We start from the raw sequence: 133,925 nt of genomic DNA, 5'->3' as shown, positions 1-133,925 counted from the left end.
TCCCCCTGTGCTGCTGTGGGCAGGAGGCAGAAAAGATCAAGAGCCCGAGAAAAGGGGAGGGATGGGGGAATGTGTTTTAAGATTTTGCTTTTCTTTCTCATTCTCATTCTGATTTAATTGGCAATAAAGTAAATTAATTTTTTCTGCAAGTTGAATCTGTTTTATCCCTGTCACTAATGGGTGAGTGATCTCCCCCTGTTCTTATCTCTAGCCATGAGCCTTTTGTTATATTCTATCACTGCTGCCCAGCTGAGGAAGGGAGTGATAAAGCAGTGGGCACTTGGCAGTAGATGCCACAGTCAACCCAACACATCTGTTAGAGGAATTGGATCTAAAAATGAAACAGACAATTATATGTATGAAAAATTAACAGAAAGTATCCCATGGATATTTCCAAACTAGGGACAAAACACTGCCTTTGTTATTTTCTTAAGTCTAGCACAATCTACAACTCTATGATGAAAAATAAGAGCATCCTGAAGAATATCGGAATAGATTCTGGATCTCCCTTAAGCACTCCTGTGCTGTGACACTTCTAGGACTTTTCAGGTAGCTTACCAGATTGTTCCTGTTAAATTTTCAGACCTTTTCAGTAAAAGTAGTAGGTCACAGTCTGTGTGAAATTGTTGGTGATAGAAATTTCCAGACTGAAAATGGCTAACGGCTTTGAAATCTAAAGATGCCGTCAATGGGTACATAATGACTTGTCTTTGGTCTCATGGTCTTCTACTGTTTGGCTGCTCACCTAGCAAATATTGCTCATACTGAAGAATAAAGAATTACCAAACCCTAATTATTTGGAAGGAGGAAAACTTTCAGTCAACATTTGAGGGGGGAAAAAGATTCTGTAAAGATGAGAATATTTCATGGGCTCTGTTTTTCAGTGTTCTAGTATTCTTAGAGACCTTTCATTTTTCTTACTTATTGAGAGACAAGATGTCTTAAAGGTTACTCTGTGACCAATATTTAAACTTAAATACTTTCAGCAAATGACATCTCCTTATGATAATGTTGAAGTAAATCTCTTATGTGATCAGTTTCCCTTTATCACTTTTTAATTTCCAGGAAACTCCTTGTATCTTGAAAGAGCTAGTAAGTTAAACACCAAGTTAAACTATGGGTCTGATTCAGAACCATGAGTCAGTAAGAAGAGATGTTTTCCCTTTCTTTGAAGGGATAGCTTCAGTGGATTTCAGATCTTGTCCCAAGTGACTACAGACATACTCCTACATGTCTGCAAGGAGAAAGATTATCCACACAGTTCAGGTTGGATTTGAACAGCAAACACAGTGGATTTTTGTCATTTAACCAAAGAGAATGGTATCATCTCAGCTTGCATAACCTGGCAGGTCAGTGAAAAACTGAGAACCTTGGTCTCCCAAAATTTAGTTCTTTTATCTATGCATTAGGCTTTGCAGCATAAATTTGAAGACATTTTCTTTCTTTTTTTGAAGAGAACATTAATGAAGCTGAATGTGCTGTATAATATAAGAGTGGAGAAATCAAGGACAAAAAAATGTTGGGGCCTTCCCCCTGCCATGTGGTCCTGGCAGAGGGGCCCTGGTGGGAGGCACGGTGTTTCCCTGGCCCTGGTCAGCCTCGTTCCCCATTGGTTGTTTTGTGTTCCCCTGTGTGGGCAGAAGGACCCTCGGGTCCCGGGATTGAGCAGTTCCTCGGCAGAGCCCCGGCCATGGGGCTGGAGAAATTAACATCTCTGAAACATCTCTGAAACAGCTATCAAGAGTCGGTCCATACAGATTTCTTTTCCATGGGCCTCGCTGACTGATACGTGTGTTGCAGTATCCCCACTGTAACACAAAAACATCAAAATACATCTGTAGTCTGTGATAAGTGGCAGCAAAGATGCTAAAATGAGAAATTTTTTAGAGTATTTTAAGAAAAAGTCACTTGGGCCTGTTATTCCAGTTTGGGTTGCTACCAGATCTACTGTTAATAATGGGATATATACAGCTAATAAATTTATTTAGACTTCATAGGTTAAGAGTAGGCAGGAGCACATCCAATGAAAAACAAAAGGGAAAATGGACTCAGAGATGACTTGGGGGTTCCACAGGTGTTTGGATCAACTTGTCATGTGCTAAGGGTACATAGTAAGTGTCCTTCAGACATTAAGTGAAGAAAAAAAGGAAAATAAGCATGTTCTGTGTAATAACATTCTTTCCCACTTCCTCTATCACAACTGAAAATGTAAATGTAGTTACAAGAAAGCAAGTGGAAGTCTCAGAGTAAGCATCAGCAATGTAGTTACGTGGTCCTAATGAACTAATAATGACAAAAAGCACTAGTGCTGTTCTGCCCTGAGGGAATGACATTAATCAAAAACTGCTGGCACTCAGTCACTGTTCTAACTCAGGGTTATATTTCTTCCCATAGATATGTGATTTCTAAGATTATATCTGTACACATGCATAACCTAATATTCTTGGAAAATTCCTATTGTTATAGAAAAAAAGAAAATGAAGGTCAAATACATCTCTACGATTGTGACGCTAAAATCTAGTGATGCAAGTCACATTCAAGTATCTGTGCTAGCCTGTACAATAACTCCTCACAGAGGATTAAATTAGAAACTAGTCTTTGCTGTTTTCTATGAATAACAGAACATGAATAATATGTATATAGCAACTACCTAACAAAAAATAACAGATATGAATATTATAGTGCCAAAGACCACAATTTTGAAAGTGTGCTAAAGCTGGTCCTTAAGGCATATATAGATGATAGTGATACATGGAAAATACAGTCTATCAAGCAGTAATCTATACTTGCATTTGTATGGATTTGCTCACACAGACTATTTCTGTAATTGGTAACACTGCCAGTATGAGTTAGCATCTGGTCTTAGATGGACCAGATGGATAGAGAGTTAGAGACAGTTTTTTTAATCCCATTATGGAGATGGATAACTTTAATAGAAGGATTGTATGACTTGCCCACGGATGCTTTGGAATGATAAAGACATTAGTTTACTCCTCCACATTCCATTATGGCATCCTATCCAGAACACATTATATACAAAGGTACCTTTGGAGCTAAATATCACGTGCTGTGAAGTTCATTTGCTTCTAGACAGTGTTTGCTGTGTTATATATATTGGGTTCTTTTTCCTTCTAATTGATGTGCAGATTGGATGTGAGCTGTTTTTTAAATTTCTAAATTCTCAAAATTGTGTAAAAAATTACAACTCTCACAAAGATGAATAGACTCATTTCTCCCCCTCACAAAGTTTATGTAAGTTACTGTTTGAGTGAAAAGTACTTAAAAGACAGTTAAATATAGGATACAGAACAGCAGAACTGAAATCCCTGAGCTGAAAGGGACCCAGGAGGATCACTGAGTCCAACTCCTATAGGGCAAAGTAAAGACAAGTCATCTCCTTGAACACCAACAGACTTGGGGCCATGACTACTTCCCTTGGGTGCTTGTTCCAGTGCTTGACCACCCTCTCATTGAAGAACTTTTTTCTAATATCCAGTCTTACCTTCCCCAGGTATTTCTTATATCCCCTTTACCATTCCCTTGTGTCTTATCACCAGACATCAGAGAGAAGAGATCACTCCACTCCTTTAGTACCTGTACCAAAGTGTTTTCTTTGAGGTGCTTCAGGAGTTTCCTGGACCTCTTTGTGTCTGCTGTGTGACAGACTCAGTTAACCTCTGGGAATTTGAAGTCACCTCTAAGGACCAGAGTAACTGCTCTGGAGATTTCCATCAATTCAATTTAGAATAATACACTGGTGCCATCATCCTGGCTGACTGATCTGTCCTAAACTCCCACAATAACATCTGCTTTATTTACTTTTCCTTTAATCCTTACCCAAAGGTTCTCAACCATGTCACTCCCAGCTGCAAACACTGTACAGTCTGACCCCTCCTTTACATGTGGTGTTACCCCTCCGCCCTGACTGCTCTGCCTCTCTCCTGAAGTGTCTATAACTGTCCATTCAAATCATCCATTGAGCTTTGGAGCATGAGTGCTCCAAAGATACAAATCCCTTATGTGTACATTAATTTTGCCACCATCCCCAGAAATTTTGTATGACCTCCCTCACCAGGAAGGCAAAATCAAAGGCTTTCACTCCATTGAGGGACATGGAGTGAAATTCTCTAGGAGATACCCAAAGTGAAAAATTGATTTTCTCTCTGACCTTACTTTGGAGCTCAACAATTTTGTGTTCAATGAAGTCAGTCTATAAGGACACCAAAACCAGAAACTTGGCCCAGTTGCCCATTTTGGTCATCTCTCAAAGACTCATTACTTTATTGGTGCAGATTAAAACAAGAGTGAAAGTGCAGCAAAATATGCAGTGGTGAAACATCTGTGTTCTTTTTCACAAGCTAAATCACTTAAGAAATTTTGTACAGAATGTAAAACTGAAATGCAGAAAAGGCCAGATTATGTACTGCATTGCACAATCATCTTTTTATCAAGTATCCAATGCTCACTGCAAATTAGCTTGTACACTGAATGCAAGCATATGTTCCTTTCATGCCACTGGAAAGCTCACCAGACAGTGACAGAAGTGCTACCCATATTTTAAGTGGTTATCAAAAAGAACTGCAGACAAGACACAGTGTGGACACAATTTATTTTTCCTAGTCTTGTTTAGAAGAAAAGATCTCCTTTGATTTTTCATGAGGGAAAAATGAACTAGCAGATATAAATCCTTCTAAATAAATGTGTGATATATAGCTTTCTACTTTGATTCATAAGGGAGTTATGCTCAGAGGTATTCCTGTGAAAAGCTTTTCAGTTGTGCTTAGGATTTCTATTGCAATACTTCTCAGTGGTAAACAAAGGACTGTTACTTTCTTATACAGTTTTTAATATTATTTCTGGTACTAGTTATTAGAATTTAATCATCCACTTAGTCTTTAAGAAATAGGAAGCTGAAACGATGGAATATAAATAGGTAACTCTTTATTTTCAGTGATCTTCACACAATTGTAAAATGTGCATCATGTCTCTCAAGATCAGTCAGATGTGTTATTTCCCATATAGTGGCCAATCTTCACCTGATCTTACATGTTTTCTGTTAATAGCACTCAGCAAAGTGAAAAAAGGATATATTTTAGGGATAACTAGCTTTAAATTAATTTTCTTAATCCTACTTCATTACATCATGCCCAATTAGGGCAGTATTATTAATTGAAAAAAACTTAATAAATAAATTCACACTACACAAGCCATTCTGATTTTTTTTGTCTCTAATGCATAAAGTGATGCTGGACCATACTGCACATGGCTACTGCTAAATATATTTTTAATGTGAAAAATAAAATTCAGGTAAAGTGCCTAGATGAAATGCCTAGTCTAAACCAACAGAATGTTTCTGTAGGCATAATAAAATTTATTCAAAGCTTGCAATCTCTGCCTGTGTATACAGAGATGCTGACTCAATTATGTTTTGTGTGAGGTCTCCTTCTTTCACCTTTGTTAAAAAGCATATAACCATTACTGGAAATACATGAGATATGGAAGCGTAAAGTGTGGCCATTGTCATTATTACTTATAATAAAATGGCCATGAATATTACCTATTTAGATTTTCACAGTGTTGAACGCATCTAGTGTGGCAGGAGAATGCACAGATTCAGAGCTATGTAAGACCATTGTAAATCAATCATAGTTGGTTGGGTTTTTTTTCCTTAGTACTAATTACTAGATGCTTCAAAGAAGGATCAACATTCCTTTGTACAAAATATTGACATATATTAAAGGAAAACAGTATTTCTTGCTCTCTTCTTCACTACTAATATATACTAAGATATGTCAATTATCAACTATCTGTCAGGCATAGCACTCTTCCAAATCCTCACTTGACTACAAGCCTAGGATAAGTGTTGGAGACTAATTACTGCAAATGACAGTGTTTAATTTTATTATAGAATATTGCATTACTGAATATTCTGCATGTTAAATACTTTTTCCCAGTCCAATTAACTGATTCTTGAAAACCTAAGAACTTTGTGTTGCTAGTGCAGTCTAATACTTTTAAAGTATTCTAGCCTGGATCCTTCCCTTCTGCTCTTGCTTTCATAGCAGAATTAGAGAAACATTTTAAAGTCTTAAATTCTGTGTTTAAAGTGGGCAATGCCCAAAGACTAAACAAGATATAATTTATTTTTTAATATTTTACTTTTCTTCCATACCTCTTTACTGGTAGTAAGGATTTTAGTTTTGCCTTCAATCTAAATTCTATAAGGTTATAAAAGCGGTGTGTAAAAATCAATAGTACTCACAGTCGCAGATAAGCAAAATTTAGCAGTGCCTGTATTTTTTCTTTTGCAACCTGTAAATAACCTTGAAAAAATTAGAACGAGGCAATTTGGATCATAGTGAAATGCAATCACAACAACTAGATTGCAAAGGACACTGGTCTCAAGACATACATTTTTAGTAATAGACAGAATTGTACGTAGATGATTTCCATATCATTCCACCTCCAGGGAGAATACATACACTGCATTAATTTGCAAGTTAATACATTCTGCTGTATGCTAATATGTCAAGCCCCAAAAATCTCTCCACGGGAAATCAATAAGGCCTCTAAAAAAAGTTCTAAGAATTTAATATATTTATTTAAAATTCTAGACTCTTTCATTAGTTGCTGATTCAGAAATTATTTCTAGTATGTTCTGGTGCTTGTCTTTTCCTTGGATGAGATTTTAATAGCAAAATGGTAAGTGAATGATATAGCAGTGTAAATTAAAATAACATCTAAAAGTATGTTCTAAAGGAATTGAAAACTTTACTCGTATTGCTAAAATTAATGATCATTACACCACAGAAGCACATCCCTTTCCAGGTATTCTCTCACTTTTTTTTTAACTGCAGTTTTACATTCATAGCAACTTACTGAAAAGACAGGAATGGTACTAGAAATATTTTTTTAAAAAGCAGAAATTTTGAAGATTTGTTGTTTCTCCTACTTTATTCATCCAAAAAATGCAATGAAAACTTTCTTACTGGTGCTGTATATTGCCAAGAAGAACATGCAGCATTACAGAGTATTAGCACCAGGTACTTTTAAAGTGCTTTATCTGTTTTAATACAGAAAAATAACCTGTACATTAAGGATGGATCTCTTGAATAGAATAATTTACCTTTTAATTGCATGTAACCAGGGCTCCAATTAGGAATTTTTGGGGCTGAAGTCACACAATGCCTACTTGCACTGATGGGTGGTGGATTCCACCCTAGGCATTAGGCAAGATCACATGAATGCCCCAGAATCAAGGGTTGAAATGTGTTAGTGAGAAGAATGTTTTAATGACAAGAGACACTGACAAATGTTGACGACTTATACTAAAACAGAAAAAGCAGTAATCTAAAAGTATTTCATTTTACTGGATACCTACATATTCAAATCTGGTTTATTTGCATTCAGTTTTCACTGTATTGTATTCCGGGGATAATTGACATATTTTTGTGATTTCTTAACATTAACTAATTCCTGCTTCGATTTTATATTATTAAGGGATTTTTAACATCATAAAAATTATAATCTTTACCCTGCCATGCCTGAAAAATGTAAGCAGTCCTGGTGAAGTCAACAGAATAATTCATGTGGAAGAAAAGCTATTCATATGTTTGGGAGCATTCAGGTCTTAAATTTTTTGCATGACTTCTTCTCAATAGTGAGAATGCGTATAACTTTACAATTGGCTCACAGTAATTCTACATGGTAGAGAAAAGTATGTCCTCTCCAGATCAAAAACTGTTATAGTGGGAAAGAAAATTATACCTGGTGACTATTCCATATTTTTGTTCCATGACAAAACAAACTAATTGCATATGTTACTGGAGAAAAAGAATTTTAGATGAATAAAAATAATTAATTTTCAAGTGAAAGGTGGATTAAATTATCAACGCGAATGCTTGATAGCATTCCAACCTTCCACATTTTTTCTATTGACTTTAAAAAGACTTCAGATTAGGACATGAATTACTTAATTTCTTTCAGATCAAGCTACATCAGTATTAAGTCACCCAGTTCTATCTTCGTCTTTTTTTGGCACAGAAGTTCACCTGCAAGTATTGACGATATACTTTAGGTAAACTCATATTTCTATCATTCTCTGATATAGTTGGCAAATAACATAATAGTATAAATATTATCCCCATAAAGAAGATGGGGATTTTTCCCCCCTTGGTTTCCAGTAGTATAGAATTTATAGACTGACATAGTACTAAAAGCAAGGGTGAGTTTTGGGCTATTTGCCCAATTATATGGCCATTGGAAATCTTTTGGGAAAAGATTAGACTAGCATTGGCTTGAATTAATGTAGGTGTAATCGTGAGACAGGGTATTGGAAATTGTGATCTTTAAGGGCCTCTTAGAATATTAATTTTTAATTTAGCTGCGTCTAATTTTTACATACGTACAATACATGCATTGACAATTTAAAATTGGTGATTTTAAGATTTAATTAATTTATGATTTCAAGAAATTACATGAGTATAGGTCACAAAATTCAGGAACAAATTTATTAGAAGTGAAAAAGCAATATTAGACAGCTTTATCCAGCTGCAAAGCAGGAAAAAGTGCTGGTATATTTTCCCAAGAAGGCTATGAAGTTGAGGAGAGGGGGGAATGATTCTTTTGAATAGTAGCACTGTTCAGATGGAGGATAAAAGAATCTTTTGGCTGAATGTTAAAAATACACTTGGTATGCAATGTTAATTAATTTTGGCAACACTGTGTGTGGACACAAAAAGTAGTTCCCCGTGCTGTAATTGCTTAGCTGTTTTAGGTTTTTTTTATTTGGTTGCTTGGTTGGGGTTTTATGTTCTTTTTTTGCTTGTGTTTGTTTTGTGACAATGATCTAAATAACTAAGAAAGTAGTTCAAAATTTTTACAGTGGGCTGTCTGAGAATGGATAGAATGTTAATGGCATAACAGGAATAAGAGAAGACTTCACAGTTTCTTCAAATTCTCAAGGTTCTACTTTTTTAGCCTTGCCAGAGAAAAAAACAAACCACTAACAACTAGTGAAATAATTGAGAATTTACTCTACACAAATATAAATAGTGTAGAATATATGGAACTTTATAGAATTTGAAGAATAATAACAGCAGAGTTAAAGCTATTAGGGTAAGTGTAAAATATATATTTATCTTTATACCATGTAGCCTATATCACAAGCAGTGCTACAGCTTCTTGTTTAGATTTTGTTAATCTGAGCGATGCCTTGGTAACTTAGACCCTTAAACTTTTTCTTTTTTCCTTCTTGCATTTCAGACTGTGACAGGAAGTAAAATGCATACATTGCACACTGCCTGAGCTTTTATTAACTACACTAAGAACAAATAAGACACACTTCTCTCACAACAAAAGTATTTTGGTCCAGACACCTTAAAGGATTTCCTTCCTCCACTCTCTCTGTCTTCCCAGCAGAAAATAACTTCCTATATTTTCTTTGTCTTAACACTTATCTTCATTATTCCTCAAATTCAACAACTTCAAAAACATTAGAGAGCCACATCCTGCTAGATAGCTTCTATTGTCCATGAAGTGGACATTCACACTCTTTTGAACCTTTAGATATGCAGTGAAAGTGGGATTGGATGCCGTTATGCAGTGTGGGGTTTGTCTGAAACTACACTGAGGGATTTTTTGTCCCACACAGGAAAACAAAGATATGAACTTAAGGCCTATTTAAATGGGGAAAAAATGCAACTTAGCTGCAGTGTTTTGAAAAAGAGCAAACTGTTTACTCTTTGAAAAGAGTATTTTTTTTTGAGTCAGATGCTGAGAGATAAATCTTCAGTGGTACAATGGCTTTCTGTACTATACTTAGTGTGATGGAATTTCCATTTTTCTTAAGATAAATGTCTTGTCATTTGCCTTTTCATCTTCTAGTGTCACTTTTTTCAAAACAAAAGGTAACTACAAACCCAAGCTTGATCTGTATTTTACATGTATCTTAGAAATGTGTACCAGTCTGATTTTTTAGATGATCTAATGATAAAAATTCCTGCATCTTATACGGCCAAATTTTGCCAGCTGAAATGCCAGGTGAACTTCCAGACAAATAAATGTGAAATGATGGACCTGTGGCAAAACAACCCTAGTTTCACACATAAAAAGGCAGGCTGATCATAACTATGCAGAAGATGGACCTTATTTTATGTGCAAAACTTCAACTTAATGCTCTATATAGGCCAAAACAAAAGAAAATTGGAAATTAAAAATTGTTTGAAAAGTAATACAGAAAGAACCAACGAGGATCATCCTGATCCCCGTATCTTGGAAGAGATGTATTGGAATTGTAGAAGATTCAGAGGAGGGTAACAAGGATGAACAATGCATGTTACAGTTTCTTTACGCTTCTTTACAAGGAACAAAAGAATAAGGTGGGATTTTTCAGTCTGGAAAAAAATCCCCCAAAAAACAAAGAAGCCCTCTTCCCCCCCAAATCAGTTTAGTAAGGGTTATGTCAGGGGTTGCAAAACCACTGGTGGCATAAATTAAGCAGGACTTCTAACAAGAGTAAAGGCCAAGAAGAGCCAGGTTCAAAACAAGCAAAATTCTTCACAGCAGCTACATATTCTGTGAATCTCCCCACTACAGGATGTTGTCAGTGCATAGACACGACATGACTTCAAATGGAGCCTTGAGTACATTGCAAAAGAGATCTATTGAAGGTTACTAAACAGAAAAAGCAAAGAAACTTGCTGCAGTGGCCCAGCCCACTTCTGGGCTGTGGCAGTCAAATGTCAATCAGGCCAAGGCCATCCCATGGGTACATTTCCCCGCCCAAGACAGTGAGTCTGAGGGCGGGTTAATAGGCGGCACAGAAGTTTAAGCTGCATCCCCCCCTGGATGGCACTGTGACTTTAAACCGCCTCCCCCTGTTCTAGAAAGTTCTTCCACATGTGGTTCATTATTGGCTCCCTGTTGTAACTCCCGCCGCTCTGTTACACCCATTGGCTGCCATTGAATTGTTTCCTCCCCTTTACTAGTGCCCTATTGGTTCCTCCCCTTTTCTCCGCCCTGATCCACCCCCTATAAAATCCCCTGCACAGTCCCTCTCCTTGTGTTTTTGGTGCCTGGATGCTGCGCAGAGTAAATTTTTTGGAACCCATAACAAAAGGCCCTCTGTGCTTCTTTGCCTCCGGGTGACACAGGCCCAGACCAACAGCCTCCTGCTGTGCCTCCTCCGACAAGGAGCCAAGCACGCCCGCCCAGCAAGCGCAAATTCCCACTGAGGACGTACTAAGGACGTCTGTGGGAAAGATGCTGCATCCCCTCTGACTGAGGGCACACCCAGGACAGCAGTGTCTGGAACTCCCTGACCTGAAAGCAATTAGTGACTTGGAAAATATGTGGGGGCAGTCTTATATGTGACTGCTATGTTCTTACTAATCCCTGGGCAGTGATGGTTCAGGTCCTTTGGACAAATAACAAAAATCCTGTGGAATGCTGTTTGCATTTGTTCTCATATAAAGGCCAAGGGCTGATTTCAAAACGTGCTGCAGGCTTCCAGTCCTGCTGGATCAGGTGGAAACTGCTCAGTGTATCTTTAAATCAGACTGGTATTATCTTAAAGAGTTTCTTCAGATGGGGCTTCTATGAATACAAAGCGGTTATAAGGTGCCTTATCAATGTAATTTTCCTAGGGGAAAGCTTTGGGAAATTTTCTAAAAGTCAACTTTTTTTTCCAGATGGAAATGGGAAGCATTTGATGACACCTCTGGGCAGTAATATATCTTTGTCTTCAGAAGGAAGAAAAACGGAAGAAAAATTAAGAAATACATAAACTAGTTAATTCAGGGATCAACTAGCTGCTTTAAGACAGCATATTCCGTTGTCTCAATTGCTCATACAAGAGTATAAATCAGGATATATTTTACCTTTGTAACCTTTAGAGACAGAGTATAACTAAGGATAAAATATGATGCTTAGAACTAGAAATTTGCTTGCATGATTTTTGAATTGACAAAAATTCTCTCAGAAGTTTTAACTAATTGAAGTAATAAATCCATTACTGGGACACCAGTACACCCCTCCCCCCCCTCGCAACAAACAAACAAAATCAACCCCCCAAACAAGCAAACTTTCCAAAACTCAAAACAAAACAAAACAAACCCCAAACACGTCTAACAACATACATATAGCAACTATTTGTAAAAATAAAAAAGCTCGTATTTATCTTATCTTTCTACCTTTCCCCACACAATTCTTTTTTTTCAGTACAGCAAACAGCTGCCAGAATTTGTAGATTACAAATGCAAGGATTTTCACGAAGAGCGATTCATAGAAATGTCCTTGATCTTGTAATAGTAATCATCCTCTGAGCTTAGCATTTATATACCATACAATAATATACTATTATTCTTCATGAGTAAAGAAGGTGAGTTTTGTGGAAATGCCCATGTTTTCAGCACATCACTGGCAAGTATCCAGAGAAAATTATATAATAGCAGCAACATAGAGAGACCTTAAAAACAGGTTTTTATTGAATTAATGAAAAGGTAGTGATGTTATGGAAGCCAAGCTATTTCATCCCTTATGTTCCATCTGATTTTATAAGTGGTTTCTATTTCTGGATTGGGCAGGCGATCTTATTTTGTCCTCCAAATCCATGTGAATCCAATTTTCAGAAATTTAATACTCATATCTTAAAAAGATACATAGCACTTCTTTAGGGTCAAAATTAGTGGAAGAAACTCATATGAAATCAATAGCATAGATAGAAACCTAAATAAAGACAAGAGAATCTCCTTTTGAATGGGTTTTAACAACAAAGTTATTTTTTAGGTTCAGTTCTTCCTTAATTTTCTATCTGTAAAATACAGTCCATTTTTCAGAGAAATGTAAGATACAGTGCAATATTTATATCTGGAAAACCAAGCAGAAGCAATACAAATCTGAACATGCATTTTACTACTGTAAAACTAGTTACTTCCAACAGGAAAGCATGATTTGAGTAATGATGGATATGAGTTACTTCTCTTTAACATTTTAATGTTAAATGCATTCCCATTAATTTTCATAAGAGCCAGTACAGTACATAATAAGATACAAATCTTCAGAGCATTCTCTAGCTTCTACTATACAAAAGCCACTTGGGCTCGGTAGCACAGCCATAATTTTGCCATGTAGCTCTGTATCTGATCAATTACTCTATTTCAGGAAATATTTTTAGTGTCAATGAGCAGAATGCCATTGATTGGGTAGACAATTAGAAAGCCAAACCCTAATGTGACTAATGTACTATTGATTTTCTGAGGTAGTATTCAAACAGTAAACTAGAGAACAGATTTGAGGGCAGAATCTTGGGTGTAATCAAGGGTAAAAATCTAGATTCAAAGGAGTATTTGTTGCTCCTCTTCAAGGGAAAGGATTGGGGAGAACTATGAATATTGGCAAAGCCAAATAATGAACTGTTTAGCAGCTGGCATAAAAATAAAGTACAGTTTCCAGTGTAGTTTGTGATATATTAGCAAATGCAGCATTTTAAAAACCTTGAACCTTACTACCTACTCTTATGAAAGGAAATGTTGCAGAATAGCTTGAAACACTTAGTTTATTTGTACTTCCTTACTGTTACAGTAAGAGAGGGAAATAATCACAAAGATCCAGTGCCTGAAAAAGATTGAAAAAATTTACATCACAGCAGTATTCTTCTGGGTTTTGGTTTAGGTTTTTTTCATTATTTTTCCAGAGTTATGGAGACACTACTAAAACATACTGAAAACAGAAAATGGGATAAACAGAATATATGGAATCTTATACCGATGAAAAAAAAAAAGTTACTCTTAAAAATACTCTATATTAATAAAAACCCTCTCAATTAAAAAAAAAACAAACCTGTATCAGCTTTAAATTAAAATACTTAAAATTGGAACCACAGAATGAAAACCACGAAGTAGCTTTATAATGAAATCAATACATTTCTTTCTAAATATTCTGAGAGAAGTGTCTAGTTTTATTTTCAACATTTACTGGGAAGCTCAGCTTTGAAAGTGCTTATGGGACAGAAAACCTTTTCAAATGCCTCTTTAATTTTTTGCCAAAAACTTTCAAGCTCCATGTTTTCTTGTCCCTGAATTTTGAGCTTTGAGGATCACTCCTACTTAAATGAAAAAATATGTGTGTTCTGTTCAACCTCTTGGATAAATGACAAAGTGATTACAATAGGTTAAGCAGGTCTGTGATTAAATGCTTAAAACAAACAAAATCCTCTCTGTACATGAAGCAGCCTTAGATCAACAATCAGATCACTGATCAGTATCTCAAACTCCAGAATTCTAGCATTTTGCCAAAGTGCATGATCTTCTGTACCTTATCATGTGGTTCTTACGTATGTGGCCTTTTCAGTCCTTTCACTTGACCTGACACACGCATTTTTCATTATACAATTTAATGGGCTAATTCACCAATTGTATGGAAACAGATTTAGATGCAGTTGAGGCATATCACCAGTGAAGGTCTACATGTTCTCATGTCCTCTTTTTTCTTGGTTTTTTTTCCACTTTTTTTTTTCTTTTTTTTTGGTGCAATTCTGATTTCCAGCAGCTTTTAAAAGCTCATTTTTGTCCATTACTATGGAGGGAATCAACCTGATCCCAGAACTTTTTCACATCTCTCCCTCATGTAGGATTACTATTCCCCGGTTATGGGGAGTTCTTCCAAAGAAAAATGGTGGCTAGCAAATGGCTGAACAGTTAGCTCAGCCAAGAATTTCAGGATTGTGAAGAGAAAGTAGTATGACATTTGTACGTGAGTCAGATGACATAAACAGCTGAAGTGAGTAACTGTTTTTTATTTCTATTTATTCTATCAATTTTTTATGATTGTATGATGTATGAGATTGATGCATTACAGGAATTCTTTAACTGGTCACGTCACCACCCTTAGCAATGACAGCACTACACCATGACCTGCACAAGCCTCACGTGTCTCTCTTACGGTATTAACAAATCTAGGTTCCTTGCTGGGCTATGTTCATAAAAGGACTATAAAATGCTCCTTGTGGTCCTCTAATATTGGAACCTAAAAGTAGACTACAATTCCAGTCAGCAATGCATACTGCTCAGTCCAGCCAGGTAAGGCTTTCTCCTTTACATCAGCGTGCTGCCAAACTGCATGAACTTTAGAACAAATGAAGGGTACCCAGGGTTGTTTGTTTTCTCTGTTTGTAGGCACACATTTGCAGCAGCCAGGAACAGATTCCCTCCACTGCCTCTCCACATAGGGCTAAAAGCTGGTGAAGTGCTGGCTTGTGACTATATACTGTACTGTGTCACAGTAATTTTTTTATCACTCGCTGGTAACTTTTAGACCAGAATAAAGAACTTAAACAAAAGGGTAATTTCATAGAATTTGGATGATCCATAAAAAAAAAAATTACTGCAGCAGCTTATATTACTGCCTGTTTAGCTCTATATTTAGGTGTTGAGATCTTCCTAGGCACATGGATTAAGTTACAGGATCCTGAGTGGAAGAAATTTGAAGGGACTGTGTTTGAGATACCAGAGTGAGAGCAGTCATTCTAAATGAGCTTGACTGGCTCAAATCCTATGCCAGTGAGAAAAATACCAATATTTAGAAATCAGTATGAATTTAAAACAAAGGATGGAAGGAGGAATCACATTCATTTCTTCCACATGTGTGAAATGAACAGAGATCTTAAGAAGCTGGAAGAGCTTTTAAGATGTGAAGGGAAAGCGGAACTATAATACTTAAAAGCCAGATGTTACCTCTGTGGGTTTCTAGTGCGAGAATTTAATTTATTAGTATCTAGTATTTAATTACTATTTTTGGCATGGCAAGGGGGAATAAGTTCATTAGAAAAATACAGCATAAATAAAATGGTGTAGGCTACTGGAAGCAGCTGGTGAAATAGTGCCAAATGGTATTAAAATGCAAGCTGAAATATTAGAGGGAACAAAGTATCATGTCACCTTTATAATAATGTACTTTATAAAAAGATAAAAAGTTTTGGAAAGTTAAGAGGTGTGGTAACTGACAATTTCTGTTACTTTGCTGTGTGTGCAGGGACTGTCAAAGGATTCCTTTCCATGAGGGCAATAACGCTCAGACTAGGATTAAACACTGGAAGTACTTTTTCCTTCACTTAGAACAGCATCCATGTATATACATAGCAAATTATATCACCTTTTGGGATGTTCATATGGTGGTTTTGGCTGGGATAGAGTAAATTTTCTTCACAGTAGCTAGTATGGGGCTGTGTTTCACATTTGTGCTAGAAACACCATGTGTGGTAACACATGTATATTTTAGTAAATGCTGAGCAGTGTTTACAAGGAGCCAAAGCCTTCTCTGTCTGTTGCTCGTGGCTGCTTGGTTCCCTGCCTGCCTCTCACCATAAGTAGGCTGTGGGTGCACAAGGACCTGGGATGGGACACAGCTGGGACAACTGACCCCAACTGACCACAGACATATTCCTTGTCAGGTGGCGTCATGCTCAGCATATAAAGCTGGCAGAAGAAGTAAGAAGTGGGGGGGAGGGATGTCTGGAATGATGGTGTTTGTCTTGCCCAGTCACCACTATGTGTGATGGGGCCCTACTCTCCTGGAGATGGCTGAACACCTGCCTGCATGTGGGAAACAGCAAATTAATTCCTTGTTTTGCTTTGCTTGTGGCTTTTGCTTTCCCTATTAAACTGTCTTTATCTCAACCCACAATTTTTCTGGCGTTTACTCTTCCAGTTCTCTACCTTATCTTACTGGTAGGGGAGTGAGTGAGTGCTGCGTGGAGCTTGGTGGGTGGCTGGGATTAAACCACAAGAACACTATAAAGTTGAAGCCACAGCACTCTTTTTCTGTTTTATGTACTTGATGTATGGCATGGCATGTCTCTGATGCTCTTAAAAATTAAGATTACATGTAGCAATCATCCACTTTCTTCACCACTGCAGCCCAGCTGTAATTCTAACTACCCAAAATCGATGCACTTTTCTTTAAATTCTGAGATGTGGAAGACATCTTTCTCTTTTGCCTTATGTTCATCAGCCAAATCTTAGAAGTACAGGTAATCAAGTAATTTGTTAAGTTGAACTAATGGCCAGTCATAACTGGAAAAATATCCTACAGCTTTTACACACAACCCCCCTCCCCAAACCTGCACTTACTGTTAGGTTTATGAGGCCGTATTTAGAAAAGGTTGGGAAAACCAGTATTGGTACTTGTGAATATGTGTCCATTTCTGATTAAAGTTGATGAACTTGGCATCATAGTAGTACAAGACTATTTTTCGTCTCTGTTTAGTTGCTGGGGAGAGTGGAATGCTTGTGTCTGTCAGGATCCTGCAATAGTAATTGGAACTAAGTATGTGCTCAATCCTCATTGATCAAGGCACATTTTACAGAGGGGAAACTTTCAAAGCAGAACACCAGCTCTCTGTACTGTCACGTATGATGCTAGAGAGGTCGAGGTGAATTGCTGGCAGAGAGAAGTTCTGAAGGTGATTCTGTGCTCCTCAGGGTAAGCGAGGAGTTAACACATTTCTGAGAATGAAAGACAGTGACGTTCCTGAGGCCTGCCCTATATACCAGCACACTGCAAAATACTTAGCATGAATACAGGGCAATAATCAATGGGCCTAAACTGCAAGATCACAGCTAAATGTCACCAAGATCCTTCTTAATAGGACTAACAGTACAGATTGCCTATGGAGAATTTTTTGGCAAAAGTAATTCAATGTCTACTAAGACAAGGAAGTGAAGCTTGAGCAAATGATTTCTGAAAGTTTCTTGAGGGTATATTGCTTCTAATTCTTTTTTCTACAAGGACTTCTAGAATGTTCTCGAATGTGCCAACTTTACCTAAAAAATTACTTGAACAACCAATACTCCAAGAGCTGTCAGAACCTCCAACACTTACCCTTTGCATCCTCTCTCCTCCATATTTATGATTGTAAACCAAGTTGTTAATAAACTTTTAAAGTTATTTTTATGCTTTCAAATACAAAAAAGATAATACTTAAAGCCTTACACCCTCTGTGGCCTAAATGCTACTCCAATTTCAAAGTTTTTAAAATGCTAGTCTCCTGACTGGAGAACTAAAAAAGGGCCTAAAGATCACTGTTGGCACAAAGTCGGTGGTGTTATGTAGCGTTTATATATATTTTTAAATAATTACGTGGCAGCTGTTGCAGACATCAAGCGAGAGCGGGGTTCTGTCTTCCCCGTTTCCTGTACGGATACACAGGACAGGGAATGCAGGATGCCCGAGTGTGGCGAGCAGGGTAACCTCACCCACGTGCGAAACAAGCGGCGTGGCCGCCGCCGAGCGCGGGGAGCACAAGACGGGCACAGCATTTCTGTGAAACTGCCAGGCGCGGTCCGCCCGGCGACGAAGGATGCTGGTACTTGGGGACTCTTACCCAGCAGAGGATGGAAAAGAGCTGCGGTTCCAGGCGCCCCGCAGCTGCCGTCTGACACTGACTCAGCCACCTCTGGGCACAGGGCAATCCCTGGAAGCCAGACTTTCACTAAACAGGTGCCTTTGTCCCTACTAAGGAGACGCTTGAGGCGAGGGAAGTGCGCAGCTGGGCCGCTGCCTCCTCCGAGCGGGATCTCGGGGTTCTGACGGGAGCAGCGGCGCCGACGCTCAGCCTCCTTACCCCGGCCCCCTCCCGGCACTGGTGCCACGGCCCGGCCCCGCCCCGCCCCTCGCGGCCCCGCCCCACCCCGCCCCTCGGCGCTCTCATTGGCTGCCGGCTCTGCCCACCAGCAAGCCCCGCCCCTCCCCCGCCCTGGCGTTCGCTTCCCGCCCCCAGAGTGGCCGGTGCGGCCTGTCAATCACCCGCGCGAGGGGCGCGCGGCGCGTCCCGCCCGCCAGGGCGCCTATGCCGCGGTGCGAAGGGGCGGGCGCTCGGGGCTGCCGCCGCTTCACCTCCGCTTCGAGCACCGCCCCGGCCGGCCCCCCTTCGGAGCCCCGCGCCAGGGGCGGGGCGGGTCGGAAAGCAGTGCCCGGAGGTGAAGGGCCGAACGCCGAGCGTGTGCTGTGCTCCCCTCGGCTCCCTGGTAGGTCGCTGTCCCCAGCCGCCTCTCGGAGCGGCGTCGGTCGCGGCGGCCGCAGCACCTCCGTGGGCCGAGGCCTTGGACTGGCTCCTTCCCCTATCCCTGCCGGCCGCGGGGCGGGCGGGGGCTGCGGAGCCCCCTGTGAGCGCCGCAGCGGCCGGGGCAGAGTGAGCCGGCGCCCGTGCGGGGCCTTGCCCCAGGCGGGTGCGGGGAGCCGGGCAGAGCGCACTCCGCGGCCGCCGGCAGTGCCGGCGGGGCTCGGCCGGCGCTGGAAGGGCCCGTCACCTCCCTGTGGCTGCGCTCCCGGGTGTCAAAAGCCGCCGTTGTGAGACCTCCGAGTGCCCTCTCCTGCAGGAGTTGGTCGCGGCGGTGGGGTTCGCTGGCTGGCGGCCGGTGTCGGTGGTGCTGGCGGCGGTTGGTCCGACCGAGCACTGAGCTGGGTTTGTAGGAACAAGTAAGTTTGTTTTCCTGTTCTGTAGACGCAGGTTGCTGGAGTGCGATTCTGCTGGGTTAGCAGATTAGCAGGTTAGAGGGAAATTGAGCTGCCAGTGCTCTTCTATTCTTACCTTTTATTTTGCTTTATGGGAAGTTATTTATAGGCACTCTGAATGTAGTGGTTTTAAGTTTGATTAATTAAAATCTCTAGAAGTGATATTTCAGTGGTCCGCCATGGAACTTGGACAGAGCTTATTTTCAGGCATTCCTGTTCATTTTGCTGGTACGTCCTTAATGAACGTTGAAGTGACATGCAGTGTGTAAAAAGAAATTGGAATATAATCGAAGATTTTTTTTTTTTTTCTTGCTGAATTTTGTAGTTGAGATCAGTTGTATTGACATACATAGTTAGAAATAGATACTGTGCATGTCCTTAAGCATGATTATAAGTGAAGCACACTGTTAAGCATATTAAGCCTTACTGCTTGGGTTATGACTGCTTGTAAGGATAAACAACTTATCTGCTCTTTAGACTCTCATACCTCTTCTGAACACAATTATCTAGTGAATACGTTTTATCCTGAGCTGCATTGGGATGTTAAAGTCCAAGATGGGAGTAATGCAATTTTGCTTTAAAGGGTAAAGATGAGATAGAAGTTTCTGTGCTAGCTATATTTTAGCAGATGTCTTCTCTCGACCTCAATATCCCTTAGTCAGTTTCTTTTTAATTGAGAAGTTTCAACAGTTAAACAGTATTTGCAGTGGAAAAAAGTGGTATTTTGTTGTGCTGGCCTGAAATGGAGAAATTATCTGGCAAACGGCTGACTATTTACATCAGCTGAGAATAACTTTCAGCTAATAAAATTAATCTTTTTCTCTTGCCACTTTGCATCAAATAGATTGGCTTATAAAATATAAACGAATTTCAGAATCTAGAGTGCCAGTTCTCATTCATCACTTTTTCTGTAGACCTTTTTTCTTCTGTGTGATCAAGATAAATATATTTAAGATTAATTAATAGAATCAACCTGTTACAGTCCATATCTTAACACTTCTGAAGTTTTTCTTCCCCTAAAGTAACAGAACCTACAAAAGAGTTTTTCCTTGTCCAGCCTACTTATGTATGATTAAAAAGACTGAATTTACTTCCTGTTGTAATTTTTCAGTTTTTGGTAGTCTCATAATTAAATTAATTGCATTATTAAAGCTCATGCAGTGTATCAAATCTTAGCATCCTCACTGTATCTGCAGTTTATCCTATGAAAATAAAGTTGTTCTTGTTTCACTAATTACTGTGCTAAATGGTTCTGTGATTAGAAGTATCAAAGTTACATGTATTTCTGACATGTCTATTCTTGTCTTGAAAATTTGTTTGAAAAAGACTAGGAAGTCTTACGATGTTTAAGAATTACTTAGTTTAGTTATGCCCTTGAGACAACAATAGATGGAACATGAGGAATAGGGAAGTGACAGTGGTTACTTTTCCCCAATATCTTCTGATTACAAAAATGAACTTTCTAAGGAACACGTACTGATCAGCTGTATTAACTGTCTTTATCTAACTTTTCTCCTGCTGAACTTTTTTTTCAGTCTGCTGTAAACAAAACATACAGCTACATCTTGTTCCTCAGGCTTTTTTTTTCACTTTCAAGTGATTTTTTTAGGATGGCATACATAAAAGTGTAATTAAAAGCACACACAAACCACAGGAATAACAAAGTTTTAAGGGAGTTTGACATACTGTTTCTTTACAGTTAAAGCTCAATGATTCAACTGCAAATTAATGTCAAGAGTCCTCAGTCAACCCTTCATACCTCACCTGAGGTTGTATGAGCAAAATACCTGACAGTGCTTAGGGGAAGAGTGGAACAATCCTTTTCAGCGGTGTCTGTGTTTAGATGATCTTAAATTGACTGTGATACTGGGGAATAATTCAATAATATAAACAGAGTGGTATGTTTCCAACTAATGTATGCGGGGCCTTTAACACTTTCAAAAATGTTTTGAGACTTCTATATAATTGATTTCCCATATCGATTAAAAGGTAAAAAAATAACTTTGAAGTACTTGTTCTATACTTTCTGATAATCCTTAATTTTTTTTATGCTATGTAGGCATTTTAATGCTTCCTCAGTGTGGCTGCAGAAACAATGCAGTGAGATCAAGCCTGATGCTGCTGAGCTTGTTTCTAAGTTTAATTCTGAGTAGCCTCCTAGACGTTGTCACTGGAGTTCTAGAACTTTGTAAGCTATAGCTGAAACAGTTGGATGAACAAAAATAGGTGCGTTGAAGCTAAATAATTGCTTAAATAAAAGCAGACTAGTAAGAAAGTAGTTAAAAGCTTAGGGTGATGATCACAGATGAAGACAGTGACAGGACCATCCATCCCTCCTTGTGATCTTAGGTAAGCCACTTGCAATTTAATGTCTCTTTGGTACAGGGAAGATGTAGAAGAGGAGACATAACACAGCAGTCCATGCTGTGGAATTGGTTTGGATTGTGGTTACTTAGGGAGCTTTCTGAAAGCAGTACTTTCAAAAGAAGTTCTGAAACTCTTAGTAGTAAAATATGCATTAGTTTATTTTGGTCAGATTTAGCTCACCTCTTATATTTTGTTCTAGTGTTTTATAGATGATATATTCATTGCCTTAAATGAAAAGGATTCTTTCTAGGAAAAGGGGCAGAAAATATTTTTATATTAAATATACATATACATTAAATATATAAATATTTGTATTAAATATATAAATAAATATATACTATTAAATATACAACAATTTTCGAATATTACAAATGTGTTTCCCAGCCTATTCTTCTAAGATCTTTATTTAACTCTGTGTTCCTTATCTCTTACAGGGAATATTTTTAAGAACTATACTCCCCTCTCTTTTTCATTCCTTTATTGGGTGCTTTTGAGTTCGTGTAGGAAAGCTTTTTAGTATAAGATACATTAAAATCCCCATTTGGCTGTTCAAAGAAGGGTATTTAGTACAAAATAAGTACATCCTGGAGGTGTGAAAAGCTAAAACAGTTTTCTTGCCATTTGTGTGTCTGGTATCCTGCCTTGTGCAGTGGAGTTAGGAATGGGAGGAGACATACTGATCAATCAGAACTGTCTTTGCCAAAATGTTTACTCAGATAACTGTAGGTCACAGAAGCCCATGATATACACCCAAGTAAGATTTGCATATTCAGGTAAGTTTATTACTTAATCTGACTTCGTCTGTAACATCATTAATAAAATTGCAACCATTTTTTCCTATACTTTAGGGTCTTCTCTCTAAGCTTACTAGCCTCCTTAGCTTTTAACATGCCAAGACTTTGTAGTAGCAGTTTTACTTCACTGAAATCTCTTAATAATTTAATGTCATTTCCCTAGAAATAATTTCTTTTCCCTGCAGACTCCCTCTTCATCAACCATGTGTTTAAATTATGTTATTTTTGATTAAGACTGGATGTGAACTGCAACAGTGGAGGATGATGTCCTTTTCAGTAGGCCAAAAATACAAATGTTTTATGACAAGCAGAGGCTGGACTTCAGTTTGAAGTATGTGGTTTGTCACACCTTCTTGTATTCTCTGCAATTATTCACTGAGTAATTTGTGAGTTGCCATGCTCTTTATTCAGTAAACCGTGTGCAATAACAGAATGTAGATGTAACAGTTTCCTGCAGAAGCAGAGTTGAAGGTGGTGTTTGGGTGGCAGTTTGTGTATGGAGGTCACTGGGGTGTGATGTTCTTGAAGGGATGCACTTGATGGGCTGTGAAACACAGTCATTGTGACTGTGCTGCCGGCTGTTGGAAAGGCCCTTCTCTCTACTACCAGGCATTCCCCTGCTCCGTTCCTGTCTGTGCAGTTTTGTAGCTCCACTCATGCTCTCTGTCTTGCCTCTTGTGTACTCCACTGAGTGGATTCAGGTTATTGAGTGTGTGAGCTTTCTGCTACTCTGAGGGAGTAATGTCTCCACTGAGGCATGGAGTGCTGATGCTAGTGAGCAGCAGGAGCAGCAGGTAGTGTCCCATGCAGTAGAAGAGCCATTGTACTAACCCATCATAATTATCTAATTGCATTTTTCAGAACAAAATTTCAGACTTGGGTTCTATTGTGCCCATCAAACTGTTCTTTTTGGTTCAGTTTGTCTTCCAGCTTGAGGTGCTGATTACCTAGTGAATGTTGCATCTGTTACGTTTTGAGAGCCGTTGTACATTGGCTGTATTTTTGTAGAAAATGCTTTAAAAGCATGGGCTTCTTGGCGGATTCCCTTTGTGAGGCTGGAAGGTGTGATTTCATCCAGGGTGGGACACATGTCTGCAGCCTAAAAGAAAGTACTATTTAAAAATTGCATTGTTATATGTAGAAGAATCCTGTGAGTATCTTTCTGTATTTAAGGCACTAAGCATTTTCCATTTTAGGTCTTTATATTTGAACTTAAATGAAGTAGCTAGCATGGCTGTTAGCATGTTTCAACAGCTTTTTAGTGTAATGGTATAAAGAAATCTTTAAAGGCATTCAGTGTTGCTTTAGAGGAGTTCTGCTAGCTTAAAATGAAGAACATATTTAATGTCCTATACTCTTGATATTTTTCATGTCAGTTTAAATATATAATGTCCATAAAAATACAGCTGTCTTAAATCCTAAGTAATTGTGCAGTAATCTTGGGAAGATGAAGTAATGCTGTAGAGGCTGAAGTCAGGGGCATGATTGCTTTAAGGGTTATGGGAGACATGTTTCACTTCTAACCTCAACCACTAGTATTTTCTTAGTTGCACCTTGCAAATACTTTCTTCTGAAAACAGAGAAGTTCAGTATAAAATGTTTTTTACTGTCTGTGGAAAATCACCTCAGTTGGCACTCATTCATTTCTTGCAATGTTCCAGGAGCAGGTTGCTCAGTGTGTCAGGTCATTAAAGTTTCTGTGTAACATTTGCTGATGGTAGGCTGAGGCATCTCTAAATCTGGAGAAATAAGGATGAAACTTGAATTTATGGTTAACAGTAAAGAGGGAAGGCAGAATTTTTCCGACAGACAAGAGGAAGACAGAATAACTAAATTTGCTCTTAAGCTTTTGTCAGATTGAGATATAAATGTCTTTATGGAAATGCTCTTCTTTGCTTTTCATTTTTCCAACAGTATTCAGTATTGTTTGTTTTTGTGTAAAACACTGGGAGACTTTTAAGATTGTACTTTGAATTTTCTTCTGAAAAAAGTCTGTTTTTTAAGGAAATTAGGTATTTCTGATGTGTAGCTCTCTCAACTGCTGCCTATTGAAATTTGTAATTTCTAGGGCAGTTTTCACCAAGCTTAGATTGTTATGCCTGTGAAGATAAGTTCCTATAAGCTTCATAAAAACCAACTTAGATAGTACATATTTATTAACCATTACCATGGTGAAGGGGGGATGTTACCTGTTTTTTGTGATAGTAGCTTGAGAGCTGTTCAGCTGCAACTTGTGATACCAGGCAAGCAACAGAACATCTCTCTTCACTGAGTGAGAAGGGAACATTTTAGTGTGGGAAGGAACAAGGGGTTTTGTGAAGAAAGAGAGCTGAAGATGTATCAGAGGGTGGCTTGGGAATACTGTGGAAATGTGGAAGATACCCAGCAAGCTGAAATTACTGCACTGGGGCTGTTAGGGTGTTGAACACTAATATGTAGACAGCTAAGCTTAGCTAGTGTTGATGCTTGAGGAATGTTTCTATCCTAATCTTCCTGAGTAGTACATCAAGAGTTTACTATACAGTGCCCACATCAAGACACTGACATGTTCTCATTTTAGTGCTTGAGAATTTTGTTTTGATTTAAAATCAGTGTAGTTAAGTAATTACCATCAGACCGTGGTAAAACTGGTGTCAATAGCGTCAGGTTATTTTGTTCTCAGAACTTTTAATTTACATCAGATGATTTTATATTCAATGTTGTTTGATTTTGTGTAAAACACTGGGAGGCTTGTTTTTTCCTCTTGAGTTCCACAGGAAGGCATTGGTTTAAGTATGTTTTGTATTACCTCACTAATGATGAATCCAAGATCTTAACTGTGGCTAGTGTTTTTCCTTAAATTTGTGTCACTAGGCATTGTATGCATTCAATATGAAGGTGTCAAGCATGATTCCATTTGGTGTGGTGTCTGAGACTTTTTCCGTACATTTTTTTCTGTATTAAAATTACGACACAAGAAAAAGGCTTTATAGCCTTTTGAATACTGTAGAGCTATAGTTTCAATTTAATAAAGATGTTTTAGGTATACATTGCAGTGAAAGCCATGCAAGTGAGAGGAGAGTTGCAAGTGTATTTCATAGTGAAATACTTGGAACTGCTGTGAAAGGTACCTATCTAGTTTATGGAGACAATAGGACAGCAGAATAATTTGATTGCCTTGTAGTTTGTTATTGTTAGAAAGCCTTGACAGATTCATAGCTGCAAAACTTAGTCTGGAGACATTTCCTGTACTGTGAGTTATCCCTTTCCTGACATGTGGAGTTACTAAATTTGAATTTGGCTCCTATCTAAGTTCTTGAAGTAGAATTTGATCATGTAATTAAAGTTAAGTGACAGAGTGAATTGTGTCAGAAAACTAAAAATACCTTTAATTTTGAAAACTGATCTTCACAATCACCGTGGAATACTAGAGCACATTATGTATTTTAGCCAATACAAAATTTAACCTGGAGACAGAATTAGTGTTTTTAGGACTCAGAAATGTTTTGGGTTTTTTTTTCCCATGTAGCACTGGTATGCTTTACCATGTGCTTAATTTTGTCTTCAGATGTAGTTACAGTGTTAGATGAAATGCAATACTCTTTGCTTTGTTTTCTAACTTTTAGATGTGTTAACTTCACAGTTTCTCTGGCCTAGCCTTAGGCTAATCTGAACCTTTCTGTTGTGCTGCTATAACAGTTGTGTGCCGTGGTACAATTGTTCATGTAGAAAATTGAAGCTTCCATTATGTAGTATTAGCTAGCTCAGCGTTAGCTTTCTGTCAGCTGTGGACAATATAGCCCATTTAAGTCTGTATGGTTGTGGTGGTGGAAAAGTGAAGAAACAAATGACTGAAATATTGCTTAACTATCAGTTTTGTTCTTTCTGTGCTCTTTAGTAAATCAGCTTTAATACTGTCATGATTAGACTTCTAAAAGTTATTCCTGTTGTTATGACTCTCCTTTCTGACAACTTTTACTCTGAAATGGTGATTATATGAAAGTGCAAGAAGGATGCATGCACAGAAGCTTTGATCAAGTAAATGCATGCACTTGCATGGAATCATAAAGTGAAGTTGGTAGGGTTTTGTGGTGAAAGCCTATGATGAAGTCCAGTTTATAGGTTAGGGCCAAACTTGCTGTCCAGGTCAGTGAGAAAATAAAAATGTTTATGCAGTGACCATCTCTGCTAATGTTTGTTTAGAATTAGCAGAGATGAAGAGATTGCTTGGAGATCTTAATTGCTACATAGTTAGTCCAGTCTGGTATTTGTGGAAAAATTGTATTGAGTTAGGATGACCTCGAGTACTATACCTGTCTTCTGATGTGACAGCATTTTGACCAGAGCTGGCAGTGGGGTGGTGCAGGAGGATGCATTATTGTTCATTAGGTAGCAGACTTTCAACTGACAAAATTAAATGTACAGAACAGATACTGTAGTTTGGATATTGGCAGCCCTCAGATTTGTTCATGTGAGTTTAAACCTTGGTACGAGAAAAATTACGCTAGCTTAACTAGAGTAGACTTCTTAAACAAGCTTCAATAAAGATGAGGTAGGTTTTTGGTTAGTTTTTGCACAGGGGAGTGGTTGATTAAATGTGTTAATAAAGCTGTTTCCCTGTTAGATTTTGTGCATTGAAGGAGGATTATATCTGGCCATATGTGGCTTGCCGATGAACTTTCCCTAGGGAAATGCCTATGTACATGCAAACTGAAATGCTTATTTTAGAACCTCAAATGAATTATTTTTGTTGAAAATAGTGTGTGGCAATTGATACGGTAAGAGAAAAAGGTGATTTTTTTATTTTTCTTTAATATATTTACAGCTGGAGATGGAAACAAGACTTTTTAGAAGGCTTGGTTATTTAAATTTTCGTTCATAAGAAGGACATTTGGATTTACTTTGACATTTTCAATTAGGCTGCCTCTTTGAGTGCATCTCATTCATATGTGTTTGTAGACTGAGAGTAGGTGTATGTAGACTTACATTCAGTTACCTATACCTTTGTTTTATGAGGAAGATCATACATATCTGTAAGAGTGACCAAATATATATTTAGAAAAAATCATAATTTTTAGGACTGCTGATAGTCTAATTTGTACACCAAAATTAATAAATTCTGTTCTTGGTTTGCAAAACTTGAGTCTAGAATAGGTTAGTGTTACAGAAGGCATATGTGGAAAAAGAATGTTGTGAGAACAGTACTGTTGTCTGAGTTTCAGAAAGTGAAAATAAGAATATGTGAAAAACTGAGACTTTAAGTAAAAAAGAAGTGGTAATTTAGAAGGTACTTGAGATACAAACATCATTTTGTTGGAAGTTCTGGTAATGGAAACAATTTATATGTACTTGTGATCTTAGTTGCGTTGGAGTGCTAAAGAGCATGAATCAAAATAAAAGTGTTTTGGGGCCATGCACACTGAGAAATAAACTGCACAGTTGAGCTCCTGCATGATCTGTTATGAGGAGATTTCATTTGCCTTTGAAATTAGGTTATTATGTTTGCCTTCTTAAATAAACACCTGTGTCTTCTGAAGTGTGAAAAATTTGATGTGATCAAGAAGTAGCAGTTGGCTTTGTGTGTTTTCCCTCTTTGCTGCTGAAACTCTAGGAAGGATTTCCAACGTTGTAGTATATTATGTACTTTTTCTCTGTGGAATAAAATGTAGCAAATGTGGGATTTGTAGTTCAGTATTTTGAAAGGCAGACTGGCAGGGAAAGGATCTGGCAGTGGTTTTTCATGGCTTGAATGGGGATCCTGCCAAAGACCTTATTTAGGTGCATTGTCACTTCTTGTATATCCCCTATGTTTCTTACCTTGTTATTGTGGAGAGAGTAGTCCTCTCATGTGAAGCTGAGAAAGACTATCCTTATTTTTCGATTAGTTCACATCTGCTACAAAATATTGGTGGTCTTTTTAGGGAAAAAGATGCTGCTTCAGAGGATTTGCATGTTCTTTTTACAGTGCTTCCAAGGTAATTGAAGTCAGAATAAGTACCTAAGGAATGGGAGAATAAAGTCTTTGAGGAATTAACTAACATCTGAAAGTATAAAGAGCAGATAAGGCCAATCTGTATTTTGTTTTTATGTTAAAAGTTTTTAAAATGTTTTAAGATCAGGCTACATTAGTCTTGGGATTCCCCAGGTATATGAAGTACATTATATTGTTGATAACACAATGAGTTACTGATGAGTAAGTTTTCATTATGTTCAAGTCACATTTAGAGAACACCATCTAAGACTTGTAAAGTGATTCAGTAATGAGCAGTTTTGATACAGGTTATTGATAACTGGAGAGAGAAATTTTGACAGGAGAAATTTGTTTGGAAATGTTCTTTGCTTTTGAAAGCTGATACTGTGAGTATGTACCATCTGTGAAAGTTTTACGTACTGAATATTTCAGCACACCCATTTTGTCTTCAGTTTTGACTAAGGTGTCTGTGATTTTGTGTATTTTTTCTGCTTCTGAAAAATGAAGAAGTAATAATTTGGTTGCATTTAATTGAGTTATGCAATGAATCATTTAGCAACTTTTTATTTTAGAGTTTACCTAGGAAAATATTATACAAAAAATAAAGCTGTAGACATATTTATTTGTAATATTAAATGATTGGAATAACAACTCAACCTATTTGGGTCACATCAAAGTCATGTGAAAGCCTGAATTTCTCTCATTGGACTAAAGTGAAAATAATTAAATCCACTCTTCAGTCATGAAATATTTGTTTTTCATTTTAAATGAACAATGGATCTGACTAAACCATATATAATTTTAGAGGTATTTTCAAATTCAAATTCTATCTGAAAACTTTTTCACAGTTAGAAACTGCTGTCCTAAACTTACAAGGGGTCTTCAATTATGAGCCTATTTGCTGTGGATTTGAAATTCCGTAGATTTCTTCTGTTGTATGGAGACATGTATATAAAGATGAATGAAAATTATGCAGTAATAACTAATCTTGAAAGAACAGTTTAACCTTTCCGTGAGGCATACAAAAATAGCAGACATAGTTGATTAGATATTTAAATTTTGTATTGATGACCTCACAATGAAGCTCTTGCTTGGTATCAGATTTGTAGAATGAATTTCAGATTTTCTACTCTTAAGTATTTCTAAAGGAGTTTTGTTGCGTGGAGTCTTATATTATTCTCTCTGTAGTCCAAATGTATTTGTAACATTCAGATGATTGTTGGAAAGTGAACATGACTGTTCCCCATCTCAGTTAAGGGCTTTGTAGTAGGTGGAGTGTTCCATAAAAACTACATGTGATGTCAGAGAAAGTTTCTTGGAAGTCTGTAGTGGAGGCACTAGAAACTTCTTCTGCACTCTTCTAGAAGATGTGAGGAGAAGCCGTGTTGCTAAATTACTGTCATTGCCAAAAATCATGAGCCCTTTGGATTAGAAGTATGTGAGCAGATACTTGAGAGGCGAGAAACGCAGAGGTATGAAAATGCCAGGAGGCTGGGTGAATTTTAAGTTCCTTGTGCTTAAACCAGCACTGTTTTTTACTGTCTTTCATAAAATAATAAAATATCCTGTGTTGGAAGGGACCCACAAGAATCATCAAAGTCTACTTCCTGGCCCTGCACAGGACACCCCAAGAGTCACACCATGTGCCTGAGAGCATTGCCCAAACACTTCTTGAACTCTCTCAGGCTGGTGCTGTGACCACTTCCCTGGGAAGCCTGTTCAGTGTCCAGCCACCCTCTGGGTGAAGACCCTTTTCCTGATATCTGACCTAAACCTTCCCTGACACAGCTTCAGGCCATTCCCTGATGTCCTGTCACTGTCACCACAGAGGAGAGATCAGTGCCTGCCCCTCCTCTTCCCCTCATGGGGAAGTTGTAACTGCAGTGAGATCTCCCCTCAGTCTCCTCCTCTCCAGGCTCAACAGACCAAGTGACCTCAGCCACTCCTCACATGGCTTCTCCTCAAGGCCCTTCACCATCCTCGTGCCCTCCTTTGGACACTCTTAACAGCTCAATGGTTTTTTTATATTGTGCTGGTTGTGGTGGTGAACTGACCTTAAGGAGTTTTTCAGTATTTCCCAGAATAATCTTCTCTATAATTTTACCAGTAACTGAAGTTAGAGTGACAGGCCTGTAGTTTCTGGGGTCATCCTTCTTGCAGTCCCTGAATATTGGGGCATTAGTAACTTCAAATCAAGTGGGACTTCAGCAGATTCCCGAGACCTTTCAAAAATCATGGAGAAGGGTTTTGTGATAATATCAGTGATCTCTTTGAGTATTCTTGGATGAAACCCATCAGGCCCCATAGATTCTTAGGGATCCAGTTGAAGCAGCAGGTCCCACAGAAGTTCAGGATTGACTGGGAGTTTGTCATTCTCACAGCCATAGTCCTCCGTCTAGGAGTATTGAGACCCTCTTGACCGGTCATCAGTGTTGAAGGCAGAGGCAAAGAAAGCATTATACTTCTCTCTGCCTTGTCTCTGTCTGTGACATTTGTGAGATGACCATCCTCATTCTGTAATGGGCTGATTTTATTTCTGATTGCCTTTTGCCATTAATGTATTTGAAAAAAAACTCGTTATTGTTCCCCACACTTCTGTCCAGCTTCAGTTGGGCTTTGGCCACATGGATTTTCTCCCTGAGGTGGTAAGCAGCATCTCTGTAGTTCTTCCATTCCACCAGACTGGGTTATGGGAGACATGTTTCACTTCTAACCTCAACCACTAGTATTTTCTTAGTTGCACCTTGCAAATACTTTCTTCTGAAAACAGAGAAGTTCAGTATAAAATGTTTTTTACTGTCTGTGGAAAATCACCTCAGTTGGCACTCATTCATTTCTTGCAATGTTCCAGGAGCAGGTTGCTCAGTGTGTCAGGTCATTAAAGTTTCTGTGCATACACCTCACTTTTTTGCCTTATTTGCAAGAGAAAATCCCTGTTCAGGCAAGTTGGCCTTCTGCCTCCTCAGCTTGACTTCTGACATTTTGGAACTGCCTGTTCCTGTGCCCTTAGGAGGTGGTGCTTAAAAAATGACTGGACCTGATGGACCCTCAAAAAGCATTTCTCAGGGCACCTTACTCATTCCATAAACAGCTTGAAGTCAGCCCTTCTCATGCCCAGGGCTGGAATTTTGCTGGCACTTTTCCTTCTGACAACAGAGATTTTAAACTTGATTGCTTCGTGGTCATTGTGGCCAAGGCAGCTTCATTCATGAGATCCTCCCTGTTAGTAAGCAACAAATCAAGGAGGGCAGTTTTTCTAGCTGGCTCTCTCAGTAGCTGTATCATGAGGCTATCCAGGTTTAGGACTCTTCTGGACCTGTTTTTGCCAGCTGTGTGATGCTCCCAGTTAACATCCGACAAATTGATGTTCCTATAAGGACAAGGGCAGTTGTTTTGAAGGTGTCCCTTAGTTCCTCAAAGAATAATTCCCTGGCATCATTGTCCTGGCTCGGTGGCCCATAGCAGACTTCTGCGATGACACCTGCATTATTTGTGTGTCCCTTAATTCTTACTCAGACACTGTCACCCTGCCATTGCCAACTTCAGGCTCTGTACATTCCAGCCCTTCCACCTCTCCTGCCCTGCCTGTCCCTCCTGAAGAGCCTGTGACTGTCCAACATGGCACTCCAGTCACAGGGCTCATCCTGCCTGGTTTCATTTATTCCAGTGATGTTCCTCATGCTGTGTGTGTTGGTGTAGAAACATTTCGGGTGTGATCTGTTGTAGCTGACATCTCATGGATCAGGTTAAGGATCTCACTAGCACTCAGTTCCTCGAGTTTTGGCATACCATCCTGTCACTGTAACCTGCAGGGATGGTGAGAAGCACGACAGAGGAGTCCAGGGTAAATGGGATGGAATCCTTTAATTAATTACGGACTCATTTATATAGCATTGTTCGCAAAAGTGGTATAACATTATTGAGTGCTTGACCAATCACCTCCCAGAGTGATTGGATGAATGCTACGATGCCTATTTTAAAGTATTTTCTTCAGTGAACTGAAACATTATCCACTGCATTCTCACAACACCCTGCCCCTGCAAATAGTTTACAAAGTAGGAAACAGTCTCTCAGCTTAGTTTGCGTGAGAATGGACACTTTCACAGAAGACTGTAAAAGGTGGAAAATTTCTCTGCTAACTTTTTTAGCTTTCATACTATCCCATTGCTTATCACTGTCAAACCTGTTTATGTCCTTTTCCTTCTTCCAATCTAGTTTAACGCTCTATCAGTTTTTTATTTTCCTCTGTGGCTCTTTTGCTACTGTATGCTTTTCTTAAAAATAGAGAAAAATGTTAGTATACTGATACTAGCAGTGATAGAGACTCTTGTAATTGCAATGTGAAGGGTAATGTTTATGTTACCTAAGGGAGCAGTTATGGTTGCATGTTTCATTTAAGTTTGTCATTCCTGGGCAGTGGAATGGTCTATTTAGCAACTTTAATGTTCTCTTAATTAGTTTATTTAGGAGTAAATGTGGAACATAAAAAAGGAATGAAGTAGCTAGTAAGTTTTTATTTTAAAGGTGACTTACACACTTGAATGTGAACATTGTCATGACAACACTTCGGAACATGTCAGCTTGTGTATAATTACAGTGGTACTCCTGCTGCTGCTGCAGGATCAGGCATTTGAGAAACACATGAATGAAGAAGGTACTTAAATGAGCTTTACTTTTATTTTGCATTATATAGTATCCTAGAGAGTTGTTGCTGCTACAGAATAGGGTTCTTACGTGGCATATAGTGTTTGGTAGTGTTAACTGGAGCATTTTCAAACTGAGATTTAGAGAGATGTGTAGATTTATAGCTCTAATCTAGGGACACTTCTGCAGGTGTTAGTTTGTGAGACTTGTCAGTCAGTTGAAAGTCTGTTGTCACTTAGTTGTCTTCACTTTGTCTCTCCTTACTTTTCAGCTGGTCTCTCTAGAGTGCTTGGAAAAGTCTATCAGTTTACACAAAAAAAAAGTAACCTCTGGTAGCTATTGTTAGTTCTGCATCTCAGTTACTCTGAAGTTACTTGCTTTCTTCCAATCTTGTTTTATATTTTATCTTCAGTCTATATGGATTGTAGATTTAGTTTATAATTGAGATCTAATTACTTTTCCTTCAATGTAATACCATTTTGACCTTTTTTTTGATAGCTTCTTTTGCCTTCTCTTTCTCTTTGTACTTGAACATAGTCATTTCAGTCCTGTGATGTTGCTTTGTTAACTTGGCTTTGATGGTGTGTTTGCCACTATCCTGATGTTTAGTCATATACTTCTTTAGCTAAGAGCAATTATTTAAATCCTAACAACATTTGCTGATGCTGGGCTGAAGTTTATGGTTTAAGTGTGCTCATTTTTGTAGGCAGAGATGAAAAAATGAAAATTAAACAAAATCAAGCTGCAAAATGGGGACAAGGATGGCATGTTTTTCAGAGTGCCTGTAACTATCACAAAGCAAGAAAATAATTTTTGAAATAATTTAGAATGCTTATACTGTATGTATTCCTTTTTCACTTCAGATGATGCACACTTTTGAATGATGTCTGACTTCTGAGCCTTAAAAATTATGTTGAGTCTTTGAGAAAAATCTGCTGAATCTTCCTTAACAGTCTAAGAAAACTAAGGCAATTCCAAAAACTGTACTTTCATTCTATATCAGAAATTTTTACATGCTAAGTAATTGCAAATACTACATATATGTGTCTCTTTGCCTTTTGGTGCTTTTCCTCTAGAATGTGAGCATTATGGTGAAGAAAAGATATTGCCATCAACAGTATAACACTGCCATAGGTAAGTGCAATACAAATAAAAATAACCATGAAAACTTTTTGTGTTTTTTAAGGTAAATACATCATAAAATGTTGTACAGGAACTTCAGTATGAAGAAAGTCATAAGTGCTGTCCTTATTTTGACTTAGTTGCAGATTATTTTATTAGGAAAATGTTGTAAGAGAACGTTTGTGTCCTGGAGAAACTGTGACAGGAATGCTTGCATGTCTTCTTTTTAATACATAGTGTGGGAAAAATGCGTAGGACTTGTGCTGCTTGTTTAGCAGGTATCTTCTAAAAGGTACTAATGCCAGTTTATATAAGAAAGCTTACCCATAATGTAACTGGAGTATCTGTTGTTTCAGCAGGAGGAAAGGGAAGGACAGAAGTTACTCTGTAATAGATAGACTTGTCCATATAAGGACACATTTCTGGAAATCAAAATTTATGTTGTTCGTAATGTATTTGGTACACTAAAAATTCTAGGATTGTTTATTGTTAGATCTCGCTGAAGAAGCAAGTAAGATATGGAACATAAGTCTTCTTTTCTTTGGTACCTGAAATATTTAGTTGCATTCTGTTGCATCAGATGTGCTGACCTTCTTTCTAAGAACTGAATGGTGACCTTGAAGTTCTACTTCAATACACTTAATGTCTAGCTTTCTTAATGTCTACACTTCTTCCCTAGCTTTTGTAGTGATGGGTGAGGGAAAATTACCTTTTGTTTCTCGTTGAGTCTGTTCCTTTGAGATCTGTGGTTTAGGAAGTGACTTTAGGGTACCTGATGGTGGTGCTTAAAAACCTACAAGATTATGTTGTAATGTGCCTATCTTTTTCTCTTAAATGCTTCTGTCTGTACCATAAAACACCACAGCGTTCATTATTTACTGCTGAAGTCCTTTTCCCTAGCATTAAGCAAGTCATCTTGGATTGGAATCTGCATTTGTGTTTTTTGATTGCTCTCAGACAAGCCTTTCATTCCCCCTTTCACAGTTTTGTGGTCATGTTTCTTTGCCAAACAAATCCATTCAGGTAATAGGTTAGTTAGCTGTTGATTAATGATTTTTAAATGTCATCTAGTTATAACCATGCTATAACTATGTATGATTTAGCAGATGCAATTATTCAGATGACTGTTCATATTATTTGGTGTATTTTCACTACTATCTCTTTGATTTTTGAAATTTTGCAGTAACCTATGATGTAAGTAATTATTTTACTTTGTGAGAAATTGGTTTATGAAATGAAAGTGTCTTCAGCTCAAAGTGTTAAAAATAAGTTCCTGGTGACTACCTTTTAAAATAGGCTGTAGAGTATGAATTACATTTTTCCAGAGGATGTTTTCCATTACTGCAGTGTATTCCCAACATTGAAGCAAATGTAGCAAAATAATTTTTGGACAGGTATTTAACTCATAATGGAATTTTGCATGTGTAGAACCTTCTGAATTATGAGGTTTTATGCCACTGTCATCAAATAGAAAACAGTATCTAGTGTTCTTATAACTGAGATTTAAAACCAAAAGCTTTCTTATGGTTCTTTATTGCAGTAGTAAGATAACATTGTTTTTGCTGAAATCCATGTAGGAATTAGTGTCTAGGCAATGATGCTAAACAAGGGAGAAGGGGAGCAGGGAAACAGATTTATGACATAAGTATAGTAGGGAAGAGTAAATAAATACAGGGTTTTTTTAGATTCTAGGAGTTACTGAAAGAACTCAAGTGTCCTTGCCATGAGTTTATAATTTGTGCATCTCAGAAATTACAATTCAGAAAATACAATATATTTCTGTAACTTAATAACTGTGCAGCTTGAGCATTTACTTTAAAACAACAGATAATATTTGAGAGAAAATAAATAAAATGCTTTCTTTTGCAGAGCTGGCATAAAGTGGAGTGAATGGGTCCAAGGGTCAATTTTAAATGTGTTTATTCAGGAAGAAGTTTTATAGGGCTTTTTTGTTGCTTTTTTAAAACTAGTCCTTGAAATGTTGAAATTTTGGCACACTTCAGTCACACCAGTATCTGTTGTCATTACATACTAGAAATAGAGACAATTAACCTTAAAGTAGTGCTTTTCATAGATCTGTAAAGCAAAATACACTTAGTTATAGCTTAATTGTGTGACTAGTTGAAGAGAAAGGTAATTTTATGCAAGAAGCTTAGTGTCTCAAATAACTTTGTTTTTCTTTTAACAGAGTTTGTCTAAAGACTAGGAAATATTGCTGGTGTTGTGCATTCTGGAAGTACATTTCACTACAGATACCTCCAAGGCTTTGCAAACAGGATGAACATGCTGCTGTTGACTGCTTACTGACAGTAACCAGCTGGGCACTTCACTCATGATGTTTTCATTCTCACATTGTCCAATTGGAATTTGCTTATACTGATTTTTAAAGAGAGGAATACGTCAAAGTGGAGTACCGTAAACTTGACATGGAAAATAAAAAGAAAGACAAAGACAAACCAGATGGAAGAATGGCACGGCCTAGTGGGAGATCAGGCCATAATCCACGTGGAACTAGTTCTTCAAATTCTGGAGTGTTAATGGTTGGCCCTAACTTCAGAGTTGGTAAAAAAATTGGATGCGGTAATTTTGGAGAACTACGGTTAGGTAAGATCCTTGTTTCTTTATTTCCGTTTACATTATTCAAGGCCATTTTTATGCAGTCTAGGCATAAAAATTTCTGTATGAATACCATGCAGCTGTTTAAACTGCTTTGAAGTTTCAGATACGCAAGGCATATTTAACCCATCTTTTCTGGCTTTACCCCAGCCAGTGCAAGCTTGATGACACGAAGAATCTGCACAGCAGGATACTTTCTGGGACTAAAGTGTTTTCTAACTGTGCAGTGCTCTCCTAAATTCACTCAGTTTTCTCTTCCAAGATGCTGGAAGTTACATCATGGTTATTGTAGATGTCTTTTCTGACTTCCTGAGCCAGTTTATTGACGTATATTTAGGGCTAAATGTATGTGAGGCACATCCCTGTCCTGTAGGTCTGACGGTTCTCTTGGAGATACTTGGAGTACCAGGTACTACAGCATTTTTAATAGCAGTGAGCGCAGAAATTCCTTGGTTTCTTTTCTAATGTAGTGAGGCTAAACATTGAGTTGCTGTTAAACATGGCAGTGAGAATCAATATGTAGAGGAAATCTGAGATAATTCGGTTTCTGGTTCTCTGGTGAACAGATGGGTGAAAATCAGATGGTGAGAAGGCACAGGCTGAGAAGGACCTATAGAGTTTTGAAGAATTTGGGCAGTAAAGCTGTCCAAATGAAATGTTAGCATTTAGTAAAATAGACACTGATGGGTCTGTGATTTTGGAAGACTTTGTTTAGTTTTGTATTTCCAGGATGGACAGAATGATTAGCCAGGGTTTTCAAGGTGTGCAAATTCTGTATGTGTTAACAAATGCAACTTGACACTTAATGGTAAGGATTTATTCTAGTATTGTTAGAAGGTTTCAGTTAAAGTGCCTCATGCATTAAATAGATGTGGGTTTCAAAGTTAGGTATTTGAGAAGAGGGTGGGCTGTATAGGTGTTGTTTCTTTTGGTCTTTGCCTATAGTAGAACTAATGCTCATTGGCCTTCAGGCAATATTTGTGATAGAGTGCTTGCATAAAATATAACATGTTTTTAATATAGTGCATTGTGGGGGCTGTCAGGATGTAAACAAGCTTAGCAAATTAATACTGTAAGGGGATTAAAGACAATATTGCTGCAGCTCTGACTTAGGACACTGAATTTTGCAGTCTCAGTAATAGGTACTCTTGTTATTATTATTGATAGTATTTAAACAAAATTGATACATTTTGACTTTTACAGTGTTGCATATGTGCCTTTCCACAAATTAAGCTGAAAAATAGGTCTTCCTTACTTCAAAACTTTTGCATACTGTCTTCAAATTGTAACTTCTGTTTCAATCCTCTTAATGAACTAAGTCAAACTAACAAGATTAATTTTCCATAAAGGCAACTGCAAACTAATAAATTTAATTTTTTTGTCTGTTATTTGGTCACAATGTACAGAGCTCATTAAAAATTAATATCTGATTAATTCATTTACTTGCAGCTGGTACAGAGTGAAACAATTATTTTAAATACAGTATTAAATAGTTAAGACTTACAGTTTGATAGTACTGAAATAAAATAGAACAAGTAGGTAAAAGAAATAGGAGGAAGATTACAAGGCAGTGTACTGTCCTGCAACAGTTACCAGGACAAGTGTGGCTTTCTCATTTTAATATCCTTGGGTTTTGCATATATACTAGATATTTCAAATCCCTATTTATTGTTGTTTGTGAGGTAAGATGTTTTAAATGGAAGTTACTGAAAGCAAGAGTTAATACTGCTATTATAGATTCTGATTTAAATTTTTTATCCCTTGCTTTGCTACAGTAGCAAGTACTTAGAGTGCATCCTTTCTACAAAGATGTACAGAAGCACTTAGTTTGTTTTATGTGTTTCTGCAAATGGGAGTATATTTTGAGCATGTGTCCTAAGTTTAAACCTGAGGGACTTAAAGGAAGAGTAAAGACTTGTAGAGTGGTGAAGTTGCGTTCAGAAGATAAAAATCCAGTTATGTATTGGGAGCTGTTGTAGTTCTTCCACCTGAGAAGAAAGCAGTGGTCAGACTTCAGTAGTGGCTTATGGATCAAATGGGAAATTGGCTATGTGTAGCAAATTACTATCTGTGATGTTCAACCATTAGCTTGCAAAGGACTAAATTGGTTTGGATCTTGAGCTGTTAATTTTAAGGCTCTTTGTTATAGTTAAGTTAAACTGATTTAGTTAAGATAAACTGATGAGGTAGTAAGAGAGAACTTGTTTCTGTTGCAAGTGATGCATTACTCAAGACCTGTTGTGTGTTTATAGACAGATCAACAGTGGCGTCATTTATACTTGTCTGCTGTATTTTAAAGAGACAATTGTCTTGACTGACCACCTGAAAAGTTAGTGTCCCTTCTGATACTACTTCAGAATAAACATGTCATTACAGCTTTTGGAACTCAATATCCAGCTACTTAACTGTAGCTGGATTTGATACTTACTCAGAGTAGGTGATTTTTATATCTGAGAGATGGAATGAGCAGGGCTCCTGCAAGAATTTCTATTAAGTGTTTTATAGATTGTAATACCATACAAAGACAAAGAAACAACTTCAAACAAAGTACACTTTTTATCAGAAATGTAACTGATATGGTCATCAGAGAAGAAATACTTATGATGCCTGGATTTCCACTCTAGTCTCTAGATAGGTCTTGGAATACACATCCTTTTTTGGGTCAGATTATGGCATGCTGCTGGCATTGATTATGTGTTTGTTGTTGTGAAGGCATCAGGTAATTGGTTGTTTTTGTTTTTTTGGTTTTTTTTTTTGGGAAGTTGATCCACTAAGAGATGCATGTTTTTAATGCATCTTGTTTCAGCTTTACAACAATACTCTATTTTTTAAAAGGATGATTAGAGTTTAAATCAGTCTTTGACTATTGGTGTAACTCAGTTGGTCACAGCATGGTGCTAGTAACAGGAAGGTCATGTGTTCAATCTCTGTATGGGCCATTCACTTAAGAGTTGGACTTGATGGTCCTTGTGGGTCCCTTCCAAATCAAATATTCTATGATGCTGTGTAACTGTCTTCACAGGGAACTCTTTAGACTTGGTCCGTGTCTTTACCCCGTTGGATTTCTTTAACAAAACTGAGCTAAATATGGGAAATTCAGATCTGAGTAATACTACAGAGAAAAAAGTAGGATTATCATTAAGAATAATATACACTAAATGCATTTGAAGATTGTAAAGAAACAAAAAATGTTGGAATTGATAGCTTAATTTTTCCTTTATCTGCTATTTTTAAATTTTACACTATTTTTTAATTTTAATTTTATAAAACTTGTTTAACATTTTAGTCATTGCATACAGTTTTAAGTGATACTGAAAAGTTCTTATCCAGTTACAGAATCTCTTTTAAAGCAGCAGATGTGTTTTCCAAGTGGTGTAAGCCTGTCAGGAATGTTATTGTCCTGTCCTAACTTCTAGCTTAGTAAATTACATAATTGAGGAAAAAAATACTCCTAGTTAATTCTAGTTTTAATTAGTGGCTGATGTTTCAAAATTATATGGTAATTTTAGAGTAAGTTTAAAATAGTTCTCAGCAATAATGATGAAAATGTAGGATATCCCATTCCAGTTACAATGATTTGCCAATATTCAAGCTTTTTTAGTACATAAAAGTTTCACAAACTTGGTGAAATAGCTGAAACTCTGTGAAATTTCCACCTCTTACACTATTCAAGGAAAAATTTTTAAAGTAAGGTATTAGACTAATGAACACACATTTCTTGTCACTGCCAGAACAACTAGCACCTTAGGTGAAAAATGTTTTGAAGACTTTCATGATGTTTAAATGGCATTTTATTTGAACAGAAAAGCCAGTGTCTCACATTCTTGTTTTTCTTCTTTTTCAAGGAAAAAATTTGTACACAAATGACTATGTGGCAATTAAGCTGGTAAGTTAATATTTTTTTAAAGGATTTGGGATGAATAATTAATTAGACTTTTTTCCTTTCAGATGTTATTGGTTTGATTTATTGCATTGAAACCTTTAATAGTCTCGTATGATTTCATCGAACTAGATAAAAGCAATTAGTGATAGATGTATAGTTTGGCCATATTGAGTAAAACCAGTTTTTAATTGTTGTCACTGTTTTCAAGGCTAAATGTATGTTTGCAAAGTCAGCAGTGGTTTAATGCTGCTTTAAGGATGTGCTGTGGCAGTCGTCTTAATAGATTCCTTTGTTGTCCAACAAGTAGAGGTGCAACAAATTTACTGTGAATCTTAATATCAGGTGACTACAGAGAAATTCCAGAAATTCTTCAGACTGCATGTGTTTTAATGTCCACACTCCTGCCCCTAAGTGTTTTTCATCTCTAACTGTTGGTATTTGCACATCACTTTGGTAGACATGTTTTATTTGCAATGTTGTGTACTACATTTACTTCACTTGTGAACATGGTACTTTTGGATATTGTGTTAGTTGTGTTAATGTTATTGTTTGGCTTTTTTGTAATCTTTCATCAGAACTACTTTGGTAACACCATAATTTGCTTCTGGATATTTTTAACCTCTTGGTAAATGACTGTTTTTATAACTGAAGTCTTTCATGATGAAATCCACTTGTTTACTTTTTATCATTGAAGGGCTTGTAGGACTACAATTAATTTTGGTTGCTGCAGTAGCACAGAACTTTTTACACAGTGTAGTAGGGCTTCATAAAGTGAAGGAACAGAAATGCATGGCTTTATATAAGAAATCTAAAAAGCATTACAAACATATAATAAACTCCTGAAAAATATGGGTATCACTGCCCTTGCTTGTAAAATATTTACTTTGGGAGTGGTAAAAGTTTTTAGAACATGCAAATTATGGCTTGAGAGAGCAACATTGGATATAGTTTTGAGGGTTATTGTGTGTTAAATCAGATTTAAACTCATTTTGTTTTAGCCTATCTTGAACTTTTTCTGTATGTCTGGTGAAAGTTGAAAATAGTCTGAGAATTCTTCTAGTTAAAGGCTGTCTGCTACAAAGCACATTTAGAACTACTTTGCAAGATAGTGAGGTTTTTTTAAGCACTAATTACTTGATCATGTAGAGCAAGAGAACTTTTATCTGATGGGTTTTGGTAAAAGCGTTTTTATTACATATGCAACTTAGTAAGCTTGGCTACCATTTCAGCTGATTTCAGCTGTCACAGATGATACTGTTCGTTGGCAGCATTTAGTTTTTTGGTTTCCAAATATCTCAGTCTTAGAGCTGCTTGTTTCCAGCTGAGTAAAAAGCTTGAAGTAACTTTATTGAGTAACTTAGTTTGAAGTCACGTAGAGAACCAATATAGTTAAGTCTATCTGTAGTTTATTACTAGCACTGAAAGAGCTCTGAATATGTGATGAACTTCCCGTTTGTCCTCTTACATTAGTGGTGTGAAAAGCTGTAATGTCTTTGCAATGAAAAGCAGACAAAGAAATCATAGTGAAAATCAACACTGGAGCTTGCATCATCATAGTAAGATAAAAATACACTTATCTGCAGGTAGAACTAGTGGATTCTTTTAATATGGTTCTCCCTTTTTTATTTCAGTATGTGTTTCAGATACATACTTATTTCCAGATTGGAAAGGATTTGAGTCACAAGGTTCAGCCTGCTAAAAGCAGCTGCATCAAACTGTAGGATTTATTTGGATTTTTGCATTTTTTTCTATTTTTTTCCTTTGAGACAGTACCAGGACTTTATTCTAACAGTATAGATACAATGGCATATCATCCTTTTCTACTTTTGTGCTTTCAGAGCAGTCATTAGGCCTATGCTTAGCCTTCGTTTTGTTATTGTAAATTAAATACTCTTAACTTCCTGTTTTGTACCTGTTACAGTTCAAGTTTAGCCTTCGTGAATGGGGTTACTTGAATTATGTTTATGTTATAGTTTGAGCAGTTACCTTTGGCAGGTCTGGTTGTTGTAATCTCTCCTGCAGTATCCTAAAATTGTATTTGCATTCCTTATGGTAGCATTCCATTGTTGACCTACTGTTGTCTTGCAAGCAGCAAGACATTTCCTATGCCAGATGTTTTGTGTATGAATGGTAACCATATACTCTAGTGCAGGAGGACTTTGTGGGTTTCTCTCAAGTGCAATGAATGGCTGTGTTTATACAGCAGCATTCAAGAGTGCTTCTGATGGTAAAAGTAAGTGTTTTTTAAAAGTGCTCTTTTGACTCAAAGTTTTTAATTGTGTTGAATTAGTATTTCTTTCGTGGACAAAATTATACAAGCATGTTCCTGTTATGATGCTTAGGGCAGCTTCAGGACTTGTGTAACAAAATAGCTTAAAAATTTTTTCTACATGAGGTCTGAGGGTCATACAGTGTATGCATTTTAAAGTATAATATTTGTATGTAAATACGTATTTATTTTGGTAAAATGGCTACAGTTCCAGAATCTTCCTCTTAATCTTAGTTCATTATGGCCTGTTCTGTTTGGGGACATACTCCAGTTTGAGACATCAGAATAGGCTTTTATAAGAAGTAGAATGAAACTCTTTAGGAACTGGGCTTTACCAGTTCTGTGCTGTATAGTGGTGTTTGTACGTTTCTGCTGGTCTTTTAGTATACAAACTGATTACTTGTGATCGAGTCGTTCTTTAGCAATAGCTGTTTGGTGTGTAAAAACTCTACTGCTCACTTGTTCTAACTGTTAGATTTACTAATTTTATTATATGTCCCTGTACTTGTCTTAAACCTCCTATTCACTATTCAGCTTTTCCCTCTCCTTCATTGTTCTTCTCTTTCCCTTTGACCTATTTCTCCACTGCTCAAACTTACCTCTTCAGCAGACACTTAAACACTACCGAAAGACTAGCTAAAGGAATTTCTGCTTGTGCATGTTATGACCCATAAGTAAGAGGCCATGATATTCATTATAAATTCTCATCAAGATTCAACAAAGACACTGGACACACTTCACGGAGCTCTTGTGCTTTTTTGTGTGATTGCCTTGTGTCCAGCAAACAGCCCACTATTTAAACTTAAAAGGTGTTGGCTAGCAAGCCCTTATGTTTGAAGACTTCCACGAGTGCTGACTAACAAGCCTGTAACTTTTACACTTTAATATTAAAGTCTCTCAAAACACTACTCAAAGGTGCTGGCTCACAAACCACAACACTTCCACAACTCTCCCACAACAAACTTCAGTATGGAGTATGGAATAGAAAATGATAGCCATGCTTTGCCCAGACAGAGTGAGGAAGAAGAGAAATAAAAGCAGAAAAGAAAGAACAAAGAATATCACCAGTCCTTACATCCTGCCTTGTGTCACTGCGTGACTGGTCCAGAGCTGGAATTGTGACACAGTGAAAGAGAAAGAGAGGAAAAAGAGAGCAAGGAAGTCCAATTGGCTTCCTTTTGTAGTTAACCTGGTGCAACCTCTTACATGAATGAGATTTTTTGTGACGTTTTGTTCTTGGATGCACAGCCAGCCCTTGGAGCCCTTCTCCAACGAGTTGAGTCCAGGGTGGGGAACTGAGCATGAGTCTCCAGGTGGAGCAGGGAGTCGGCTCAGCAGAGTGCTGCCCCATCTCAGTGAGACCCTCTCTTCTAATCACAGCTTTCCTGCCAGAACAGTCAAAATGTTTGAGACAGAACATGCTTATGCCAGGTCCTCCACAAGGCCCAGTGGCTCAAACATTCCTTACTATTGGTTGGGCATATGGCTCATCTTTGGCTGTGGTGATCTCTATGTATTGGACAGAGGGCTAGAAGAGGGAGGAAGGAGAAGACAGTAAGCAGCTAATCATAGCTGCAAATAAGGTCCATGCTCATCATTAAAAACAAAAATCCCACCAATATTACAGTCCTGATTTATGTCAAACGCTTTCCCCACCCCTTGATTTCAAAACAGAAGAAATCTGGGGTTTAAGGCTTATTCATTGAACCAGTCCTTTGGTTGGAGTGATTGGAATAGTTCAGTCATCTGGTCAGCAGCTTCCTTCATCTTTGCTCAGGCCTCTTCAGTTGAAGTTGTAGCATTGTGGATGGTGACGGAGCACTCCCTTTTGGTGAGGCTGAGCATCCCATGTAGCTCTTGTTCAATAATGGGTGTGCTAAGGGCGCATCCATCTCTGAGGGGTTGTCAAATTGAACACTGATAGGATATAGGGAAGGAATTCAAACACTGCATTTTAATCCAGTATGTGTTCTGCTGTTAGATAGGAATAAGATTTTTCATCTGAACTCCTCCAGGCCAACCCCAAAGGGGCTGTGTATTTTGTCATTCTTCAATTCAGTAAGATTTAGGATAATTATTTGTGGCTCTCTGGCAGGCTAATTCCTGCCATTGGGTACCACACTGAAAAATATATGGGGCTTTGGTCCCGTTACAATTGTAACAAGTACACAGTTTTTTTTCAAAATTCTGACACCAAGTATGAACCTTGTTTCAGGGGAAGTCTTCAGGTCAAGTGCTACAAGTAATACACATCACAGCAGACAAACTTACAAGCAACAGAAAGAATCTTATTTCCTTCCAGTGTGAAGCAGAGCATGGCAAGGCAAAGCCCTTGGCTCTGAGGCCTCCATATTCTTACACATTTTTGTATTAGCTCCCAAGCTACGTTGGAGTCTTACTACAATAGTTCGTGTTTAACAGGCTGAAGGGAGAAGGACGCATTGCTGAAATATCTTGGGTCAGTAGTGCTAGGTACTAATTATAAAACAACAGCAATATGCAGTTAGAATGCTTGACGTTAGCATCAGTCACTGCTTTTGTCATAGTTCCTGTAGGGAAAGGAAGAATGCCTAGTCCTAAACCAGTGGTTGAAAAGAAGGTAGTATCCATTGGCATGAACACAGTGCTCTTTATCATGGGCATTGGTAGCTATCCACAAATAGCTGCTGAAAGGCATCTTAGGTCACTGCTCCAGTAGTGAAAAAAAATCTGCTAAAACTGGTTGTCCTGGGTGATGCTTAAGTTTAATTGGATCTTTATCCTTTTGTGAAAGATATCATTGATTCCTTTACCCATGGCCCACTCCTATACCACCAGAGCAGTAAGGTGGTTGCCATTTTCTCACTGGGTGGAACTGGGTAAATAACTGAACCACTGCTTTGAATCTGTATACTTTTGCCTGTGCCTGGACTAACAACTTCTACTTGGATTAGTCCAGACACAACCTCCATATTTGAGTTGGGAATATGTACAGCATCTCCCTTCTCATTAAACTTATCCTGCAATAACTTTGATATTTTGGTTGCCTTATACGGCACTATTTTGTAGCAGTTTGCTGACCCTGTCCATCATCTCTGGTTTCATTTTAACTAGGGGTCCAGATTCCAGATTCTACATCCTGCAATTCCTTATGAAAGATTCTCTCTTACGCATCCCAAAGCTGCGCCTGAAGCCTCCTAATATGACCATGCTGGACAGTAAATAGCCCTTCTGCCTTCAGCCTCTTTTCCTGATCACTCTCAGCAGCAAGTAACATCTTCTTCTGAAGCCTCCTCTCCCTCTCCAGGCAACAGGCAGCCACTGGATGAGGGTCCAGAACTCACAGGATCATTTACCGTATGAAGACCTCAGGTTCCCAGTATGCCTTGGCCTCCTCTTCTGCAGCTTCCTTCTGCTCTACAGCAGCTGCTGCCTACACTTCTGTCTTTCCTATAGCCACTTCTCTGGCTTCAGCCTCTTTCACAGCTGCTCAAGGATCTGGTTGCACTTGGTGGGTAATGCAGAAAGACGGGGAAACCTTAAGATTAGGTCTAATTGTGGTGCACAATGGGTCCTTGAGCAAAGACAATCCCACAGATTAATCCAAACAGTCTTTCCTAAAATGCCTCTCATGTGTGCCATAGGGACTCTTGTCTCTATCCACTGTGTGCAAGGGTTCAGACTCGGCGGGACCAGCTCGATTGGTGGACCATCAGGTATTGACCATCCATGTGGCCTTTGCTAAGTTCACTTCCCAATTTTTCAAGGTCCCCCCACCAAGTGCCTTCAGGGTGGTTTTAAGTAGTCCATTGCAGCATTCAACTTTTCCGGCAGCTGGTGCATGATAAGGAATATGATATATCCATTCAATACCGTGTTCTCTGGCCCAGGTGTTTATGAGGCTGTTCTTAAAATGAGTCCCATTGTCCAACTCGATTCTCATGGGGGTGCCATGTCTCCACAGGACTTGCTTTTCCAGGCCCAGGATGGTGTTCCGGGCTGTAGCATGAGACACAGGGTAGGTCTCCAGCCATCCAGTGGTTGCTTCCACCATGGTCAACACGTAGTGCTTGCTGTGGTGGGTTTGGGGAAGGGTGATATAGTCAACTTGCCAGGCTTCCCCATACCTGTACTTTGACCACCGTACCACAGAGGCTTCACCCGCTTGGCCTGTTTGATTGCAGCACAGGTCTCACAACTGTGGATGACCTGTGAGATGCTGTCCATGAAAAGGTCCACCCCTCGGTCACGGGCCCATCGGTATGTTGCATCTCTCCCCTGATGACCAGAGGCATCATGGGCCCAACGAGCTAGGAATAATTTTCCCTTGTGCTGCCAGTCCAGATCCACCTGTGATACTTTCACCTTGGCAGCTCGGTCCACCTGCTCGTTGTTGCGATGCTCTTCATTAGCCCGACTCTTGGGTACGTGCACATCCACGTGTCGAACCTTCACGGTCAGCTTCTCTACTCGGGCGGCGATGTCCTGCCAAATCTCAGCGGCCCAGATGGGTTTCCCTCTGCGCTGCCAGTTGGCCTTTCTCCAGCAATCCAGCCATCCCCACAGAGCATCAGCTACCATCCACGAGTCGGTGTAGAGATAGAGCCTCGGCCACTTCTCTCGTTCAGCAATATCCAAAGCCAGCTGGACGGCTTTAAGCTCTGCAACCTGACTCGATCCACCTTGTCCCTCGGTAGCTTGTGCAACACATTGTGTGGGGCTCCATACTGCAGCTTTCCACTTTCAGTTAGCGCCTACAATTCGGCAGGAACCATCAGTGAAGAGGGCATAACGTCTTTCGGTCTCCGGTAGCTCATTATATGGTGGGGCTTCCTCAGCACGAGCCACTTGCTCTTCCTCTTCTTCAGAAGATAATCCAAAAGTCTCACCTTCAGGCCAGTTTGTTATAATTTCCAGAATCCCAGGGTGATTCAGGTTTCCAGTTTGGGCACGCTGTGTGATGAGGGCGATCCACTTGCTCTGTGTGGTGTCGGTGGCGTGATGCATGGAAGGAACCTTTCCCTTGAACATCCAACCCAGCACTGGTAATCGGGGTACCAGGAGGAGTTGTGCCTCTGTGCTAGTTACTTCTAAGGCAGCTTGGATTCCTTCATAGGCGGCCAAGATTTCCTTCTCTGTGGGAGTGTAGCTGGCTTCAGACCCTCTGTAGCTTTGGCTCCAGAATCCCAGTGGCCAACCCCAGGTCTCACCAGGCACCTTCTGCCAGAGGCTCCAGGACAGACCATTGTTCCCGGCTGCAGAGTAGAGCACGTTCTTCACCTCTGGTCCTGTTCTGACTGGGCCAAGGGCTACCGCATGAGCGATTTCCTGCTTGATCTGGGCGAAGGCTTGCTGCTGTTCAGGGCCCCAGTGGAAATCATTCTTCTTGTGGGTAACCAGGTAGAGAGGGCTCACAATCTGGCTGCACTCGGGAATGTGCATTCTCCAGAAACCTATGGCACCTAGGAAAGCTTGTGTTTCCTTTTTGTTGGTCAGCGGAGACATTGCTGTGATCTTATTGATGACCTCAGTGGGAATCTGACATCGTCCATCTTGCCACTTTACTCCCAGGAACTGGATCTCTCGGGCAGGTCCCTTGACTTGCTCTTCTTGATGGCAAAGCTGGCTTCCAGGAGAATCTGGATGATTTTCTCTCCTTTCTCAAATACTTCCTTTGCTGTGTTGCCCCACACAATGATGTCGTCGATGTATTGCAGATGTTCTGGAGCCTCACCCTTTTCCAGTGCTGTCTGGAGCAGTCCATGGCAAACGGTGGGACTGTGTTTCCACCCATGGGGCAGCTGATTCCAGGTGTACTGCACGCCGCTCCAGGTGAAGGCAAACTGGGACCTGCATTCTGCTGCCAAAGGAATGGAGAGGAGGGCATTGGCAGTATCGATGGTGGCGTGCCACTTTGCTGCCTTGGACTCCAGCTCATACTGAAGCTCCAGCATGTCTGGCATGGCAGCACTCAGTGGTGGTGAGACCTCATTCAGGCCACAGTAATCCACCGTCGGTGTCTATTCTCTGCTGGACTTACGCACTGGCCATATAGGGCTGTTGAAAGGTGAATGGGCCTTGCTGACCACCCCTTGGCTCTCCAGTTTGTGAATCATCTCATGGATGGGAACCACAGAGTCTCTGTCGGTGCGGTATTGCCGGCGGTGCACTGTTGCTGTGGCGATTGGCACCTGTTGTTCTGCAACTCTCAGCAGTCCCACAGCAGAGGGGTCATCTGAGAGACTAGGCAAGGTGCTGAGTTGTCTGATACCTTCTGTCTCCACAGCAGCTATCCCAAAAGCCCAACGATGTCCTTTTGGGTCCTTGAAATATCCATTTCTGAGATAGTCTATGCCGAGGATGCACGGGGCCTCCGGGCCTGTCACGATGGGGTGTTTCTGCCAATCGTTCCCAGTTAAACTCACTTCAGCTTCCAGTAGTCAGCTGCTGGGATCCTTCTGTCACTCCAGAAATAGAAATGGGTTCTGCTCCCACATACCTTGATGGCATCAGAGTACATTGAGCACCGGTGTCAACCAAAGCCGTGTATTTTTGTGGGTCAGATGTGCCAGGCCATCGGATCCACACAGTCCAAAACACCCGATTCTCCCTTTCCTCTACCTGGCTAGAGGCAGGGCCCCTCTATTCCTGGTCATGGTACATGTTGCTGCCTTCCGGTGAATATGCTCCTGAGGTCCCTTCAAGAGGATCAGTGATACTATCATTCCTATACCATTTGGAGTTCTGTGCACAAGAGACCAGAGCAGCATTGACTCTAGATGAGCTTCTTGTGGTAGTAGTCCCTCTTTTTAGTTCATGTACAGGGGCTACTAAGGAGGAGGTGGGTTTTTCATCCCACTTATTCATATCTTCTCCATGTTCCTGAAGAAAAAACAGAGATTACCTCGTGGAGTGTATCCTTTCTCCCTAGTTGCGGGATGCTTGCTCCTAATGGCAGAGACTCTTGTTGGTTCTGGGGAGAGTGGTAAATCTCTTCCTTAAGTTCGTTTTCCAGTTTCTGATGGCCTTCTTTGATCAAGCTCCGGACTTGCTCAGCCAGCCTTGTTTCCACGGATGAGACATGAGTGCGAAATGGGGCTGTGACGGTGTCCTCGTAAATCCTCAGTTTGTTCACCAAGACGCCCACCCTGTCCTCACCTTCCCTCCATTGCAGTGTTGCCAGGTAACAGGAGTACATCTCTGGTCCAAGGCGTGCGAACCTCAACCACATCTGTGATGTGCACTGGACACCATCTGGGCTCTTAGGAAATCTCCCGTCTTCTGAGAAAATGATCTCCAGCACAGCCAATTCCCTCAGGCACCGGATACCTTGTTCCATTGTGCTCCATTTCCCTTGGTGCACCTGGAGGTCTTCTTTACAAAGGTACCTGTCCCTTACACTTGTAAGCAGTCGCCACCAGAGGCTGAGAGTTTCTTGGGTTCTCCCGATCCCCTGGTCAATGACCACATCCCGGGACAGAGATCCCAGCTGCCTGGCCTCACTTCCGTCCAGAATGGTGTCATTGGCTGCAGCGTCCCAGATGCGGAGCAGCCAGGTCAGGATGGACTTGTTCGTCTGGCGGGTGAATTCCCTCCGCAGGTCACGCAGCTCACCCAGGGATAGCGACCGAGTGATGATCTCTGGCTCTGCCTCTTCTGCTGGGTGCGAAGGTCCTGCTGCATCCTCGTCAGTCACAATGCGGGCTGATTTGCTTTTTGATTTCTTCTTCTGAACGGGGTAAACTGCAATCGGTTTAGGCTGTTCTGGTTCGGTGACGGTTTGTGTGGAGAAGCTGAGAGTGCCTTTGTTTTTTTTTTTCCTCTGTGTCAGTCTGTGTAGGCACGGACACTGTTGTCTTGCATTTGGTTTCTTTCTCTGTGTCAGTCTGGATAGACATGGACGCTGCTGTCTTGCATTTGGTTTCTTTCTCCTCTGTGACAGTCTGTATAGACATGATGTTTGTTGCTCTGCTCTTTTTTTCCCCTCTTATCCTGAGGATGCTGTGCCGTAGCTCTGACTCTAAGCATGGTGTACATGATGCAGACCGTACAGAGAAGACAAAGCAGAGCTAACAGCAAGTTTATGCTGTCTTCGACATCCAGAGGGAGCTCAATATTTTCAAAATCTGCTGTGTCAGGCCTGAAAGACTGGAAAAAAACATTCTTTACTCCTTTCCCCAGGGGCTGGGTGCAATTGTTGAGGCCCCAGATGTAGCAGCCTAGACTTAGGACAAGCAAGCCAAGTTGAGTATGTATTCCGAATTACGTTCATTGCCTCAGAGGTTATCATGCAGTATAGGCATAATAGACCAATAAAGCAAATTTTATACCATACTGTCTTGCGGTGACTTTATGATGTGTATCCCCTATCTCTGCTCTATGCCCAGAAATTAATTTTGTGCCTTTTTGTGCCTTTAAACTGAGCCTGAGAGGGGGAAGAGAAAAAACTGAGCAAAACTTTTCAAAGCAGTTTGTTTTAAGGACACAGAGATAGAGACGGCTCTCTGCGTTCTGCAGTGGCGGGAGCGGGAGGAAGCAGCTTGCTTGCTTTTCAGCCAGCTTTTGGCTTCTTTTTCTCTGGAGAAAGACGGAGAGTTGCACTTTGTTTTTTACCTGGGACTTTGGATTTTCCTCTTCTTCTTTTTTGGACTGTTTCAACATCAGAATACATCGGGAGGACTTTCCACTGAGGCCTTGGCCCTGGAGGTGGACCCATGACCCAGCTCCAGGGAAGGAGAAAGAGACCTATGGAAGGACTCTAAAATTATCCCAGGTTTTCTCTCAGCAGAGCGAGAGGCTTTGTCATTTAGCATTATTATCCTTTTTGTGTGTGTTTGTTAAATAAATAGTTTTTATTTCTTTCACTTTCCTTCAAGGAAAATTTCTTTTTTCCTGAACCTGGTGGGGGAGGGCTGGTTGTAACCTCCCGTCTATCAGAGGATATTTTCCTCTAAATTTGTACAAACTGGTGCACATACCCTGATCTACACGGGAGCATTGCAATTGTCAGGTAGTTCCCCCTGCGCAGAAAAAATGTAGAGAGCTAGGTACAAGACCCATGAGCATCATAATGAGTAGGTGGCTTCTACAATACAAAATTGTAATTCTGACTTTTCTTCAGTACCCTGCTGCATGTTGGGTGCCAAAATGTGTACTAGTTTGAAAACAAACCAGTGGGAGGCACCAAGTCAGAATAACAATTTAACAGGGAAATTAAAGAAAAAATAAAGGCAGAAAACACTGGTTTAAACTGACAGAGTCAGGATACAACCTGATACCCTGTTAGGCAGGGTGGCAGTAGCAGTCCAATAAGATGGTGGCTGCAGTCCTCCTGAAGTGTTGGATGTGGTTCTGTTGAAGTGGTGGTCCTGTAGAGGGGTCTGCTCTTCCTCAGAGGGTCCAGTGGTGGCTGTGTAGCTCCTGTCCTCTGGGAATCCAGTGGCAAGGGTGGCTGTGGTGCTCAGAATCTCAGATTATATCCAGGATGAAGTGCTTGGTTCCTCCTTCTGGGTGGAGCATCTCCCAGTGGGATGATGAATCATTCGGCCAGGCATTGATGGGCTCATTAGCAGAAGATAGTCCAGAGGGAGGAGGCAAGGAAACACTGCCCCACCTGGTTTCAACAGCTCATGAGGATGGTAGTAGAATACGCTGCAACCCAGGACAGGTCTTTCTGTATTCAACAAAGATTCCAATTTTACTCTCTCATTTTTCTCTCTATCTAAACAATTTTATAAGTGGTCAACCAAATCTTGTGGGTGTTTTTATAAGGACTCAACCAAGACTTTAAAATGTTTTTGCAAAGAGTCAACCAAATTTTGTAATAAATTGTCTCTCTCTTTTTGCTATCTACACATTTTGGTAAAAAAGAGTCTTGTCTCATGCTCTCTGTATGAACGTTTTTGTAAAGAGTCAACCTGGTTTTATAGAAATGTCTCTCTCTTTTTGCTCTCTATCTAGACATTTTAGTAAGGAGTCTTGAATCTTTTTATCCTTTTGTGTTTCCATTGGTATGGCACACAGTACTCCACATATGTAGATGAGTATAGGGCAAGTATTGTCCATAATGGGAAAGGGGTCTGTGCTTGACATTTCCGGGGCTGTCACGTCCTGCTTCTCCCTGTTCCAGATCCATCCTGTCCCCCAGTCAGAGATGGAGATATTCAAGCCCATCCCAGCCATAAATAGCTCAAGAGCTGTTCAGTCCCTCTCAGCCTCGTAGGAGTCCTGTCTGTGACACCCAATTTATTGTTACAAGCCATTGGTAGGAGTGTGATGTTTGTTGTATATTCTTACTGCGCTAAATGAAGACACCAGACCACACGGTGGGGAGCTCTTGTGCTTTATTGTACAGTTGTCATAACTTTGGCAATCCCCCACTATTAGACTCAAAAGATATTGGCTAACAAGCCCTTGGATTCTTACAATACACTTCTCAAAAGTAGTGGCTAAAAAGCCCTTCATTTTGTACGGTACAGGGAAAAATACAACAGCTGTGCTTTGCTCAGGCAAAGCAAGGGATGAGAGAAATTTAGGTGGAAAAGAGAAAGAAAACAGAAGTTCACTGATCTGTAGATTCCTGCAGTTGGGCCTGCTGCATGGATGGTCCAGAGCAGGGACAGCAAAACAAAGATATAGAAAAGGAGAGTGAGGGGGCCTAGTGTGCTTCCTTTTATAGTTAACCTGGTGCAGCCTCTTACGTAAACAAGACTTCTCATGCTGTTGTGTTTGCATATGCACAGGCAGCTCTTTGAGGTCTCCTCTGGGAAGTCAGTTGTGGGGGGACTAAGGAGCAGGAAGCTGGCTCAGAACAGCACTACTCCATCACCATGGTACCCTCTGTTTCGTTCAACTTTTCCTGTCCTAACAGTCAGAATATTTGAGACAAAACATGCTTATGCTTAGTCCTCCACAGAACTTCTTCTGGAAATATGTCAATTTTTCTTTCTTTGGGTGAAAGATAAGAAGTTACAAAATAGTCATCACTGCCTTTTAAACTGTAATCCTTAATTCACTGATTCATTAGTCCACTAAAGATTTGAATTTCTAAAATTGTAAGTGAGGGGTGTGTGTTGGAAAGAAAGTTGTGCTTCATTTCAAGGTTGTAATGTCTTTTCTCTCAGTTTTTGTTTTTAAGGGGTGACTGTAGTCTAGAATGACACCTTTTCAGAATCCCTCTAGGAAATGCAGTAAATCCAAATCTAGTGCAGGTCTGTTTAATGGACTGGTCTTTTCCTGTAACAAGAGCCTACCTCTTAACAAATTTTTTTTCCTGAAAATAGCTTGTTTGCCATTGCTTATAAATGTGTGAAGCAGAGACAGAATGTAAATTGAGCTGAATTCTCACTGAATTACTAAAACCATGAAAAGTAGGTAATAGCTGAATGTTTATATTTTGCTTTGGGTTATCAGACTAGAAATTTCAACCTTACAGTTCAAGCAAACTGCTTTTTCAAAGCCCCTTAGAAGAGAAGTGACTTGAAAATTGTACAGTATTTTATTCCGTGTTATTTGGGACAAAAATAATTGTGAAAAGAATTCATAATGAACTTGAAACGGATTTCACATTTCAGGTGTCTTTTTCATTTTCTTCGAATGTATAAGCATGCTACAGAATTAAAAAAGGAGGGTAAGAACCTCTCTGATAAACTAAGGATCAGTTGTTTCTGTCGCTCAGGTAACTGGGGCTCCATAAACTTCAGTAAACTGCACATAATTCTTTGATGGCATCAAGACCCCATATTCCTCATTTAGAGAGAAATGGTCTTTTGCAGGGAAAAGAATTTGTCGATGTTTGAATACTGAAGCTTTGAAATAATTAGATGTGAATGTAAAAGCAGGGTAGGGAGGGTCATTTGCAGAACTTTGCAGATCCTGGAACAATGCTTTCAGGATACTTCAGTGAAGGTGTGGGCTTATTTAAGTAAAGAAAATACACTAGTTTCTTTTGGTTAGAGAAGTTGGATTCAAGGGACTCTGGGGTTAACATGATGTTTGAACAGTTATGTGTTCTCAGGCTTATTTTTAGGTGCTGAAATGTACGGAAACACTAATGAGACTAAAGAACTATGATTTGCCATTTATTTTTTTTTATTACTGAATATTCTTTTGAGACTTGTAGATGCCCTAGTGCATTTTTCACTCTTATGGTGAAAGATTACATTTAGCATTCTTTTGTCTTGATTTATCTTTTCCTGTCTTTTCTCATTTATGTGTAGATACTACATAGTGCAGAGTGGGATGTGCAGAAATAATTGTATGTGGAGAGGTTATTGTGCTTGCCCTTTTACAAGTTTTGTTGAACAAGATGGTGTGTTCCCTTTGCATGTTTGGAATTACAGGAAGATATCTAAGCCTTCTTACAAAAAGAAGTCAGTCAGTAAAGGAACTACAAGTACATATTGCCATATTTTTTTCACTTTTACTGGAGGGAATAAAAGTATTTAATTGTCTCTCTGCTGAACAAGGTTTAGCTTCAATCTTTGGCTGTGTGTAGTAGTTCAGTAGATGTGTTCGACTGTTTGAGAACATTGCCTTCTGGAGATTTATCAGAACTGCTTTCTGCTGATGGCCAGCATAAGCAGTGTTCATGAAAAAGAGGAGGTATGTGTTAAAAATTGGATACTATTTCTTTTCCCTAGAAATTTTTTTTAATTTAATCTATTCCTGTAAATTTAATACATACAAGCTGTTCTTCATCCTTTTTATGGGACCATGTTACAACACTGAGGGGTTGTTAATGTACAGTCAGTTGAGACAAAACTGTATAATTGAAAAAAATTAAACTTCCTGTAAGCCAGTGTTACTATAATCAGCAGACATGCAGAGTTTTGTGGTCTGAAATATTTTCTTCTTAGCTGGCAGAATCATAAGTTTTGATTAGGCATTATGTAGAGTGTGGTGTATTCTGCAACTAACAGACTTGTATGCTACAAGTAAACTAGTTGCTAAATTTATGTAGTTTTCTAAAGGGTTAAAATGTTTCAATAAATGCTTCACAGTGGGTTTCCTCATACCTCTGAAAGCTGAGTAGGAAAGGTTGATAGTTGCACTGATTTGCTTTTGACTTAAGATGTTTTTTTACGGAGTATCTCTCTTCAATACTTGACCATAAATTTAATGTGTCTTTCTTGTAAAATGTAACTAGGCCTTTGATGGGCCAGTTAGTCTTGCTTAGTAATTAATTTTTGAATAATAAACACTTCCTTGTTTTATAAAAGTCTTGCTCTCTTCTTTGCAGAGTACCAATGTTATGCTGGTTGCTCTGAAGTGTAAAAAACATACAGTAAATTCTATTTGTTTTTTGCAGAAACTGTTACATTGGTCCTTCTTTACTTTTAGGCATCTGCCTTTAGCATCCTGGCAAGATCAAATTCATGAGTGTACACTAACGGGGACTTTGGCAGCAGTTGGAAACACCTAAGTCATGGAGGGAGATGGGTTGAGGAAGAAGACTAAATTTCTCATGCTTGCACATTGGCTCATAGTTTTTATGCACTGGACGTGGTACTGAGAAACAACACAGGTTTATAAACTCGTAGCTTCTGAAGATGATGGAGTAAGGAAAAAGATGAGCACTTCGCCCAAGCTTTTCCCAAAAATTGATATTCAGCAGTATCAGTTATTGCTGATAACTCTGTTAGCAGTTACTTACTACGTGCTGCAGTTCTAGTAGTAACCAAATTAGTTTCCAATTTATCACTGATGCATTGGAAGATCACAGAATCAGTTAGGCTGGAATAGACCTCAGCATTGAGTACAACCTCTGACTGAACACCACCATGTCAACATCCCAGTGCCATGGCCAGTTTTTTCTCAAACACCTCCAGGGATGGTGACTCTACCACCTCCCTGGACAGTCAATTCCAATGTCTAAACACCCTTTTCTGTGAAGAAGTTCTTCCTGATGTCCAACCTAAACCTCCTCTGGTGGAGCTTAATCTTGAAATCATGTTACATACCAGAAGAAACAAGGCACAAGGCATATATTCTAAAAGATGCCGTCATTTAAAGAATCTTGTGGTAAAATACCTTTTCTTTGCAAAGGGAGGTACTCAAGAAGTTCAGGTTTCCATTTGGGCTGCATGTGTGTTCCTCTGCTTAATCTCATGTCACTTCATTTTGTTCTATGAGACCCTGACACACTGGTGTATTAAACACAGAAATACGATTTAATTAATGTGCGTAAACTACAAACTTATTCTGGGGCTTTTTTTTGCTTGTTTTGGATTTATAATTTGGAATGGTGGTACTTAATTTCTGCTAAGCTGTTACTATTTGGTGGAAGGATTTGGTATTTTTTGTTAAGATCCTAGGATAAGACTTTATTCTTACAAAGATATGCCTATCATGTATTAGGTGTTCGGAGGTTCTTTTCAATCTGTTAAGCTGTATAGTAATGCCACTTTCTGAGAAATGTAGGACATATCATCCATGTGCTTTAGAGAAACATACTACTTTTTAGCTGTTCCATTGTGTGTCTGTTATTTGGTTCGCATGTTGAACCCTGGTCCAGTGGAGCAATACAAGATGAAAATATCCTTATATGCACTAGTCTCACCTGAGGGAGGTTTAGTTTTCTCTGTTTCGTTATTGCCAGTCACTTTGGAAGAAACATTCAAACTTTCTGTGTTGCTTGGAAGCAGTAGGGCTAGTTTGACTGGTAGTAGGTTAGCATATTCGTTTTTAGGCTTTGTTTTAAATGTTGTTTTTGTTTTTAAATCAGGAGCCAATGAAGTCGAGAGCACCACAGCTACATTTGGAATACAGATTCTACAAGCAGCTAGGATCTGGAGGTAAAAAAGCAGTGTAATGCATTTTACTGTGATGTAATATAGGGTCAATTTTTGGCTGAAGTTTTCTGGTTTAGAGGTATAAATCTATTTAATAAAGTGTTCCTAGCTACTTAAAGCAGAAAAAACCCCCATGAGTTAGAGGATTAATGTATACATTCCGTATTCTAACATTTTTTTCTCTACTCTTTAAAGTGTATCTATGAAGTCCTGACTACTTAATAGATCTTACCTATCACAGCATTTGTTTACATACAGGTGCACCTTAAACTAAGTAATCTTAGACTATTCCCAGTACAAGTCTTTGACAAAATTCTGCAGATCTCCACACTGCTAATCTACTAATCACATATTTTAATTAAAATTGATGTGGTATTTAAATAGCTTCAGATTCAGTTTTACTTTACTTCATTTTAATGATACAGTGTATATTGCTGCTTGCTAGTTTTAAACCTCTTAAATACCTGTAGAAAAAGTTTAAATGCAGTTTAATATTTGAATTTCTCATTTCACTCCCCTTGTTGCTTTTATACCCAGAAGTACTCTTATGATGGTCACCTAAATGATCCAATTGTCACCTTTTGATGTTATAGGTGAGCGATACCTTAAATTTTTCACATATTTTTTGTGCCTTTCACAAAACTGCATTTAATCAGTTAGGAAGATGTGAAGTTTCTTACACTAGTAAAGTGAGTACAGATATTCTCTAAATCAGCTATAACCTAGGAAAAAGAAATCTTTTGGCATCTCTTCCTTGAAACTATTCCTAGAATAGGTCATGTAATTAACTATTTTTACCTTTTTTTTTTTACTAATGTAGAAGCTTGTTTTATGAGTGGACCACTAACAGTGGTTTTCTACATGTGTTTGGGGGTTTATTAGCAAAGGCAGCCTGGAATTTGTAACAGTGATTTTAGTTGTGCTTAAACCAGAATAAAATCCAACTTAGTATGTAAAATTGTCTCTCAAAGGGAATACACAATGAACACGCCCATACCACTTTGATTTTGTTACTTTGAATGTGTGTGTTTAATACTTTTAAATTACTAGTTTCACCTTTTTAGTTAAAATTCAGGATCATATGCTCATTGCTGCACTGATGGGATAGTGTTTCTCAGGTAGCTTTCAAAATTTCATGCTCCTCGTTAAAGACTACATCTGGTGAAACATAGTTTCTAATATGCTCAATTAATACAGAAATTTTTTTGCTGCTGTACTAAGAATGCTTTGCAACCAGGAATTTTTAGAGATTATTCTTTGTAAAACACAGCATTGTCAGTTTCTCTTCCTAGATGGAAAATAAAGTTGTAGATAGGTAGTCAAAATCTTGAGTCTTATATGCTTGCTATTTGGAGAAAGTCATCAGACTATGATGTATGGGTGGTTTTTTGTAATAAGTTTTAAATTACCAGCATACCTTACACTAGCATTGTGAAATAGCTGATGAGTAGAAAGCTGAGATCTTAAGGGCTTAACTAATGGGGCATGACTACCCACAGGTTAGGTACAGTCTATCTGTGAATATAAAGGTGTAACTATCTAAAATTGTGAAAGAGCTGTGTAGTAGAGGTAAGAATAAAGCTGTAATTTCTAGTTCAGAGGGTAGAAATCAGGCACTGCTCCTGAGAGGTAGCAACCCTTTATTAGGAGTATTTCTTGGGAAAATGTCTTAGTGAATGTAACTATGTTTACCTTTTTATTTACTGAATAAGACTGGGAACTGTGTTTAGTGTAAGAACATAGTGAAGTCAAAGTTATTCTGCTTTACTTCAGATATCATTTGGTCTTTTTAACCCTATTTGCTGGTTGCAACAACTTTTCTCTCTTTCTCTGATGCATTATTGAAGTACTGAAACCTGTCTGATTCTCTGCATGAAGACGAGGTGACCTTTAGGGTGAAAACATGAAGATAGAGCTGGTGGCTTACTAAGCATCATCAATATTTATGAAGAACTTGGTTATAGACCTCCTTTGTTTTTGCAATAACCTTCTTTAATTCAAAAGTGAAAGCCTCTTCCAGCACAGAACCTTCAAAGCTCCTTTTTGAGCCTTTCTCAGGCACCCCACCCCACTTGAGATACTTTAATGGATTTTATGGCAAAGGCTCATTATGAAGAAAGTAATTTTCTTGTTCCTATCTATGTAGAAGTTAAAAAAAGCTGATTCCTTCTCTTTTGGCGGCAGTCTCTTTTTCCATCTTTGCAGGAGTTGGGCCATCAAGCCGAGGAAGTTATGCAGCCTATGATTTTCAGAAAAAAAGTTGCAGTATTACGTAGTTTCTGTTCTCATGTAGTCTGTGGCAGTTGGTTTGAGTTTACTGATTTTTTGTGACGTGTATTTACTGTCAAGCATAGATTTAAGTAATTTTATCTCATGAACAGTTGAAAACGTAGTGTTGGAAAGTTGATCCTCCAAGCGATAAATTCAGGAAGCAAGTATGTAAAACTCCTATGTAAAACAGGAGATAGTAAAAAATCTCATGCCAAGTCTGTCCATACAGGCAGTATTGCATTATGGGCAGTGGTTATACTTTGGTCAGAGAGAGAGTAGATTGAAGGAAGTGGTCTTCAGTGTGCAAGTTGCAGAGGACTCTGCCATATCAGGTATAAAAATAGCTGCCATTGCTTGAAGAAATTTGAAATAGAGTGATTGTGTACAGATAGAAGGTTTCTCTGATACACAATTACACACAATGCTAGCAGTTAAAATTGTGTGAAGCTTTCTGTCTTTTAAGCTTCTAAAAATACACATTTGCAGGCTTTCGTATGATGAAGTAGTCTTTTACTTAGCTAGTTTTGTTTATTCACACAAACTTGTAATTTGGCTGATAGCTTTACAACTGTGTGGATTGTGTATTTTGCATTTGGTTGTACTAAATTGTGCTTCCCCTTGGTCTCCTCATGTTTACATGCATAATAGCAGGTGACTACTTAACTATGGTTTCAGAAATAATTGGTGAAAAGAGAATAGTACTCCCAGTACTCATTCGCAGTCTTGTAAGCAGAGCCATTATTTTCTATAAAAACCCCATATTTTTCACAATTAAGAACTCCGAAGTCCACAGTTTATGCTAAAAATTGCCTTATGCTTAGTGTGAAATAACCTGAAGCTTAAGGGATAAAATTCCTGTAGCCCCCGTGAAGTCCCACTTGACTTGGAGGTGGCAGGAGGAGGAAGGAGAGGTGTTAACATGTGAACAAATACTTCTAGAAGAAAATTAGGTTATTTTCTGGTAATATCTTCCTGAAAGCAAGTAAAGATGTTTTTGGGATTAGAGATTATTTTACCTTCAAACTGTTTTTAATAGAGCATCTTTCTGCTTCCTCTGATCTTCTGGGCATCCTAGATGAAAGGAGCAGCATTTTGAAATTTTATGTTTTCTTGGTATTTCCTTTTCTCCAGCCAGTATTTGTCTACTAAGTCTATTTATTTATTTTTATAGTATCCCTTTTATTTCTTTTCTAATGACCTTGTAACTTGGGTTTATACATACATACATATATATATATATATATATATATATATACACACACACACATGTATATATATATGTATTATCAATCTGTGCTATTTTGTGTCTTGAATCCCTTCTTGAGGGAGGAAAAAAATCAGATCTTTTATAGTTCTCCTCACTGAGGCATGAAATATGATAGATGCGCAGTTTTGATGCACAGCACTTTGGAACTAAGAGTATTAATTCCTTGTATTTAATAAAAAGTGGTTTTGACTTGCATGAGTAAGAATTAACATTTCAAAACTATATTCCTTTGGAGAGGATCTGCTCATAAGGAAGGCGTAACTGTAACTTTACTCTTAAATATGCTCTTTGAAATGCCTGTGAATGTGCAGTAACATGTAGATGTTTGTCAGGAAAAAAATGTGAAGAATCTTTCTTAAAGAGGAAATAGTTTCTGTGCTTTTGGGTTTTCTGAAATATTTTTAATGTTTTAGGGGAATGGACCTCAAACTTATTAAAAGTAGCTTTTAAAATTAGTTTAAAGATGTGGCTTATTTTAGTTTCATCATTATTTAGCTTTCATTTAGGTTTTATATATGAATAGAGATTTTTATGAAAATTGCGTTCTCTTTTCTGCGATAATTTTGTCATTCAGTAACTACGAGGGTGTTTTCCTTGGGAAGTTTGAGATCATTAGTCAATATGCAGAAATTTCTAGTCAACTGAATGAGCAACATATGGATGGAATTTAGAATATCTTTGCTTCTAATAAATTTTGTTCATTGTGTATTTTCTTAATACACAATTATGAGTTATAAGAAAAACTTAATATACTATTACAGATGCAGTACTCCAAATAGAACTATGGCTGAATTCTTACCTGAAATTGCACTAAGGCTTTTGGAATTAATAGAAAACAGTTTTGTATTTTCTGTTGATTTTTGAATTCATCTTTTATGCTATCAGCCTTTCTTTGCGTGAATAGAAGATGGGCTGTAGGTGTATTTCATGCGCTATGCTGTAATTTAACTGACAGATAGGTATTTACAGTATGGTTCAGTTTCCCTTGGCAGAAAGGAGTCAGTAAATAAAAGAAGTTATGTGTTGTTATGTGTTGAAGAGTGTAAAAACTACTCAGCTTTAATTGTCTTGATTTTTCTAACCTCTCTTAATAAATGGGTCATTATCATAATGACTGGGAGGATTTGCAAGTGAATGGGATCTCTTTTGTTCTTAATTACCTGACAAGTGAAGCAAAAGAATGGCAAGCAGCTTCTGCTGCTTAAAATGACTTAGCAGAGCTCCTGTTTGTAATGCTGCTGTTAGAACACACTTACTGTAGTTCTTGTTTATAGCAGCGAAGGGTATCTATAATTAGATTTTATTTTTTTCATTTAATGTCATTTTTGAGATCACAGATCTCAAAACGGGTCACAGATATGTTCAGCTCTGGATTATCCTAGTGGTGAAACTGCTGTATTAATGTTACAGACAAGGCAGATGCTCAATACTGTAAATCAGATTTTATTTTTCTTAACTTTTGTACATCTGTTCTTTGAGTTGAAATCTAGTGAACACTTCCACTTGAAAAACTGGAAGCCAAACAGTTTTCTTACAGGGTGATTTTTGGCCTGTCAGTGTATAGGATATATTTGTGTACAGTGGAAAAAGGTGTTGTATTTAAGAAGGTAATGGCCAGTGGGAAATGAGTGCTAAGTATTGCATTTTGTACATGAATTGTCGTGATTTGGTACCAACATTCATGTGATGTACTCTGTATTGCTATCTAAAAATGCTCTTTTCAGTTCTGAGATCATGTGAGCCTGCCTTTGACACAACAGAATCATAGTACTTGTGCAGCTATAAAATGTAACTGTTGGATTAGTGATTCAAGAAGATTTCAATGTGGGCATAATGTGATTTTGGAAGATACAGAAATATTACCAGATGACTTGTGTACACGTTGACTAGTTAATGCTGTTGGTGTAAAACTGGGCTGTAGGTAATCCTGAGAAGCTGCAGCCAGGGAGGTGTGAAGCATTTGTGTGTGTGGTAGGCAGCAGCTGTTGTAGAGCAGTGGAGACTGCTCACTGTTTTCTAGTCAAGCTCAGTAGAATATGTATTTTAGCATTTAAAGCATGTCACGATTTGCCACATTGATAATTTCATTTTGGTTTGGGAATGTAGCAAAATGAGTTTGAAATACTCTGAGTTTCTGATTTTGAGGGGGGCAGAGTACCTTAAGGCAAGAACACTTTTTGTTATGAGGTGCCTTATACACAGTTTCATGTGGAATAGTAGGTTAAACATTGCTGTTTATCGTTTTCTTTTTTGTGTTGGAAATGTGTTGGGCCAAAGGCCAAGAATGTGGTTCAGTAGTTCAGTATTCATGTTTTTTCCTCCAGATAAAGACAAAAATGTTTAAGAAGGTGAGAAAATGTGATTCTTCATCTAATTTCAGTTCGTGCCAGCTTTAGCCAGTGTGTGTGAGATCTGAGTGTTCAGTGACAGCTATTAATTTTTCTTGTACAGCTCTATTCAGGATATGGAATCTGTGAAGCAGACTTTGCCAGTGAAAGACAAGCTATCTTCTATATTTAAGATAATTACAGGTGACTTTTTTTTAGTCTGTCATTGAACCACTGGGAGAAGGTAACGGGCTCTCAGATTTCTAGTAAGACCATTTCTAGTTCATCCCCTGTGCTGTAGCCACCTTGCCTTCCACTTCAGCCTCGGAGGAAATGCAGTCCAGCATGATTTCATCGTGGTGTATCCAGAATCTGTGTCCAAGACAAAATTTTCCGTACAATAATTTCTTAATTTCTCTCTCAGTTGGTCGACTGTAATTTACACTAATAGATTGATATTGTATCATGAGTAAGTATCTCAATAGCAAGTCTCCTTGAGTGTAGTGCTAGAAACAAAGCCCTACAGCTAGATTAATGTGTCAGGTGTTTATTTTTGTTCATGGATCTTCTAGAAGCAATTTAAAATAATCTAATTCGGTATTTTTCAAGATATTCTGGGCTTGGTGTCTTGCTGCTATTATAGGATAAACATTATGAAAGTTACGAAGGTTTGTAGTGAGTTTGAAAAGAAGATTTTTATGAGAATATTCAAATGTGACATATGTGCAAATATATTAATTGAATGTTCCTGGTATTTAGTTAAAGCAGCAATAATGTACTGGAACTTCAGATTTTAGAATATTATTTAATTTCTAAAAGAAGGGTGTTATGTTTCTAATGCTCAGGAGCACTGGAAATTGAAGACAAAATGTCTAGCTATGAACTACAGAGTTAGCAAGTAAGTCAGTTCAGGGTAGTCTTAATTTACATATCTAAATAACATTTTATCAGTTCTTACAGATATATCTGAGTTGTCTCACTTCATATCCTTTCTATACATCTTGCTAGCCATCATTCAGTATACATGCAAAGTGACTTTTATTAGTACCTTCATGTGAATATTGCTTTGAGCTATACTTCTAGGTAGGTAGATGAGAATTTGCTCTTAAACTGAGAGCTGTTTCTTTAATTTTTTTTTTTAGTAATGCTGTCCTGCTTTATTACTTCTGTTTTAATTTGACTGGGATTATTATGTTGGGGAATAAGCAATAAGCAGTTAGTTGAAGTGGTTTGTAATCTATATTAAGTAAGAAAAACAAACATGCAGGTCATCTTAGAAAATAATTTTCTCTGCTTGATTTAAGAATGTAGTGTTAGAGCACTTAAACTGAATCAAATATCGAATCTATTGACTGAAGAGCAGTCTGTTCCTAGGCACTGGTAGTCTGTGTACTGATGACTGCTCTGGTTTTGTTGTGAGTTTGGGGAAGACTGACTCAGTTTTGAGTTTTTGCTGCTGATATGCTTCCTTTAATAGGAAGGTTGAGCTGCTTAATTATTAATGTGAATATGCTAATATTTATGTTTATATGGATAAACAATGATGATAATATCTAATTTATTTTTTAAGGGTAGTCCAACAATAACTATAAAAAATGTTGCTGGTAGTTTTTCTTGTTTTATGCCAATCGTTTTCTAGCACTTGGCTTAATGTAAAGCAATTTTTTCCCTTAGAATAAGTGTGAGAGATCTGGTAAGAATGGCAGCTGCATAATAGAGTCACATGATAATGTTTCTGAGAAACAGCTGTTACTGCCTGTCGCGATAGAGGGGAAACCCAGACGCTCAGTATGAGTGATCAACAGGAATCCATTTATTGATTGTACCAGAGATTTTTATATACTATTAATAATGGGCTCATGCATATTCGTAAAGGCGCATTCTAAGTGGTTCACGTCATCTAAGCTGATCTCTAACCCCTCCTTTAGTTCCCCTTCTGTGGTCAGCAGCTCTTCTTTTTCTCTGGCCTTCTAACCACAGATGTCTATTGTTTTGCTGCCAAAACCTATCCTTGCTAACTCTGCAGATAAACCCATAGCTCAGCAATAAGACTCAGTGGTGGTTCAGTTCTTGAGCAAGATACATGTAATATTCTGCAACTTCAGTTGTTACACATAATGTGTGGTGCAGTGTTCTGTGAGACCTTGCTCAGCTAACTGCAAGGGTCTATGTGCCCGTTCTCACGTAGCCAGCTTCTTAGATCAGTAAGCTGCAAAGAATCTATATGTCCCTTCTCACATAACCAATCCTTCACAATTCCCCCGTTTTTATTAGTTTGAGCGAGTAAAACTCCCTGAGTTAACTGTTCTACACGTTTGGCTAAGCAAGAAAACATAATGCGTGCTCCAAGCAATAGCAAAAGTATAATGCCGACCCATCTGAGACCTTCCTTTATGAGGCTTACGGCCCAAACTCCGAGTCCCCCAAAAGTTCTCTGGAACCATCCATCGAAAGGACTGTCTTGAACTGTGAGCTTTTTGGTATGTTCAGTGAGCCATTGGAGCTGAGAGTGTATGGATTGACTGTGATCTGATAAGTTAAAGCAGCACATTCCTTCTACATCTTTGCATCCATGACCTTGAGCTAACAGTAAAAAATCAATGGCTGCACGATTTTGCAATAAAGCGTGGCGCAAGCTATCCACGTCTGCAACAAGCTCACCTATCAGGTGTGAGGTGACATTTGCTTGCTTGCCTGTCCAACATGCCAACCTTCTAAGCTGAGTGAGGACACGTGCTGATGCAGCTCCTGGGACTAGAAGAGAAGCAAAAAAGACAGCAGGAGTTTTCCGTAGTTGCACATCGTCTCTGCAGTTAGGATCCAATGGAAGAATGCTCTGTCGTGATCGCTTGTGTGTAACATTTAGTAGTTGCTGAATGCTAGGAGCAAACATTGTTAGTTTCCCAAAATAGCACGTTTAGAAGGCACTCCTGGCCATGCTCTGTCTCCATAAAATGAGGAAAGTTCCTGAGGACAAAGCCCTAGGTTCTTGTGGAGGATTATCAACTGGCCATACTGAGCCATTGCAGTACACTGTGATGTTAAAGTACCATGAGGTGGTAGGGCTCAGCCATGTGCTGTCTTTGTTTGGCTGTTGGGGGCTGGTGCTACTGTCAAAGTGACTGCCTTTAAACATAAGACAATAGGGACGGGGCTGAGAGCCTAAGAGATCTAGCTCTTGTGGCTCAAACATAGATGTATTAAGGCCTAAGGCAATTGCTCGTGCTTGGGCAGCTAAAGGGTTTTTCTTTATTTTAAGGGCATTGCAGATGTTAAAAGTGGTGAGGTGAGCATTGAGATAATGATCAGTGAGGGTGGAATGGCTTGCATTACAAAAGGTTGAGAGTGCAGTTTCTGGCTCTGAATAGCTAAGGGTATATTTTTTGAGGCTACTAGTTTCTGCTAATGGAACCCCAATAAGGCAGGTACGGAAGGGATCAGAAGGTGTTGCTAAAGATAAGCAAAAAGAATCTTGGTCTGTTTGGTTAGCCCAGGTAATCCACATGTTCTTTCGGTGGTCTGTATAGCTAAAGTGGTGTGGATCGGTAGCGTGCACGGTTATCAGCAATGCTACAAGCATTAAAGCGCTGACACATGCGTTCCCACTTATAAGCACACACCAATCCTTCACAACTGCCCATAAGAAGCCTGGTTGTATGCAAAAATTTATATTGATTTTCTATTGTGACATAACACAGGTTTCAGAGATTAATTGTGGGCGTTGTGAAGCACACAGTAGATAGCTCTAATTGTGAAAGGAGGCTTGATAATACAGTTCACTGAACAAAGTGAATGTTTCATAAATGGATATTTAATAAAGATTACAATAAAATGCATCTCTAATTCTGTTTTAGTAATGTAAATAACTAGTTCCTAGTTATCTATGTCTTCCTAGTTTAGGAAGATTTTTCCTTTGAAATAGATCTAACTATTATATTACTATTCTTCTTTTTGCAAACATATATTTCTAAGTAAGAAATGTAGTCTGGGTGTTGCAGTGATATAGTGTCTCATTCCATGTTCAGAGTTTTGTAGTTCGTGGCTGATCATGGTTTCAGTAGCATTAAGGTGCTATGTTTCCAGAGATTGTATGACCTTCTGTGTATGCTGCTTTTGCTCAAGTCAGTATACCCTACCCTGGGTTTTATAATCACTTCTTTGAGAGGATTCAAACCAGATTCCATAGACTAAGTAGGGAATACTTGTGTTTGTGGCAGTTTTTTGATTTTTATCCTTTACAGAGTACCAGTATGAATGTGCCGTGAAAGACAGCTGCAAGTCTTCCAACTAGTTTAAGGTATTTGGCTTGTGTCCAATGAATTGTCACATAGGAGAATAAAAACTGGAAATGAAAGGCAGTGGGGTATGGGAAGGTGAATGCAGAACACCTTGATCTGCAAGAGCAGTCTTGTGTGTTTTGCTGGCATTTATGTGTCTGATTTAACAGACTCTAAGCAACAGGATATAATGCAGATCACATCAGTCTGTTTCTTGACTGGTTTAGAGAAAGCTCTAAAAGGAAATGGATATTACAGAAAGCTGAAAACCACTGGAAATCTATTTACTACCTTAATATCTTTACAGATTGTATTGTATAGAGATGTTTTGCCAAGATACAGCTCAAAATCACGTCAGTAGTAGATGAGGTTAAATACAAGTAGTATTGCCGTTGACCTATGGGTTGCATATTCCTTTGGCAGTCAATCTTTGTTGCCTCTTTATCAATTTTTTTTCCTGAATGGTGGCACACACACACACAATCATTGAAGCTGCAATGTAGTATTTGTGTCAGAGCAAGTAGATGGAATTTTTTCTTTAAGATACAAAAGTGTGTTTGTGCTAGTCATGTATATTGCTCTAGACAACTGAGTGAACAACATGCAGTCTCAAATGAGGTTTAGTGATGAAATAGACAGTGACCGAGATGGATAATGGTACAAAAGCAAAAATAATGTCTACATTATTTTCTTTACTTTAAAGAGGTTTGGCAGATACTGTTTAATCTACTAGTCATATTTTCTTTATTCTAATGTTTTTATCCTTTCATCATTTTAGAAGAAATCAGATCTGTCAGCTTTAAAATCTTCCTTTAAAAACATCATGTACATAAACATGGTGGACTAAAGCATTTGACTGAAAATTAAACAACATAATCCATAAATCCACAGAACTGCTTTAGCATTCCTCCCCTCCCCCCACGGTGGACAGTCAAATACTTTTGGGGTGTTTCGACTTGATTTTGGAGACCAGAAGTGTACAGCAGTAATTTTTAGGTGGCTAATGAAAGTTAACTTTTCTAGAAGAAGAAACTGGAGTCCAAGTGATGTTGAAATAGTTAATTTCCAAGTCAAGACTTTTTTGATTTTTGTCAAGAGTAAAATAGGACTCAAATCATGCTGGTTTAAAATAGATTTACAATTTTATGGCAGGGCAGTCACATAAGTGTTGTGGATTGCTTTAGTCAATGGAGCGCATTCAAATGAAAGTGTTTTACTTGTCAGCAAGTGGAAGGTATCTAGGGATAAACAAATATGACTCATATCTGGAAAAGAAGATGCTATATTCAGTTTTAAACCTAGAAAGGAAAGATGTTTAAATGTTAAAGTGGGAATAAGTGAATCTGTTTTTTGGCCACAAGTAAATTTATACTTTGGTGGAAGAGTAGGAAGTTACATCTAACTTTTAGTGACATCAAAAAAGAAGATTTAGAAGATCTGTCAAGGTACTAGAAAGGATTGAATGGTAATCCAATTAATTATTGGTCAAGAAACCTAAGAACAATGACTTCTTTAAATTCACAGCAAGAAGACTGGGATGCATTTTACAGGCTCCGAGGACTTCCTTCTTATATTCTTCCATGGTTTGAACTGGAATAATTCAAAATGGAAATAAAATACATCCTCTTAATTGGTAATAAGTAGGGGAATATCTTGTCAACAAAATAGGTCATTCTTAATTTTCTAAAACTTAGAGTTTCTTCATTTTTAACTTAACCAATATTTCTTAAACATATATAAAAGAGCTTACATTTATCTCTCTATATTGGGAGAAAAAGCCTCATATACATTTTTATTAGTAGCATGTTACTTTTTGACTTCTGGAGATGTAGAGGCGTGAAGAAAGAATGTAAGTACAGCTTGGTATTCGCTTATTGCTTTTAAGTGAAAGCACTAAGAGGGCTTTGATTAAGAACCAAAGCCCCTAACTTCTAGTACTTTGAACTGTTAATATCAAATTATTTGTCTACTTGGGTAATTTTAGATAGGATGCTGCATATGCAGTGCAGAAGTTATAACATGTTAAACACAATTTTGGTATGTTTTGGAATTCTCATCTAATTCTTATCTAATCAGAAGATTGAGTGTTTTAAGTGTCTATCTGATAACTCAGGATGATATTTTTATATTGAAGAACACTATCTTGTACCACATTCTGATACAGAATGTGGTATGTTCTATGCTTCTTCATTAGTAGCGATAAGCTACTCCTGCAAAATCTTCCTAAAGTGCATATGATTATGCATTTTAAGTATATTAGTATAGAGATAGGTGTGATGATACGTATTTAAAAATAAATTTAAGCTCAAGTCATGTGAAAAATGAACAGTTAAACTGGATTTTTAGGGGATCTTCTTTCTTGTAGGAAAAGAGATTAGTGAAAAACCTCTTAAAAACAGTGCATTCATTTGATGTTAGTTTTGCTGAAAAAATATTTTTAAAATTCTTTTTTTAACCAGAGCTGTAGTGAATACAATTACAAATTTGAGCCCTCAATGTAAGTGTCACTGTAGTAAGGTATCAAAAATTGAGGGCTTTATATACCTCAGAAAAAACAGAGTTAGGGTTACGTTCGTCCTACAGAGAATGATGGTGAAATCCATTGTTTCATTGAGGTCTGGAAATAGGTTTGGTACTTCTGTGTATTGTAACTGTGGACACTGTAGGAAAAGCTCACATGAAAAGAAGAATACATTTTCAGAGTGTTGAATATTTGGAATAAACGAAACAGAGGATACCTACTGAAGAACAAAAAACCCAAAATCTGGAATAATTTGCTTCCTTAAGTGAACAAAATTTATTCTGCTGAATGAAGAAGACATCCTCTGCATGTGAAAAAGTACAAAATGAGTAGAAGCAATTATACCAAGTTATTTTTAATTAAATAGACACACAATGCATATTGGACGAAAAGGTGGAAGTAACATTGGATCATAAGGCTTTAACTGTTTATATTTTCAAACTTCTGGATTGCCTGTCTTCCTAAGGCAGGTGTTCATATAAAACTATAAAGCCCAGACTTAATATATCATTAAACTCTTGGGTTCATTAATCTCTTTTTTTGATTTTTTAGAATGATTTCTCTAGATAATAAGGTGGTTTTATGTTAAAGGTAGGGATAGTCTTAATTTAAAAAGTTTAGTTTAAGTGTATTTTTTTTTGTAAAAAGAGCTTATTTAAGCCTTTCTTCATAGCATTTTAAAATCCTGTCTCAATTTATGGTTACAAGAAATAGAGAGGTTCTAATTTTAATTTTTTTATAAAAATCTTCATAGCTTTCACAAGTCAAATATGTAATAGTACCATTTCATTAAATATTTTGTGACTATCTTCAGTGTTCCTGTGGTATCTTTTACCTGTAGTTTTCATCAGGTTTATTTTTTCTTTTATGTGAAAAATGTATTTTTAACTTAAGATCAACTTGAAATTGGGTAGGAATTTTATTGGTGTGTTCATTAATCTTATTTAACCCCTTATCATTACTTTGTATTTTCATTTTACAGATGGAATACCTCAGGTTTATTATTTTGGCCCATGTGGCAAATATAATGCTATGGTGCTAGAACTACTTGGACCTAGTCTGGAAGATTTATTTGACTTGTGTGGTAGGACATTTTCTCTTAAAACCGTTCTTATGATAGCCATACAGTTGGTAAGTAGAATAGATGTTAATTTGAGTGTTCACTAGAATAACTAAATCAGTCTTCAATGGCTTAAATGCTTATTTCACTTAGATTTGCGCTTCTTATGTTTTAAATTGGTGTTGGTATTTAATCTACTTGTGATACAGTTTTAACAGGAATACTCTTTTATTACTTTCATTTACTTTGTTCCAGTTTTTATATTACTTTCATTCACTTTGTTTCAGTTTTTCAGGTCATTTCTTGAATGTAATTACTTTTGTCTTCTGAGTTCTTGTTGCAACCTGAAATGTGAATTTTAGTTCAACATACTCTTTCAAAAAAGAAAACCTTAAAGAAATAAAAATAACTTTAGCCCACAGAAGTAGTTGTATTATGGGACTCCTAAATAGCATAAATATTTTTTTCCTGGGCATTCCTATAAGCAAGAAAGCAAATAGAAAAATGAAAAATTCCCCAAACCCTTCCAGAAGTTATAGCACAAAATTATTTACTGAAGTATTATTATTTTTTTTTGAAGATTTCTTTATTTGGTTCTGACCTAAGGGTGGGTTGAAGTGGAAAGAAGAACAGTTAAGGCTGTGCATGTTTACCAGATTTCCACTTCCCTAAATAGTGATATTTTTACCTGTGAAAGTTAAAAATAGCTGTTTAAAACATGGCTGTAAATTGTGTAACAGGCCTCCAACTACTGACATACAGACACATTGAACTTATTTACAGCCAAAATGACCAAGTTCTTCTTTTAAAATGCTCAAGACCTGACAGATCCAAAGATCAGCTTTATTATTAATACTTCCTGTTCCTTTCTGAATATGGAAATTTTGATAGAAATTAGGTCCTGTCCAGGTACAATGGACAGTATGTGCATAGTGATGAACTTTCAGTGCCTCTCTTATTTATACCTTTAATATGTAATTCATGTACATCAAACTTGGCTGCTTACTGCCTGGCATAATTTCTGGTTTTACTTTTAATGTACACAAAATATGCTTGTGGCAGTTGTTCTTCTATTATGTACAAGATTAATGACTAATGTCCAATGTGAAGGTTTCCAATACACGAACTGGTATATCTGCTTTGGGAAAGTGTACAATTTTCATTGACTTTTAACTGGGAGATACTTTGTTAAGAACAATATCCCTTCAGTCTTAAGATACTAGGAGGGGTGATCTTCTAAATGTAAAGCCAGTGTAAGATATTTAGCTTCTAACACATTTTAATGTGGCAACCTGAAACTTAAACTAAACTTTCTTGTCTTCTTTTTTTTCTTTTATTGAAGATTTCTCGTATGGAATATGTGCATTCAAAGAACTTGATATACAGAGATGTAAAACCTGAGAACTTCTTAATAGGACGACCTGGAAACAAAACCCAGCAAATTATTCACATTATAGACTTTGGTTTGGCAAAGGAGTACGTAGATCCAGAAACAAAGAAGCACATACCATATCGAGAACACAAGAGCCTTACAGGAACAGCTAGATACATGAGTATAAATACACATTTAGGAAAAGGTATGTGTGCTTTTTAGGTACAGAAACAGCTGTGATTTATCATAAACCATCTTGTTCTCAAGTTATTATTTTTCTTAGTCTGTAGTAATTAAGAACTGCAAATTTTGTGTATTGTGCAAAATATAGTTGGCCTTTATGGAAATATTGTTTATGGGAATAATATTTTTTGAAAAAAATCTCTAATCATCGTGATCATGTCTTGGGAATTGTCCTCTTTGTTAGATATTCTTAAAAGAAAGATGAGGTATATCTTTTTGTGTCATAATGCTTTCACATTATAAGTATAGCATGGCAGAGTGAGGTGTCCAGGAAATAGATGTGCTTATTAAATACAGTAAAGCTGATAGGTTGCAACAAATGGGTTTTCAATGCTTTCTTGCTAGTTTTCTGATCTCTTTGAAATGTTCATAAAATAATAAAGTAGCTGAGATATGATATTGATTTCTTGATTTTTTTTTTTAGTGCTTACACTGTTAATAAGGGTTTGTCAGATTAGTTACGGGTTATGCCAGCAAGCTAAAGAAATGACAGGAGGTTTATAAATATGAAAGTTGTTATTATTGAATGAATAGATTTGCCTTGAAAAAGGTATAAGCACTCATCTTTGTTTATGCCAGCTGTAGAGAGGTTTCCTAGTGAAAACAGTTAGTTTGAATTTGTGTAAGCCAGTTGCTTATCACTGCATGGTAAACACTAATTAGGGTACTCTTTGAATTGGTCATAAAAACATTGCACAATACTTACAGTTTAACTGTAAGTATGGCAAATGAGAAACCATTCACACTTCACAGGCAGGAATAAGGTGCTTTGTTAATAAAGCAGAACCACAGAATTGCTTAGGCTGGCAAATACCCTTAAGGTCATCGAGTCCAACCGTTAACCCAGCACTGCCAAATCCACCACTAAACCATGTCCCTAAGCACCACATCTACAAGTCTTCTGATATACCTCTGGAAATTGTGACTCAATCACTTCCCTGGGCAGCCTGTTCCAATACTTGAGAACCCTTTTGGTGAAGAAAACGTTCTCAATATCCAGTCTAAACTTTCCTGTGGCACAACATGAGGTTTTTTCCTGTTGTGGTATTCCTTGTTCCTTGGAGGAAGAGGCCAACGCCCACCTGGCTACACCCTCCTTTCAGGCAGTTGTAAGAGTGATAAGGTCTCCCCTGAGCCTCCTTTTCTCCAGGGTAAACACCCTCAGCTCCCTCAGCTGCTCCTCATAGGATCTGTGCTCCAGACCCTTCACCAGCTTTGTTGGTCTTTAGGGGGCATAATCCAGCACCTCACTGAAGTCATGTTGACTGCCATCAGTCACCTCCTTATTTTCCATGTCCCTCAATATAGTTACCAGGAGGATCTACACCATGACCTTGGGCACTGAGGTGAGACTGACTGGCCTGTAGTTCCTCATGTCTTCCTTTTCTTCCTTTTGTAATAATGGGGGTTATCTTCTTTTTTAGTCTGTGGAAGCTTTACTGGACTGTGATGACTTCTCAGATGTAATAGAGAACCTGAGGTTCCTAAAGACTCATAGATGCATCTCAGCAGATTCCATGGATTTGTGCAGCTACAGGTTCCTTAGATGGGCTCCAGCCTGATCTACAGCAGGCAGTTCATTCTGCCAATCCCTGCCCTTGCCTTCTGTGACATGGGTGATGTGACTGGAATACTTGCCAGAGAGACTGAGGCCAAAAATAATTTTTTGCCTCAGCTTTCTCCATATCCCAGGTCTTGTTTTTCCTTCTGGAGAGGTCCCACATTTTTCCTAGTTTTCCTTTCGTCACCGATATACTTACAGAAGCTTTTTTTGTTGCCCTTGACATCCCAGGCCACATTTAATCCTATCAGGGCTTTAGCTTTCTTAAGCTGATCTCTGGCTGCTCAGACTATTTCTCTGCATACCTCCCAGACTACCTGTCCTTGCTTCCCCTCTCTGTATGCTTTTCTTTAACCAACTTTCTTAGGGCCCTGCTTTCCTGCAGAACTTCATCTCATGGTGCTCTGCCAAGCAGATCCCTGAAGAGGCCAAGTTGCCTCTGCTGAAGTTCAGGTTACTGAGCTTGCTTTGCTCCTTTCTCACTACCGTTAGGATCTCAAAACTCCAGCATTTCATGGTCACTGCAGCCAAGGCTGCCCTTGAGCTTCACATTCCCCACCAGCCTCTCCTTGTTGGTGAGCACAAGGTCCAGCATGGCACCTCTTCTTTTTAGCTTCTCTGTCACTTGGAGAAGGAAGTTATCATCATTGATGACTTACTGGATTGCTGATGCCCTGCTGTCTTGTCTCCAAGAGATACCAGCGTGATTGAAGTCCCTCATGAGGACCAGGGCTTGTGAACAGGAGGCGGTTCCTGTATATCTTAGACGACTGTTGCGAACAAGTGTTTGAAATTGCTTAAAAAATCATCAGCAAAGGTATCAGTAAAAATCTGATTTCATACTAAGCAACAGCAGGACAAGTTCTTTGGCAAGATTCACTCTGCTAATTACTGGACAGTTAAGGCACACCAATGGAAAAGGGAAAAAACCCCAAAAAAACCCAAATTCCAATAAATCAAAACAGAAATGAACTGAGATATGGGGGCGAGGGTGTGTGTGTGTGCTCATGTGTGTGTATGTTTAGGTGCGTGTGACAAAAGGATGGTGAGGGCAAGGATAAAAAGTAATACAGCCTAAAAGATTAACAGCACTCAAAAGTATTCAACCTTAATTTACGCCTTAACTTATACCTTAAACATAACAATTTAACACAGGAATAACACTTAATAGCATTTAACCTAACTTTCTACTTAACCTTTCTTATAGGCCTAACTTACTTTGATATCCAAGGTACTTAAACATCTAAGAGAGCAGTATTTCTCACAGAATTTGCTTTAGCGTATGTGTGTGTGTACATTTATGCACATGGAGTCAGTGCAAGGTACCTGTGAAAAATTCCCCTCAAAGGCAGTGAAATACACACTCTGCTTTTCCATCTCCTCATTTTGTGAAGAGTTGAGCCTTGAGGAGTGGGGGTATTGGCCCAGGATTCATTGTTGTTCAGTAATCCTCCGAGTACAGCAAATGTGGGAGTTTGTGGGCTCTGAGAGGCTCCGCTCAGAGGGGGGTTGCTGGACACAGCTTCTGCAGTCCAGAAGAACTCACACGTTCTTGTTTTGGACTGCTGTTTATACGGTCGCAAAAGAGTGGGCTTTAATCATAACAGTGTTTCATCCTGACCACAGTGTGGGTTGGCACTCTTTCTTGTAAAGTGTGACAAAGGGATGTTTTGCTATGCAAGGAAGAAAATTAGTTTCCAAGGCTGTTCATAAAGAAAATAGGAGCTTGTTAGACAGCAGGAGTTCCTGGGAGCAGAGTGTTTCTGCTAAACTCAAGAGAAGCTGAGCGCAGGTCCTGTTTGTCAAAGCCAAGACCTAACGAGCATTTCTCAGGTCACAGGCCTGGAAGGGGTGGGGGAGGGATGCACCACCACAAGGACTCAGCTGCTCAGTCTTCCTGGCTGGGGGGCCTGTGGCTGCCTAACCCTCCCCTCCCATTAATCCTTCTCCACTAGCTCTTGGTCAGCTCCTCTTCCACCCCCAGACAGAACTCCATGCACTCAGCTGGCTATTGCCATCGAGGGTGACATCACCTCCTGGTCTCCCTTGCCTTTCCTTCCTAAAGAGCCTGAATCCTTCTATTCCAGCAGTTTTTTTATGTTCTGTGATATCCCTCTGAAAATGTAGTACATTTTTAAATTCATGCAGTGAGACATATAGAACACTGAAGGTCCTCAAGCTCTGTGTTTATAGAGACAGTGGCATATAGGATACAGGTTGCACTTGAAAATAGTGATAATAAGACAATTTTTTAGGGTGGTATTTTTAGTCTGTAGATAATTTCCTGAGCTGCTTGAACGGTCTGATAGCTGACCCTTGTAAAAAATAAGTGTTTTCAGTAAACAGGGAGACTGTCAGGTTTGCGTTCTCTTGTAAGTTACTTTTGAGTATGTCTCTATTGACCTGTAGCTTTATCTGTTAGTGCATATGAGTAAGGAAGGATTTTGTCCTTGAATCAAAAGTACGCTTAAGGATCCATAGTATTTAAAACTATCATAACAAATGCATAGCTACTAGAAAGACTTTAAATGCATAATCAAAACTTGCACAAAATCACCAAAGCCCACTCTTTTAAGGTACATATAGAAAATATACAGTTACTGAACGTGCTGTAGCCAGTAATCTTTTGTTTCAGAAGAGACATTTGATTGGATTTCTGGTAGTTTTGTGCCAAACCGGGAATTTGTATATGGAATAGAAAGTATTTTGTCTCTGTGCAGAATAACATGGCTTTATTCAGAGAGCTGTTTGAAGGAATTAAAAATACTCTGCAGCCCTTACTAGAATGTAGCTGATGCTCTACCTTCCCATGAGATAATTTCTCTCAGGGATAAAATTTCTCTGTTTCTTTTCCAATTCACTTCATTTTCAGGAAGGGAAAGTGAGGTTCCAGAGAGTGTAGATTCTGACTGGGAGGTTAATGAAGACAAAAATCTGCATCTGTAAAAGTTCTTCAATTTTCTGTGTTTGCTGGATATGTAAATTGGTAATTATTTTGGGATTTCCCTAAATTCAGAAAAACAGTGTCTTAAAGTGTTGTCAAAATTATTGACTACAGAAAGTATAGTCACATGGAGTCATAACTTACTCTAATCTAGCCATCTGTAATGGTCTCTGGGGAGCAACCCATATCCTTGATTGTATTGGTCTTTTCATGGTAGCGCTTAATTATTGAAGAGACAGAGGTTAGTTATCATACAATGAATACTTGAAACTCTTCTGGGAATGAATCAGGTCCACTCTTAATGCCAATAGAAAAGCCAAATAAAGCCAATTTCTTTAAACTGTGCTTATCCTCAAACAGAATTAGGAGAACCCCATTCTTACCTTTAACACGTGTACTCTCTTGTCAGACCTTCACATCTTCTAGATTGAAAATCACTTTTGTAGGGGCTAGACTCCTTTGTAATATAAACCATCAGCAAGAAAAAGAAACATTTGGTCCTAAAATTTTATGAGCCAGTGGTTCAGGATGAAGTCCTTTCCCAGACCTAGGTTCCCTTCTAGGAAGTTTGGTGTTTTCCTTCTCATACTCACTGAATTATCACTGGACCTCAGGGCAGAATTTTAGCTGTTTTAGATAAATCCCTTTTCCTGTGTAAGTTAACCTTATAAATCCACAGTAATATGAAACAGTGCTTCTAATAAAAAATAAATGAGTCTTTGCACCCTTAATTACATGTATAAATGAAAATAAAGGGTTTTTTTTATTTTCAGTCTCTATTATTCCTAAGACAACAGTATGGTGTAGAATGTGTGGTTATGATAAAATTGGCATGCAACTTCATTGTTATGAACCAGAATCATTAACTTCAGGATTCATGGTTTTATTTGGGAAGAAAGGTTTTCTTCTCTCATAATATTGAATGAAATCCAGTCATTTTTAGTAAGAGTACAGACTCTGGGATTCAAATTTATTTTTGCTAAATTTTAAGAACTCAGAGTTGAAGCTAGGTAATCACTTCCCATCTCTGTATCTAACCATGTCACCTTCTCAGTAACTAATACTGTGTCTTCTGATCCAAACAGATGTTTCTGCTGCTAAAGCTTTCCTAAACTTTCTTTAGGGAGTTGGATGCTTACTAAAGACTGAATGTCTGCTGTTTAAACTGTGTTACGGTTACTTAAGTGTTTATGCTAAAAAAAGATAATTTCTGGGGATAGCCTGCTGAATGAAGCTCTAGTTTTTATTTAAATCAGCCTATTTGAATTGAGATAATTGTCTGTAGTTTATGAGTTAAATAACAAATATTAATTTTTTACCAATTTAGCTAGCTTCAGGTGATCTCTTTGAGAGAGAGGAAACCTTGTGCCCTAAAACTTTGTTGGGTATTTGTTATCTCATGATTGTATTACCTTTTAGGCAGCATATCCTCTCAATCTCTTTAAAATGTGATACAATAGGATCTATATACATCAGCAGCTCTTCCTCCAGCTGATGCTTGAAATCCTTTTGTCTTCCAGCTAGTCCACTGCTAGTTTTTTCCAGTTTTTGGATGTCCTTCTTTGAATAATAGCAGTATAGTCTTTGGATTTCCTGTTTTTCAGGCTCATCTTGAAGATTTCCATAGGAAGGGATATTTGACTACTGTTTCTTAATTACTCCAAAGTGATCAGTGAAGAACTTGCATGGATTCTAAATAACAGTCCCTGTCCCCCAAATTAAAACAAACATAAAGTCCTTTCCTGTAGCATATTTTTGAGGGCATTGTGAATTTAAATGTTCTGTCCTAGTTCCCAAAAAAATTTCTGTTGTCCTACAGAAATATTGCCAGCAGTCCACATCTCATTAAAAAACAAAACAACAACAAAAAACAAACAAAGAAAAAATCCCCCAACAAAATACCACCACGAAACACCTTAATTTGAAATAATAAAGATTAAAAGTGTCATAGATAGGACTCTCTGTAAAAGAGCAATTGCCTCAATAAGGTGCTATTACTTTGGTTGGTTTTTTTAAAGAGAAAAGGTTAATTTTTCATCGGCATAACTCATAGAAATTAATTGAAAGAGAGGAATTATTGTCCCTAGCAAAGACCAAGTGAAACATTCCAGTACATTTTTAAGGGCCATACCTTAGTGTTGCCCAGAGGTGGACCATCTGTTGCACACTTTCAACATCCTCATATGCTTTGCCACCATCTTAGCACTGATCCGTGTTACATGAAAGGCACTGCATTGCATGAGGTGTCTGTCAGGAGCACTGTCCCTGAAGTAGTGATTTTCTGCATGTTCACTCTACCTCATAAAGAGCAGAGGATTTCTGCCAGCAACTGGACCTAACGTTTCTTTCACACTCGGAAACCTGTCAGGTGTAGAACTTTGCAGCTTACTCCTGCTTTCTTCTTAACCTATGAGATTGTATCAGGATAGCATGTGGTCAGCAAATGGGATGTTGCAGAGTCAGCAGAGAAATTCAGATAGGACCAAATTGTCTGGAGTTCCCTCACTGAAACAAGTGGCAGCAGTGGACAACAAGAGTGCAAAAGTGAACACAAGAGTGTTGGCAAGGGAATTGGAAACATGGAAATGAGTGAAGGAGAAATCACTGAAAGAGCCTCATGTGGCTGGCAGATGTGTGATGAAGTGAGGGCCTAGATGTAGCCTACATCTTACCACCATCCTTTTTTTGGTATTTGCTTTCTCATTTGATAATATGTGTTTATTCAGTGTTCAAATGAGAAGATAGGGCTAGGAAACAGCATAGTAAGTACATTGTTCTATTTATACGAAAACTAAAAATTGTTCTTCAGATTCAATATATTTATGGCAATATTACCTGTTGATCAGATCAGGGCCAGGTTGGCTTTGTTGACTTCTCTGTGTTCAAAAAATCAAACAAACATCTTGTTCTTTTACCTTCCTGCTCCATTTCTCTTGTTATCAAAGCATAGTAATTTTGTTTTGTGAAATACTGAGTAGAAACAATGTTACTATTTTGTTTTTCTTCCTTGTGTCAGGGACAAAGTCAAATGTAGAATTAAATACTGCCTCTTACTACAATACGTACTACAATGTGTAACATTTCTTTCAACAGCAATACAGAACGAAGTTAGGTGGAAATAAAAAGATCTGTTTTCTGCTAGTAATTTAAAGACTCACTATTCTCTATAACCTTTAGTTTTCCCAAGAATGATGGATTTAATTTAAATCCTATGTGAAATACACTTTGGAAACTTTGAATACACTGTGTTTTACTTGTTACTTTCCTTTTTCTTTAACTTTCTGTGAGCTTTTTGAAGGACTGCTACTGCTTTACTGCAGATGAAAAATTGTAGCTTTGCCAGGCATTGTGTTCTGTGAAAGCTCATATGTCAGCAAGACTTGATAGCAGGCTGAAGGTACATGCTGCTTTCTGTTCAAATGATAGTACTTCTGAGCCTTCTTCAATCTACCATTGGCTCAGAAATTCCATAATGGGTCCCTGAAGAAAACACCATCTTCTCCATGATTTTTTAGAGGAAAAATTAATTCTGTTGAAACTTTCTTAAATTGTTTCAGGTTCACAAATAATAGGTAAAAAAAAAGTCAGAATTAAAATGCAATTTTAAGGGTCAAATGTGTTTTAGAATAAGAACAATTTCTTACAGTAAGATCATTTGCTTAAAGTGCTGTTGAGATGAGTATACCTGCAGTTTGCACCTGCTTTTTTTCTGGGTTTAGCTGTGTTCTTAAGGCAGTCCATAGTACACAAGAACGCCCCCACATGCACAGTTTGGTTTCAAGTACTTTATACCTAACAATTATTATTATATAATTTGGAGGCTAGTTTTTAAAATATAATGTAAAATTACACAGATTGAAATTTCTAATAATATTTGCACTTTGTTTCAGAGCAAAGCAGAAGAGATGATTTGGAAGCTTTGGGTCATATGTTTATGTATTTTCTCAGAGGAAGTCTTCCATGGCAAGGTTTAAAGGTAGTGGGTTTTGATGTCTTCCTCTGTCCTATTTTCAGATCATCAGCTTTTATTGACGTGTTTGGGGTTTTTTTGAATGTGTATCTGCAAGCTGTATAACTTCAAAAGCTTGTTTGTTCTTCTATCGTAGGCTGATACGTTAAAAGAACGTTACCAGAAAATTGGAGACACTAAACGAGCAACTCCTATAGAAGTATTGTGTGAAAACTTCCCAGGTAATGTCTGCTGTTAGTAAAATGTTATGTATTAATTTATAAAATGAAACTGGCATAGGTAATTGTTTAATATCTGGGTTTAAAATTAGAGTATGCGTAGTAGATTCCAGAATATCAGATGGGTCAGGTTGGAAGGGACCACAGTGAGTCGTGTGGTCCAGTCTCCCTGCTCAAGCAGGGCGATCCTAGAGCACACTGCACAGGGTTTTGCCAGGTTATCTTGAATATTTACAGTGAAGGAGAATCCACAAGCTCTGGGCAAACTGTTCCAGTTCTCAGTCACCTGCACAGTAAAGAAGTTCTTCCTCATGTTCGGGTGGAGGTTCCTGTGCATCAGTTTCTGCCCATTGCCTCTCCTTCTATTGCTGGGCACCACTGAGCAGAGCCTGGTCCATCCTCTTGACAACCACCCCTTAGATATTCATAGGTATTAATCAGGTCCCATCTCAGTTGCCTTTTTTCAAGGCTGAACAGGCCTAGCTCCCTCAGCCTTTCCTCACATGAGAGATGCTCCAGTCCCTTGCTCAACTTAATAGCCCTTCACTGGACCCAGTCCAGGAGCTCCATGTCTCTCTTTTACTGAGGAACTCAGAACTGGACACAGCCACTGAGTAGAGGAACAGGATCACCTCCCTCAACCTGCTCTTTGCAATGCACCCCAGGATGCCATTGGCCTTCTTGGCCCCCATGGCACACTGCTGGCTCATGGAGAGTTTGTTGTCCACCAGCACCCCCAGTTCCTCCACAGAGCTGCTTTCCAGCAGGTCACTCCCAGCCTGTGCTGGTGCCTGGGGTTGTTCCTCCCCAGGTGCAGGACTCTGCATTTGTCTTTGCTGAATTTCAGAAGGTTCCTCCCCTCCCATCTCTCCAGCCTGTCAAGGTCCTTCTGAAGGGCTGCACAGTACCCTGGGGTATTGGCCAGTCATCCCAGCTTTACATTGCCAGTGACACTGCTGAGGAGGCCTCTGCCCCTTCATCCAAGTCATTGATGGATAAGTTAAACAAGACTGGGCTCAGATAGAAGAATTATCCTTTGAAGCAGCAGTAGGCTAATGCTGTTGTCTTCAAATATAGATTCTTCTAAAGGAAACATTAAGAAAATACTGTATGTATGGTTACAGTGATCAACTAGTCTGCACTTGTATCTTCACACTGAGAATTTTGCTAGCCTTTTCAGCTCAAATCTGATATCATACCCCTATTAAAAACAAGGTGCATTAGAAACAGCTTAAACTAATTTTTAAAATAACTTCCAAGTTTCAGGTGTCACTTCTAGTTCTCTGGAAGTACAGGCAGAATCAATGAGGCGTTGGAAAATTGGACAGAAGCAAATATGACGTTTTCTAAAAGTTGTAATAAAGTGCTTGGAACAGGGGACATGTATGACATGGATGTGATTTTGCCACAATATAAGTAAACATCTTGAAAAGTAATCAAAATACCATTGATAGGCAAAGTGGATTTGCTGAGAGTAGCTCATGACAAATGAAAGGAAATCCGTCTGCAGTAGGCCTTGTGGACAGGAGGCTGGTGCTTTATGTTGTATACCCCTTTTTTACCTTTCCTTAGTCTTGTCTCTGTAAAATTCATTGGAATGAAGAAAGTAGAGGCATTTCTCTCCACACTTTCTTGCACACTGTGCGTTAGAATTGGAATGTTGAATAGAAGATCTCAACAGGTAACACGAAGGAAAAATTAGTGAGGTGTCACTTGCTTGGATATGTTTGGAATATGGCAGTATATCTCAGAATATGGTAGCATCTCAAAGAACATTATTACTGTTAAGTAACTTTTTTTTTCTGTTCACCACTTTTTCATGGTGAACAACTGTTCAGGTTTTATGGTGAGATGTACAAGTTGCTTTAAAATGAAATAAGGTGGTGGGGTTTTTTTGAGTTCCTTTAAAGCAGATGTTGGCAAATATGTATACTTCTTATTTATCTAGAGGAAATGGCTACTTACCTACGTTATGTAAGAAGGTTAGATTTTTTTGAAAAGCCAGACTATGACTACTTGAGAAAGCTCTTCACAGACTTACTTGATCGAAAAGGCTATTTGTTTGATTATGAATACGACTGGATTGGCAAACAGTTGGTGAGTACAGTTCAGCTGTTAGTAATAGAATGGGTTTTTCTGTGATCAGTTTTGAGTTTCATAAGATGTGTGCATCTCTACGCTGCTATTAGAGTTGTGAACAGCTGCTATTAAAAGTCCATCTGCAGATGCATGTTCTAACATTATCTTTCGGCTTGAGTGTTTCATATTCAGTCTCTTTCCAAATGTACCCTTAATGTCAAAGTGCATCTCTGCTCAATCCAAAATGAGGTCGTAGAAATTCAGATTGGTTTTTGAGTTGAAGGAGCATAATATTTTGCAGGTGATTATCATGGTTGCAGGTTTTTTTTTTTTCCCAGTATTTTTAAAATGGAGACCTATAACTTCTCTGCATATGAGGTATACTCCAGATACTTATAAGTTCATTATGAAGAAATATTTCATATTGCATCATTCATTGCATATTTCATCACAGAGCATCTAAGGTTTCAGAAACACTCTGTTTATATACTTTAAGAAAGGGTAGAGGATGGGGTTTTCTTCAGCTTCTCAAAATTTTCACTTATGTTTAACACATAGGGAAGGGAGGGCTAATATGTATTATTTTGACCAGTTTCCGATTATACAGTTCATTCTGCAGTTCTCTAGGTGACTCTGAAAGAATTATAGTATTTATTGCAAAATATTTTTTCAGTGTTTTGCATTAAAAATTACTTTAGGACTTTCATTAGATTTCATCAGAATGTCTTAACTGCTAACTGCAAAAGTAACAGTCTAAAGTCTTCCAGAAAATTAATGTGTGATCATACTTAGGACTGCTACTTCATTTAATTCTGTAAGTCTTGGTTTGCTTTTTTTAAAATTGGTATTAGTAAATATCTAGTGAAGCTTCTGCTTTAATGTGATAATTTTGTGTTACTTGAAACTGTCAGATTTAAAGATTATTTTCTATTACAGACCAGTAGCTTTTGGTGAGACTTAGAAATTTATTTTTTTTACCAGTTGGTACATATTATTTATATTTGTAGCCTACTCCAGTGGGTTCAATACATTCAGACCCTGCAATGTCTTCAAACAGAGAAGCGTATCAGCACAGAGACAGATTGCAACAATCCAAAAATCAGGTAAGATACTCATGTAAGATTATCAGCATTACTATGTCTTTTGTCAAATGATTTGTGCTATGTTTTTATTAGAATTTGAGAATAAAATTGACTCTAGGTTTTCTTTGTTTTTACATTGATTTAAGTAGATCTTTGTTAAAGTCTACGTACATAGAAATACATAAATATCTCCTAAAAGCTTGCTTGTTTGAAGCTCTGAGGCAGTGTAGTGAATCAGTAGTGTATTTTCTCCCTACTCACACTTCTTTATTTGCTGTCTTTCCTCCATGCACTGTATCCTCTCTTTGAGTTCTAACATGTATGTATGACATTTTAACTTTTGTTTTTTTTAAATGAGGCTAATGACTAAGGTGGTAACAGTGTTAGGAATTCAGAGCTGTGTCTATTTACCTAAGCAAAATTGCAGGGTTGTCTTAGTGTGCTTTTTCTTACTAGGAATTTTGAGGTTTAGCTGCTTCACCTCTCTCTGAAAATGTATATGAAGGCATGTGTAAGTATGTTGATAATGTGGAAGTGCAATCTATATAGGGATTGAGTGTGTAGTGCTTCTGTGCTTTTTAAAAATAATGTATAGTAATGCACAAATTGTTTATTTTAATTTTTTTTTTTCTTCTTTTGCATAAATCCTAATACATTCAAAAATGATAGTCTACAGACCATAGGGCAGCTTGGGACTCACAGCAAACCAATCCACATCATTTGAGGGCTCACCTGGCATCTGACAGACATGGTGGCTCTGTACAGGTATTTTCTGCTTCTTTGCATGACTTAAATCAGTTGTTTTGCATTACATAATACTACTTTCCTGTAATGTATCATAATTCATATTTTCATATTAAGATTTCTTACCAAGAAATTTCTGCTGTTATTTATTACTTCACAGTTCAATTGTCAAACTGAAATTAAAAAAGGTGATGAAACTATGGAACTTTTTGTTTATGGAATTTTTCTTGCATGTTTCTTAGTGAAAGTCTTAAAACAGTTGAACTGTCTTTTTAGAGGATATATGCTTACCTTAGTGCAAGCAGCTGAAGTTTAGACTTTTAATGTGTTAGTTGTATCAGCAACTAAAAAACACTGTTCACTGAATTCAGTTTTGCTCAAGTAATATTTTTTGTTCCTTAAGTAAACTTCAAATTAAGATGCTATTTAGTGATATTTACTTAAACTGTACTCCTTTTATTCAAACAATAATTGACTAGAAGAATGTTCCCAGGGCAGTACCTCACACATACCAATGAAAAAAAGAGAAGAAACCAACAGCTTTTCCTTTATTATTATTATTTATTACTCGTTTATTTCATCTTCAAAGAAGATTTTTTTTCTGGTTGGTTTTAAATTTTTTAAATTAATTTTTGAAATTTTTGATGTCTTGCTCTTTGAATATATTTAGGGTGAAATAGTTGGGGTAATACGTAATGAATTAATACTGAAAGATTCAAAATGCAGCTGTGAAGTCTATGTAGATTTTGAGCTTTGAGTCCCAAATGAAAATGATTTAGATTTAGGAAATCTTATGTGCATGGGAGGTGTTGTGTGGAAATTGTCTACTGCATTTTTGATTATGACAATCTAAGTTGTGTATGTTTCTTCTGAAGTTTTTGTTTTGGATAAAAATTGTCAAGACCTGAAGAAAGAATAAAAAGTTCATGGTACAGAAAACAGTGCTGCAGTCCTGTCAGTGTGATAACATTCTCAAAATTTTGTTGCTTTAGAAACAGCTGTCATGTGTCATGTAATAAAATCTAGTAGATGATAATTATTACTGTGTATCAAGAAAAGTTTAAATGTTTTGTGCTTCCCATTCAGAAGTGTTTAAAAAACTTTACCTGTATATCTAACTTGAATTACAATTGTTCCCTCAATAACATAAGTTTTAAAGGTAATTATTTATCTTTTGGGAACAGCATAGTCATGAGGAATCAAAAATGGATTTGAAGTATCTTCCAGAATTTCTTTGCCCATTTTTTTTAGGTTCGAAAGATACCCACTGAATTTGTTAAATTACGGTTAGTAGAACTTTCGAAGTGTCATCATATGTCTCTGTTGGCAATTATGGCACTTACGACATGTTTTATTCTTTGTCAGGTAAAATGCAACCATTATAGGAAATTTTCTTCCTTTCTAAAATATGCTAAATACCCTTTGGGGATGGGGAGAACATTTTCTAGGAAATAACACAAGTAACACTAGTATTCCTTACTGTTAATATAGTGTTGTTTCTATTCTTTTTCCTCAAAGGATACAGGCAGTCTGTCTGAGTTCAGATCATTTAGATCAGTTGAGGCTAAGCAATTGCCACGTGAATAAAGCACTGTGCGAAACTGCTGCCATGGTCTGTGTCTTTGAAGATCAGGTGTTGTGCAGCAGGGTTGCTTTTTGTTGTGGAGTGGTCATGCTTCCTTGTTAAGGGCACTTACAAAATCACATAATATCTTCAGTTATGCTGTGACATAGCTTCTGGCTGTTGCCAAATACCCCTTTGTTGCAGGCATACTTACTGAATCATGCTATTTGTTAAGTTGCTTCATTAATTAGCTGCTTCAGTTGGATTCTTAATTGCTTTCAAGGAGACAAATTCCAGAAGTTCCACAGAAAATTATTCAAAGGAAAAGTTAAGTCTGAAGTGTGAAGTTAAAGTGTATTTATTTTTTTCTGTGATGTTAGTGAGCCATTGCTCATCTTAGAGATCAGTTTTATCAATTTTTCTGCAAGGTATGAAAATCTGTCAGATTATTTTGAAGTGACAGTGGAATGTTTTTAGGTCAGTGCTATTAGTCATCTGTAATACTACTGCTGCCGTCATCTCTGAGGTTCTTTTTTAGGAGATTATTAAAATGTGCTAGTGATTCTTTTCTGTGACATACTAACATCAAGTAGACTTAATGTTGGTGTATATATTTGTTAGCATACATTTGTATGCTCCTCGTGATAAGTTTAAGTGCGAACTGTTGAGGTTCAAACAAGTTTGTTCATTAATAGATACTGTTCTGGTTTTTGCATTAATTTAATTTATCCCAGACCCTAGGCCTGTGTTCAAAAGATCCTAATGTGCTTAGACATGTCTAATTGTGCTTTCTAGCATCAGTTAAAGTTCAAATAGTATTAGGAAATTTAGTTGGAAAGGGAAGACATCCCTTTTTCCATTTACCTCAGTCCATCTTTCTAGTTTGTGTAGACTTATTAATGATCAACTGATACCTCCCAGCAATTCTTTCAACAACTTTTTTTGTGCCTTTGTTTTTGTAAGTTTGCCTCAGTTCGCAAAATGTCAGTTGTACAACACCGAATTATTTCTTTATCTTCATGAGCTACAATCTGCTTGTGCACTCATAAAGACTGTATTAGTCTGTTCCATTACTTTTTTTTACTCACTGATCTTCCTCTTACCTTTTCTCTTTCTGTTTTCCCATTGGGAAATTCTTTAAAAGGAGGTTAGATTGAAAGATTGGGTTAAAGAGTTCCCAGTAAAGTACTTAGAAACTGCTTGAAAGGTTTTTATATTTGATGTCAGTAGTTTTGAATTGCAAGATTCCTCTCCTTCAAGAAGTGAAGATACTAAAGCATTAGATGAAACAAATAAATTTTCCTAAGCTTTTGGGAACTAAAAAGGTATTGTGATAACTTTTATTCTTTTGTCTTAACGGAAAACTTTTTGAAGGTAAAATAAATGATTGTGTAATATCACTACTGAATTCTGTTTTTTTTTTTTTTTGAGTGGAGAATTCAGTTATTGAGATTCTTAATGGAATGAAGGGTTTTTTTCTATGTCTCTTTAAAATTTTTGCAATTCCTTGTTGTGATTATAGTAATTAAAATCAGCAAAATTTGTTTTTTATGGCACACTTTCTAACTGGTTTTTTGAACATAGCAAGTAAAAGGTTAGTTTACATACTAATGTAAAAGTAAAGAGGCTGAAGATTTACTGTTCCCATTTAGGGAACTGGCATTTAGGCTTAACTTTGTCTGTTATAAATGGCCCTTACAAAGCTTCCTGAGGATTGTGTGTTGAAGAAATCAATCTGTTCCACAATTAATGTGTCACTAATGGCTAGTGGGTGGAATTTTTGTTTCTTTACCTCATGGCATAGAGGGTAGCAAGAAACAACCAATGTTTCTTTATATAGATGCTCTTCATATTAAACTTTTAAAGAACTGATTAAATTTGAAGTAACTAAATTTCAATGAGGATAAGTTTATAAAAATGGTTAAAGTAGTTTTCAGTTTAGTGGTTATTGAAACTAAGTGAACAGCTTAAGTTAATCTTCAATATTGAAATACTTCTAATTTGAAACTTTAAAAATATTTGTTTTCTGAAACCTAATTCTTTGTCTATTCAGGGAAAAATGTTCATCTGCATTTTGTTAACAGAACTTTTAGGTGCAAAACCATAACTTAAATATCCTAATTTTTTCACTGTAGTGGTATTCAAGTCTTCTAAGAGATGAATTATGCCTCGCATTTTTCATCAGGCCATTGATTTCATCAAGGGAAATCCATTCCAACTTGAGTCACAAGCAGAGAAATTAAATTAAAAGTTTTTCTTAGAGCAAACTTGGTTTCATGTACCAGTGCTTCTCTCTCCTAAAGTTTTAACTTTTTATGTGGATCTACTGTGATGAATTTTCATTGTGCCTCATTTGTGGCACATTCTGGCTACACAATTTGGTGTACCACTCCTTCAGTGCATACGATGTCCTCTGGATGACTTATTCTTGCTCAATTCTGTTATATTCCCGTGTCTTCCTGCCTGTGTTGGGCAGATTTTTGAGCTGATTGGCATGTAGTTGGAGAGAAAAGTGTAATGATTGGCCTAACTGATTAAAGGCTTTAGGTCAGATTGCAAAGTACTGATGTAACATGGAATTAAATTCATACAGCTGTAGCCTTACTGACAATGGAATTGAAGCACTCCTGCCTATCTCTTGTACTCCTTTGTACGGGCCTTTGTTAGTTGCCTGTTTCTTCATCTTAGTGATGAGCTCCCAGAGCTGCTTTTGGCAGTAATAGATTTGAGTGAAACTCAGGACATTTGTGATTCTGGAGAAGCATGACTGATGTTGTTTTTTGGATTTATACTATATACCGTTCGATTCACTTATGCTTTCAGTGGTCATAGTTCTTTCCAGAAAGAAGAACTTCATATTCCTCCCATCTAAACTAAGTCATGCAACAGACAATTACACTTGATAGTATTTGTTTGTGTATTTGGTGAATGTGTTTGAGTGTGTATGTGTGTGGGAAAGATTATGGTCTCTTTCTCCCTGATATCTGTCAAAGAGACAGATATTGTCTGTCATTGACCAGAGCAAGGCAGGACAGGCTTTTGCTATCTGGTGAGAAGTTTTCGACAAAGTGTTCTGAATTCTTTTAAAGTAAACAGTCAAAATAATAAGCCAACTTAGGACAAAAGCTGTGTTGAAAAGAGATTTATCCAGCTAATGGAAACCACTGTCAAGAAAAACTAGTCAATTTGAAGAATAAGCTGCAATAAGCTTTGGGTTTTTTTTTACCAGATAGTAGTGCATTGACCCCAGCAGAGGATGATTTTGCCTACTTTAAAGATGGTCAGTTTAGATTAGTACAACACAGACATAATACTTAAAATATTATTAATATAGGAAGAAGTTCTAGATACCTACTTTAATATTTTTCAATTCAAATGAAGATATGTGTGTAGTTGAGTTGGATCTCTTTTTTTGAATGTGTTGTCCGAGAAGATAGATGTGAATCATTGCACGGGCACTCCTGGGAAGGAAGTGTGAGGGAGAATGTCATGTGAAAGCTCTACAGATGCTACAGTTGGGCAGTGTGTTTGATATTTGTGTAAAAGTCATACATTTTTTCATTTGTTTTTAGGAAAAGAGAAGAAAATAGGAGTTCTTGCAAATGCCTCTGCAAACTGTGACCTGTTCTTTACAACAGTTAGGAATGCTAAGTTGTATTGTATTTGCTTCCCATCAGAAAGGGTGTTGTTTTTTCTTGATGTACCCTACTTTTATTTGAGTAAACTGAAGACAAAGGCCTCTGTTTCTTGTCAACCACTGTTACTTATTCTTGAGCACGGATCTTTTAGAAAAGTTTTTAGAAAAGTTCTTTTTAAGTCTAGATTATGGAGCAGAAATCTGCATTATTAGGGCTGCAGGCAAGGTTAACTACAGTGTTATTGTGTGATATTGCTGCACATGGATTAGTACAGGCTGTAGTTGTGGTTAGTTATATAACTATGCACAGGAAGTTGCATGTGAGTGTGACCCCGCCAGTGGTCCCTTCCAGCCATAACCATTCTGTGCTTCCTTTGGAACCAAACTCATTTGGTGGGCAAGTGAGCAAATTTTTTTTACCCTTACATTTTTATGACTGTTCCTATTATAGTCAGAAAATACTTCTGATGCACTTTTCCACTCTGGGTATTTCACAAGAAGCAATGAAATGATCTTCACAGTAAGATACCTGGTGAGGTGGTTGGACAGTGATGACAACTCAGAATATTCTGTGACTCTGTAAAACCCGATAAATACTAACCCAGGATGTTTGGTTCAGGATGCATTCCCCACTGTCTTAAGATTTGTTAAAGTACAATTCCTACCTATTTCTGTCACTGAATCTGAAGTGCTTCTGTCGTGCCCAATGATAGGAAACTAAGCTTAAGATACCCTGTTGACACTCCATTGACTTACTTATCATTGCAGAAATAAAGTCCAATCTCCCATAATTCCTTCACTTATATTGACTGAAATTTAAGTAGCTAGATTCCTGCAATCTCAGACTTTTTTTATTTTGTTACAAGCTTCTAGGGTTATTTTTGCAGTGGCTCCTATTTTAGTGAAATTAGAAAAAAGAGAAAACTTGTCCTGATGTCAGCATATGGCATGGAAAACGCCTGGAGTGCAGCAAACTTCTGAAGCTCTGTATTTAGTTACGATAAGAACCACAAAACAAGCCTCCATAGACTAGACTCTTAGCTCTGGTTATAAATAGATGAGACATAACTGCTATATTAAGAGGAGAGCTTGGAAGAGTGAGGGAAATAATATTATGGTGATGACTTTCCTTCCCTGTCCTTTCATCTACCTTAATCTCTGACCATCAGGCAACAGCTGGTAATAATCTTGAATTATGGACTGCTCTTGGTCTCTATAGCTAATTAATTTTTTACAGATGTTTTCTGCAAACTCTTGTGTTATTTGTCCAAAATGATATTTTTATGCTTGGTGCCTTGCCAAGCAGTTGCTGCTACTTAGTAGCTAGTAGACCTCTCCACGTGGTCAGTCAAGTCTTTAATGGGTCAATTAGCACTGTCAGCAGCTCTGATCAGATAGATACTTGTGTACAACTGGTTAACCATTTTCCTTTTCATATTCTATGAGGTGGATAACAGAGAGGCCTCTGGAATGGCTCCATTTGTCATGCAGGAAAGCTGACAGGAGCTGAGAGAGAATATTGGGTTCCCCTTGGTTTAAAGTCAAAACAAATATTCCCAGAGAGCCACAGCATTCACGGTGACTTGAACAATTTACATGGGAGTTTGAGAGTAAACTAGTAGGAATGAAGATTAATCTGATTTCTATTAATTTTTTTGGCAGTAGGTGTTTTTGTGTTCTAAAAATTGGACACATCTATACTCCTAGGTCTAGAAGATGGTCTTAGTTTTCACCTTTTCTGGTGAGTGCTCTTTGAGATACAACTGAATCAGGCCTTCATATTCACTCTGAATGTAAAGACCTAAACTAAGGAGCATAAATACACTGAAGGTGCAGAGATAGACTGAATTGGTATCAGAAAAGTGCTTAGTGCCTTCCCTTAAGGCTCTGAAGAGATGTGTGGGAGATAAATAAATCTGATCCACAGAGTTGCTTTGCTTCTTCCACTCACCTTGAGTCTGTCATGTAGATGACAGTTCCATTAATAGATATGAAAGGAAAATTACAAGAGCACAGAGATGCCAGAATAAAATCTGGAAAAGGTACTGTTACTGGAATAAAAATAACTGTGGAAATAACAAAAATTACTGGGTTTTTTAAGAGGTACTGTAACCTCAGGAATTAACAAATGTATGTCTGGCACTGGCATAATTTCAGGTCTTTCTTGTGATTTCAGGTAGTAAGCTCAACAAATGGAGAACTGAACACAGATGACCCAACCGCAGGCCGTTCAAATGCACCCATCACAGCTCCTGCAGAAGTAGAAGTAATGGATGAAACAAAGTACGTCCTTCTTTTTATATCCTTTGGATCTTGTGTGCTCGGCTGCTTCAGTATTTTTCTCATATAGGTTTTCAGAAAATATTATCTGAATTGAATAGCCATTGGTGAGGGGGAAAACTATAGTGCTATACTTAATTTTGTCTTTAAGTTTTTAAATAGTAGAATTCCTATAGCTTGTGCTTTTTGCGGCTAAGTCTTCAATGACATATCTTGCTGCTGGCTAGAGAAGTGCATGCATTTTTGATATTCAACTAATTTTGAAATATTTATTTTAAAATAGTGTTCTGACTACCAAAAGCCATGTGTGAAAGATGTAAAATTTTTCCTCTGTGTGGTATTCTGATTCTCTTTTTTCCCTTACTCTCTTTCTGTATAGCTGCCAGAAAGTGTTGAACATGTGGTGAGTTATACAGCACAGGCAGGCAGAAATAGCCCCAGGAGCTTTGTTCTTGTTATTGGGTTTAAAACTAATTTCAGAGAACTTAAAAATAAAATGTCTGTTTAGAAATGACAAAATACATTTCAATTCTGTGAAACAATTAACTGTTTTTACAAAAAGCCACCTTCAGGAGCTATTCTGCCTGCTTCAAATCCTGCTTGTTTTTAAGTTCTGTAGTCTGCGATGTACTTTATGTCAACCTTTTTAATGGGTACTAGAATATTTTTTCTTACTTTCTATTCTGTTTGAAAGGGGAAAGCATTCTTTTCAGATATTGTAGCATTCAGCTAGTGTATTAACATCTAGAAAATAACTCACATGAATAAGTGCAAATGTTTGCACTTTGCCAGTTATCTCTGCAAACAAAGTATTTACCAGCATATTGTTCTGTGACAACCTTTTAACTAATCACTAAAACATAACTTCAGGGTTCCTTAGTGTTACAGTGTAATGAAAGGGAAAAATACTAAGGTCTGTTAACATGGGATGGACAACTAATGTTTATATATTTGAGTAGTAAACTCAGACTTGCAAAATCGTACAGAAAAGTATTCTTGATAGCTAAAGGCAGTATGAATTCCAACATGTTTTATTTTATGATAGTGCTTGAAATAGGATTTTACAAGGATATGGACCTAGTTTACTGTAATATAGAGGCACACAAGTATGAAGGATACATTAGCAGCAGAACAATTCAGTAGCAGCAAGTTTTCTATGACCCATTTTCCTAACTTTTAGGAAAAGGGAAGCTTTTCAAAGTGCAATTTTTTCTTGACGCAATTGTTTTACAGATTCTTATTTTGGTAGTTAAGCTTCATTTGCATGTGTAATTAATAATTTCGAATGGAGGTATCTGTAGGGCCATGTTTTTGCACTGGTATTCTGTGAGCACTGAGAAGAACTAAATTCTTTGCTGCTATCTTTGTAGAGTACTGTAGTATTTTACTGTCAAGAATACATTTTCTTTTATAAATACATTATTTTCTTATTAAAATACAAATTTTCTTATATGTATATGTTTGAAACAAAAAAAATCCCAAAGCACAAGGATGTTGATAGGCTGCCCATATGTAAATTCCCTGTCCCCTCTCTTCAGATAAGCACAGTGATAACTTCCCTTATGCTCATGTGCACACAGAAAAAGATCAAATTTCTTCCACTTCGGGCAGTGCTTAGCACTATTAAACCCATTTTTAGTTACCTACTTTACTTAGTTACCTGCAGAAAGTTAAGAGACTTCTCAGGAGCCAAGATGCTCAGCTGCTTTAGAAATGTAGAAGTTCACTCCTTCTGATGTGAGTAGATAATGGACAAATATGCTATCCTTGACCTTTCTGGCCTACTCTTAACTGATTTTGTTACAGACAAAATAACTAGTCTCAGTGTCCTACTCTTTAGTTTAATTTTCTTTTTTTTTTTTGAGTATGAAACACTCAAATTAGTGTTTCAGCACTGTCTGTTTAAACTGCAGTTTCCTCAATCAGTGGAGGCTTTTCTGGGTGTAGAAGTTATTTGGCCGTAATTAACATGCATTCAGGCCCACTCACCCACACCCCCCCTCCAGCTTTCCTGTCAAACATCAATGCATAGGTACACATACTTTTTCAGAAACAACACTTTAGGAGATTTAGATAATTTTACATTTTAATATGATAATTACAAGCTTAGTATCAAAAGTTGTGAGACATTTCAAATTTCGTTCATAGGTTTTATGCTACAGAATAGTGTAAGGGAATGGGATTTCTAGTATCCTTCATGTCTGTGACAGGGGTATTTTTGGTTTTAAGGAGATACTGTTTTCTCAAAAGACTCTCACTTTGTGCCTCTTTCGTAATCTTTTCTCCACCTGAAAGTATGAACAAAGCTAACCTTGCTCATATCTTCTGTTTGTAACATTTCCTCATACTCTGGGGAGACAAATGTGAATTTTTTTTAGAAATGCTTCATTCTTTGTTCTAGAGGTCTTCTTATGTTTAGAAACTTAGCATGACTATATCTTTATTTAAAAGATTCAAAAAAGGGTGCCCCTCATATGGGATTGCCCCCATTATGTGTGATTTTAACTATGAACACAAATGTAATTTAGCTGAATATTAGAGCTTCTGCTACCATTTTAATGAAATGCTGTAGATCAGAAAGGATAAATTTAGGGTTTTTTCCTTCAGTAAGAATTTTATTGTTTTGGGACATTTAACCAACATTTAACCAAACATTTCATTGTTCAATAAATATTTATGTACTCATGTGCAGTATTTATTCTAAATCTTATGCCATGTCATTTTCATGGTGGCTGTGCAGTTAGTGTGACTTAGCAGTGGGTGTTGTGTTTTGGGCATTTTGGTGGGTTTGTTTTGTTTGTGAGTGTTGGGGGTGGAGGGGGTTGTTGGTTTGGTTGTTTTTGTTGGTTTGGGTTTTTAGAAAAGTAGCTACCTGCCCTATTTCAGTTGTTACTTACTGAAGTTGTAAAGCAAGGAGAAAACTAACCTGATCACTGTGCTGCTCTGACACTTGGGGTTCTACAGATCTCTCTATAATCTTCTACAGATGGTCTTCCATTTATCAGTGAGCAATTAACCTGTCTTTACTGTTTGCTAGCCATCAGAACAGTTGCTTCTATGAAGCATGTGTGATCTGGGTAACCAAAAGGCTCTTCTGTGGGATGGCAAAGAAGGGCAAGCAGGAAATGATTATATGATCTGTCCTTTTTGCATCTTCCGTCTTTTTTGCCACTTCAAACACTTGTTATTAATCCTGCACTAAAGTGCCTGCCACATGCTCAATGGCAAATATAAAAGCACAGCTATCTAAATACAAATGACAAATTAAGTTGCTTTAGCATGTTGGCCCAAGGGACTGCTCAAATGGTAGAAGGAAGGGTATTAAATAGGAAAAAAAAGTATGATAATGTTTCAAGGACAAGAAATGTTCGAAACTGTAATGCTGAGATTGCTGCCTTAGATAATATCTCAAAGGTCACTTTGGATTGTACAGGAAAAGTGCAGTGGTTTTTTATTTTTATAGATTGCTATTATACTGCCTGCTCTAGAAATGTTACATAAACTACAGATAAAGGTTAGCAGTCATTAAATGCTTTATTAAAAAGAAAATCCTTTCCTAGAAGTAGAAATTTTTAAAGCATATCTCTTCTGTATTTTTGCATGCATATTGAATATTATAATAAGTTTGTGGTTTAATAGTCCTTAATAATGCACCTATCTATAACTTCAAATGTGGCTCTAAGCAGTGTATTATCTGTATTATGTATAAGTGACAACAACACCCTCTAGTGACGATATTCTTAAGAACAAGTCTGCATTTCTGTTATGAATTATACTAGTTGAGAGATTCTGCACTATGGATCTCTCATTCAGGGTTTCTTTCATAAAATTTATAGTCAGGCAATACAGTCTGATCTGTCTTAATCCCATGTAAAAGTACATATATTTTAAAACTACATTTATTTGGCCTTTGAAGCCAAGTTGAAGTCTAGCACTTCTAGATTTAAACATACACAGTGTTTCAGTGTACTTCAGTCCAAATTTCCAAGACAGTCCTGTGGTTTACAATTCATTAGGAATTTGCATTCCTTTAGTGCTTTTTAGGTATGTTATCGATTAATAAAATGCTTATTTTCCCACATCAAACAAAAATTTTCAGCATTTAGTGATTTTCCTTGAATTGAAATACAGCTAAATAGTTTTTATAATTAAAAGAAACCAAACAAAACAACTGTTAATAGAAATTATAGTAGTATTATGCAAACTCCAGAAGACCAGAGGATTAAAAAAGTAGTGCTTTATGTTGGTTAAAAATAGAACTCTTGAATTCACCATTGCATAGTGCCTTTTTCTCTGATTGACAGTGAAATAGCAAACTAAATAGGCTATGCAGAAGGAATAAAGGACAGTATGATATTTGCAGCAAGGATGAGTTAAAATTTTCTGATAAGGAAAGCAAGAAAACCTAAAGTGTCCTTGAATTGCGGAGGATCCAAGTAGTCCTAAGCATTTAAGAAGTCTGAACTACTTGGGTTGTGCTCCATTTAAAATTTATTTAAAGAGTAAAGAGTTAAAATTCTAGATAGCTGTTCTAGAATATAAATTAACTGTCTGCTGTACTTCCATCTTTCTACAGTTACTTATGTAACCAGTGTTCTGTATATGCTAATATTATGAATCAAGACAAAATTTTTCTGTGGGCTTTACCTGAGGCCTGCTAATCTCAAACAAGTGTACGAGTGATTTACCATCACAGTTGAGGGTAGGATTTCCTCATCTACAGGATTATAGGATAATTCATATTGAAAGGGAGGAGCACTGTAAAATCCTTTGCTTTGATATGTGGCATATATGTACATAAAATACTTGGGGTGAAAGAAGAATAAAACTAAATTGGAGTTCATACAACTGCAAGGAAAGTCAAAGCTTAAGTGATAATGGATGTTAGTGATTATAGGCAAATGCTAAAAAAAAAGGGTTAGTAGTTACGGGGGAATTTCAGTTACAGCCAGTGGCTACTACCCTTTAAAACCAATTATGTCTCTTCTTTAAAAAGTACTTCTAATTTAGTGAATACAGTATGATACTTCTGCTAGCTGTAAAAATACTTACCTATGTAGTTTCCCCTGCTGAATTTTAATTCTGGGCTTCCTCTTCATCAATAACCAATGTTTTTTTCTACTGAAAGTTATGTAACTCTCAGAGCAGTTCTGGTCTGCCTCTGCCCACTGCTACTTTTTCAGTGACTGAGCGACAGAGTGCCTTGGATATTTTGAGAAGGTAACTTCTGTCTCCCCTTACTTTGGATGTTGTTCTCACCCCCTGTAGAACCTTATTTTTAGCCCCTTATTCTCCCTGAGTTTTAAATTCTTCCCCCATTTCCCGTATTCCAAACTAAATCATCTGGATTCCTTCTGAATTTTAGTGATATAAAATGCTTAGTGAACTTAAGGATTTACTGATCAAGGCTGTTGATCCAGTACATTTATATTTTCATTACTGTTGTACTTCATAGTTTAAGACTCTTCAGTGTACAGCGCTGCAAGCGAGAATTCAGTAACCAAACCACAGAACTCCATGGGGCAAGCTCTGTTAAAGTAGACAGCTTGCATGTTCAGTTTTGATCACACACACTGTGAACACTTTACTGTGAAGCTTTATTTTTAAAGGTGGTGTTCAGGATCTGGCAGTTGCTTAAAATAAACCCAACAGTACAATTTAAATGAATTAAATTTTTTGGTGTTATTTGTTGCTTTCCTGTTTAGTTTATTTTCCAAAGTACTTTCTGCAGGACTTCTGCAGTCCTCCTCTATATTATCTATATCTATCTCCATACAACTTTTTCATTTTGTAGTGTGCTTTCATGTACTTTCAGATTATCTCTATTTGCCAAATTAAATTCACAGTATTTGCCAGTTTCAGTTTCATTCATGTAGTATGCAATAAGGCAGAAGAGAGAATATCAGTGTTCTTTATATTTAAGCTGTGATTTTTCACTGTAGTAGTATTATCACAGCACTGAATCAGAACATTAATTATATTGTTCATGAACATTTTCTTCTAAAATATCTTAGTGAATAACTTTGCAGAAAGTTTTTCCAAGTTCTGGTTGACAAAGGAAGCTCAAATTGTTTTCTTGTCTTAGCAACAATAGTGTCTTAAGTGCACAGTTTAGGTGACACAATCATAAGCACAAGTTTCTATTTGGCATATTGCCAGTTAATATGAACGAGTACTCAGGTAATGGAATATTCTTTATTCTTAAAATTGCTTTTGTAAGTTGGCCTATACTACCTGTGCTTTTGATACTCTTAACGATACTCTGAACTTAATAGCTACTTGTACTGTAAGCTTTTTTAGTTTGATACCTTTTTCCAAAAAAAGGTGAAATGTGTCAAAAATATCTCTACTTCAGTTTCTTTATCTAATAAATCAATTGCCTACAATAGAGCTTAAATGTGTTCCTTGTGGTGCTGGCTATACCTGAGCTACATACTTCAAAGGAGAGACATACAGTAAACAGTTTAGTTTTGTAGTTTCTTTTTATGTCATATGTAATTCATGTCACATTTGCAGGTGCTGCTGCTTATTCAAGCGGAGGAAAAGGAAAACCATTCAGCGCAACAAATGACTAGAACCAAACAGAACATGGGAAAATGCTTATTTGTTCAACTGTTGTCTTGTGATCTTAAAAAAACCCAACAACAAAACCCAAAGCAAAAACCTCCGTAATAAACACGATTTTCCAAGGACTCCCTCAGAAACAATATCATGCCTCTGTGCTTTGATATGGTTCTTCTGCATCCATCTTTTGTTTTTTTAATTCATCTGTTCTGAAAGCTTTAAGGTATTGTCAAATAGTAGTGCTTCTTTGACCATCAACATAACGGACCAATGAAATGATAGAAATGAACAGTATCTTGAGCAAAACTGAACTTGAGAAGTATTTCTTCTTTCCTAGGAAGTAGTAACAGTGTCTTAGATGAAGACGGATGTCATAAATCAGTTACTTGGATTTGTAGCAGTGTATCTAAAGCAATTTTCTTCAAAAATGCTGAAGAAAAATACAGGTACACAACCATATTGCAAAATAATAAAATCTTAAGATTTATTTTATGACACTTGTGTTGTTTTTCTTCTTTTGCCTCAGTATTACTGGTTAGTCAAATTGTTACTGTACTCAAATTGTCACTGTCTAGAGATACGGTGGAGGCTGGTTTAACTGTTGACAGTTGTCAAAACGCTGGTGCTACTAATGAATGGAAAGTGTTTCCAGTATCCTCTTGGTTTGAAAACCTGCTTTTATTTTGCCTACAATGAAAATTGCAGTACAGTAGAAATTATAAGAGTGTGCAAAGAATACAAATGTGTGTATAATTTAAGTTGACTTCTTCTAATGATAACAAGATTGAATTACTTTCAGAAGAGTTCTACAGAGCAAATACTGAATCTGGTTAAAGTGGAATAAGTATTAAAGCCTGTATGTTCACTAAGGTAATTGATGATTGACAGCATCTTTAACTTGAAAATATGGACGTGCCATGTAAAGTTAGAGGTCTATTAGTTAATTATTTTGCTCTTTAGTTTAGAAAACAAATGCCGTGGAAGTGCATTAGACTTCTCCCTTCACTGCATACTAGCCCAGAGCATCCAAAATTTCCTTAATTTTTTTCCCTGGAATTTTCTTGTCTTGCAGCGTACTATTATCATAGGATGGCAAGGATGTGTCAGGTGCTTCTATACAGTGCAATGAAGTGCTTGCAATATGAACAAACCAACAGTTCTGTAGGCAAGACAGCCCATTTCATATTTTCTTCTTCAGAAAATACATGCTTCTTTTAAAGCCATAATTGTGGTTTTGTCATGTTTAACTGCCAGGTATTGAAGAAGGGCTGTGGAAGATGGAAGTGACTAGACAGATTTATTGACCAAAACACAGATTATCTCTGGTTTTTTATAATTCTTCTAGGGCTAAGTAGCATTTTTTTTTTTCTATCCACAGATGTCTTTTGGCATACTTATTTTTTAATCTGTTTTGTGGTTGCATTTTAAATGTATATGAAAGCAAAGGTATGTCTTTGAATTAATCATTGCATTTACAAGGATTTTAATTGTATTTTGTAATTTATTTTTCATTAAGAGCCAAAAGTGTAAATTATTGTTTGGATTATGTGCTCATATGTATACTTTGATTTTTGTCATTATTACTGTTCACAGTCTTAAATTTTTGTTTTAGAAGTCCTGAACTTGGCCTACAAAAACACGCTGTATAACAGGTCGTAAGTTTCCACTCCACCAGGGCTTGTTACTGATTATTTCAAACTCATGAAGTTACTTCTTTGTTTTTGTTTGAGCTGAGAAGTAGGTCACTTGTCTATTCTCTTATGAAAACACATCCTTCTTTGTAGTACTTTACCAGATTTGTTGCTTGTACATGTGGTATATGTATTTCTCACAGACCTGATGAGTTTCATTCTTGGAGGTTTTTGATCTCTACAGTGTTTGTATGATCTGACCTCCATAACAAGATGGTGTGAATATTATGGACTTAAAATGGTTGAATATATAAAAGCTGTTTATTTGCTGAAATGACTAGTATCTAGGCACTTGCTTTTCAGCGGTTTTTTCAAGTGCTTGATTTTAATGTGGAAGAAGGTTTTCTTCTAGTAAAGCAGTCAGCACTAATGTAGGTATGCCAGTATGATTTGCATTTATATACTTTTTCTTCTGTCTAAAGTAATGAAGTAAACAATGGCTGGATGTCTAAAACTGAAATACATCCCTGTTTAAATGTAAGAAAAAAAATAAAGATAGTTTTTTAAAATTTGTTGTTTTCCCCCCTTTCCTACAGTCTTAGATTAAATGTTTTAGGATGTGCTGAAAAATTTAGTCATTTTGGATGGCAAGGAATTTGAAGGCATTGTTCTCATAATGCTATCTTGACTTACAGTTGTGTTTGCTTAGTTAAGAGGTGTTACTGTTACACGTTTTAATAGACCTGATAACAGCAACGGAGAGGGGAGACCTCAATGCACACATTTGAAATCTACTAGTGGATTAAAGTCTATGCTGTCTGTGCCACCTAGAATAAGACCTGAAGAGGTCTAGGAAATGGATAAAAAGAACATGTTTTGGATTAGAAGAGACCCTTAAATAACATCTAGTCCAAACACAAAACACCACTACCCGCCTCCTGGCATGAGTGTGGAAATCTTTCCCTAGATCAGGTTGCTCAAAGCCCCCATCCAGCCTTTGAATGTTGCCAAGGATGGGGCATCCACAACTTCTTCAGGCAACTTGCTCCAGTTGCCTGTCTCACCACCCCCATAGAAAAAAGGTCTTCCTTACATCCAGTTTAAAGCTACCCTCTTTCAGTTTAATCTGTAATTTCTTCTTCTGTCACAGGCTTTGGTAAAAAGTCTCTGTGTTTTACTCTGCAAGTATTGAAAGCCCACAATAAAAAGAATCATCTTTTCTCTAGGCTGAGCTACCCCAATACTCAGCCTTTCCTCATAGGAGGGATGTTCTCATCCTTTCATCATTTTTGTTGCCTTCTCTGGACCTTCTCTAACAGGTTGCAAGTGTTTCTCATGCTGGGGACCCCAGAGCTGGGCACAGCATTGCAGTGGGATCTCACCAGCGCAGAGCAGAGGGGCAGAATTCTCTCCCTCACCCTGCTGCCCACACTGCTTTGGATGCAGCCCAGGACACGTTTGGCTTTCTGGGCTGAGTGGACATTGCTGGGTCATGTCTAATTTTTCATTCACCAGTTTCTCCCAAGTCCTTCTCCTCTGGCCTCAGACCCTTTATCCACCAGTCTGTACTTAGACTGGGGATTGCCCTGGGCCAGGTGCAGGATGTTGAACTTGTCTTTGCTGTCATTCAGAAAGTTTGCATGGGCACACTCCAAAAGCTTATCGAGGTCCTGAAGTACATAGAAGGTAGCTTTTGATAAAGGTGCATTCCTAGGTCTGTTGTTTGCAACTAAAGATGGTCTCATGGGTGAAGTGAAGACTGGTAGCTGTCTTGGTCACAGTTGATTATGAAATTGTTATGTTTAAGATATTTGGCACTCTGAAAAAAATGTCAGCAGAGATACTATCCAGGATTATGGAAGAGCAGGCTTTTGGCTTTCAGGGATGTTTGGGTCCAGGTACCCCGCTGAACTTGTTTATGTATAAATAAGGACCGCTGGGTGATGTGATGGTTGTAGTCTGTCTTGGGCACAGAGATTACAAAATGATAGAGGTTTTGGTTCTCAGAGAAGTGAGGGAGCGGATTAGCAGAACTGCCACCTTGGACTTCTGGCAGACAGACTGTGGCCTTTTAGCTTTGTATTGGAGCAGATGTCATATAGTATGGAATATTCCTTTGGTCAGTTTGGGTCAGTTGTCCTGTTCATGTCCCCTCCCCACGTTTGCCCAGCCCCAGCCTGCTGGTTGTGGGAGTGCAGAATGTGGGGGAGACATTGCTGATGCTGGGCCAGGGCTGCTCAGAGGTAGCCAAAGCCACCAGTGTGTTATCAGCACCTTACCAGTCACCGATGCACAGCAAAGGTGAGAGCTGCTGTGGGGAAAAGAACCCATCCCAGCTAGAGCCAATACAAGTAAACATGATACCCATCTACAAAGAAGGCTGGAAGGAAGATCCAGAAAACCAACAGGCCTGTCACCTGGCCTCAGTGTTGGGGAAGGTCATGGAGCAAATCATCTTGATTGTCATCACATGGCACTCACATGCAGGATGATCAGGGGATTGGGCCCAGCCAACACAGGTTTATAAAAGGCAAGTCCTGTTAAGCCCACATGGTCTTCTTTGACAAGGTGGCATACTTAGTGGATGAGGGAAGGACTGGATGTTGTTTGCCTGGGCTTTAGTGAAGCCTTTGACACCATTTCCCACAGAATTCTGCTGGAGAAAATGGCTGCTCATGGATTGGACTGGTGCTCTTCTCACTGAGTAAAAAACTGGCTGTGTGGCTGGGCCCAGAGAGTGGAGATGAGTGGGGTGACATCCAGCTGGCAGCTGGTCTTATCCATGATCTGGACGAGGGCGTTGAGTGTGTAGCCTCAGTAAGTTTACAGATGACACTACGTTGGTCAGGAATGTCGATCTGCAGGAGGGTAGGAAGGTCCTGCAGAGAGACCTAGACAGGCTGGATCAATGGCCTGAGATTCATTTAATAATGAACCTCCAGGCTGAGTGCTGAGTCCTGCCTTTACAGTAACCCTGGGCAGAGCTACAGGCTTGGGGAAGAGAGGCTGGAAAGGTACTCAACAGAAAAGGACCTGAGGGTGCTGGTTGACAGCGGCTGAACACAAGCCAGCTGTGCCCAGAAGGCGGCATCCTGGCCTATATCAAAAATGGTGTGGTCAGTAGGAGGAGGGATAGTCCCAGCTGGATAGTCACCCTATAGAGGGCACTGGTGAGACCATACCGCAAGTCCTGTGTCCAGTTCTGGGCCCCTAAATTCAGGAAGGACTTTTTTTTTTTCTGAAAACTATGAGGAGACTGTGTCCTACTGATGGAAATTATCTCTGCCTGCTCAAAGTTCAAGGCTGAGGCTAAAATCCAAACAACAACACTACCGTATTTGGGTTGTATTGCAAAGTTTCAGTAGCAGGAGGGCAGTGGGGGTGGTTTCTGTGAGAAGCTGCCAGAAGCTTCCCCCATGTCCAACAGAGCCAGTGCCAGCCAGCTCTGGGACAGATCCACTGCTGACCGAGGCTGGGCCGATCAGTGACAGTGGTAGTGCTTCTGGGACAGCAAATTGAAGAGGGGGAAGAAGATTTGTACAGGAGCAATTGCAGCCAGGGAAGAACGGAGTGAGAATATGTGGTAGAAACAGCTCTTCAGACACTAATGTCAGAGGAGAAGGAGAGGGAGAAGCTGCTCCAGGTGCCGGGGCTGGGATTCCCCTGCAACCCCTGGTGTAGACCATGATGAGGCAGGATGTTCCCCTGCAGTCCATGGAGGTCCATGGTGGAGCAGAGATCCAGCTGCAGCCTGGGGAAGACCCCACACTGGAGTTGGTGGGTGCCCAAAGGAGGCTTTGACCCTGTGGGAAGGCCACACTGGAGCAGGACCTGTGGCCCCATGATGAGAGGAGCCCACACTGTAGCAGGTTTGCTGGCAGGATTTGTGGCCCTGTGAAGGATCCACAGTGGAGTAGTTCATGATGAACTGCAGCCTGGGGAAGGGCTCATATTGGGGAAGTTAATGGAGGACTGTCACCCTTGGAAGGGATTCCTGCAATGGATCAGGGAAAGCATGTGATCAGTCCTCCCCCTCTGGAGGAAGAGTGGCAGAGACCACTGTGCGATGAACTGACCATAGCCCCTGTTCCCCGTCCCTCTGCACTGCTGGGTGGAGGAGGGAGAGAATTCGGCAGTGAAGCTGAGCCTCAGGAAGATGGGAAGGATGGGGGTTTAAAGTACATTTTGTACGACTTGTGCAGACACAAAACTCATATTGCAGCTGAATTAGTTTTTTAATAGTGTTTAATTTTTTTTTTAAACAGATTTCCTGCTACGGGTGCTAAAATACTGTAATTTCAGTTGTGCTGCGATGCTGCCACTCAGAGTGAACATTTGAAAGTTCTTATTATACGTGCTTTGGAACTGAAATCATTATTTTCAAATAAAATATGCTTTACTGAGAAATACCACAAGAAATTGAGTAACTGCTTCAGAAAACGCTCCATTTTGTAGCTAAGATTTGTAGCTTAAAAAAAAAAAAAGGCAAGCAAACAACATGCACACAAAAAACCCCAACCCAACTACTGATCTTGTGTTAAGTATGTTAAACTGTTGTAAATGTAGACATTCTAGGAATGTTCAATTGGTGTTTCATGTAACTAGTTTACCAAAACTGTAGATTTTTTATTTAAGAACTATCTTATAAATACATTTTGATGTACAAATTGTTGATGTTATTGTTTTAAATTATAGAGTATTTTCTATACAATAGAGCATTGGAAACATACTTACAGAGCACAAATGGTATCTGCATATTTAAAAATACAGGAAGAAAAAGCAACCAATGTTTTTAACTAGAAAAATGCACTCAAATTTTCAGAAGCCGTCTTTTCATGGCAACAATATCTATTGTTCTAAGCTTTCAATAACTTTGGAAGTGTAATGTACAAATGTGTAATGCAGAAATTAGCAGAGTAGCTATGGTTGGTGTGTACTGATGACAACTGTAGGAACTGAGGCACTAGTGTGCAGATAAAACTGAATTAAAAATCCATCACATCTTTCATTGTGGAATTAGAGCTGTGCAGTTATTCTTAAATATGATCACGAAACTCAACAGCTTATAGATCTCTGGAATCCTTTCTTTGCATAATCCAAAAATGTAAGATTTTGCTAATGGGTAAGAATACATGAACGAAACTCAGGCACAGACAGGCCTGAGCCTCAGTGGTTTGTTTGGTTTTAATTGTATTGCTCAGTAAGTTTTGAGTCTGCATGTTTGTTAATTTTCCCCCTATCTGTGCCATATACATAAACTATTTTCCTGACCTAAAAGAGAGAAAATGGAGTTAGGGAAAAAAAAGCAATTTGCAGAAACACTCCACTATAGATGATTATAAGGAATTTTAAAGGTGTGCTACAACTGAAAAATGTGAAACATTACATTTCCTTTCATGTGAAGCTTGGTATGACCTTCATTGCTGAAAATAGCAGGAAGTATTTCTGCAATGAGTATACTACACTTTCAGTAGTTGTCAAGCGGAAAGCTTAGCATGAATAAATACAGATATAAATTCTCAGGTCACATTTCAGTGAGAGTTCACGTTAAGTAGTAATATAAATGTAAGATCTTACAATGAAATGAAATTTGTAATATAAAGATCAAGCCTGCTTATGAGAGTCTTTTAAGGAAACTGTTGTACTGAAAAGATTAAAATTTTGTTTTAATATACAGTAGCATAGTACAACAAAACTAGGACATTTCTGCTGGATAAATGTGATATGAATTAGGATCTGATTCAGCAGAAAAAGTGCATCTGCTTCTATGTGGATGATCTTACCATGCAAGAAAGAACTACCTTTTCTAAAATATGAAATGCTGGTCTTAGATCAAAACAAACAAACAAACAAAAGCATAGTTAAATAGTCAGTTGTCACAATTTTTAACTTTAGCATACTCATGCACTGAACTTAGCTGTTGAAGTGTTTTAGTGATTTAAATTCAAACATTCCCTTTTAGCAGAGGTAAAATGTTATCGTATGGAGATCACTGACACTGTGCCTGTTTGTACCTTTCCTTCATCAATCACAGTAATGTAGGAACATTGTGGCCATGAGACATCACAGCCTGTGAGCGAAGGTGCAGAGCTAAAGGTGCAAAACCAGTTTGCGCAGAAACTCAGCAGATCACTTCTAGTCTGTGTGTCATGTGGAGATACAAGGTTGTCTGGATCAACAGCTGTGAATCTTTTAATGAAATGTACTTAAACTAAGATGGCTTATCAGAAACCACAAGTAGTCTCAGCACAGACAAGTGATTGCAAGGGCATTTCTAGTGAAATTTTGTGATTTTTTCAAATGTTGTGTTTCCAAATGTGCATAATTCATGGTAAGAGTGAAAACAGGTCACACTGCAAGAACAGCCATGTTGCAGCAGACTGAATGTGTATTGAGCAGAGTAGTCTGTCGCTATCAGTGTTCACCATCAGATACCTAAGAAAGAGTGTGAAAATGGAAAGATTATACTAATACTTCTCCCAGTAATCAAACTCTCTTAGCATACATAGTTCAGGAATATTGACAGTCAGAAGCAGTATTTATCAGTTTACTAACCTCACTGAATTTTATTTTTTCTTTAAGTTGCCTGATTGCTTTGTGAATTGGCATGTACCTCTTTTAGACACTAGGTGAATGTAAAGTCTTGCTATTGATCTTTCTACATGAGTTCAACATATAGAAATGTTTGGATAAGCTCTCAAACAGAGCTTATCCAAAACTCAGTTTTGGTTTTTTTGGAGTTGTTTATTTTGTTTGGACTTTCTATATGTTAGGTAGTTTTTTTGCTGGTGGTGGTGTTTTTGTTTTTGGCTGGGATTTTTTTTTTTGTCAGTTTGGTTGGTTGGTTTGTTTTTTTTTTTTAACTTCTGAAAATGTGCACTAGCACATGTAGGAATGAATGATATAGAAATAAATATAGGAAATAACTGATAATTCTGTGCAATAATTGTAGAACTTTAGAGGCTGATAATCAGAAATGCAAGTTCATAAAATGCTACCCCTTAACTGGGATAGTTTTGTTGGCTGTGAAACATCTCTCTCTGCTTGTCAGGGTGATGATATTACTAGGATTTTTTGAAACTTACCTTAGACTGTCACAATGTCAACTTTAGCTGGTCACAGTCCAAGGGGCTGATTGCACATGTCTCCCTCTATTGTTGTGGCATGGCAGTGGTAAGGAAATTCAGAAACAGCTTCAACATTAGTTGAATTAGCAGGTTTTGACTGTAGTCTTGATCACCCTGGCACATTAACTTGTCCTGATACATAATTCTGAATACTTTTTAATGTTTGTTTTATGTTCTAGGCTTTGTGGGTTGTTGTTGTTGTTGTTGTTGTTTTGGTTTTGTGGTTTATGTGTGTATTTTGTTGGTTGTTGTTGGTAGTTTTAATTGCTGTTCAGAATGCATTGCAATATTTCATGGTGTCAAGGAAAATAATCTGAAATGGACAATTACTATCCTTGTCCTACTTGGAATGCTTGTTTTGACATCTGGCATATTTTATCTGCACATAGTTTCTAATTTTTCATTTCTGCTTACACTGTGGAAACCAGATAGATTTGTCTCAAATTGCCATGTTTTGGAACTTTCAATAATCAGTGAAGGTCTCAATTTCTGAGCAGCCAATAAATGAGAACATGTAGTCTGTTCAGTTGCTTTCTAATTATATGCATCTCTGTTTAAAAGTCCTTAAGGCAAAAATTAAAAATGTCACTGTGACATCAGTTGTGATCGCTGAACACATTAGAGAAGAAATACTAATGCTGTAACATATTCACCACATTTGCAGGGAGTTTGATTTTCTTTGTAATGTTCATTCACTGTTTAGCCACAGGCTTTCTAAATAGAACTTTTATTCTGGACCATTTTTCCCCCAATGTGTATTCTTGATTTAAGTCTTGAGAAAGCTTTTAAAATCTGTTTTTTATCATCTAACAAGTATGCCCTGTATTTCCTTTTAAACAGCAATGTAAATTTGCACTGTAGCTAGAGAAAATGCTATTAACTACCCTTATGCATACGTGTTTGTAGTTAATTCTCACTTTATTTTGTTCACTTTGTGATGCTATTTTCCCTTAGGCTTCCACTTCTATTTCTGTACTCATTTTAGCCTGTGTATTCATTGATGCAAAGGCTTGTCTTGTCTTTACTTGCAGTAAAGTACCATGCTGCAGCATTAATATTTCAGAGGAAATACTGTGTTCTGACACTATATATACAAAATCTAAGTAATAGCAGAATATAAGGTTTTTGCCTACTGCCTTAATATCGTAACTTACAAGTTTATGAACTGTTTACTACAACATTAGACACATGAAAGCAAAATACTGCAATCATAATAGCTGGCTTTACTTAACCCAGTCTGCTAACAAACTGGCTACTTCAAGTTTCTGGTTGTAAAACTCTAGAGAGCACCTAGTAATAATGTAGCTTCATAAATGTTGTATTGGCTGCTTGCTTATTATATGTTTGCCATTGACTGTGTATGATCCTTCTGTGGATAATGCTTGTAGCAGTCTGGCTGGTGATGGGTAAAATCTGCAGGTGCATGCAAAATACTTGATTTAGACCATCCTGTCTTGAAAGGGGGAAGATACACTTCACTGCAAGCTGTCCACACAGAAATGATGCTCAGAAAAAAGCACTGCTGTGCTCACTTAGATAATCTCACTATTTCACAGAAAGCTGAGTAAATAAAACAACTCTTTCCTACAATAACTTCTCTGGTAGAAAACCAGATGCTATCTGTCACATATATCCATATTTTCTCATTAGGCAAATGCTCTAAGAATGTTTTTTTTTAACATTCTTCAATCCAAAAATGTTTATTTAAGTTTCTCTGAGGAAAACCGTATCACATGTTTCAGACACGTTCAGGGTTGTTTGTTTTGAAGTAAACTGGGCTTCTATATTTCTTTGACACCTGGAACTCCTGGAGTTTATGTAAGATCTTAAATTATGTGCCTGATAAAAGTACAGTGTTTACCTTTTTCTTTGTTTGATTGTGTGTGTGAGGAAGTTTATTTTAAAAAGTAACAAGAGACTTTTTGCTGGGCAGGAGGGTGGAATGTACTTGTAGATGTTGTAAGTGACTCAGAATATAAGATGGACATTGGCTGTGGTCCAAGACACACTGAAGGAATCAATAACCTTTTCTGGTCTTTCTTTTCCTTGAGGCGAGGCTTGTCTGGTTTAAATTGTCGTGGGGTGTCTGCTGCTCTATTACCCCTCTGGCTGCAGTAGATAGGTCGAGCTTCGGGAGCCCAGCAGACCAGAGGGAGCTTGGGCGGCACTACCTTCAGACTGGAAGAGCTGCTCGGACGTTCGGACCCGCAGGACAAAGGTGGAGCTGAGCAAAGGAATCCTTTATCCCTGTCATCCCCCGCTGGATGTGCCACTGGATGGCAGCATTGGCTACGCGTTGGCACCGGCGGCACGGCACCGAGCGGGGCTGGGCTCTGGTTCAGCCTCGTTAAACATCAGCCGGGTAAAAGATTGATAGCAATGCAAATGTATTTATAACCACTAGAGATAGTCACCTTCCACCCCAATTAGCCTTTGAATTGATTTAGTGAGAAAAACATCTATTATGGAATAAAAGTCTTAGTGATTAGTGTTGCATTATTTTGCTACATTTGAAATAGCTGTAGGTAAGAGGGTCTTACAGGCATCAATAAGCTTTAATATTATAAAGTGCTTTTAGGCTACATCAAAAGCAAATTACAGGTCGGTGGCTTGTTTTCCGAGTAAAATATAACTACAGGTACAGTGGGTGTGCTGGGACTCTGACATTTACAAAATCTAGCTTACAGAATTTTTTTTTCATTCTTTTATTTTTAAAATGGATTATTTCACTGATCACAAAACTGTGCATCTTTCTGCAAGCAAAAAAAATTGATTATGTTTTGAAGTGGTCTGATTTTTTTTTTCTATTTTTCCTTCTTCCCAAATGCAGTTTGCTGAAAAAAAAGCCTGGAGTGAGAGGAGTGGTGATGATTCTCTCTCTGGAGTGTGAATCCGGGTGATACATCAGGTACATCCTGACATCTGACTAGTACTGCTAGGAAAGAACACAGGAAAGAAGAGAGTTCTCTGCTTGAGTTTAAATTAATACAAGGGGCTGGTGTGGTTTAGTGCTTCTAATATAAAGACCTAATTTATGTCAAATTGAGTTTCAATTACATGTTTGAAATGTTATTTCTTTGAGAGGCAAGATTTCCCTGATATTTGATAATACTGCACTGTTTTTGCTGCTTTTCAATGATGATGTAAATTAGCTTCCTTGCTAAGGAGTACAATGTGAACAAACAGTCTTTGAAAACAGAACTGGAGCTGTAGCTGGATGTTTCCCGATTCAGATTCTGCACCCTTCCCCCTGCTCCCCCTTCCCCCACTGTAAAATCTGTGCAATCTTTGCTTTCTATTTATGTATTCATTTGTATTTATATAAAGGATGAAGCTTAATGAAGTCTATGCAGTCACAGCAGGATAAACTACTGTGAGATCAGATGTGGCCCTATGCTGTGTCTGAGAGCAAGACCTTTGAGTGTTGTTATTCTCTTCATTGTTCCTCAATCCATCTTTATTTAATATATAGCTTATATGGTTAACACCATAGTTTCAAAATATACTGTTCGCATTTTTACTTTTTGGGAAAAATTATAAGTTGCTGTGGTTTTATGACAATAGAAAAATACTCAATCCAGCATGCTGGTTTTGAGGGCTCAAACCACAAAGACCACCTTCCTTCCACTCCCCACAGCAGCTATTGTGACTGTTTCAAAGCCTAGTCTGAAATCTACCTGAATTCTTAATGAATACTTGCATCCAGATGGCAGAATATTTTTATTGATACTAAACAAAAGCACCTTTATTGGTATAAAGTTTTAAATACATTTTATATGTTTGTATTTGTGGTTTGCTTTCCAACATTTAAACAAAGAGTATGGGGACAAAGAAAAATGATAAAATAGGAGAGAAATGTTAGCAATGTTTACCAAGAATATCTTTGAATGCACAACAGGACAGGAGGGTTTCAAATCTAAAATGCCTTATAAAAATTGGAAAAAAGTAAAGTGAATAATTCTACTTTTAGTGTCTTTTGTAACCCTGCTTTGGATATCTACAATGTACTGCAGCATTGATACTAGATAATACAATGATATCCCACTTAGTCATGGTGAAGCATGCTTGACAATCAATCAAAAATCAGCTGGAAGTAAAATCTCCTGAAGGCAGCCTAGATCTGACGGGATTTGTCCTTATTTGTGTGTACGTAAGTGCGAGATATGCAAGCTTTTCACATAAATGGCATGCATGAAGACTACACTGGGATTTAAAACATATATTGTGTATCTCCAATTCTAAAGAAATAAGCAGTCTGATAAAAATAGGATCCAGGGAGCTAATATTGGCATTGATTTTTAATTTACACAAAAGTTATTGCAAATATATATCAGTGTCAATTAAAGCAGTTTCATTGCTTACAACATATAGGAAATCAGATTCCGTAATTACATTTGCCATGTGGATGGTAGCACTGCTTCCAAGGTTCAGAGGTCACTGACAATTATCATAAGATTTAAATTTAAATTACACTAAATATTGTTTATTTTAATTGCTTGAAAATTTGACAGGAGAGTATGAATGTTAAATATAAAGAATATATTCTGGCAGCAAACCTCAGTTGTCTTTTTTCTCTAAGGTTTTCATTTTCAGATGTTTAGTTTTGTATTTGGTTCATAGAAAATAGTTTATGTTGCACCTAGGTAACCAGATAGAGCTTATTTACCATAAAGACAAGACTTTCTGCAATGTTTGTGGTAGCCTGGGAACACAACAGTGTAGATAAGATTAATAAAAAGGCAAATGTAATAACCTAGAACTGGTTAAACATTTCAGTGGACAGCAACAAAAAATGTCAGTTCGGTCATAACTGCAGGATAGTATTTGTATTTGTTAGATTTTATGGTCTGATTTTCCCAACAGAAGTTTTTAGCTCAATTTCTTCTCTAATTGTATTATATTTTTAGTGATCAAAATATGTGTGTATATGAGTTCAAAATTTAGTGGATGCTTTTCCAAATATTAAAATGTGGAAGGCCTTTTTGCAAGGAGACGATTTTAAAACAGGTGCTCTGATAGCAGAAAATAGGCTAGAAAAAGTGACACTACTTCAATTTTCTTCATAGATACAATTGGAACATTTATAGAATGGTATCTGCAGTAATTAATGACATGAAACCAGGAGTATGACACTGAGGAACGTACCCTGACCAGGCTTTGCCTTGTGCCCTGATTGGCAGTCTCAGATGTGCTAAGATCTGCACAGCCAGCTGAATATGGGATTTATCCCTTTATATAGCTGTGGAAAAGAAGTGGAATAGACTTGGGCCTATTGTTGGAAGGCATTGCTAATGCTTCTTTAAATGAGGGCAAACTGTCAGCTGTTCTCAGAGATATGATGGTTCAGCCACTCATGGTCTGTGAAAATGTTGCTTGATGCTAATGCCCTCTTTGATTGTTGTCTCATGTCTGAGATTGGAAGGTGTTACCGTCTATGGTATTTCCCATGTGTTGCTTAAAGTTACTTATGTCCAGTAAGAAACAGGGATATGGCTGGAAGCTACTTAGCTTAAAATTAGGCTAAATAAAAAGCCAGTTTTCAGAAGATGGAAATCTACAGGAGTTCACTTGAGTGAAGTTTTCAGACTGAACTTAAGACTGTAAAAAAGTATATCGTATGCCCAGACTTTTGAGAGAGGCAGAAATGTCACGGAAATTAAAACCTTAGATTTCTTTGAATGCTTTTTCATTCATAACAGGTGAGAATGTTATGACAGATGTGCAATATTTTACATATGCAAGATGTAAGAGCACTTTGGTTTAAACTTAAAAATGCACAGGAATTTTTCCATGTTATGAAACATAAGAAAACAAGCCTTGAACTGAAGAACAAGGCAACACAACATTGTCTGAGTTAGTGTACTACATATTTCTAGGGTTATGCATAAGGAAAGTATTAGTGGATTCTGTAAGAAAAAATCTACACATTACAAACAAGATTAATGTTTAAGAGGCCATGCGAAGAGCATTTCTGACATTAAGAGAACACAGGTCAAAAAATAACATGCTTTTAGTCCAATGAGAAACCAAACTATTTCTCAATTTTTGGTTAAAGATAAAATGTGCATTATTTAGGGAATAAGGTGTTTTACCACTTCCTATATAGTAAAGAAGGCTTATTTGTAGAAAGTATTCAAGGATCAGGGGTAAATGAATTTGAAGCAAGGGTGAAGCAAACTTTCAAGAAACACCATGAAATTGCAAGCTGGTGATGACACTACATGTGAAGATCAGGACTGTAGTTCAAAAATGGCAAAGATTTTTTGCTGAAGCTATATTGATTTTATATGATTATTCTAGAATTACAAAATCAGCGTTGTAAACTTCTGTGTATACTGATTTCTGGAAAGCAAATTAGTTGCCAATGCACATAATGAGACACAGTATGAATGACTTGAATTGCTAAAGCTTGTTACATTTAAAGTTGTGTCAAATGTGTGTGCACCCCATTGCTGTGTGAAAAAACAGTTTCAAAATGCACTAACACTTTACAAATTGTAGGGTAATCACTTTATAAAAGCAAATATCGTGGAATAATTTCTTATTTCTTTTCTGCTTGACAGAAGATGTAGGAAAAAACACATGTTGAGTCTCCAGCCTGAGGGAGACTACAATTTTGCATATGATCAAACCTTAGAAGAAGAATGGATTTGAGAAGAACAACGCAGAGGTTCTTTAAAGACTTAAAAACCCAATGATTGAATCGGAGACTGGGTTTTTTTTTTTTTTCTTTTTAAAATTATGATTATTGTATACTCTTTTAGCTGGGAAAGAAGTAAAGTTATTTTTTGGTTTAGATGGTAGTACTTAATCAGCATCCTCTGTCCTGTATCTCTTGAGAAACACACAATTCTCAGTTGTCCTCTCTCCCCTCTTTCCTTTAGTATGTAATACTTCTTTTTTTTATTATGGTAAATGCTTTTACTTATCAGCTCTTTTGAGAATTTTCTGTAATGACCAGAGGCAGTAGCCAGTCTGAAACTAGAAGAAAGTCATAAAGCCACACAAACACCTAATTTTTCTCATCTGAAACCATTGAAACATACCTCTAAAGAAGAAAGTGAATGTTTCTACTGTGCCAGCCGTCCTAGGAAATTTGATGGAATTTGCTATTACAGTCAGTATTTATAAAGCCAAAAATATATTTTTCTATATTTGTAATTTTTATAGCAAAAGTAGCATATGTCGTCTTGATTTTCCTCAGGGGAATGCTTTTTAGAACAAAGGAAAAACAAAACTGGATTTAACAATAGGCTTAAAAGAGTTTAAATTTCTAGAAATAGTTTTACTGTATGCTCTGAAACAGCATGGGAGAGTAACACTGAGGATTTAAGACCTCCCGTTTTAGCCATACCTATTTTTGAGAACTGGAAAAAGTTAGTCAGCTTCTACTACACAATTAAAGGAAACAAATTCAATCCCTGTAATATTTATGCATTTTAAGTAAGGAAGGTACATATTCTTTAGATACTTGCTTTTGTAGGTTTATTGTTTTAGCATTGAGGCTGAAGAAAACATTTGTTTTATAAGAAGTTTTCTAAACTGTGAGAAGTAAAGAATAGTAAGGAAAAAAACTGAAGTAGAAATGAGATGGTGCTTTTTTTTCACAGGGCTTTTTTTTTTGTGCAGACAGGGTAGCACTATAATGCATTCCAAAGGTCTTTCGACTCCTTGTCAGCTCCTGATCTTAAACTTTTTCAGTTGATATGACTCTTCACTGCACAAGTTCAAAATTCCTGATACATAACTTGCTATGTTTCAAAGATCTCTTAGAAATAGCTACTGAAATAAAGGGGAAAAAACTTTGTGAGTTTCAGTTTGGGTTAGGTTAAGAACGGTAACTGTCTGATGTACTCCAGTGTTGACAGCGTTTTGAAACTGGTTTGTAATTGGCAGGAATTCACGTGACGTGAGCCACCATCAGAACTGTCACATTGTGGGCATTCTCAGAAGACACAATGTGTAAGATCAATATAGAGGTTAAAAAAGGTTAAAATGAATGGTGGGAATTCAGAGGATAAATTCCACTAGATCAGGCTTTGAGCAACCTGGTCTAGTGGGAGGTGTCCCTGCCTGTGGAAGGGGGGGTTCAAACTAGATGTTCTTTAAGGTCTCTTCCAACCCAGACCAGTCTATGAATCTATGAAATAGGATTGAACAGGAAGATGATGATGCACCTCAGTGTTGGTTATTTTGAGAATAATGTCTCCCAAAGGCAGGAGGCTCTGCAAGCAATTGCTATATCAGAACCATTTCTAATTATTTTTGCATGTTATGGATAAGAAAAGGACTTCTGCAGTAACAAGTATTCCAGGAGTACTTTATCCAATTGTAGAAATTTCATGGACTTTGGTCAAGCAGGGATAGCTGATCCTCATTTGTGCATGTTCTGGCTTTCAGGCCTTGTGTTTGAATTTTTCATATACTTTTAGGTCATGTATAGTCTGAAATGTATTAGACCTTGTTTTAAAATAGTTATCAGGAGAGGCATCTGTTCACCTCTACGGACATAAGAGACGACCTTGGGAGTTACAGCTGCTTTGCATTGCCCAAGGCCACAGATAAACATCGTGGAATATAAGCAGGACACAATGTGGCAATTGTATGACGTTGTATGATGTGCAGATAAACATTACACAGTACCTTTTCAAGTATTATCTGCTTTTGCAAGCTATGCCATCCCCATTTTATAGGTAGGAAACCAAAGCTGTGAGAGATTAAATCTCAGTAATTCTCTGATGTAGACCACACTTTGAGTATACTCTGCTTGAAGCTAAAGCTTCAGCCAGGAGTTCTGCCTCCACCTAGGTCACAGGATAATTTGTGCTTTAGTGGCAATATTAACAGTTACAATGGCATGTTATAAATTCATTGTAAAAAATGCTTATTTGAATAAAGCACTGTAGCTTTTCTTTCTTTTTCTTTCTTTCTTTCTTTCTTTCTTTCTTTCTTTCTTTCTTTCTTTCTTTCTTTCTTTCTTTCTTTCTTTTCTTTCTTTCTTTCTTTCTCTCTTTCTCTCTTTCTCTCTTTCTTTCTCTCTTTCTTTCTTTCTCTCTTTCTCTCTCTCTCTCTCTCTTTCTCTCTCTCCCTCTCTCTTTCTCTCTCTCTTTCTCTCTTTCTCTTTTTCTCTCTTTCTCTCTTTCTCTCTTTCTTTCTCTCTCTCTTTCTTGCCATTCTACTTTGGATCCCTGGTTAATTAATTAATGCAATTGTCACTCTCATTATTCCTGTTTAAAAGCTAGTTAGCCATTACCTTCTTAACACTTTAAATCAGGTGTTGTTAACAATGAGTTAATATTTTTTGTTTAGTTTAGTTTAGTTTTGTTTTTAACTGGCTCTTCCAATTTGTGGAAATTTGTTTCCATGGTAACTTTCAGACTTCAAGGCTTGTGGGAAGAAGACTGGTAAGTGTATGATTTAGATTATACTTGCTGAGTTTTATTATGTTTTAAAAGTGTTTAAGTTGGAGCAATTTAGAATAGTGAGATTTGGAAAGTCTGACTGAAATATTTTGCTAATGTCTTTGTTATTCTGAGGTAGAAATAATTCCAGTGCAAATTTGTCTCAGACTAGATTTGGTGGGGTTTTTTGAAAGTTTCGGGATTTTTAATGAAGAGAGCTTATTAAGCAATCGTTGCACTTGTAGACTGAAATGTTTTTTGCATGCTGCTATTTCAGAAAAATCACCCTTTATTTTGGGAAAACTGAACTTCTTATGAATAAATAAACTTGAGGCTTAATTAAATACCTTGTATTTATTGTTTTTAGTTCTTGATATAAGGTGTTTATTTCTTTATTAATAATTCAGTTGTCCAAATTACCAACCCCCAAATATTCTTATACCATTTCCCCTCAAGGTTAAAATAGTCTAAAGGAAGCTCTTGAAATCTTAAAATAGGGCTGCAGGCCTACAGTGATTTCAGTATTATCAAATACAAATGTGAACCTGTTTTTGATGGAGCTTAAACCATGTTTTTTTATATAATGCGCGTGTGGTTACTATCTTAAACTTGATTTTCTTCTCTTGTAGGCATTTTTAATGCAAAACCCACCTCGTGGTCATCAAGATCATGTATGTATGCACAGCTGGTCTTCAAGGCAGGATTCAGTTCATCTTCCTTCAGGAAACATCTTACATATCTAATGTTTTAATTTAAAAGAAAAGGATGAGCAATTTTGAAAGATGATAGGGATTTAGGGTCCTAAAAGTTAAGGACCCCATGACAAATGTCGACCTGTAGTTATTTTTATTATTCTTAATGTAAGAGAATTTCTCTGACCAAACAGCTTGATCAGACCCAAGCACAGCATCTGAACAGTTGTAGTAGAAGAAATGTTTGTTTTTCTTTGGCTTGCTTTTCCTTGGTTAGGCTAATTTTTAATGGTTTTCTTTAACTGCCATAAGAAAAAGCTTGTACTTAAATGCATTTGTTTGTGGTATGGAAAACATTTATTTATGAAACCGAAAGCCTTGTGAAGAGTAAGAAAATGAACACATTAAGCTTTTGGAAGAGAAATCATTCTGCTGAAGAGGATCTGGCATTGCCTGGAGTTAGAGTCATTCAGTTTTACTTTTAATTTTGTTTGGATCCTTTCCATACAATATCTTTGCTTTCCCAGGTTTTTGTGGTTGTGAATATGCATTTGAATCTACAGAAAGGACACCAAATCAGTTCACTTGCTACTGAAACCTACAAGATTAGGACAACTACTTAGATAGTAAATTCACCTAATTGTATGCTTTGGTGGGTTGATCTTGGCTGGATGAAAAGTGCCCACCAAAGCTGCTCTATCTCTCTGCTCCTCAGCTGAACAGGGGAGAGAAAATTCAGCCAAAGGTTTACAGTCTGAGGTAAGAACAGGGAGAGGTCAGTCACCCATTACTGTCATGGGCAAAAGATGCTGGACCTGAGGAAATTAATTTATTGCCCAACGACTCAGAGTGGAACAATGAGGAATAAAGCCAAAACTCAGAACAACTTCCCCCCACCCCTCCCTTGATCCCCAGGTCAGCTTCATTCATGTTTTCCTTGCATTCTCCACCCCAGCATTTTGGGGGGCAGGGGGGTGGGCTGTGTCAGTTCATCACTCGTTGTCTCTGCCACTCCTTCTGCCGCAGGGGAAGGACTCCTCACACTCTTCCCCTGCTCTGGTGTGGATCCCTTCCAGGAGGTGCAATTCTTCAGGAACAAGCTGCTCCAGCATGGAGTCCATGTGGGGCCAAATTTCCTGTCAGCAAACCTGCTCCCACATGGGCTCCTCTCCGTGGGTCACAAGTCCTACAGAAACCTGCTCCAGTGTGGGTTTTCCACAGGGTCACAGCCTTCTTTCAGGCATCCACCTGCTCTGGAGTGGGGTCCTTCCTGTGCTGCAGGTGGATCTCTGCTTTCCCATGGACCTCCATGTGCCATGGGGCACAGCTGCCTCACCGTGGTCTGCACCATGGGCTGCAGGGGAATATTTGCTCTGGTACTTGAACACCTCCTCCCTCTTTATGGCACTTCATGGTATGTTTTAGTGGGCATGGGAATATGATGTCAAAAGTTGGACTTGATGATCTTGGAGGTATTTTCAACCTTAATGATTCTATAATTCTATGATTCACTGACCTTGGTATTCACAGGGCTGTTGCTCTCTCACTCTTCTCTGGCTGCAATTGCTTCTGCACAATAAATTCTTCCCCATTCTTAAATCTGTTATCCCAGAGGTGCTGCCACTGTCACTGATAGGCTTGGCTTGGAGATGGCTGGCATTGGTTCCATCAGACACAGGTACAGCTTCCAGCTGCTTCTCACAGCATCATGGAATCACAGAATCAACTAGGTTGGAAAAGACAATGGAGATCATCATGTCCAACCTATGACCTAACACCCTGTAGTGGTTTGGTCTAAAATACTCATTACTGTTTATCTTCTGTGAGATAAGAATTAGGAGAAATGCAAAGCAGGCACCAAACTTGAAAGAATATTAAGCAGTTTATTAACACACCTAAAAGAGGGGAAAAAAAAAATTATACCACCTTCAGAACTCTCCTCATCCCCCCACCTTCCTCCCTTCTCCCACTGACAATGTAAAAAGACAACCCTTAAGATGTTCAGTCTGTTTACCACTTCCATAATAACCTTGTTCAGTCCATTTAGAAAGAGAAGTCTCTTCTTGCTCATGCTATGAAAACATTATCACAACGAGACAGCCGCCCACTTCCAAATATTGTTCAGTCCATTTAGGAAGAGGAGTCTCTCTGCCTGCGTGTGAGTCCCTTCCCCCGACTTGCAGCTTTTCCCGCAACTGCTTTCGAGAGTCCACTCTTGAAGTTTTTTGGGGTACAATTTTAAGGTTGAGCCATTCAGAAACAAAAACAGAGGCCCTTCTCCTTCCCTGGGAGCAAAGGGTCTTCCTCATCTTCATCGTTAGGACTATCTCTGGGAGCATCTCTAGGAACTGAGGTTTCTTCTTTCCCATTTGGAGCAAAAGTCCTCATCTGGTCCATCTCTCCCTGTCCAAACTTCTCATGAAGTTACAGCTGTGTCAGCATCTGCCTATCTCAGTGCAGGTGCTTTTGCTCACGAGTTGAACACTCCACCCCCCATATCTTCATGAAATTACAACAGGATACTCTGATATATCATAGCTTCACAACAGAATTTCAGCTTTAAGCATCTCCTCTCTCTCTTCCCTCAGGTTTTCAGCTCTTCACAGCAATAAAAAGGGTTAATCTCACCTTGGCTTTGCAGCTGGAATGTTGAATTTTCCTTATCGCAGTGGAGAGGGGGGAGAGCCGAGCCGCTCCGGCTGCCCACGGCAAGGCAGTGGGGGGGGGTTCCATGGCTGGAACAGGTCCATGGCTCCAGGATGGCCGTGGCCCAGCCTGGCCTGGCCCAAGCAGGGCCTGGCCGGGCCCGCTGGCCCCCACTCGGGGCCCGCAGCCACCTGTGCCAGAGCCGGAAACGAGAGAGAGCTTGGGGTGTTTGTGTATTCTTAAATGTGGATCACAGAGGTGGTCACAACTTTAAGTGGCTTAGAGAATTGTCCATATTCAAACTGGCCAGCTGATAGGTTCTGTCAGTTCCCAGAGGAAACTGTAAGCACCTCTTAGCAAGGACATCCCTTCCGGGACTATGCTTGCTAACCTATGACACACCCCCTCATCAACAAAACTATGGCATTGAGTGCCACATCCAGTCTTCTTTTAAACAGTTCCAGGGACAGTGACTCCACCACTTCCCTGGGCAGCCCATTTCCATGCCCAACCACTCCTTCTGTAAAGTATTTTTTTCTGATGTCTAGCCTAAACTTTCCCTGGTGCTGGTTGCCTGGGAGAACGATAGGATGATAGGAAGACATCAGCTATGGAAGTGAAACTTGATATGCTGTACTTTGGAATGAAATGTAATAAATTTTTAATTGGTTGGGGTTTTTTTTGGTACACATCAGAAACATTAATGACATTCTTTCAAGTTCTGTTAAAATTTTTTAGACTTGAGAAACCCTTACTATTGTAAATATGTGATGTGCTGTTCTCTTTGCTCTTGAGTAGGGAAATAAAGATAATTCACCATTATACTGTAGACTGTGTGTCAACATTAGTAGGTCTCTGAACCAGGAAAAAACCAGGTCTCTCCTGATCCAGTGGTATTTCTTCTCTACTCCTTTCTTTTTTTCCCCTCACCTTAGTACAACATTAACTTTTAAGGCACCGGTTTTCTTTTTACTGTTTGAGTAGATGGAAAAAGCAGCTAAAATAAATGAATAACTTATTACTGTAACAATAAATTAACAGTCAAACTTGGTTCCTTTGTGTCATTTTCTTACCATAGAAGCAAAATACACATTCAGTTAAGAGAAAGGAGGATGTGACAGAGACGGTTAGTTATAGAGGTTTCCAACTTAGTTTCACATCAGTGAGTAGTGTTATTTTGTGGTTATGAGCAATACTGGTGGATAATGATTTTTCAGGTGGATAGTCATATATTAATTTACTGAACACTTAAGGGAAAGTCAGAAGTAAAAGTCAGTTCTGAAGGGTTGGGTTTTTGTTGGTGGTGGTGTTTTAATGGTTGTGGGGTTTCTTGTGCTGATGTTCTATTTTTATTGATAGATTGAATTTCTGGGAGAAAGGAGGCTTCAATATAAGTAGTAGATTCTTTCAAATTGAAAAATATGAGATGTGGTAAGAGCTTCTCTGGACCCAACTGTGAATAATCAGTAGCAGGAGCTCTGCCTGTCTGTAAGACCCAGATTTGCTTCCCTGTAAGAGTCTATTGGTCCTTAGGGCCTGAAAGAAGAAAATGTTGACAGCAGTGCTTAAATCAGTGTGGTGTTTTTTACTGCAGGCATTTTTTTTCACTTTGCAGAGGCATAATGTTCATGCTGTTGTATAGGTTTTTTTGTTCCTGTCATACATTAGATTTTCCAGGTGAATAGGACTTCAGGCACTCAACTGACACATTTGTCCAAGAAATTATGTAAGCAAGTTGGAATCTTCTTCAAACAATTGCAAAATAAACTCACTTTCTCAGTAAAAGCTTGCTACCAGTAAACACTTCCATGCTATTGTTGCACAAACAGTAATGGATCACGCTGTCCAAGTTTATGTCATATTGGTGGCAGATGGCACATAATAAACAACCCGCTGTTTTGATTTCTTTCATGCTTTGATTGTTTGTCCAAATGAGCAATAAGTGTAGCTAATGTTTAGGCTCCAAAATATCTTTGATTGTGAGTGGAGAATGCTTCACTTGCTCTGCTGAAGCAGATATTCTGTATTCTTGTTTTCCTGTCAGAGTTCACAAAACAATGATACCGTTGGAATAGCTGCAATATTTGGTTCTCTGACCACTTGACAGTAGATTAGGTGTGTGCTAATAAAGTATTCGGTGTCGCCTGTCAAGGACAGAAAGAAGGATTAAGTCAAGGAGACTTATTTTGCCTAGTCTGCTATTTTACTCTTTTCTCCTTCTTCTTGCTTGCAATCAAGAAAAAAGTTAAAGTTACCTTTTATTCTTGTTCTTCCTGAAATAATAACCAAATCTATATTTTAAAATGTCTTTGGATTATCCTGACCCCTTCTCTTTCTTCTGCTTTATTCCAAAATCAACGAACAGGGAAATTTAATTGTACTATTATTTGGCTTCCAGATAAAAAATTACCTTGTAAAAGCCAATTCCAGTTGGTGCTGATGTGTTTGCTTTTTGAAATACCGAACATATGAATGTTTGATTGCTGAGGATCAGATTGGATGTAATTTCCTTGGCTTCTTTGATCTTTAAAAACAGCAGGAGTCTACCTTTTTGACTGGCACTTGAATGTAGGCTAAAAAAGGAAAAAGAAAAGTAGCATGTGTGAATATCAGGGCAAATTATATCATTATATCCTGAATGACATGGCTTGGTATTACAATGCTAAGCACAACTCTCTCTGTTCTCAATAAATAGAATTATTTAATTCAAATATGTGTATGAAAATTGCCGTCTGCACAATTAAAGTCATGACCATTTAACTATTATAATTGGAATTGATTGTCCAAGTCTTTGTAATTCGGTTCCATGGTAACAGTTTGGATATTAGTGTGCTACAATAAAATTGCCATGGCTACACTGACTGAAGCCTTGATCTTAAAATGAACTTCACACGAAAACAGGGGCTTACACTTGTCTAACCACTGGTATTTTCACACCCCGTTGAAATCAGCTTGCAGAACACTTGGGCATGAGCAGGAAAGACTGCTCTGAAACACTTAAATTTTAATCTCTCTGCTCTAGGGTCAGATTAAGACTTTTTTGGAATAATTTTGTAAAAAGTTAAGAAGTTTAGTAATGGCTAGATTGAGCATTTAGCTGGTGTTTGTGTTTGTAAGGAATGACTGCTAGCTAAACAGGGCAAACCTTTTTTCCTAATATGAATGAGAAAGATTTCTGAAATCAATAGACTCCCATAAACTTTAGGTGGCCATTGATTGGGCCTCCACTGTAGCAAAAGATGCACCTCAAGTGCTTTCCTGAGCTGCCGTCACAGGATGTATAGTCCTTCTCAGATATCTTCGCACTTTCTGAGGTTCAGCCCTGTTTTACCTGACTAGGAAGGGGAGAGATCAGTTAAAGATGAATGGGTAGACAAAGCAAGATAATTAGAATTTAAGAGAGTCTTTCAAAGTGGCACTTGGGAGAGTTCCTTACGGAGACAGTTACTGTCTGAAATGTTGACTTACCACTTCTTAACCATCATAGGAGACCTTGTATTTGCTGGTGTCTGCATTTGATATAGCAAGTTGTATGGGGTAACCATTGAAGATGGAACAGGATAAAAATTCAAGCAATCATTTTATATATATATATATGATTAGCAATCACAGGTTAATTAGGTCAAGTTACCTTTGCCTAGATTAACGCCAGCAAAATGACCACAGAGTGTGAGGTACAAGAGAAAAAGCTGAAGCTTTACATTGGCAAGGATTGAATGAAACAGCTTCAGTGTGAAGTTAACAAAAAGATTAATTTTTTGGGTCTTACTTGGTTTAAAACATGACAGGCTTGCGTCTGACTACCTTATATAGATATTGGACATCTTTTAGGGCAGAAGGGAGGGATCCAGCTTTTAAGAGAGTGGTGTTCAAAAAGCTTGATTGAGCAGCCTGAGAATGAAGGGGGTTGGTTCCTTCAAAAGGAAAGCTCCTGCTTGTAAGAGCTTTGGCTGGAGGAGAAGGACTGGTAGAAAGTCTCTGGTAAGTGTGGGTGTGTGTGTATATTCCATATTTGTGATTGTGATCTTGTGATGCACAACATAAGTGAGCTAATCAAAATCCTGAAAACTTTGTAGCTGCACCAATAGTGTTTCATCAGTACTGTTGAACCAGTTAATCCTTCGTCTCAGGGTGAATACAGTTACTGAAAACTGGGCTACCCTCTCTCCCTACCAGTATTCTCTGCCTTGTAGGTACACTAGTCAGGCATATGAGTACACTTTTGCATGGTATTCACTGACATGAAAGATTGCATGTCCATGATAACGAGAAAAAGATCTTAGCATGAGAGTAATGGTTGAGAACGTAAACTATTGAGCTGAAGAAATGTTTTCCCATCCCATCATGAAATGACATTGTTTTCTATTGAGAGACAGTCCTAAGAGGTTATACATATGTTTCAGAAAATTTATTTGCTTCCAGTTTCCTGACCATTTAATTCTAATGCAAGCATCTTCCAAGTTTTATTTGACTGAGCTAATATCCTTTTAATTTAAGCGCTGCAATTTATGAGCTTGTTAACCAGGTTTACTTTTCTGAAAATTTCCGATTTGACTCAAATCAGAGTCACCATTTGAAGTAATGGCATTACATATGAAATGACATTTTTAGATGTCCCCAATGCATTGGAAGCTTTATTGTTAAGTGACTTGTTAGCACAACGTCTTGTTAGCTGGTGTAGAGTTACTTGTAATACTTTTAGACTTCCTGTCAATTTATAGCTTATACCATTAATAACATGTAGAAGAAAAGAATGCAAAAAAAATTTGAAGTTATTTCAGAAGTACTTGGTGAAGTGATGACAAGATGATAACAATTTTCACTGTTTCCCAGCTGAAAAAAAGTTTCTTTAAAACCCTGTTTTTTCCCATTATCTAGAAAACTTTATTGTCTTTGTGGCATCAATATTAATCTTTCTGTGCATCAACACAACAAAGTGCTTGCCAGGAATAACAGCAGGTCAGGACATTGACTGTAAATAAAAGGGAATATTTAAATTCTTGCAAGTAAAAACCCCTAACACTTTACAACACAGAGTGAGATTGTGCATGGTGTTAGAATCTCACTGACATGTTATTTTGAAGTCAAACTTAAGTGATTTTCTCTGTTCAAGTATTAGGGTGCTGTTTATTCAAAAAAGCTGAAATCTTTCTTGAGTACAGGCTTATGTTGTGCAAGTGTATCAAATCAGACATCAAACTATGCTTTTTCCTTTGCTGGGGTGGCATCATGCAAATCTTTATTCTTAGATCACAGGAAAGGGAAGAGGTAGTCTTCTGCACCTAAAAACTTCTCATGGGGTATGGTACCCATCACCATTCTTTGCTAACTGAACAGACCTCACACAACCTTTCCTGACTAAAGTCCTTTTCCCAGTTCAAGGGGTGAGAACACAGATAAGGAGAAGGAAGTTTTTTTGAAAGACAGTTGGCTAGGTGTCCCATAAATAGTGATCCTTCAACTTTCATGTTGAGAGCTGAGATTAATATCTCCCCATCTGGTTAACTTTAACTTTGGAAGATTATGTTTGGGCCTAATTATTTTCTCTATCTCCTCCAAAATCAAATTAAGTTTATGCAGCCAGATATACTTTGTTAACTCAAGTATTTTTTACTTTTTTTTGGTCGGGTTGATCAAAAGTAATAGAAAGAATTCAATGAAAAGCTGGCCTAGACCTTTTGAAGCCAAGAATTTCTTATCCTTCTATCGCAAGTTATAAGCATTTTGCAGAGACGAGGGAGGATTCCTTTTGAAGCAAGAGGAAACAGTTTGTCAAGATGATTTCCAGAAGTCCTCTTAGTTTAGCACAACAGTTTGACAACAGAAAGGTCAGATACAGTAACAGTGCCTTGCCAAGTGGCTCTGCATCTACTATGGTTGAAAATAAATGACAAATTATGGAAATTAGTAATGCAAAACCTGATGTCTACAGTGTGTAAATATATTTCTTCTCAAGATAGGATAGGATGTGAATATAGAATGCAAAACTAGCTCAAGATGCAAATATTTACTTTAGAAACAACAGGAAAGTTTAGTAAGGGATGGAAAATCAAGCTTTGCTTGGTATCTTACTGTGTAGTAAATTTGTAAATATCCCATTCACATTTGTGAATGTAAACACTTTCAGTGCTGGATCTTTTTACAGTGATTTTCTTTTTAAATTTCAGTCCTTTATTTTGTCAGTATTTTAAACATAGGAAAGTCTGATTCAAATCTTGTCAGTAATTTTTTTCAAGTAACAGGTTTGACAACTCAGTTTTCCTGTTACTGATTTACTTCAAGAACTTTCCGATTACCAAAGTGTATTTGATATTCCTGTGTTTGTTTTTACCCATATTTTAGTTGTCAAAATGCAAGCAGATTCACAGTCTTAGTTACATTTCAACACAGTAATTGCTAAATCGTTTAGGAGGGAGAAAATAAAAAGTCCCATAAGCAGTTGTTATTATGCATGTGTATTTTTAATATCTGATTTTCAGCATAGCCTTAGATTACAATGCAGGTTAAATTTCCCTTGCTGATTTATAAGTATAATGTAAACTCTAGGCTCAGCTAATGATATTGCAATATAAAACTGTTCTGTTGCAGAGTAAAGACCTTGCTTAGCACTGCAAAGCTCTGGGTTCATTTCAATGTGATCATTCAGGCGCTATGGAGGGATTATGCTTTTATTGTATTTTGTTTCATGAATACATGAATGAATAATAAGTTCAACAAACAAGAGTTCCCTACTGGCTATCTCAAAGAAATCATTTTGCAACATGTTATGAATTTCAATCAATCATCCTCGACAGTCCTTGTCCTGCTGAGGTCTGTGCATTAACAAAGTCAGCATTTTGGAACCATTGTAAATAGCTTGAGATTTGATCAGAATGTCCAAGATCAGGAAGTTGAAAAGGAATGCTAGAGAGGAGGCATCCTTTGTATATTACATATTTTTTTATACCTACCTTTCCACACTTTACAAGCATGGATAGTGTTGTAGTTGCATGTCCAGGACATGTGCTTGTTTTGTGTGACTTCGCTTTCAATGAGCTATTTCCCTTAAGAAAGAACTAAGAAAGTAATGATAAACCACAAATACTTATAAATGCATACACACCCACGAAAGCTTGTGACTCAGGAAAAGCAGGATGGAAATGCACAAGAATGTGGACTGTGTTTAAAACATTACTCTTTTATTCCATCTCTGTGGAATTTTATCTGTTTTTAAGGGAAGGGTAAAATACTAATTCATTTAAATAGTAATAGGAAGAATAAACACATTGATAAGAAAGTCAGAACTTTGCAATATTTGCGTGTAGGATGGCATCAATATCAAATTATCATAGCTGATTTGTTTACATCTTTTACAATAACTAGTGAAAATAAGTAACATAGTACATGATAACACAGTACACTGTGTGCCTTATTCCTGGGGCTAGGTGTCCTGCGGATGCATCAATTAAGAATTAAAGAACCCCTGAAATGTTCGTAAGATTTCTGAAGGGAGAGATGGGGGAAAACCAAAAATCATTCTGATGGAATCCACAGTTTAGTATGATGAGTTTAATTATGTGCCTTGTCCCACCTTCATCCCATCTCTTTTTCTGAGAGGGACAAAGTTTTTCTCTGTATTCAATGCAAAACCTGATGGCTACAGTGTGTAAATATATTTCTTCTCAAGATAGGATAGGATGTGAATATAGAATGCAAAACTAGCTCAAGAGGGACAAAGGTTTTCTCTGTATTCAATCTCTATACGTCCTCCTGCCTTTCCTTTCTCAGGTTATTACTGAAGTATTTTTCTTGGTGTTTGTTGTTATTGTAATAAGAACAAAACCTACTTATGTACCATAATTTTGCTTAAAATATATATTTACAAACTTTGGTAGCTATTCTTAAAAAAACCCCATGCCATGTAAGTACCAGGCTGTAACTCTGCAGGTTGAAAATGATGGCCCTTTACACTTGCCAAAGATAAATATTTATGCCAACAAGTAGTTATTTGACAGCCTGCTGCTGTTTACAGGATGTTTATTCTCTTCAGCTGGTAAGTATTGCTCTTGTGCCTTCTCTTTTTTTCACTAAGAAGTGAGTGCAGAGCACAGATCTGTTCTTTCAACATTTTTATGGAATCACAGAATCGTCTAGCTTGGGAAAGACCTCCAAGATCATTGAGCCAAATGGTTATCCCAGCACGGTCAAGTCCAAAGCTAAACTATGTTCCTAAGTGCCATATTTACATATCTTTTAAATGACTCCAGGGAGCTTGTTACATGGCTTGAGAGCCCTTTCAGAATAGAAATTTTTCCTAATATCCAATCTAAACCTACCCATGAGAAACTTGAGGCTGTTTCCTCTTGTCCTGTTACCTGTTACTTGGGAAATGTGGCTGACCTCACTACAACCTCCTTTCAGGCAGTTGTAGAGAGCAGAAGCTTCACCAGCTCTGTTGCCCTGTTGCCCTCTGGATTCACTTCAGGACCTGAACTTCTTTCTTGTCATGAGAGGCCCAGAACTGAACACAGAACTTGAGGTGCGGCCTCACCAGTGCCCAATATAGAGGGACCATCACTGCCCTTGTCCTGCTGGCCAGGCTATTGCTGAGACAGGCTGGGATGCCATTGGCCTTCCTAGCCAACTGGGAACAGCTGGCTCATGTTCAGCCATGACTGACCAGCATCCCCAGATCACTTTCCACCAGGCAGCATTCAAGCCACTCTGATCACTGCCTGGGGTTGTTGTGACCCAAGCGCAGGATCTGGTATTTTACCTTATTGAGCCTCATCTACTTGCCCTCAGCCCATCGATCCAGCCTGTCAAGATCCCTCTGAAGAGTCTTCCTGCCTTCCATCAGATCAACATTCCCACCCAACTGTCACCTGCAAACTGACAGAGGGGGCATGCCATCCCCTCACCCAGATCATGGATAAAGATATTAAACAAGACTGGCCCCAATAGTGAGCAACACAACTATTGACCAGCTGCCAACTCACCTCCATTCTGTGGGCACAGCCACACAGACAGGTTTTACCTAGTGGACGGTGCATCTGTCCAAGCCATGAGCAGCCAGTTTCTGCAGGGGAGTGTTGTGGGAAATGAAGTCAGAGGAATCACCAAAGTCCAAGTACACACATCCACAGCCTTTCTGTCATCCACTAAATGAGTCACCTTGGCATAGAGGGGGATGAAGTTGGTCAATTATGACCCTCTTTTCATAAACCCGTGCTGGCTTATCCTGATTCTCTGGTTGTCCTGTATGTGCTGCATAATGGCACTCAAGGTGTTTGCTCCAGCACCTTCCCCAGCACTGAGGTCAGGCTGACAGGCCAGATCTTCTGTTCTGACCCTTCTTGTAGATGGAGGTCATGTTTGCTAACCTTCAGTTGACTGGACCTTCCCCTCTCAAAGTGTTTTGGCAAGCACTTCCTCCAGCTACCTCAGTACCCCTCAAGTGGGAGAGGCCACTTAAACCGGATGGTGAAAATGTTGACTATATTTATAGGCTGTATAACACTTGTGTATGAATGCCAAGAATGGAACTTCACTTGAAGACTGTCTTGCCTTCATAAATACTACTCTAAGCTCCACTGCCTATACTTTTGTTTATATCTAAGTAGTAAACTGTGAGGATGGCTTTAAGATCTACTTCTAAAGTTTTGGTTGTTAGGTGTAAATGCTGCTAGCTTTTTGAGTTCCTTTGTCTCATCTTAGGCACTTTGGAAAATGTGGAGTTTTGCATGAAAATGATCTGACAGCTAAAGCATGTAAATCCAATGTTTTGGATGTACATGTTTGGACCTGCCCTGAAGTATTTGCTAAGTGGTCCCTTACAGCTGATACAGTCATATTATCTGAATAATGAATAGTGTGTTTGTCCTTCTGATATCGCTTCTTTTTTTTTTCTTGCTTATGTTATAGAGTTGAGGTTTTGGTAGCTACTTGGCTGAGAGGATTATGGAATAGTGAAACAAATATCATTTACTGATACGTTCACTAATTTTGTCTTGTCAAAATTGTCAAATCCTCTTCAAAGTGATTGTCACCACCTCTTTGATTTGGCACTCTGTTCCACATACAGCCACTGTCATGTAAATGGTGTCAGATGATGCTTTTTTTTCCCCTCTGCCATTTAACTCCAAAAGGACTACTTTGGCTTAATTAGTGATCTAGTCAATTTTATAAGTTAGCCTCATTTCTTGTTCTCATTGTTTGTCACCTGTGTCATTTCCCCTTAATTATAAGAAAAAACCTTATATTCTTTAATAATCTTGGGATATGTTTGCAATCTTGTTGCTATCCTTTTTTGCAATATATTGACCAAAATAGGTAAATTATATCCATTGCAGTCTTGTTAATGCCAGAACATATTAATCATACTTGTATTTTCTTCAAAGGATATCCTTCCCTTTGGTAATTTTTTAGTCTTGTTTACTGATAAACTTTCCTCTGTTCAAGAATAATGCAGAAAGACCATTTCTTCCCATCAGGGGACAAAGAGGATATATTCTAGTAGGTAATAAACTTGGGTGTTACGAAAACTGCATGCATGCCCACTGGGTGCACTGTGATTAACCTCATTAGAAACATCTTTATCTCACTTTAACGTTGCTTGTAGGACTTCACAGTACTGGAGGAAGAGCTACCAGAATTATGGGGTACATTTGCTGATTGAATTTATTTTTCTTCTCCTGTGCAGATGATTTACAAGGAATCACATCTTAACACTTGTCACTCCTTTTTAAAGCACTAGCTAGACACATTAAGTCTCTGAAGAGCTGGACCCTTCTCTCTATGAAAATGCCATTTGCCCCAGAACATTTCAGAGAGTTCTCTCATGTACTTTGAGACTTGAACATCTTCTTGACACATGGATTAATACTACCTACGCTTTTTTTCTGTCAAATAGAATGGAATCATAGAATGGTTGGGGTTGAAAGGAATGTAAGGATCATCTTGCAAGAAACTCCCTGCCATGGACTGAGACACCTTCCACTAGAGCAGGTTGCTCAAAGCCCCATCCAGCCTGGCTTTGAACACACCAGGGATGGGGCAGCCACAATTTCTCTGGGAACATGTTTCCCATCAACCTCATGGTCAAGAATTTATTATCTAATCTAAACCTATTCTGGGAGTAGGTTTAAAAATAATTTATACCAATAATGGTTTAAAATCATTCTTTCTTGTCTTGTCACTATATGCCCTTGCAAAAAATCTCTCCCCACCTTTCCTGTAAGTTCCCTTCAGATATTGGAAGGCCACAATTTGGTCACCCTGAAGCCTTTTCTTCTCTAGGCTGAACAATCTCTATTCACTCAGTCTTTCCTCATGGCAGAAGTGCTCCATCCCTCTGATCATCTTCCTGGTCATCCTCTGGACTCACTCAGACAGGTCAATGTCCTTCCTGTGCTGGGGACCCCAGAGCTGGATGCAGTGTTCCAGGTGGGCTCTCACCAGAGCAGAGCAGGGGGGCAGAATCCCCTCCTTCCCCTTCTGCCCACACTGCTTTGGATGCAGCCCAGGACACGTTTGGCTTTCTGGGCTCTGAGTGCACATGGCTGGGTCATGTCCAGCCTCTCATCCCCCAGGACTCCCCAGTCCTTCTCAACAGGACAGCACCTTGCACATGGTCTTGTTAAACCATGTGAAGTTCCCATGGACCCACTTATTTTCCAGGTGCCTCTGGATGATATCCTTTCCTTCAGGAGTGTCAACTGCGCCACTCAGCTGGTTGTCATCTGCAAATTTGCTGAGGATGCATTTTATACCTTCATCTGTGTCGTTAATGAAGATGTTAAATAACACTGGTCCCAGTACAGACCCGTGAGGGACACCACTTTTCACTGACATCCACTGGGACTCTGAGCCATTGACCACTACCCTCTGGATGTGACCATTTATCCAAGTCTTCCAGGGTATCCACTGACTGTCTCCTTGAAGAGAGGGAAGTTTACTTTCCTAAAGTTCAGTGACATATCTTTACTTGATTTATAACCCTGAGGACTGCAAATTCCACCTGCGATCACTGCAGCCCAGGCTGCCTCCAATCTTGATGTCCCCAGTGAGCTCACTTACACTGCTGACCAACAGATCTATAAGCACCCTTCTGCTAGAGCTGTGTACTCCGTGTCTTAAGAATATATCCTCCATGCCTTCCAGGAGTCTCCTGGATTGCCTAGACCTTGCTGTGGTGATGTTTCAGTACCTTACGTAAAAGTAACTGCATTGTGCTGTGCAAAGGAAGCTGCTGTATTAAAGAGCTCACAGCCGTGTGAGTTCGCCATTGAATGGAGTAAGAGAATTAGTGTTATATGGAGGAGGAAGGAGCTGAGAAAAAAGGAGATTAAATGGCTCTCAGAAAGAAATCTGCAATACAATTGTTTAAACTTGAGAAAAATCTCCCTGAATAGGGCAATTTTACCGCCTAAATATGGTTCAAATTGTTTTCCCTTAGAAAATGTAACCAGATAGTTGCTGGCTATAGGCTTCCCTTTTAGCCACTTCATATAACAGTTGCTTCTGGATAATGCCCTTGTGGAT

At 38.1% G+C, this 133,925-nt stretch overlaps 1 protein-coding gene across 4 annotated transcripts; it reads left to right on the top strand.

Annotated features, from left to right (window-relative positions):
- Positions 1-18,968: 18,968 nt before the first annotated feature.
- CSNK1G3 (casein kinase 1 gamma 3) lies at positions 18,969-100,260 on the top strand (the record flags this gene model as incomplete). 4 transcript variants are annotated; one of them, XM_082301258.1, is made up of 15 exons in its annotated part: positions 18,969-19,022; positions 34,341-34,398; positions 36,575-36,990; positions 40,848-40,888; positions 57,859-57,928; positions 71,571-71,719; positions 72,991-73,225; positions 81,659-81,744; positions 81,875-81,959; positions 83,905-84,053; positions 85,043-85,138; positions 85,787-85,882; positions 93,239-93,345; positions 93,722-93,745; positions 98,471-98,528. In XM_082301258.1, exons 3-15 carry the CDS (start codon positions 36,813-36,815, stop codon positions 98,526-98,528), a joined length of 1,374 nt encoding a protein of 457 aa, XP_082157384.1. In that variant the 5' UTR covers positions 18,969-19,022; positions 34,341-34,398; positions 36,575-36,812. The 4 variants fall into 4 exon arrangements, with proteins under 4 accessions (XP_082157384.1, XP_082157385.1, XP_082157383.1 ...); XM_082301259.1 differs by lacking the exons at positions 18,969-19,022; positions 98,471-98,528 and adding exons at positions 19,328-19,473; positions 99,859-100,260; XM_082301257.1 differs by lacking the exon at positions 18,969-19,022 and adding an exon at positions 19,328-19,473.
- Between the last annotated feature and the right edge of the window lie 33,665 nt (positions 100,261-133,925).

This window comes from Coloeus monedula, assembly GCF_965178545.1.
Source record: "Coloeus monedula genome assembly, chromosome: Z".
NCBI lineage: Eukaryota > Metazoa > Chordata > Aves > Passeriformes > Corvidae > Coloeus > Coloeus monedula.
The sequence above is the reverse complement of the archived record's forward strand: the minus strand, read 5'-3'. Positions and strand labels throughout refer to the sequence as shown.